Below are 144179 nucleotides of genomic sequence, written 5' to 3'. Positions count from 1 at the left end.
TGTGTTGTTTACTTTCCTCTGAAAATCAATCCATTCTAGGAACGAGTCTAAGTGATGACAAAATATTATTCCTGCATTGTTGAAGTCAGATATTCTTAAAAAATATTCAAGGAAAATATAATTAGCCCACATCTGGGGACTGCCACGAAAGCATCCTTCAGTGAAAAATTACTTAGGCATTCAATACATCATGAAAGACTTTATTAGAATTTAACACAAAATTCTCTTGGAGCTGTGACATGTGCCAGAGGGCAGATTAATGAGAACTGGATAGCCAAGCCCCCTGCCTGGTTTCAGTCCTGAAAATTTGCTGGGGCTTTAAGGAATTACTTCATGAGTCTGTGATTTTTCATTGCTTGAAGCAGAGCCTTAGACTTTCCTTGACTCTGCTCAATGTTAAGGGTAACAGGGGAAAAGCAGTGCTAGCTGCAGGGACACTTGTACCACTTCTGGATATAAAATCAATATAGTTGTCACGTTTGTCACCTGAGATGGCAATTATGTGCATCTCAAAAGAGGAGACACTTTGTTTTCTGTGGAGTATTGTGGTTCTGTATTCACAGCTGTTTAGCTAGAGGAAGAAGGATTAAAATAGAAAGTTTCAATTAGTTACAAAATTGAAATGTATCTGGCTAATTTTGTGATCTCTTAAATCATTATTAAAGCTATGCTGGTTTGAAGAATTACAGTAGTTAAACACTTGATTTCAAATAGAAAAAGACACCAAAATTTTTTGCAGGTTTCAATGATGTTTACTTCTCAACTTTTCAAAGGTGCATCAGGTGAAGTGCTAGGAAAATGTGTATTTCCCTCCCAGAACTGTTCCTTTCTTGCATTTACTCAGGCCTTCTTAGTTCTGTTGTTAATGGGAAGGTGTCCTTTTACATCTCTGCTAGTTATTAACTTGTCACAATCCCTAGTAAAGAAAGACACCTCTGGTGCTGCTGCCCAGACTGCCACCAGATGCAAGAAATTCACCTCCAAATCCAGTGGTTAGAGGTCTGGTCCTCACTTTCTTTGACTTACAGGAGTGATGGCTTGTTGAATATTCCATATAGAATGGTTTGAGGAAAGTTATAACCAATGTCCTACTACAGAAGTCATCATATTGCAAAAAAAAAAAAGTAATTGGAACAAAAGTGCCGTTGTAGGGTGCTCTCTCAGTAGGGACTCCAGAAGGAAATGAAGAGTAAGATTTCTTCCCAATTCAAGCTGCAGTTCCTCGTTGCATCTACATTATTGGCCTATTTCCATAACTTTATTTTAAAGCACAAAGTCAACACTGTCAGCAGTTTCCTCAAACTCCTGACATGCAGATCATTTGCTGGAGCTGTTACTTCAACATTTCTTAACATCCTTGCTGAATTTCTACTGAAATTCTGTTTCTGTGTGATCCCTTCTGGGGAGTTTACATGCATGATTCTTGTTATCTACCTCTTTTATTTTACTACTTCTACAGTTTTTCTAAAGAGTCGAAGATCCCAACACCCACAGTTGTTGAAAAAGGTTTGGTTGAGGTGAAAATACCCAGATTGTTTGCTAAAGACATCCCACTAAATGAGAAATCAGATAACAGAAATTGCCATCCCTTTCTAATTCAGTTCTACAGTGTGAAATCAGGGTGTGGCTCCCTACAAAAGTGACGGATAATATCTGGAAAGAGATTTAATTTCTTGAGACCTTAGATACAGAGAAGAGGAGGAATGGAATTTATCATTTAGATGGTACAATGATCATCTGTTTGGGCCAAACTGAATTAGAAAGCATTTTAACTCTAGATCACCCTTGCCCACAGGCTGGAGTAGGTTTAGTCTTCTGATTTAATAACCACTCAGGTGTACTCCCAGTGAGAACTTCCAAAAAAGAACAGCCTTCCCTATCCCAACTCTCCAGAGAAGTTGGTATTTTCATTCCTCAGGCACAGAAAATTCATAACAAGTTTCCTCCAAGGGCTATAAGAGACTGACTCCTGATTTGGGAGGATTTTTTTTTTTATTATTTTTAAGATTATCTGTGATTTGGTGCAACTGGGCTTTTTTCTGCCTTGTGGAATATACTAAAGGGAATTCAAACTGAATTACAGAACATTCATTCCCACCAGAGTGCAAGGTGAGAAGCTGCCATCCTGCAGATCAAATGGGTCACACTGGGACACTTTATCTACCACCAGTTTCCTTCTCAGGAACCCCTCAGAAGACAAGAGTCAAAGGGCCAGAGGCAGAATAACCTGTGCTGAAGGTGTGTTGCTTGTCAGCCTGTTCCTCAGTATGCACCTCCCATCACCATCACACAAATGGTGTGGGGTGACATGACAGCCATCCTACAACTGCATTTCAGGTGACAGGTGTGGATTTGGTTATGTGAGAAGACTTTGGTTGTAAAACTATGACATAGGGACACTCTCAATGTACCATTAGATGTGTGCCTGTTACACGAGCAACACAGCCTGTATTCCATCACCTGAGCAGTGTGCAATCTGAAGGTATTTTTAAAGTGTGGTGTAAGTTCACCTATGTAAGAGGGGATGGCTGGGGAGATCTGGTGTCCAGTGCTTCCATCAAACCCTCTCTAGCCTTCCTGCTCTGGCAATCGTTCTGATCGTTCTGATATTCTACCTCATTGTAGAATATCAGATCTGCAAAAACTGTTTTCTTTTCTTGTATTTCCTAGAAGAGCTGAAGAAAGCATCTTAAAGGAAGCACATTTATTACTGTTCCTCTCAGCTCAGCCAGGGAGCTTGTATGTAGTTCAGTTCTTGCCTACAGAGCTTGTCTCAGGTCAATGCATGCACAAATTAAAATTCCCCAGTGTGACAGATGGTGCTGGTTTTGTGTGCCTGATCTCAGTTGCACGCTGCCTCCCTTGGAGAAGTGGCTGGAAAAGGAGAGCCCTTGGAAAGGAGAGCAGGGGGTGGGTTCTGCTCTGGGGAGCTGGGGTGCCTGTTTGGGGGAGAAGGTTCCAGGGCTGGCAGGAGGAGACTCCCAGTGCAGCCTCCAGGGACAGAGCCTGCTCAGAGGAGTCAGCAGGATGCAGAGATCACTGAATTCACTTCCTTGGGATCAGAGGAGGCTGCAAAGTTTGATGCAGTTCAGAAAGCCACTGAGCTATCCAAAGCTATGCCTACAAGCAAAGACCTGTCTCCAAAGACACAATGGGCACAGGGGAGAGTTTTTTATGAAACTGATAAATTTACATTCTGTCTGATGCAGTCACTTCAAATTTTTTGAACTTTAAAAACTGGGTTACTTATGTTTTTTTTATATAACCTGTCCCTCAGTTGAAAAGTCTTTTGTCTTCTTACATTATCTTTCTGTACAAAAAGGTCTAGGTAGATCCCAGTCAATCTCTAACCAGTACTAACTTCCTGAAAATTAACTATTTCTGGTCATATATTATTTTTATAGTTCCTGCCTGCAAAGGAGGCCCTCAGCTGGTCTCTGGTGTGTTTTTGGCATGATGGTGGAACTTAAAATAACTTCCTGAAAGTGAAACCTTTGCTCTGCAGCTTCTACTATCTTAGTTCTTCCTTCTACACCAACACTGGTTGCAATGATTTAGAGAAAATGTCTATTTCTTCCTCTTCTGGCCTCTGTACTTTTCTTAGCTTCTCTTCTGCTTATGTGCTTAAATCTGTGAAGCATTTGATGACTCAGGTTGTTTGAAATTTGCAGGATGGTGCCAGTAGGAAGAGACCTCAGCAGCAGAGATGACTGACCAGTGGTGTGCAGCAGGGTCCTTCCTGTGCTTCAGAAAACCTGTTAGGATGTGTGGGTTGTGAGGGGAAATGGAGTCTGGTGTCTTGAGGGCAGATTTCTCAGCCATGCATGGGACTGGAAAAATATTTATATTGTCACTTAGGACTAAGATGTATTTTGTTTTTTCCCCCAGTTCATTCCAATTCTTGCTGCTCAGCCCTGGATTTTCTCACAACTCACAAACGCTCACACACAAGTGAAGCAATCTTCATGCAAAATTAAGAGTAGTTTTTTAGGTCGTGACATTACTTAGGGTTTTAAGGAATGTAGTAACAGTCACTTGTTATGCAGAAGTGCATCTTACCAGCAGGTGCCCTTGCCATGCTCAGCAGATGATCCTTCTTTGCTTTCCCTGGCAGGTGGTCTCAGAACTACCAAGTGTGCAGCACTCCTGGGCCTCCTGCTTGGGGACCAGAGCAGCACAAAGACTGCACTGCTCATTACTGACAGGTCAGAAAGGGCACCCAGAGGAGCTTTCCAGTTCTGACTTCTCTCGTGTCATCTGCTGCTCCTGAGCTGTGGCAATGTGTAATTAGCCAATTAGTGTTTGTTCTCTGCACAGCTCCCTTCACAGGACCTTTCAGAAAAGGCTCTGCCTCATCTTTAAGTATGTTCTTGCTGGGCTTTTCACATCTAAAGAAAATACAGCAGGAAGATAAAAAACTAGATCCAAAAAACACCCAGATCAGGTGACAAAAGTCAGTGAGTAAATCATCAGTGAGTGTTGCCTGTTGCATGAAGAGACAGTGTTTAACAATCATTGTCACTCTTCTGGTTGAAAACCCTTAAGCTGAGGGTACAAAAGGCACATCCAAACATCAGACCATAATCTCCAGTCTAAGAAAGACCTGGAAGATATTGTGATGACTTGGTAACTGCTCTCCTTGTCCATTGTGGTCAGACTCCTTGGTTCTTGTGAATATGGATATGAAAGAGTGATCATGAAAGAATAATTGTGCAGGTATGAATTACTTAAATCTGTGAGAGAAGGACTGGAAGTGAGTGAAATTAGTTTTGACAGAAATAAAATTCCCTTTCCTGCATCCAATGGTCTCTAATGGACTTCAGTCATAGTACTTACGCAACACCAGGACTGGAAGTTAAATTCAGAAACACACAACCATTTTTACATTGTATCAGAAGCAGAGGAGATTTAGAGGAAGTAGGAGAAGAGGCTCAAAATACTGAATTTTGAGTAAGTGTAATACAAAGCTTAAGAATGGAAAAAGAGGAGGACAGCATCACTGGTCCTTTCCTTGACCTGCCAGTAGGTAGGTAAGGAGATCCTGTCACTGTTAATTCAACAGTAAAAAATATGTATTCTTTTGAGAGATAACTGCTTTGTTAAACAGCAGTTACAGTAAGTGAAGTTCATTTTTTAGGAAAAGCAGTGTTACATTTCCAAAAGTGCACTGCTTGTGGTTATAAGCATTGTTTGTATAGCATTTAATTGTCAAAACGTGCCGTGTTCCTTGGTTTGAACACAGTGTTGGATGGTGGTGGGGAATCCACTGTGCTCAGTTTGCTTTTGGGCCAAATACTGGTGGAAAGCAGGTCTGGTCAGACACAGCTGTAGAACTTTCTGGGGGTGTGGTGGTTGTGTGCAGGAGAGGAGGCATTCCTGCATCCACACCCTGAGGCCAGAGAGAGAGAAAGGGGGTCCTGCTCTGGGGAGCACAGGGGTGTTCTCTCCAGGATCTGAGCACAGTGGTAAGGACACTGCTGTGGCAGTGGCAGTGAAATGCCATGTGCTCTTTGCAGTGTCACAGACCCCTCTGTGCCAGTGGGAATTTTGCCTGCTATGAGCCATTAATACCAAGGTCACCGTCTGCTTGGTGCTGCTTCTGAGTGAAGGCAGGGACTGGTTTGGGTGTTTCTTTTTTTTCACATGAAGTGCTTCTGCAACCAATGTTTGTTTTTTAATATCCTTATTAAAGGAAGAGAAAGAGCCTGCATCAAATGCATAATTAACCTAGAGGCTTTGAGACCATCAGTGACCCAAGAAAAGCTGTCAGACTTTGAAAAGTTAACAGCCCAGGCTTTTCCTCTGTTACAGCTCTGTGGATGTGCTGATGCAGTTTTACACAAGAAAGCAATGCCCTCAAAATATCAGTCACTGGCACTCACCTAGTGGCTTCTACAACACAGGGTGTAACGCTGCATTCTCATGGAGTCTTCTCTGTATGGTCTTTTGCACCCTCCTTGCAGAGTTTGAAACAACCATTTTTATTTTCTGATGGAGCACCTTGTCTGTGTGGGGACACAGAGAGATGCAGAGCAGCTGAGAATGAGTTTGTCCAAGTCAAAACGTCAGTGACTGTCACTGGAGAGACATGCAGCCTCCTCTGAAGTATCAATAGCTTTCAGTTAAATCCAGGAGCAAACACACTTCTGAAATGGATACTCACTAGGAGCTTGCAAAATGAAATGCTGCACAGTCTTGCCACTTTTTCTGGGAAGGAATTAGCAAAATTGTGCCTCAGAGCACAAACCAATATGATTAAACAAACTGCATTCTATTGGGATGTTGCAATAGATTTGTACTTGTTATTCAACCTTCCCATATGAAATTGTGTTATATTCAGTTCATAAGATTCACTGTTGTTTATTGTTGTTGTTTTTTGTTGGGTTTTTTTTTAAACCAGCTGCTGGTTTTGTTACATTAAAATTATCAGAGATGGTCCACTTACCTGCTTTGTACACAATCTGCAGTATCTTGTTTTCTTTTGGATGTTTGTCATCATGTTACTGAGGAGAATAATCTGAGAACAGGAAGGTGTTCCCCGTTACAAGGACCATTCTAAGTATAAGAAAAAAGATGGGTGTTGGAGAGAGGGAAGTTCAGGAGAAGAAAAGAATGTAGTAGTGAAGATTTCTGTGGCAAAATAAAAAGGAAAAAGATTTCATGGAAGCCTTTTTGGACATTTAAAAAAGGCTTCTTCCAACTATGAGGAAAAACATGCAAGAAGGTGTAGAAGATAATCAGTATCACTAAATAGGTGTAATGAATAAAAGATGATACGAGTTATTTATAGGGAAATGTCTGGTATGAGGGTTAAGATAGCTGGGGAGTAATTTTCAGGTTCCACGGAACATGGGCACAAGTTCCTAGTAAAGGGAGAATGGCCACATACCAATGCACACCACAGCTTTTTTTCTGCATTTGAGAGCATAAAAAAAGGTCAAATTATTTTCTCTGTGGGCTGTGTTGTGTAGAGAACTGACACTCGTTTGCTGTGGATCCATAAGGTATGCTACTTTACTTTGCTGACTTTGCCTTGTCAGTGGAAAACAAAGCCCTGGCAGCTACCAGGACTCAGAACATGATCTTTATTTTAAATTAGAATAGTTTATTGTTTTGTTTTGATTTTGTTCAAACTACTACTGCTGCTACTACTAATAGGAGCCTAACCAGTAGTACCAAATCCCCATCACTTCTGTTTTTACATTTGGTGGTGCATGTAGACAGAAAGGTGGCTCAGTGCATTGCTCAGACTGGTTTCCTGCTGCCTGTAGCAGGACCAGGGTGGTCAGGGAACCCTGTGCACTTTGATTAGTCCGAGGTCACCTGGTTTTGGGCTAAAACTGTAACAATTGGTAACTGAGCACTTCTAATACAGGTAGTGAGATCCAGTATGGATCCAGGCCCCTCAGAGATTTTCTTTCTGCTTTTCAGATGAAATGGGCAGCGTAGCATCTTCCTTCTGTATTGTAAGGGAATGTTTAATTGAAGTCTGAGTGCTGCTTTGAGATATGTTGTGTATGAAAGATCTTTCACAGGATGCTGGTGTACTTTTTACAGTGTCGGATACAAGAAGCAAATGAAGAGCCAGGAGATGTATCTCAGGGGCTGTGTGAGGTGGAAGCTGAGTAAAGTAAATAGCAGATCCAGTGTTCAGTCACTTGGATGAGACATGCACTGGATGCCTGGGACAAAAAGCAGGGGAGTGTATTTTTCTTTCAGTGTTTGTGCTGATTTTGCCTGAGGCTGAGTTAATTCTCTTCCCAGCTGCTGGCATGGGGCTGCGTTTTGGGTTTGTTCTGGGAAGAGTGTTGGTAACACAGAGATGTTTCAGTTCTTGCTGACCAGTGCCTGCACTTAGTCCAGGCCTTCTCTGCTTCTCACCCCCCCCGTGAACAGGCTGGGGGGGATTATTCACTGGTTTTCCTCATGTTCTGAAACTGCTTAAAAGACCAACAAACAAGTATTTATTTTATTCTTTTGAATGCTGTCATGAAACAACCAAACATTTCTTCTAGTGACTTTTCTGGGAATCCCAGGTAGATAATGCCAGGGATTAAATACATTATTCTATTTAGTCTGCTTGCTTATTTGTTTAGGCAGATAAAACTGAGCAGTTTGAACATACATAACTGTAAAACCAAGAGTCCAACAAAGTTTTACTGTCTTCCAGATGCCACTTTCAGAAATTTAGTCCCTAATCATTGCTTGCTGAGGTCAAGATAAAGATTTCCAGTGGTGTCAGGCAGAGCTGTATTATGCTTTTTGTGCCAACAGAAATTCTGTTTCAAATGAATGCAACACAGAATACTGAAGCTCACTATGTCCCATTTCTCCATTTCTGTGAGCTAGTCCTAACTTTAGTTAGAGCACCTGGGGCTTCTGCTTGAATGAAGGTTGGGTTCTGTTTTTTCTGCCAAGCCTGAAACAATTCCCAAGAAGTGGAGGACCATCAGAGAAACTGTGTAAAGTCATTAGTGTTTGAAACTTCTCCACACAGCACCATAATCCCCTCAAATACAGGAACTAGCATGCAGGTGATGGAAAAATAAAGCCTCTGCTTTATATTTTATTTTTTTAAAAACTTGATATCCCCAAAGAGTCAAACGTTGGCTTTTCACACTTTGCTTTATTTTTATGCTGTGTGTATCACTGCCAAGAACTTCTGATAGCAATAGTTAGTAATGAGAGGCCTTAGGTTTTTATATTTTACAGAATCACATAATGGTTTAAAATGGAAGGAACCTCTGGAAATCACCTGTTCATCACTCCTGCCCAGCTGAAGCAGGGCCACCTGGAGCCAGTTGCTCAGGAACAGAAATCCAGAAGATTTTGAATATCTCCAAGGATGGAGATTCCACAAGCTCCCTGGCTAACCCGAATAGCCCAGTCACCCTCACAGTGAAAAATGTGTTTCCTGATGTTCAGGTGTAACCTTCTGTGTTTCAGTCTGTGCCCAGCCCATCCTGTCACTGGGCACCACTGAAAAGACCCTGTCTGTCACCTGTCTGTCACCTTTGCATCCTCCCCAGAGGTATTTATATAGATTTGTAAGACCCCTTTCACTTGAGCTTTGTCTTCTCTGTGCTAAGCAATTGCAGATGTCTCATCTTCTCCCTATGGGAGAGATTCTTAAGTTTCTTAATCACCTTGGTGGCCCTTCTTTGGAGTCTCTCCAGTATGCTCATGCCTCTCTTGTACTGAGGAGCCCAGAACTGGAGACAGTGCTACAGATGTGGCCTCCCCAGTGCCAAGCAGAAGGAGATCACCTGTCTTTACCTCCTGGCAACATTCCTGCCTACTGCAGCCCAAGATGCCATTAGCTGACTTTGCTCCAAGGACACAGTGCTGGCTTGTGTTCAGCTTGGTGTCCACCAGGAACCCCAGGTCCTTATTTGCAAAGCTGTTTTCCAGCTGGGTGACCACCTGTAGTGCCTGGGGTTGGTCCTCACTTGGCGCAGGACTTGTCACTTCTCCTTGTTGAACTCCATGAGATTCCTGCCAGCCCATTTCTCCAGCTTGTCAAGGTCCCTCTGAACAGCCCTCTGGATTATCAGCCTGTCCTCCCAGTTTTCTGTTACCAGCCAGCTTGCTGAGAGTACACTCTACCCCATCACCCAGATCAGTAATGAAGATGTTAAACAGTTCTGGACCAAGTATTGGCCCCTGGTGACCCATGCTAGTTACTGGCCTCAAAATCAGCTTTGTGCTGCTGGGCCCTGCCATTCAGCTGATTTTCAGTATTGCTTCATCTCAGTTTGCTTTGGATTTTTTTCATATTGAGTATGCTGTATCACTCAAATTTAAGTGGAGCTGAAGCAGTCATATATGAGGAGCAACAGTTTCATCTTAATATATTAAATTTTAGACTGGTAATGGTTGGGTAATGCAAATGAATGTTCAGATCTGTTGCTATAATTCTGTGCAAATTCCTGTATGATTTTACTTTCAGATAACTGCTGGTAAGATGTAAATTACTGTTGCTTTATATTTAATTTCCTTTCTTTCCTTGCTACTGAGTGATGTTAGACCTAGTTATCTTTTCCCTTGTAGACCCCCATGCTGTTACTTTCATTCCCACCTGTAGAGATGAGAAAGTCTCCTGCTGCTGCTCAGTCTGTTCTCAGCTGCTCTAGCAGTTCATGCTAGCTATGGACAACTTGGTGTTTTGAGAGGTCCCCAAATCACTGAATTTTGGCCATTTTCAAGTTAGGAGAAGACTCTTCTCTTCAGAAATAAATTGCATATGGAGCAGTGTCTTCTTGCTTATCCCAGAAGCACTGAAGTAACTCCTGTACTTGTTGGAGGACAGTGGTTTCATTTAATCTGGACTGTCATCTTTCTGCAGCAAAAGTGGACAGCATGAGGTACCTTTGGACACCCAAGTGTGACTACAAACTTGGAACAAAATCAGGAAGCACGAATGTCCTGGACTTGTGCTTTTCAAATTACGAGAGACATCTGATGATGGAATTCTAGCAGGGTAACTTTCAGTCTGCTCAAATGAAGAAAAAAATGACTTAAACCATCTCCAATATAGGAATGTGATTTGGTATTTGGAGATTAAAGGATAGTTGTGTAGTTCTATTTTGTTCCTAAACCTTTCATTTTCACTGTTCTATTTGTGGAGAAATGCCTTAATGTAACAGGTATTGTCAAATACTGAGAGAACACCATTTTTTTTCTGAGAAGCTGTGTTCATTTTTATTTCTTTCTGCCCACCCAAGATTTATTGAAATATCAAAGTGTCTGAGTGCACCATCAACCCTTGGAATCTTTTGAGATTTGTCAATGTCCTGGTTTGGGCCAGGATAAAGGTGGTTTTCTGTTTCTGTACTTTTGCTTTTAGCTAAGTCCCTTGTAAGTAGTTGCATTTGCTGAAATTAACAGCAAGTTTCTCATGCAGCGTGTGTGCTTTTAGGACTGATAACACTTGATGTTTATAGTTACTGCTAGAGACTGGTATGCAGAGCCAAGGACACAGAGGTCCCACCTGAACCCTCCTTTAGGGAGGAACGGACAAGATAGATGCCAGAATTGACCAAACAGAGTATTCCATCCCATATACGTCACACTCAGTATAAATTTGAGGCATCACGTGGGCCGAGCCAGATCTTTTCCTGCTTCCCTTCCTTCACCCGGCATCCTGGAAGGATCCTGTCCGTTCGTCTGCCTGTGGTGGTCCTAATCTGTGCCAGCCCATATCTGTGTGTTCCTGCCTCCGGTTCCCGACTGCTGCCGACTCCAGGAGTCCAGCCTGGACTTTCCCAGGGCTGCCCTACAGCCTCGGTGGTGACGTGAGAGTTATTGGGGGAAAGGGGGGAGGAATGTGGTTTCCATTTTCCTGTATATTTGTATATATTTAGTAATTTTACCTATTTATCATTACTGTTTCATTAAAGTTGTGTAGTTTAGTTTCCAACCCATAAGTCTCTCTCTCCCTTATTCTCTCTCCTTTCTCTATCAAGGATAGAGAGACATTAATAGAGAGCGTCTGTTATTCGGTTTAATCGCCGGGCCAGTGTTAAACCATGACAGATTTATTGGCGCCCAACGTGGGGCACCGAGCTACTTGGCTCGAGTCCAGTTTAAATTTTGACCAAATTGCCTGAATAGTTTGAATTCCAACTCCAGTGAAAGAATGGCTTTCCTGAGCTGGAATCAGACCTTGTTCTTTGGAAATTTCACAGGGTTGGAGATTAAACCAATCATGCCGTACCTCTGGTATTTAGGGTATGCAATCTGCTTATTCGCAGCTGGAATTGCTGTTAATATGTGGTTTTTCTTCCGTAAGAAATGCTTAAGAACCATCGTTGCAATATGGTCCTCAATACTGATGTATATCATCGTGCATAGTGTAGTGGTGTTTCATAGAAGGATTAAGAACTTTGTTGGTAATTACATTTTCAGCCTGCTTTTGAGGAAATACACCACTCTTGGGCTGAGTTCAATGGATTCTAGTCAAAATGGCATTATGATTGTTATAGTTTTGAACCTCCTGATTCTTGTAGGCATTGTTGTTCAGGTGTCTGTGAATATTTTCATGTGCTACCACATGTTGGTGAGGAATAAGACAATTACAACTAGGGGAACGAGCACACCTCGTAAAGAGAGCACCCCCACTCCTGCCTCTGCAGCCGCTTCTCGCCCCCCTCACGCAAGGGCACAACTCAGATAAAGTCGGCAAGCATCGCCAGTGTTTCTGCTACAGCTCCAGTTGCTGTGTCTACTCCCACAGACACTGCTGCTGCTCAGAAAGCAAGCCCTGCTGCTGGCACTGCTGCAGATGCCTCAGCCTCTCCCCCTCAGCCTGCACAGTTACTTGTTAACCCTGTAACTAAGAGAAAAGGAAAACAATGGAAATCAGAAACGAGCCTTAACCCTTCCAAGTCTGAACGAGATGACCAGGTGATAGAGGAAACAGAGGAAACAGGGGATACTGCCTCTCCTCGTACAGCATTCCCTAGAGCAGAGTCAGATGAGGACTCAGACTCAGAATCTGCTCAGCCCTATTCCATGAGAGACTTGCGTACTCTGAGAAAAGACTACAGCCGTTTTACAGGTGAACCACTCCTCTCTTGGTTATTCCGATGCTGGAATGATGGGGCTGCTACCATAACATTAACTCAGAAGGAAGCTAGGCAGTTGGGCCCTGTAGCCAAAGATGCAGCTATTGATCGGGCATTTGGGGAAAAGGCTGGAACTACTAGCCTGTGGAAACGACTCTTGTCAGCTGTCAGGGAGAGATATCCCTATAAAGAGGCAATAGATTGCCCACAAGTCAAAGCAGCCACACTTAGAAAAGCTATCAGGTATCTGGAAGAATTGGCTGTACGAGAAGTGATCTATAATGATGATGGCATTGAAGACCCTTATCACGTACCATGTCCTAAACCTATGTTGCAAAGGTTTGTGCATGCTGCACCATCACCTTTTAACCATACTCTATCAGTACTGCTATGGGTTCCTGCAGAAGTGGATACAACTGTGGGTGATGTGATTAAAACTGCACGAGAGTGTGAAGAGGCTGTCACAGCCCCTCATCGGGCCTGGGTCTCAGCTATCAAGAGAGCATCTGAGAAACTGCATTCACCCCTTTTTCCTCAGACAGACGGAGGACGCCCCATTGCCACCATTAAGAGGAGACGCCCTCCTATGAGACAGAATCGAGGGAAACAGAATTTCGCAAGAGGAATTCTATGGGCACTCCTGTGTGAGTGTGGAGAGGACATGACAAAGTGGGACAAGAAACCTACTGCTGACCTACAGGACCGAGTGATTAAGTTGATGAGTAAGCCGAAGGCAAAAGGAGGTCCTTCTAAAAAGATGGCTGCTCAAGTGTCCAGTGTGGAATTACCCAACCCAAAAATGCTGGTGACTCAAGATCCATGCACATCAGGTGTGAGTACTGGGGATGCAAGCTCCAGTAATGCACATACTGACAATGCTGTATGTGCTCAAGCTTAGAGGTGCCCTGCCTCCAGCCAGGTGGAGGAGAGGGACAACCGAATCTATTGGATTGTGTGGATTCGATGGCCTGGCACATTAGAGCCACAAAAGTATAAAGCCTTGGTGGACACTGGTGCACAGTGCACCCTAATGCCATCGAATCAGAAAGGCACAGACTCCGTCACTATTTCTGGAGTGACGGGGGGATCTAAAGAACTGACTATTGTGAAGGCTGATGTGAGCCTCACTGGAATAAAGTGGCATAAACACCCAATAGTGACTGGTCCAGATGCTCCGTGCATCCTTGGCATAGACTACCTCAAGGGAGGTGATTTTGAGGACCCGAAAGGGTACCGCTGGTCCTTTGGTACTGCAGCTATTAAGACTGAGAATGCAGAATGGCTGCATACTTTGTTTGGCCTTTCAGATAAATCCTTTGTAGTGGGATTGCTGAGGACTACAAACCAGCGTCTGCCAACTGCTACTTCAGTAGTGCATCGTAGACAATATCGTGTCAACAGAGATGCTGTGGTCCCCATTCACAAGCTGATCCGGCAATTAGAGAGCCAAGGAGTGATCAGCAAGACTCATTCGCCCTTCAACAGTCCTGTATGGCCAGTGAAAAAGCCAAATGGAGAGTGGAGGCTGACAGTGGACTATCGTGCCTTGAATGAGGTTACACCACCACTAAGTGCTGCTGTGCCGGACATACTAGAACTTCAGTATGAGCTGGAGTCAAAGGCAGCCAGGTGGTATGCTACTATTGATATTGCTAATGCATTTTTTGCTATTCCTATAGCACCAGAATGCAGAGCACAGTTTGCCTTTACCTGGAGAGGTGTCCAGTACACTTGGAATCGACTGCCCCAGGGGTGGAAACACAGTCCTACCATCTGCCATGGACTGATCCATGATACCTTGGAAAAGGGTGGAGCTCCAGAACATCTACAATACATCGATGACATCATTGTATGGGGTGAGTCAGCAAAGGAAGTCTACGAGAAAGGTAAGAAGATAATTGAAATCCTCCTAGAGGCTGGTTTTGCTATTAAAAGGAGCAAGGTTAAGGGACCTGCACAAGAGATACAGTTTCTGGGAGTTAAGTGGCAAGATGGACGTCGCCACATCCCAATGGACGTGATTAACAAAATAACTGCTATGGCCCCACCAACTACCAAAAAGGAAACTCAGTCCTTCTTAGGAACTGTTGGTTTCTGGAGAATGCATATTCCTTTTTATAATCAGGTTGTGAAACCTCTCTACGAGGTTACCCGGAAGAAGAAAGACTTTAAATGGGGCTCAGAACAACAAGCTGCTTTTGAGAATATTAAACAGGAGATTGTACAGGCGATGGCCCTTGGACCAATTCGAACAGGGCCAGACATCAAAAATATTCTTTACACCGGAGATGGAGGTGATGGTCCTACATGGAGCCTCTGGCAGAAAGCTCCAGGAGAGACTCGAGGCCGACCTCTAGGATTTTGGGGTCGAAACTACAAAGGCTCCGAAGCCAACTACACAGCTGCTGAAAAAGAGATATTGGCCGCATACGAAGGAGTTAGAGCTGCTTCAGAAGTGATTGGTACTGAAGCACAGCTCCTCCTAGTACCACGATTACCTGTACTGGGTTTTATGTACACAGGTAGAGAATCTTCCCATCATGCTACCGATGCTACCTGGAGTAAATGGATTGCTTTACTTTCACAGAGAGCTAGGATAGGAAGACTCAATCGTCCAGGAATTGTAGAAGCAATAACACATTGGCCAGAAGGCAAACACTTCGGAATGCCACCAGGAAAAGTGGTAAAACGGGCTGAAGAAGCCCCACCATATGACCAACTACCAGAGAGTGAGAAACAATATGCTCTTTTCACTGATGGATCCTGTCGTCTGGTAGGAGGCCATCGAAGGTGGAAAGCTGCCGTATGGAATCCTACACGACTAGTTGCAAAAACAGATGAAGGAGATGGTGAATCAAGTCAATTTGCAGAGGTAAAAGCTATCCAATTGGCTTTGGATATTGCTGAACAAGAAAAGTGGCCGAGACTTTATCTCTATACTGACTCATGGATGGTAGCAAATGCCTTATGGGGTTGGTTAAAGCAGTGGAAGCAAAACAACTGGCAATGTAGAGATAAACCTATCTGGGCTGCTGAACTTTGGAAAGACATTGCCACTAGGTTAGAGAAACTTGATGTAAAAGTGCGTCACGTAGATGCCCACGTACCTTCATATCGAGCTACCGAGGAACATCGAAACAACCAACGAGCAGATGAGGCTGCTCAAGTGTTCCAAATAGATCTGGACTGGGACCATAAAGGTGAACTGTTTTTGGCCAAATGGGCCCACAATGCTTCAGGTCATCAAGGCAGGGATGGAACATATCGATGGGCTCGTGACCGAGGGGTGGATTTATCTTTGGACTCTATTTCGCTGGTTATCCACGATTGTGACATATGTGCTGCAATTAAGCAAGCTAAAAGGTTGAAACCTCTATGGTATGAAGGGAGATGGTAAAAATATAGGTATGGGGAGGCCTGGCAAGTCGACTACATCACATTGCCTCAAACTCGCCAGGGTAAGCGCTATGTGCTTACAATGGTGGAGGCAAGTACAGGATTGCTGGAAACATATCCTGTGCCTCATGCCACAGCCCGGAACACGATCCTGGGCCTAGAGAAACAAGTCTTGTGGAGACATGGTACACCAGAGAGAATTGAGTCAGATAATGGAACTCATTTCAAAAATAGTCTCATAAATAACTGGGCCAAAGAACATGGTATTGAGTGGATATACCATATTCCCTATCATGCACCAGCCTCAGGTAAAATTGAAAGGTACAATGGTCTGTTAAAAACTACCTTAAAAGCAATGGGTGGTGGAACTTTCAAAAATTGGGACAAGCACTTGGCAAAAGCCACCTGGTTAGTTAATACCAGGGGTTCCATCAATCGAGCTGGTCCTGCTCAGTCAGATCTTCTACACACAGTAGATGGGGACAAAATGCCTGTGGTGCATGAGAAGAATCTGCTAGGGAAAACAGTTTGGATTTATCCTGCCTCGGGCAAAGGTAAACCCATTCGTGGGGTTGCTTTCGCTCAAGGGCCTGGACACACTTGGTGGGTGATGATGAAAGATGGAGAAGTACAATGTGTACCACAAGGGAATCTAACACTAGGTGAGAATTCCTAATTTCTGCTTGTTTAGTTTAATCAGTAATACATGGACTCTTTGGGAGTCATGAACTTGTATCCCACCATAACTACTGTTATGTGAACTGTTGCATAAACTAACAGTGTTCTATGAGTGTTTTTCAGGATGATTTTGTGGTGATGAAGCCAGAACTAGGTTCATTGGCTGACATCCAATTACCATCTGCAACCTGCAACTTGTGGACCATGGACATGAACTGTGAAGACTGGTCCTTCTTTTGAGAATCTGCTACAATAGATGAACATCTGCAATTGTAGACTGAATTACTTAGTGATTTTTAGCACAGAGAGATAGTAGTAATTTGTGTATAGATATGTTTAGGGATAAGAGTTAGTAATGATTAGAGTATGACGCAAATGGTATGGAATAAGGGGTGGAATGTCCTGGTTTGGGCCAGGATAAAGGTGGTTTTCTGTTTCTGTACTTTTGCTTTTAGCTAAGTCCCTTGTAAGTAGTTGCATTTGCTGAAATTAACAGCAAGTTTCTCATGCAGCGTGTGTGCTTTTAGGACTGATAACACTTGATGTTTATAGTTACTGCTAGAGACAGGTATGCAGAGCCAAGGACACAGAGGTCCCACCTGAACCCTCCTTTAGGGAGGAACGGACAAGATAGATGCCAGAATTGACCAAACAGAGTATTCCATCCCATATACGTCACACTCAGTATAAATTTGAGGCATCACGTGGGCCGAGCCAGATCTTTTCCTGCTTCCCTTCCTTCACCCGGCATCCTGGAAGGATCCTGTCCGTTCGTCTGCCTGTGGTGGTCCTAATCTGTGCCAGCCCATATCTGTGTGTTCCTGCCTCCGGTTCCCGACTGCTGCCGACTCCAGGAGTCCAGCCTGGACTTTCCCAGGGCTGCCCTACAGCCTCGGTGGTGACGTGAGAGTTATTGGGGGAAAGGGGGAGGAATGTGGTTTCCATTTTCCTGTATATTTGTATATATTTAGTAATTTTACCTATTTATCATTACTGTTTCATTAAAGTTGTGTAGTTTAGTTTCCAACCCATAAGTCTCTCTCTCCCTTATTCTCTCTCCTTTCTCTATCAAGGATAGAGAGACATTAATAGAGAGCGTCTGTTATTCGGTTTAATCGCCGGGCCAGTGTTAAACCGTGACAGTCAACAATTTGTAATGTATCTCAGTCATCAGATTGTGCAAGATGTGTTCTTAAGCCCTTTAACTTAAAGAGTCAGTGGAAATACCACAATTAACATGACAAGATTTAATTTTAAACCAACCTTTTGTCCACAACACCACCCTTAGAGCTGTTAGTTTTGCTTGATTGCTGTCATGCCTCTTGTCCCAGGGGATCCCAGCCCTGGCTGATGGTGCAGTGACACTGACAGCTTTTTGCTGCAGGGAGTCTTCACATGTTTTCCCCAGGCAAAGAGACAGCAATATGATATCATGTAAGATGTTTTGGGGAACAGACACAGGGAGAAAGACAGACATAAAAAACAAGTGGAATTGTGAAGCTCCTAGGATTAACAAGTAGCAGTGAGGTGTCTGTGTTACATTTCTGGCTCTGTCATTGTATTGTGCCATTGCTAACTAGTGAATTAACCTTGTTCTGTGTCTGCAGCACCATTTATGAAGTGACAATGATGATGGTTGGCACCACAAAGGGACAGTGTAATTCTTTGCTAATTAATATTTATAAAGTGCCAGATTCTCCTCTGCTCTGCACCTTTGCAGTCATTTACATTTGTGGAAAATATCATACTGCTGTAGTCATGCTGCTGTACTTTTCACCTGCTCCTCCCTGGCAGGGTGAAGGGCTGTACAAGGATTACAGAACAGGAAAATCTGCCTCAGGTCATTTTTTTAAGGTGCTTCCATGGATAGGCATAGATCTGCTAATTCAAGAGTGAAGGCACCTTTAGTAGGTGCTTCCACAGTCCCCTTCTTACATTACGGCACACAAAAGTTACTGTGATATTGGTTAGGGCTCAACCTTGCAGGACACTGCTCCACAGCAAGCTACATCCTGAGGTAGCTCCTCTGCCAGTGAAAAAGGATTAAAGTGTATTTCTTTTTTCCTGTGAAAGGGTAAAAATTAATGCCCTAGCTTAACTCTGCCATGAGTCTTTCAGACCTTCAGATATTCTGACAAGTTTAGTGATCACGTCTTGTGCTGCAGTACTGTAGCATTTCAGGTGTAGTGGAACAAAGCAATCAGACGCCTCTGATTACCGAGAAGTGGGTGTGAGCCGGTATCAAATCCGCCTGTGCCCAATTAGGGCAGGCCCCCTATTGAGCATGTGCAAGACCAGGGGGCCAATGAAAGGTGAAACCTTTATTGCGCCACTAGCGCTCATCGCCTCCAAGGTGAGGCTCTCGTGGCGCAGCTGGTTAAGACCCAGTACTGCAATGCCAAAAGCCCCGGGTTCGAGACTCCACAGAGAGCCTCACCTTGGAGGCGATGAGCGCTAGTGGCACAATAAGGTAATACAGTGCTTGAGAGTGAGCTAGTCTGTGGCTGTGAGTTTCACCTTTCACTGGCCCCCTGGTCTTGCACATGCTCAATAGGGGGCCTGCCCTAATTGGGCAGAGGTGGATTTGATACCAGCTCACACCCACTTCTCGGTAATCAGAGGCGTCTGATTGCCTTGTTCCACTACATTCAGGAACACAGCAGAAGAGGAAAACAAAACTTTTGGGGTTTGGTCCTGTACCAGCTTTCTTCTCTTCAGAAGAGAAACCTTTGAGTGTGAGCTAATCAGTAATGTTTATTTTCTGGAGATCTTCCAGGTGTCTCTCACAGGTTAATAGAATCACTACTCTCATGATTCTTGGTTAGGCTGCTTGGGAAACAGCAAGGCTAGCTGTCATCATAATTAATTAATAAAAACAAAGAAAGAAAACAGCTTAGAGAAAAATCATCATGTTAGCACAGAGAGGTGTATTTTCTTTGTCAAATGGCACAGAAGACCTTTCCAGACCCTTTTTGGAGGCTGATGCTAATCAATGCCTGTTTGCCCTGCCTAGCCCAGCTTTTCTTGCAACTAAATATAAAATTTCTTTTGAAATCCTGCTACCTGACATATTCTATGCTATAAGAGAATGAATAAGGAGTGTCACTGTTTTGGAATTAATTTGAAATTTGTGTATTACTCGGTTGTGCATCTACTGTTCTTGTAGACCAAGGGTAATTGCAGTCTTAGTCCTACGCAGTGCAGGTTTAGTTTCAGAAATTGGAGAAATAAGAAATTTTCTTTGTTTTTCGTCCACTTGTGCTCAACACATTGCTTTGCATGCAGCAGTGGACAGCCCCATGTACATGTTAATCACCAAATTGCTTTAGTGCACATTATTATTGCTTCTTTGATTATGGGCCTGTCACTAAGAGCCTAGCTGTTCAGAATACTTTCTGATTAATCCTGCTCTTCTCATCAGACCCTTCACTTGCAGAGCATCAGATAATTATCCTCCTCACTCAGACTTAAAAGGTTTCCCAGTAAATAAAAACTGTGACTATTGGGAACTCCATACACTGTGGTGTCCACTAAATGCTGAGAAACTGTTTGGTCTGTGTCATGTCTCCAGATTAGCACATTAAAATATTTGCTCTTGGGGATTCCAAGCAAAAAAAAAAAACAGGGTAAGAGAAACACCAGAGGAGGTGAGAAGAAGCAAGCATGAACATGATGGGGAGGTATGAGCTGCTGTTAAATCAATGTCCTACCTTGCAGGCTCTGTGATGATCCCCCATCTGCCGTTATGGCATGAGCAGAAATGTGTTTTCTTTTGACATCTGTTTCTGTTTGTGTTTGCTCATAGAAAGCATCATGTAATGGAAAAAATCCAACTCATAAAAGAAGTCATAAATATGAGAACAGAGAGGCCTGCATACTAGTTAGTTTGTCTTCTGGAGCCACTGTGATATGTGCTCTACTTCCTTGTTCAGCCTGTAGCTAAAGAAACACGATTTCTACTGCTTCCCCATGGAGAGTTCTCTACAGTCTGACACCATAGGTAACAGGAATTTTTTATTACAGATTAAAACAAACCAGTTAGAAAAGAGCTTTTGATATCCTTTATAAAAAAAGTAAAACAGGTTCTAGAAACCTGGCCTGGATTTCTTAGGGTATCAGGTAGTGATAGGACCAAGGGGGAATGGATTCAGACTAGAGGAGGGGAGATGTGGATTAGGTATTAGGAAGAAGTTCTTCCCCATGAGGGTGGTGAGACCCTGGCACAGGTTGCCCAGAGAGGTGGTGGGAGCCCCATCCATCCCTGGAAGGTTTTAAGGCCAGGCTGGACAGGGCTCTGAGCAACCTGATCTGGTGGGAGGTGTCCCTGCCCATGGCAGGGGGGTTGGATCTGGATGAGCTTAAAGGTCCCTTCCAACCTGAAAATTTGAGTTAATTAGACCTGAGTCAGGAAAGGAAGAGCTAAAATGTGCTTTTGTGTCTTGTCTGCTACATGAATGCTTTGAAAATTCAGATCTTTGTGTTGTGTGTCCCCCCTGGCACCTCCCCTCTGCAGGAACATCTTGTTCTGCAAGGCTGCAAGATGCAGGGGTGTAAAATACCTGGGATTGCCAATTCCAGTGATGTGGTGATGGGAACATTATACTTTATATTTGTATGTACATGATGTACAGATAATACATTCCACTGTAGTTGCATATTATACACACATTGGAAAGACAACAGATCAATGATCAAAATAGGAATCTTTGGTAGGCAAGTCAGTAGTCAGCCAGTGCAAAGAATGGCAGTGGTTGTCTTGAGCAAAGTGAGATTTACTTCATCAACACAAGGGTTTGTCCTAGTAACCAGGTTGTTGTGGTTCACCAACCAGCACAGTCCCTGCCTTGCCCTGTTCTTCATGAGTTTGCTCTTGGCCCATGACAAACACAAAGAAAATTTGATGAAGTTTAGTCAGCAATGAATAAATCTTAAACTGAGTCAGATGTCTGCATATTGAGAGTAAAATATGGTTAAATACACAAGGTGTTGTTCAGCTGAGCTAACCTGTTAGACCACAGCAAGGTGAGTGTCTGCATTGTGTCTCATTCTGCTGGGAGGTGTAGAACACACAGAGCAGAGAAGCAGCAGAGTACAGTGGCTGATGTGAGGCTCCCAAATTTCACAACACAGTCATTCAGCCTCTGCTTTTCCATTGGCTTGAAAGGTGACACTGCAAAAACCACTACAGACCCCACACCTTTGCTTCTCCAGATGTTGGCAGTGGATAATAACTCTCTGTTGCTCTTGTAAGACAATTTTATGTACTCTGATTAAAGGTTGAATTTAAAGGCATAGCCTTCCATGAAGACAAACTATGTCAGCCTTTCCTAGGTACCAGATTGTTGAGGAATATGTCTCTTAACTGAGAAAAATCCCCTGTTATCTATCCAGTAACTGACTAAACCTAAAGTGCTTTTGAAGCATGGCTTAAGTGCAGCTAAAACCAGATGCTTTCTTAATAAGATGCATGAGAAGTGTTCATGAGGGTGAAACTGAGCCCTAAATGCCCAGTAAGTGTGAGACTTACACTTTGAGTTAACCATATTAACAGAGATTTATTTTTTTGCAGGACATTGGCTTCCTGGAAGCATGGCTGATCAGTTCACATGTGTTTCCTTGACCAGAGCTAAAATTCACAGGGATGGTTACTTGCTCTGCTTTGGACATGATGTTAATGTTCCAGTCACATTACATTATCACATTAATATTCCTTCACACCAAGCTAGGGAATAGGGCTGTCAGGCACAGATGCTTCCCTCCAGTCCTTTCTGGGGGATGTGGAATTCATGCAAGTGATTTGTTTCTGTTCTCACAGGGCAGGGAGGGGGAAAGTTGCTATTTATTTTTTTTTTAAATGTCCCTCATATAACATGTTTTCCTGAGAGGAGGAAAAGGAAGGCTACACATCTGTTTCTGGCAGTTTGAGCAGAAAATGACAATTCTGTGATAAGACTTCTGTTCTTTGGGAGGTGGTTGCACAGTCCTGAGATGCTTCCTAAAACACTTCTGACTTCTGCACAGGTGGCATTTTCATTTACTTGTCAGGAGTTCTTGTGAGTGGGGCAGCATCTACCAGAGTCACTGAGCACCTTACAAGTAGAAACAAACAGATGTCATTATCTTGTGGGGCAGGAGAAAGGGCAGGTCAGGTACAACTGTGGAACTTGACTGTCATCCTGAAATGGAAAGAAGCAACAACCCAGGTTTAATTCAGGAGCTATCATTGGGATCAGAATTAATTTTAAAAAGTACTCTATTTTCCCTTAAATATTCCCCATTCTTGTAAATTGGACTTCACTGCTTAAATTATACTAACACATTTTAATATTTTTAAGGTCAATTCATTAAAGTGTCAGTACAGCTGCAGTTAAGTTTAATCTGGAACAGCATTAACCAAATCATCACTCAGCAAATCTGCCGAGATCTGTTGAAACATAAGTAATATTATTTCAGTTGGGTTAGGAATGGGCTGAGTTTCTCAAACTGTAAAAACAGAAAGAATTAAGAACTGGAGATAGAACTGGCCTAGTTCCCTCAGGCTTTCTGAGGAACACTGAGGCTCGGTAGTGGGTCTCTCAGTATCCCACAGTGAGCTGCTTCAGGGAGCTGAACTCATGAGGGAAAAACTGGAAGAGTTCAGATTTCCTCCTCAAAGTCTCTCTGTTTCACAGGGGATTGTGTGATCAAGTGGGAGAGAAGGACATGGCTGAGAGTGGAGGAGACATTGTTCCTCCTAGCAGTAGTGCTGGATTTGGTTGCTTCACTCAGAAAGTACTTCAAGGGAAGTGCATGCTGGAGAAAGAAATAATTTTCTTCCCTTTTGGTGAGTTGTTTAGCTAAGAAATACACCCACACCAAAATGTTTTCATCAAGCCTTTCTTCTAATTGACCTTTTAATTCAGTTATTGTGGCATAAAGCTTTGCATGCATGGTTCAGCTTTTCCATGGTTTTTATAACATGAGTTGTAAAAAAGGTCACTGAAACCATTCCAGTGCCACAGAGCATCCTCCCCTCTTCAGCAGCAAAGGAGATTGAGAGGGACACAGTGTTGCAGTGACAGTGTGTGACTGTGTCTGTTCAGGGGAAGAGCTGCTTTAAGCCAAACTTAATCTGAATTCAGACCACATAGGATGGAAGGGGGGTTGTTGGTTTATTAATGACATGTAGTTAAAAGGCAATTACTGAACCACACACTCAGGAGCTGTATCAGCAATACAACAGAGGATCAGGCACTTAAAAAATATGAATGAACATCTGCAGCTGGTTAAACACCCTTCTGTAGCTAATCCAGAAAGTCCCCCTGTCCCCTGCCCAGCCAACCAAATGTCTGGGTGCACATGGGACTTGGGGGTTCCCCTGCTCCTGTGGGAGATGTGGCTGTCCTGCCTTGGGGTGAGCTGACACAACCCTCTGATGGTGCACACCCAGGTGAAAAAACACCCCAAAGGTTCATGTGTGCATGTGTGGGTCCCTCCTTGTTGCACCCTACGCTGGTAGCCCATGGGCTGCTACCCTGTGGCATCTGAGAGGCAACCCTGGCAAGCAGAGCCCAGACCTGGGGATGCCAGCAGGGCACTTTCAGGCAGTGCCAGACTAGGTTTGGCTGCTTCTGTGTTCACTCCAGTGTGTTTCTCTTTTGCTACAAATTTTCCTGCTTCTTTTATACTTCGTTTCACACTGATCCCTCCTTTGTTTCAAAAATGTCTTTTTAATTCCCCAGTTATTGTTTAATCTGGTTGATGTTTGTTTTCCTCTTTAATATGACCAACTTTGGTGGCCCACATCTTCTCTAGCATCACCAGTTTGGGGCAGATAATTTTGTATATTTGATACATACACACCCCAACACTATTTACATTCCTGTTTCTCTAGGACATTTGCCAGGGGGAGGCCATGCAGGAACCCCACATCCCCCACCTCTCTTAAATATATATTTCTAATACTCCACATGGCCTATCACAAAGTCATCTCTGCTGTCACAATCTGCTGGGGGATTGGCTTTTATTCCACAAAGCAGGTCAACTAATTGTGTTTGCTGCTTATAAATTAACAAATGGTCACAGCTGTAAAAAGCTTTGAAAACAGTGACTGTAGCACAAGATGAGTATTAACCATCACAATTCTTATTAATAACATTGTTATGGTTGATTTTTTTTTTAGTATTTATTATATTTAGATTATTATAAGGATATAAGAGATGAGGTGCTTCACAGCTTGAACACCCAGGGACCCAGAGCCAGGCAGACCCATGTTGAAGATGAGGCAAATTATTGAGCCTATGACCTTATTTTCCCTCATAATTAATATGCAAGGATTCACTAATCAGCATGTATGGACTGATTTCCGAATATTTCAGAAGGCACATTTCATGGATACTTTTTTTTGTTGTTTTCCTTTTTGCCACTGATTATCAGACCATTACTTTGTGTCCAAGTTTCTCACTAATACTAATGCTAAGATGTTTTAAATCTACTGAAGGAAGTAATTGTGCCTCTTTCTGGGTTTAGCAGCAGGTGGGAGAGGCAGACTCCATGTCTGCATTTGTGTGAGAGACTACATGAGCTGAGAATCTAGAAAATCTCCCGCAGATATATGGTGGAGTGGAATTTCATGCTTGCAATTTATACAGAAATCAGTGTAAAAAGTGAGCAATCAGCAGGGACACTGACATTTAGAACCTTCCTAAATCACAACAAAAAGACAAACAATAATCCAATGTTCCAGAAATATTAAGCAATGTTTTTGGATTTTAATTTCATTTTTATACGTTTAATTTGATAATTGGTTTGTGAAAGTAGTGTTTTGCTTCCTATCCTCATTGATAATAGTAGTTGAGTAAACCACATTCAGGCTGGTGATTCACAGTTATTCTAACTCATAAGAGGGAAGTAGAGTGATAATTACTGTAGCTTAATTTTAAATTAAAATGTCTGAACAGCTCTGCAGACATGTACTTGCTAACACTAAGTTTTAAGACGTTCTATTTGGGACTCAAAAGGTGGTTAAAATCTTGACTCAGAGTTGCCGTTGGGGATCAGAAAGTTTAAATGATTCTTCTTGCTCTTCTTCTCCCCATGGCCCTTAAAACTTGAGCAGCTGTTCACTGAGCTCCTTCCTCTGAGGCAAATTATCTGTGGATGAGGTTCATTCCCCAAAATCACTATTTCTCTTCCTAGAGGTTATTTTGTCAATTCTTTCACCTGTTTTTTTTCCCCCTATTTTAGTGTCTTTTCCATCAGTCCCTTTCCCTATCACCTTTTTTTTTCCCCATTTCCTTTGTGTACTTCATGTGAACTTTTGCTGTGAAACAGAGAGCTTGCAGTTTTCTTGCTGTATTTGTTGCATGAATGAAGTACCTAAAAAGTTAATTTAAGTGTAATTTAAGGAGGAATTTTAATGACAGTAAATAGACTTTGCCTATCACATTATGTATTTTCTCAGATGTAGAAGAGCAGCATAAAAAGAGCAACATTGCTCTTAAAAGGAGCTTTCCTTTGCATATTCCCTAAAGCATCTGGTTCCGGATTTCATCAGCACCTGACCATGCTGTTTTTCCCGTGGTACCTGGGTGTCCTGGGTGGCAGACTGTTCACATTTCCTCTTGTGAAAATGGCTTCAGAAGTAAAATAGTCCAGAAAGTGGTACTGAGCATTTCAAACCTAATGTTCCATCTCAGGGGGGATGAAGGAATGGGTTTGTGTAGGTAGCAAGTTCCAAGGCTGGGTAATAGTTATTATCTTTAACTCTCTTGCTCCTTACACATAGATTTGTTAACAAGGGATTTAGGAGCATTTAAGTCACTGCTGCTGTGTGGGAATCCCAGATGAAAAGAAGCTTAAACTCATAAAGGCTTTTCATACTCCCTTCATTCACTGTTTACTTTACCCTCTCAATTTTTTTACTTTACTTTTCATCCCCCACTGACTTCAGTGGAACCAGAAATGAGTTGCTGCATTTTTCTCATTTAATCGTTCCCTCAAATAATGTGGGAATTCAGGGGATATGTGGTCACTAAAAATTCACTGCAGTTGAGATCAGGGACAATCTGAATTTATTGTGGGAAGCCTTTCCTGCAGCAGTTGGGAGGCAGATGGCTAAGCCCGTGTTGACTTTTCTACTGGAACATCCCAGAGTCCATTTTCCCACCAAGCAGAGAATGCCTCATTCTTCCTCTGAACCTTAGAATTTCTGCATTGAATATTTTACAAACAGAAGCAGTGATGACAAAGTTTGAGTTATGATAACCTGTCAGGGGAAGTACAGGGTGGGGACTCAGAATTTGTGTGTCCTGTACTCAGGCACCTTAAGTAACCTTCAACAAACCCCTGACTTTTCTTTAGTATTCCTCCTTGCATGATACCTAACCCCCAGAGAGAAGATGAGATTTAACATCTTTTTCTTTGTCAATACCAGGTACTGTAAAAATGTAAAGCTTTTACATTAACGCTGACATTTAAAAGAAATGAATGATGAAGTTAATATTCCTTTTTTTTTTAAAGTTTTATGTGCACACAATTTGATTAGTATTAATGGCTGAATCAGTACCAGACTTACCAGATCTGAGTCAGCAAGATAAAGTAAGTAAGCTTTAATTTCCTATTTCCAGTACTCTGGATTGGCTTTTACAGGGAGGAATTAATAGAATATTCATTGATTGAGTCCTGTTAATATTGCAAGCTACAGTGTTTTTCAGTGATGAATCTTTTTGGCTCTAGACAAGTTACAAACTTAGTATTTTATTTTCAACATCAACTAAGCCTGAATAATCCATATTTCTCTAGCTTGCATCTGATTAAAAATGATTGTTTTAATGGAGTATTTTCCTATCTACTGCTTGATCAGTAATTAGTTTCAAATTTAAAAACAGTTCTCTTTCTAAAAAACTTCCAGTGTCTGACTGGAGATGAATACAACTGAAGTTGGATTTGCATAAAAATCTAATGCTAGTAACTGGATCAGCAACTGCTGTGACACGAGGCTCTGCATGACACCCAGAAATATTGGGAATCTGAAGGAATTTGGTGTCAGAGGGCTGGGAGACAGATAAAATATTCTGTGTGGAAACAGGAAAAGTCAGGTATGGTTTCAGTGCTGCAGGGGACCACTGAGTACAAATGCTGGTCTGCATTATGGGAACCTGGTTAACCTGATTTCCACCAGAATAAACTTCCTTCTAGGATCCAGACCAGGTTTATGGGGCTGTGAGAGTGGTGGGAGCTTTCAGCCTCATTCTAACACATAAGGGAGGCAATTCAGTAATTCAGTGAGAAGCTCATGGAAGAGCATTGGGAAAAGGATGTTTGAAGTCTGGCTTGCTCCAAACCTTTCAAAATGTTGTGATTGTTGTCAGCCCAGGAGAGATTGAGAGGGACCAAATGAAATGGGTTCCTAGAGAGGCAAAAGGGACAGCACTTCTCACAGTGACAAGAAATGCTGATGTGCTGGGCTGTGTGTAGAGAGCAGGGGGTGTTGGTGTTCCTGCAAACGATTGGGAAACCCAAACAGGGTGGAGCAGACACCTGACTACTTCTTTCTGCCTGGGATTTTTCAGCTTTGTCATGCCTGGCCGGCTTTGGGCACTCATATATCTTAGCAAGCACACAACTTCTTTTTTTCTTTTATTCTTCTGTTATCATCTCTTTCTCATGGCCTCCAGAGTCATCCAGAAAGCAACAAGCCCAGATGCTGTCAAGCTCTTAAGGAGGAAGGGAAGGCAGCCAGTTCCTTAGTACCTTAGTTGTAGTCTCCTCTTAGGCTTCTCTGTACAGACAGGCCTTACATTTAAAAACAAAACAAACAAAGCAATTAAGAAAATCCCTTTTACAGCCTCACCTTTTCTATGTTTGTAGATTTTAAAGGAGATTGGCCTGGTGGCAGAGATAGATCTGAATAGCTCTGGGCTCTGAAAGCATTAGGGGTCTGTGATGAGCAGTACAGATATAAAGGAGGGCTGGTTGGGAATTTTGGTGGAGCTCTGTAAGCATTAAGGTTTTGCTATATATCCCTTTTTAGTGCACCTGCTTACCCCTTTTATCACTGATCTAGGTGGAAATATGATTTGCATTTTCTGGGAGAGCAAATGTGTAATGCTGTGAAGTATTCATTACACCTGTGTATTTCAGTCAGAACAGTGAGAAAAACAGTAATAAAGGCAATGAGCTTGGATCAGAATCCGTTCTTGCTAAGGTAGTGGTGAGGCTGAGGTCTGAGAGGTTGCCCACTAATATATTTGGCTTCTTTTTACTAGAAAAAAAGTATTTCCATTAGGCAGAGCATGCTGATCACTTGTCAGGCAGTTTAAGTTTTTAGCAAGGTTTATATTTTATGAATGGTACTGTGCCACATCACCATTAGCATCTTTTCTAAATCTTGCTGAATAAACTCTTTAAGTCTTTCCTCCAATCAAAGTGTTGGTGGAGGGTTTTTTGTTTGTTTTGGGTTTGGGGTTTTTGTTTGTTTTGGCTTTTGTTTGTTTTTTTCCCTTGTTTTGGCAGGAGTGATTTACATCAGGTTAGGAGCTTATCTAAATATAAAATAGGTTTAAATTGTATTTAGAAGTAACGTTGAATTTTTATTATTATTATTTATGTTTAATTCCAGCTTAAATAAAATGTTGTCTGTGTTTAACTTCACATCTTAATTCAAGGATTGTGTTCTGTCTCTAATCCTATGGCTGCCACTCCTGATGTTATCCTACTAACAGCTCAGCTGGCATGCAGTTAGGCCATACAATAATATCTGACATTCCTTGTTACCCTTTATAATTTATTAACCCCAGAATTCAAATTCTGCATAAGTGGAAAACAAAAAATAGAGAGTTTGGATCCCCAAATAATTGCTTTATTTACACAAAACTCAATGAAGAAATTGAGGAAAAAAGGAAACTTTGTAGTCAAGGATAGATCCACCCTTTTTCTGACCTTGATTAGTCAGAGAAATTTATTCTCAGTGCCAAGCTTTGCTTTCCCAGAGTCTTAGTGCAAAGTATAGAACAGGATTTGAGAACAGGAGTCAGTTCATAGTATGATGGGACAGTTTAGGTTTGGAGGGAGCACAGGAGGGCTGTAGTAAAAGCTTCTTCTGAAGCCAAGGGCAGTGGTGTGGCTGGGCTGGGATAACATGAAGACATGAAATACTTTATTCCAGTTTTGAATCAAGACTTTCTGACATGTTTTTTGTTCCTTCTGCTTTCTTTGAACAATTAAAACTTGATTACACTGATCTAATTTTGCAAAGAACGAGGCTGTGACTGAACTGAACTCTGTATTTCTTAAATCAGTTGTAGCTGCTAACCCTTCCTGCTTCTCAGGAATATCCTCTCAAAAGGTTTAAATACTATTAGTACATTTATTCAATTCAGCTTGATTGAAACATGTGTTATGTTTCTCATATTTCACTTAGGTTCTGTGGGAGAGGAAAATACCAGATGTAAATTGCCTGCACAGGAAGAAAAATGATAGGAAGAAGAGAAGTGAAGCAAAAATAGCATCTACCAGAAGTCCAGCAGTTACTCTGTAACAACTGACTTGCAAAACAGGGACAGGATTTTTATGCTGAAATCATACCAGTAAGTAAATAAATTAAGCTCTTATGCAGTGGGATATTGTGGACTTTACAGCTTGGGTGTTGGGGTTTTTTTGCTGTTTGTAATGAGGAAACACAACAGATTGGAAGGAGCCAGCATTGAACCATAAATTAATGAAGCATAATGTCTTTAAATCCCACAGTGAGGTAATGTTAGGCTGGCATTGGTTAAATGCTTTCAAGGACTGATATTAATAACACTAAAGCAAGAGATGTCAGCTCCCTAATGTAATGGGGCCATTCCAGCAATATGTATGAAGAGTGGTCAGCATGCCAACAAGAGCAAAGTGTGTTCATGGAGACAAGGGAAAAGGAAGATCAGAGGCTTTCCACTTAATCCTCCCATCTGAGGTTGTCAGAGAGGACAGAATAAATCAGTTTTTCACACGGACAGTTTGTCCTGCTGGGTTGTGTGATGCTGCAGTTCCAGGACTAAAAGCAACAGGGGAAGATTTTTCTTATAGTTCTGCTCAGCAAATGAAATGAAGGAAAAAAAAAAAAAGTTCATTCACCCCACTTTAAAAAAACAGATGTTGTTAAAATATATTTGTGTCTTCCAATTCTATGGTAACATTCATCCCATAGAGGTTTAAGGATTTTCTTACTGAACTCACTTTGCATCCTCATCATCACAGGGCATCCATTTTTGCAGCTGTTTAAGCAGCTGCTTTAAAAAGGGAGATTGGAAATGAAGGAGAAACAAGACTTGAAATTAAAATACAAGGGTGTTGTAGTAGAATGTGATGGAATTTAGCCAGTTCCTGGAATAATAGCAACTAGATTTATTCTTGTATTTATTTATTTGTTTCTGAAGTCGTAAGACTATCCTTGAAGGTTATACATTATAGGGTCTGTGCAATTTCAGAGTTTTTCTTTCTTCTTTTTTTGAGGAGATGAAAGTGCCTGCGGGGTAGAAGGTATGGTCAGCTGAGATTCAGCCTCTTGCTCTTTTTCCAGTTAAAGTCCACAGGTGTCTGAGGCCAGAAACCTTTCTCTCTGTGCTAAGCTAGCTGTGATAGAAAATGAGATCAGTGTGGGGTCAGGCAGGATGGTGCTACCATGCTGCACTGAGGAATGTGAAATGGTTTGAAAAGTCAAATGGGGTTTTTCAGTGGTTTTGAAAGCCAAATGGGGTGCTGGAGGCTTTAAGACTGCTTGGAAAGTGTGAAACCAGCTTGTATGAATTCCCAGTAGAAGGTGTGAGGAAGTCTGAGGTGGGAGAAGGTTTGATATTTATGTTCAGGGTGATACTGGCAGCTCTGCCTGGACCTAGTTATGGTTCTGGACATTAAAATTACTGCTCATGTATATACAGGGATTGGTAGGATCTTTATCCAGGCAGTGTCTTGCCATCTGCTGTTACAAGAAAGGGTTTCCTCTGGGAGACAGGAGTGGAGAGAATGCTTCTATTTATTTTAAAATAAAAGCTGTGGAAATTCCAGTGTGGGTGGCCCAGGGATGAACAAGGGTATGCAAATAGTCTCTGAGTACCAAATTTTTAAAACAAATAAACCAAACCAAAACAAACCTTCATAGTGCAGGGCTTGAAAACCTACTTGCCTTGACCTAGGACCATCCAGCAGCACTGAGGTCATTAAACCAAAGGGTTTGCATCTTTTTTCACCCCTGCAAGAGCTGATCAGCAGGTTGTGCCATGCTGGTGGCCACGGAGGGAGCTTTACAGTCCCCATCTGGGGGATGCAGATTCATCCTTTGGAACCTCTTGACTGTGCCAAGGAACACTCCTCTCACACAGTGTGACTCTGATGGTTGTGGCTGTGCCTTTGCCAGAGGTTTAAGGTCACACCTAATACATGGGGCTGATTACAAGGTTATTCTGCCTTTATTAGTACCAGATACACAGTGGTGGCAGACTTCTTTCTGTTTAGATGGAAAAAGAGAAAAAAAATCTGTGTGCCCACAGCTGTCTTTTATAAACCAAACAGTAAATTCACACTGGCCCAAAAGGTAATATAGTGAATACCCTGCAGGGTCTTGTTGCAGTTAAACTCCTGAGAGAGAGAGAGATGGTCCTTTTAAATTATTTTATTGGTTAAATGTAATCACACAAAGTACTCCAGTCCTCACAAATGGTTAGAAGATGGTATCATGACCCATAAAAGAAATATATAAGTCTTTGTCTTTATTAGCTTTTACACAAAAGGCTGTAACTTTCTGCACTTCCTATTAGAAGGTGGCGTTTTTATGAGTTGTTTGAAAGGAATGGCACATGAATTTTTATTTTTGGTTTAAGACAAAGAACACTGCATTCTTTTGAAAAAATGATAAATGTGTCATGGTGAATCCAGGTTCAAAAAGAAGAAGGGGGAGCTAGTAAGAGCAGCAGATGGGGTTTGCACTTTGAGTGGTGATAGGGGATCATCATGGGAATGTGTTTCTGACAGCTTCTCAGTTGCAATAGTATTGTTGTTCCAGAAAATCCTGGATAAGGCCTGCTGCAAGCTTGCATTTCTCACACCTCTTCTGTGTGAAGCAAAAAGTTCAATAGTTACAGCATTCTTGGGTGCAGTTTGCTTGGATTTTTCATCCTGGGAAGAGAGTTGTGCTGCTTCCTCATGGTGAGAGTAGAAGCTCTAAGGCTGTGCCAGGCTTCAGTGCAGGAGTTGGCATGTGGCAGTCATAGCCAGAAGGAAAAGAAGACAGCACAGATTAAAATAGTTTTGTAGGCACTTTTGAGGGGGTTTTGCATGACACTTGAAATGGTTTAAAAATCAGTGGTGGTCCATGTACTCATTTGGGAGCCATCACTTCAGAGAGGATCACTCATGAGGCAGGGTTATGGTCCATGTCTTCTGCCTGGATGTGCAATGAGGACCCCAGTCCCTTTTTTAGAAAGACCAAGAGCAGAGCTTAAGTGGCAGATGTGTGAGTGCTGGCACATTGGGAGCAACAGAGAGAACTGGCTTCTGCTTTTTCCTTCCTCACATGGACTGTCAGGGAAGCAGTGAAGAAAAATAGTTACTCACCCCTCATCAATAGTTTCTCAACCCACAGTTTCCTTGGTGTGCAGAGAGAAAAGCAAATGGAAAGGAAGTGGAAGAGAGAGTGTGCCAAGCAGGAAAAGCAAATGGAAAGAAAATGGAAGAGGGAGTGTGCCAAGTAGGAAAAGAATGCAAGGCTGAGTAGCAAGGAAGGTCAAATATCAGCTGATGGCTGTGAAGACTGAAATATGTGTCCATCCCTGCAAGACATGACTTGAGGTGGCCACCCCCCCACATTACCCATAGTGAGTAAGAGATGAGTTGAAGACCAAGCCCATTTGCAGAGACTCCTCTCATCCTATCTGCAGGGAACTCTTCACTCCATATCTGCCCACCCCCAACCTTTAAATTCAGTGCCCACATCCAAATCTGTCCTCTTCTGCATCTCTTCCTCCCTGGCATTTTTTACCACTGTGTGCTGCCAGCTTTCTCTTCCCTGGCCTTGCTGGGCAGAGTGGTGTCTGTGTCAGGGATGGTGCAGATGAAAGGCTCCCTCCCAGGTTGTGTTCCCACCCCCCACTTAAGGGCAGATCTGCCCTGATCTGCCTTCCCTCTCTTTCCCTCAGCCCTTGCTCCTGGGAGAGCAGTGTGACCCCCAGGATGAGCTCCTTCCCTCTGTGTGAGGAGGGCACTTGGTCAGAAGTGGATTCCCAAAGGAAAACTGGAATCCATGGGAGGACTGGAACCACCATGGTGTGACTGGAGAGCAGCCCAGGCAAAGCTGGAAGCAGCAAGGCACTGCCAACTGTTACTTCAGCTGCCTGGAGAGTTTGGAAGGAAAGAAGCAGAAATGAAAGTGCAGCCAAAGGCACTTAAATATCATTAGAGTTATGTAAATCAGCCAAGTTAAAAAGACAGAACTGAAGCCTTATTTCCCTCCTGGGGAGTTCTGGGGATAACTGCAAGGGGGGAGGGATGTCTTTGAATAAAGATGCATTGACAGTTTTTCTGCAATGTGAGATTTTGTGGGTAGACAGGAAATAACCTCATATTGATGTCTTCTTTTTTCAGGGTTGATAAATCTAAATACAGGATATAATCCTTTACAATAATATTCTTTGAAAGGTTCAAACCTAGTTTTAACATTTTAACCGTGCTGAGTGTTGGCCCATGAAACAAACAAAAAATACACTTATGTTTTGGCTGTTGTTATTTTTGGCTGCTCTCCCAAAGTGATTAGAGGAGTTTGCTTTTAACTGCTCATTATTTAAATTATTTTGGGTTGTATATCAGTCATTCAGGGCTCAGTGTGGGTAGTGAAATAGGGCTGTTAAAGACTGCAGAAGATCATCTGCTTCTTCAGCTCTTCTCATCCATGGGGTAGGATCCATTACACCTGTGACTGTAAATCCTGGGAAGATATTCCCTGCTAGGGAGTCTGCAAGCAAGGATGGTGTTGAGCTGGGGCAGAGCAGCTTGCACTGCACAACTCTGCTGTGATGGAGATGTGTGACTGAGGGGTGTCATCTGCTCAGTTCTTGCCCTTCAAGGGAGCTGTGCTTGGGACAGGATGGAGTGAGTGTGAGTCTGAGTGTCCCAAAAGGTCCCAGATTAGGAGGAGGTGAATTGTGATGATGTGTGAAAAACTAATCAGAGAAGTGTGGACACATTGCTGGATAATTCTCTGGTCCATGTGGCAGAGGACAGTCAGTAACACATGATGAAACCCCAGATAGCATTTCCTGCATTACACATCTGAGCTCAGGCCTCCTCCCATTTATTGCAGGAGAAAACAAAAATCTGAGTTCAGGCTCTGAGGGTGAAGATCCCAACCTGCAGAGATGTTGTTTCCTGCATGTGACCACCTTACCCCAGCAATGTCCCTGCAAAGAGAGAGGCATTCTGTAACCAGAGCTCTCAGCAGTGCAGAGAAGTCACAGATGAAGAGGCAGGGAGCTGACCTGAGAGCTGAGGATCCTTTAGCCAGGGGCAGTGCTGGTTTTGATGGAAAAACAGAGGGTGCACAGAGGAGCCTGTGGCTGACAGAACACAGCCAAAGCCCAGGACGTGGGAGCATTTTTGCCTGAAGCTGCCCATGCATCTGCAGTGCAGAGTCCTGTCCCACAGAGATAACCAGGAAAGCTGGTTGTGGCTCCAGGGAATTCTGCCTGGGATTGCTTTGCTCCTCAGGAGCATTTTACGGCCTGTCCCATGCACCTAAGCCAGGTAAGGTAAAGTATCACCTAGGAGGCTCCAGTGTGTCACGGGCACACTCTGACTGACAGAGAGCAGAGGCTGGTGAAGGTTTGGATGGCTGCTAAGGCTGAGCATTTGTTACAGCAGAGGCTTTGGCATCACTCATGGGCAAGCCCCTGGCTCTTCACATCAAAGCAAAGTGAGGGATTCAGAAAATTCTCTCTGATATTACATGAGGTTGTCTCAACAATGTGCCATTTTTTTTGCCATCTTCAGGAGGTGCTGGAGTTAAAACATTTGAGAAGTGATGTGCTACAATAACCAGTCCAGGGCTTTTCTGTCAGCCCCAAGACATTCAGCTCTAGATAATGCAGTTTAGGATTAAAAACTGGATGGAGATTTGTGGAACTGTCTGAATGGGAAGAGCAACAAGTGTGACTGTAGGCACTGCAGTTCTTGAGGGAGGAGATAGCTTTTGGGGTGTATTTTGGCAGCTAATTCACCTCAAGAGTGGACACCATCTCCCATTCAGCCCTTGTGAATGTGCAAGGACAAAAGCTTGGAGGGATTCATATCAGTGCTGCAGCCTACTTTGTGTTTTGTTTTCTTCTCAAGTGCTGCCCACTGGATCTGATCAAAATGGGATTACTCAGCCTTTTTTTTTCAGGAAGAGAATAATCAAATCTTGGTATATTTCAATGAGAGAATTCCTAGGAATTAGTGAATGTACAGCCTATGTAGAAAAATGCCTGAATGTTGAGAATTTTAAGGATCAGTGAAAGGATTTATTGCTTTGCATTCTCATGGATATTGTGTACACACCACACAGTCAGTCCTTGAGAACCTTCTGCTCTGGGGCCAGCAGTAGTGTTGTATATTGTGCATCAGGATTATGCTGTCTGCTTTGCCCACTGACTCTGACAGGACACTGCTTGAAAGATCTAAACCCCAAGTCTTTCCAACACAGATGGTTGTTCCAGTTTTTTATGAAGCTGAGTTTCTCAGAGCTGTTACACTCTCCAGCAGAGCAGAACCCTCATTATGAAGGAAGAGTGCTTAGAGGAGGCAGAAGGTACTGTGTCTCAAGGAGGACAAAAGAACAGACTCAAAAGAAAATGTGTTGTGTTTCAGCCTTACAGGAAGGTGCTGTTTTCATGATACTGCAACAAGACTGTACTTTTCAAAAATATCTAAAAGATGTCTTTCAACTCTGAAAGTGCACAGGTACCTGCCAGTCAGGCCACTTTGGAGAGGCTTTTGGCATGAGTCATAGGAGAGACCAAGTCAGACCTTCATAACGCTGTTTTATTCATAAATCTGAGCTTAGAGATACAGAACTGAATGATGCTTTTAGGCACACAGGAGAAAACATGAGCAACAGGCTGCACTTTGCAGAAACCTGGGAGTTGTGCTGAGAAGATGCAAAAGTGATTCCCAGCTCAGCAGAACTTCACCTGAGGAGCTGCAGCCCACAGAGGGCAGCAGGAATAGGGAGACCACAGCCTTTCCCTCCAACAAAGGAGTGGGTAACCTTACTGTGTCTGGAGCATAATGGGAAGTAAGAGCAGCTGCTGCTCACAGAATGCAAGTGTGGTAAAGAGCAGGGATTTCCATGTGGTGGAGAGTTCACGGCTCACAGACCCTGACACACAGTGAGGAGGGATCATGCAGCCTCAGCAGCTGCTGCATCACAGCTCAGGACATTCACAAAGGTGTCAGACCCCTAGGAGCCCCTGGGGTTCATCATGCTCTGCCACTGAGCTCCTGCAGCCCTTGCAGATGGAGATGTTTCTGTTCTGAAAAGGCAGATGGACTCTTCTAAAACCCAGGAGGTGAGGTTGTGTGCAGCTCTGCCTTGGGGCTGCCAGGCAAGGGGCAGTCAGCTGGTCCTGCAGCCTCACCCAGAAAAGGAGCAGGTTGCTCACCATGTGAGGTGCTGTGTGCCACCCTTTACACCCACTGGCCTTGGGATACTCACATGGAATGGAACTGTTACTTAACTGTCTGCATGTGCGGAGACTTTCTCCTTGAAAGCAGTGTAAAACGTGGAGGTTTGGTCCATAAAATCTGCCTCTCAACTCCATTTCACAGTTTTTATTGTATTGGCCAACACTTAATAAGGCCTCAGAAAGATTTTTACAATTCTGTTGGGTACAGTTTTATTCTGCTGTGTTTGGTCAGCTTTTAAATTTCTCTTTCTGAGAATAACCATCAGTGCCTTGACTTTTCTTTGAATTTGTTTTATCTGTCTTTACAGTGCTCTGTGAGAATGCTGACCTCATGGCCCTGGTTTCCCAGCCAAGTGATGGCATCAGCTCAAGTTGGAATGTGCTGTTTGCTTAAGGCAAGTAAAAACTATCTCAGTGCCCTGTTTAGAAATATTAGTTAGCAAGCAGAGCAGCATAAGATAGAGAGAGGCTGCAGGAGAAAATATGTATTTCTCACACACACAAAAAATCATTAAAAGCAAAAGCAATATATATTTAAATTGGAAGAAAGTGTTCTCTGGGAGCCCTGGAAAAACAAATGCACAAATACTCCCAGATCAGTATCAGAAAAAGGAAAAAACCCCAAGTAAATAACATAGCACATCTCCTGTGGAGATCAAGAGGACAACAGAGCCCAGGTGCACAATGCATCTGTGCTGAGGGTCCACAAGGGTTATTATTCAGCCCTCGGGTGCAAACAGTAAATCCCCCTCTCTCAGCAGCCCCACCAGCCATCCATAAACCAAGGGAAAAAGAGAACCTGCCTTCTCCAGGCTTGTCTCCCTCACAGTGTCTCCCCGTTTCACATGCTCAGCTCATTTGCATTTCTCTGCCTTTTTCAGATGAGACGGATATTCATGAGCTCTGCTAAGGGCCCAACAGGACTGCTCAGCTCCTCTGTTTCAGCTTGGTCATGTTGCAGCTCTAACTCAGCAAAGTGTTTGAGGTATGGTGTTTCTTTACTCTTTTTCTGTTTTGCAGATAGCTACTGTGTGTGTCAGGAAATTCTTTTAATCAAAGTTCCCTTTCTCTTGATCCTGTGAGTGCCTTGAGGTGCTCTGTCTCCTGAGACAGGTAGTTGTATGGTGATGTTATTGAAGTGGAAGGAGTACTATCTCTGATTTCTCCTCTCTCTTGGAGATGCTAAGAATTTGCTGTGTTGTGGGTGTTTTGCACAGCTGTTGTGATACATAATCCTGGGTTAAATGCCTGTCCTGCAGCTGCTTTGCATTGCAGGCAGCCAGCCACTGAATTTCTCTTCTGGCAGACCTGGTGTGTCAGTCCTGATGAGCAGGCAATTCCTGTGTCATCTTACATTGTTCTTGAATTCATAGCCTTGTCTTCAAAGACAAATGTTTCCACCCTGGTCAAGAAGAATTTTAGATTTCCTTATGAAAAAAAGTGCATGTAAGAAACTGTGAACGGAACAGAATCCTGGCTCTCTCAAGGTTCAGCTGCAAGTTCACCGCTGCCTTCAGCAGTGCCTGACTGAAAGGACAAGGGTTTCAAGTCTGTTTGCTCCTTGCTGCCCTTCTTTATTCCTTCTCCCACCTTCTTTCTTTAAAATACCACTTCTGTCTGCCTGCTTAGCTTTGGACATGGGCAAAGTGGAGGGTGCCTGCCTGGCTTGGTGCTAGCATTGGACCTGGTGGCAGTGGCTGCAGCCAAGAGAGATGCTGTGATAAGTAGGCAACAACAGCTGTGAAAAACAAGATCATGGAAAATCAATGGAAAAAAAGTTGCTCCTCTCAAATGTTGAACTCAGCTCTTCACCCCAGTTCTGTCCTACCTGCTCTGGTAACAAAAAGTGACCTGGCCCCTGTCTTCTCCTCTAGTGGTACTTTTATTACTTAGAATCCTGAAGTCTGCTCTGCTTGTAGGTTTTTCTCCAGTAACAGTCAAGGCTGGTTTTACTGGAATGAAAGAAAAGCCCTTGCTCTTTAGACTTGAATGCCTGTTGGATCTGGGTGGCATCTTCTTGAAGACCTCTCTCTCCAGACTCCCATAAAAAAAAATGCTGCCAGTGGGAGTCCTCTCTGCAGGATTCTTCAGTCTCTAAAGGCATTTTTGGCAATTTCATGTCCTGGTATCTTGATGCAACTCAGTTGTTGCAACCAATCAAACTGATTGGTTTTCCTTCTTAGCTTAATAGGGGAAAACTGGAGCAAAACCTTAAGTGGTCTTTGGAGCATAATTTTCATTTAGATATTTTAAAAAGCTGAAATGTAAATGTAAATACAGTTTCTTGCCTCACTTTTGTTAAATTCTAGGCTGTGCATATAAACCAAGATTGTTCATGCCAACATGGGATGTGCTCTTCTGCATGCTATTTCTTTGGTTATTAATTATTTTAGTTGGAGCAGTAGGCAAAGGAAGGAGTTTCTGTGAAGACAGCCAGAAAAAATTGCAAATATATTTGTTTAAAGACTTAGCAAGGGTCAGTAGGAAGTGCATTTGTCTCCTGGAAAATTTATGATATGGCCACAGTGTTAACTAGTGTCATTATCTAAAGACTGTTGTTTGAATGCTCTGCTGTCTTCTGGATAGTTTTGTAAGTGATTCTCTCTTCAAAGCTGCTGTGTGTCTGTGTGTCTGTGAAATATAAAGCTCTGTAGCAACATTTATGGAAGTTTTTTCCTCAAAGACAGTAAGTTTGAATCAGCTGTCCCTGTGCATTTAACACATATTTAACACGCTCACAGAGTGCTCACTGGGCAGAGTCACCCTGAGAGCAGTTGTGTTAGAAGTGGGAATTTATTTTATCCAGAAGGACAGAAAAAACTCCAGTGACTCAGAGGCACCATAGCAAATCCCTGGCATGACCAAGGCTGTCATCTGCTGACACCCAAATTCAGAATTGGGAGGTACCCCCCACCCCCTGGCAGCTTCCTCTGCTTGTTGCATCCTGAAAATCAGCCCAGGCTGAGGTTCTTAGCTGGTCAGTGCATCTCAGAGGACAAACTCCCACAAAAACACATTTATGCCTCAGTCAAAGCTGCAGTTAAATCAGCTGAAGCCACCCTGGCCCAGTTCCCTAAAGATCTGATCCACTGCTTATGCTGCTTTTGCAGTCCTTGCAGTTACACCTCCATAGCTGCCACTGCCCCAATGAGCTACTTCAGATCCAGATGGGTTTGCAGTGTTGGCCCAGCCCTCTCTCAGCAGAGCAATGATTGCTCAGCAGTTCAGGAAAAGTTTCCTGAGGGCTCAGGAGGCTCTGTGGTCCTGCTGCTCACAGCACTCCTCCCTGGGTTTATCAGTCCTGATTTTTGTAGCTAGGAAAACCTGATTGCAAGTCTTTGCATTAGAGATGCCATCTTCACCTCTGTGTATAAATACATTGCTGTTTGTATAATTTCCCCAAACTCCTGCTTGTTCATCTGTGATTTTTTCTGAACTCCAGTGTGCTATAAATTACCTTCTGATCAAAATGGGTTCATTTGCCAAATGCTGCAGGGAAGCAGCTTGGCAGAAATGTATACTTAGCTAAGAAATGTCAGAGCTGAATATTTATGTGTGAACTGCTGTACCAACAATATGCTTACATCTTGCCTATATGATCATCACAGGATTATCTCAATTAAAGGCAGGAAAGATGGATGCAGACATATGTAAGCCCATTCCCACAGCCTAACCCAGTATTCCCCCATAATGGCTTCTCTGAGCTTCCCCAACCTGATATTAAAGGAATCAAGAGACAGGAGGTTTCACTGTGTCCCGTGGAAGATACTTCTCTTGCAATATGTTGTGGTTTTTTGTTTTTCTTCTGGTGTTCACATCATAATTTAGTTTCCTTCATTTCATTCATATTAATATTCTTTTATTATAAATTATGGCAATCAGGAAATAATCACTATAAAGTCAGAACTACATTTAAATACTGTGGTAAAGCAAATATGAAACAGGATGGATGCACTCTGTAGACCCTGATCCTTTTTGGGTTTTTTTAGAGTTGACATACACCCCCAAGTATAAACTACCACACTTGGGACCTAAAGTGTTACCCTTAGAATTGCCCAAAGATGGAAAGACTCTGACTATTTTTTTTTTTTTGTCACAGTTAAATGCTTCAATTATTTGGACAAAAGCAGAAGCAATACAAAGTGACTATATTTTAGTATAACTTTATTTAAGAGAGGTGTGCCAAAGAGTAGTATGGTTCTTATTGCCACTAATGTGGCCACCTGGGTATTTCAACCAAAACGGAGAATGTCAAGTGCCATCTGGATAACCCAGCAGTGCTCAAGAGCTCAGATTGCCACTTCTCCTCCTCCTGTATGGCTGAACAGGGCCAAATGGTCTGCGAAACCAGCAGTTTCTTTACCACATCCACCCATAATCATGCAGTCCCAATGTTTTCTGTGTGTCTGCCCAGTAAGTAGAACAAAATTGCTGCTTTACTTTGATTTCACTGTAGATTTGAGCGTGGAACTGAAGGCTCCTGTGCATACAGGTTCTGAATACACTTTTCAGAGGTGTGTGTGTTACACACCTGAGTACAACCTAGTCAGGTTGTGCACTGGAGTCACTGGCAGCTCAGATCCTCTCTGCAAACAGCTCAGGGGAACAAATGGTTGCATGCAGTCTGAAGAGGAGATGGGAATTATGCCTGAACTGCTGTGATGTTGCTAGATTTGTTTCCTTTTAAATGCATGGAGGGAATATTTAGTTTTCCTTTTACGTGTTATTATAAGAGCTGGACAAAACCTCCAAAAAGCTATATCTAATGCTATTAAAAATATCATTTAGGGGACAGGAGTATGGATACTCTTTTCTCTTACCTTTCCCTAACCTGTCTGTCTTCTCAAATGCTTTTCCTTCTGTACCTTTTGCCCTCAGCTAAAGCAAATCCAATCCTGTGTGTTGTGACTAGGATTCCAAAACCGTGTTCTTGGTTTTACTCTTCCTAAAATGGGTGAAGTAAGTCTCAGTTAAAGTTTGGGCTCGTTTTGATTTCAAAAGCATGAAGTGTGCATGGCTGTTGTGTGCCTGGCTGCTCTGCCCTGTCCTGCCTGGGGGCTGTTGTTTGCTTCCAGCATTAACACCAGGGCTACGTGTTGGGAAAGCTGAGGTTGCTCTGGTGGTCCAGGCAGTGAAATACTTGGGAGTGGTCCTGTGTGATCACCCTGATGTGATGGTGGTTATCTCCAGCTCAGTAATTTGGAGTTTTTTAGGTTTTGAAACTGTAGTGGCTCCCTGGCTGGCAGCATCTCCTCTCTCTCCTCTTTTGTTACAACCACAGTGAGTGGTGACAGGGTCTGAGTGTCACAGATGGGGACAGTGACCACTCCAGCCAGGAGAGCTGGTTCTTGCTCTTAATGAATTACAAATAACAACTCAAATACTTGATTCAAAACCCAGTGTGATTCTGCCTGCTTTTGTTGTTCTCACCCCACCTCCAGTGGTAAGGGCCTGAGTCCTTGCAGTTGCTTTCTCCAGAGTGAGCAGTCCAACTGAGAACTCAGTGTATCATTCCCTGGTTTTTAACTGCTGGGGGGTGCCCATCCAGGCGGAAACTGTGGACATTTCTAGTGGAACCCATTTCTGGCAGCTGCCATCATGTAGGGTGCCTCTGGAATAGCTCCCTCTGGGAAAACATGTCTGGAACCTGTCCCTGCTGTGGGTGTCTTTGCTTCTGGGCAGCTTCTGCTGACAACTGCTTCACTCTTTAACCCTCACCTTAGCTTCAGCTCTGCCCAACTCCTGCTGGGGCTTTCTGCTTCAGCCAACTCCCTTGTTGATGCCATCTTCTGCAGAACTTACCCTCCTTCATCCTTCTCTCCTCTCTCCCCTTCCCCCACCTCCTTCCCTCTCACCCTTTGTGTTTGCTGGGCTTTGCAAAGAGTTCTCCATAAATTAATGCTTAGTTAGATCACTTCCTTACCAAAAACCATCTGTAGTCCCTGCTCTTCCTTGGTGTGTCAGGGGTGGAAAGGCTGTTTGGCTTTGTGACTCTTTTTTGAGGCAGCCATTTCATTTCTCCCTCTTAAGTAAACTGTGCTCACAAAAGTGGAGAAGCTTAACCTCAGTCCCTTCAGTAATTGTCCTCTGCAGCCCTTCTGTGGAGAAGGAGGAGAAATCAATAACTTTACTGGGGGCAGGGGTGGGGATGGGAGTGGAGAGGGAATCACTGTATATAATATTGCAAAATCCTGTAAACAGCTGAGTGCTGCCAAGCCAATTTTCTGGCTGTCATCTATGCTATCAGCTATAAAGAACACTCCCCAAGAGAGGCCAGATTACCCTTCAAGCAAATGATCCTGGAGCTGGGAAGCAGATGAATTTCTCTCTTCCACCAGACTTAGAAATTTTCCAGTCAGTCAGAGAAGAGCAGGACCAGTAAACTGGCTGTGTGGTTACAGGATCTGAAGCACACAGCACCAGCCTGGTTAAATAACACTCTCAAGGCTGCATGGCCAAACCTGCCACAATTATTTCCAGAATGATGCATGGCTATGGAACCTTTGTATACCTGTGAGTGTGCATCCTTCACAGCCTCATCTTTAATTGCCTTTCTCATCGGAATGTTCCCCTGGATGGTGCTGCATTAGCCTAATCACAGCAGCTCTTTAACCCAGAGGTGAATCAGGGGGTTAGTAAAGGGGTGCTGCTACAGCAGGCAAACACTCTGTGTATCCATGGGCCTGTACTGGGACCAGCACTGTTCCATAGCTTCATCAGTGACAGAGGTGGTGGGATTGAGTGCATCCACAGCAACTTTGCAGGTGACACCAAGCTGAGTGGTGTGGTTGACACACCTGAGGGACAGGATGCCATCCAGAGGGACCTGGACAAGCTGAAGAGGTAGAGCTGTGAGAACCACATGAGGTTCAACAAGGCCGGGTACAAGGTTCTGCAGCTGGGTCAGGGCAATCCCTGGTGTCAATCCAGGCTGGGATTGAGGGGATTGAGAACAGCCCTGGGGAGAAGGCCATGGGGGTGTTGGTGGATGAGAAGCTGGGCATGAGCTGACAGTGTGTAGCCCAGAAAGCCAACTGTATCCTGGTCTGCATTATTAGATGTGGGAGGCAGAGGGAGGTGCTTCTGCCCCTCTTCCCCACCCTGGTAAGACCCCATCTGGAGCTCTGTGTCCAGTTCTGGAGTCATCAGTAGAGGAAAGATACGGATCTGTTGGAGCATCTCCAGAGGAGGGCCACAAAATTGATCAGAGGGATCCAACAGTTCTCCTGTGAGGAAAAGCTGAAGAAGCCAGGATTACTCAGTCTGGATCAGAGAAGGCTCCAGGAAGACCTCATTGCAGCCTTTCAATACTTAAAGGGGGCTTGTAAGAAAGATGGGGACAATTTTTTAGTAGAGCCTGTGTGATAGGACAAGAGGTAATGGTTTTAAGCTAAAAGAGGGCAAGGTTCAGACTAGATATAAGAAAGAATTTTTTTTTTACAAGCAGGGTGGTGAAACACTGGAACAGGATGCCCAGAGGGGTGTTGGATTCCCCATCCCTGGGAACATTCAGGGCCAGGTTAGATGGGGCTCTAAGCAACCTGATCTGGCTGCAAATGTCCCAGTGTTTGTGTTTAAGGAAAAGGAAAAAAAAGTTTGCCAAGTGTTTTACATTGAGTGTTCATTTGCAGTAGTGGATAGGATGAGAAAAACAGGCTCAAACTAATGCTGAGAGAGGCTGAGTTTAGTTGGGTTTGTTCTGTGGGGGATAGCAGCCTTTTATTTATTTGAATACCTGAATGGTGCTTATCTTTTATCAGTCTTGAGGTGTCTTTCCCAAAATGGGTAGAAATATTACTAATGAAGTTTTATCAATTCTTGGTGCAATAGAAATGTAATTTCATGAGTCTTGGAGGCTCTTTTCAGTGTGAGACAGGAAAGCAGGAATTTGCACTCGTGTCTGATCTTGGATTTTGATAGGCAACAAACAGTTATTGCACTGGTATTGGTTTCAGAAATGGGTAAAATGACTGAAAATGGCTTTCAGAAAGGGAGTTTATGTGCTTTGCTTTTATTTTGAGATCTCTCGTGTAAGCTGACTAAATCAAAACTCTCCTAATGTTGGATTCAGTGCTGATAAAGATGTAATCTATCATCTTACAGCTGCTTTCAGCATTGTGAATTTAAGATGTGTGCCACTTATTTTCTAGTACAAAATTCTGCTCGTATACAAATCTTCAGTACTGGTTGAACAGTATGAACACGTCAAACATCACATCCAGTATCTGCTTCCCATACTCTGAAAAGAATTTGCCTATTAGAGAAGGCCAACCCTTGACTTGGAGGATCAGTAATTCTAATGAATATTTCAAATAAAAAAACAATGCCTCCTGTCAGCTGTTTCCAACAGGTTTCTGGGATTGTGCTGACAGGCTGTACAGGGGGGGCCCTGTGGTTCTCAACCTGTCATCAAGAATTTAACAATTGTAATACTTAACCCTGTTGTTAACACCTTCTGCTGTTTAATTCTTGGTGTCTGCTCCCAAGTGATTATTTACTCGAAGCTGTCACAAGGAATGGCCCCATCTAAAGTGGTATGCACAAAGTTTGGTGTCTGATTTGTGTTAAAGCCCCTCAAGTTGAAGCAGTGTGTTAGTTCAGGGTTCTGGGGAGCTGGTGGGGGTGGTCAGGCACTGTCAAGCTTTGTCACTGTCAGACTCAGTAACAAGATTGCTCTAAGCTGCTGGAGAAACTTGCATCAAGGCTGGCATCATCAGTGTCAAGAGCAATAAGATTTAAGCTTTGAAAGCAGTGGCAGGGAAAAACGAGGGACATCTTCTTAAGGGTGTCTTGCTGCCTCATTCAGAGAAGCAATTAGCATTCTCAGATGCAGCTGCTGAAACTGACTGGATGCAAATAATATAAAGATTAACATTGTCTTCATAAATGCCTTAAGACTTCTCTGTGGTGCTGGTGACATCCACATACATGAACATCATAGAAGGAGATGCAGTTCCAGTGGAAGGCTGAGGAGATCTTTGAGTTATGCAAACACTCCCAAGTGTTTCTCCAGAATACATCTGAGTTCTAAAGTACTGAATTTTGCAAAGTGTTGGTAGAACACTTCCTAGGGAAGGTAGCCTGAGCCTTGCTTAGATAGATGGAACATTACTCTTTTTCATTTAATGATCTGCACTTCATCGTTAGTTGCTGTCAGGGATATGACTGAGCATAAACCATTTGGCATGGTTCTTAAGGACCCTTTATTAAGTCAGTGAAGCTCTGAAACAGCTTCAGGAGAGGCTCAGTCCTGAGGGGAGGCATGCTGGAGTGCTTCTGTAAGGAAATGAATTGTGGTTACCAATTCTGGTTTTGTATGCACTCCCATCCTTGGAAAGCCCCTCATGTTTTGAGGAAACTGCAAGCGTGCACTTTGTTACACAAAGGATGATTTCACTTTGTGACACTGACATTTCTCTCTTACCTCCTCCTGGGAAGCCAATCCCAGACCATACTCTGTTGCCTACAAACCTTAGTCCTGGTTCTGCCTGAAAGCTCCTGAGGGGAACTGCTGAATTGTGGATCCCTGTGCAGTGTTTGGAGCCAATACCATTCAGAAACAGTGGAGTGAGGAGCAGCATCTCTGTGGTGTCTGGACTGAGTGGACAAAAAACACGGAATGCTTTAACTGGATCTACTCTTGGAAGGTTGGAATTAATTGGACTGTAGTGTTCTTTCAGCCCATTCTGCTCATCATGTGCGCTCCTTTTGTGGAGCTTCATGTGAAAGATGGAGTTGAGCAGGGTTGTGGCTCTGTATCTACTCAACTTCTCTTTTCAATGCTTCCCTTCTCGACCTTAGCTCGTGGCATTCTACATGGGACTTGTTCAGCCCCAGCACATTACTCAGGTCTGGGCTTCCTGCAGCCAGCCAGCAGCAATCTGCAGGGTTCTGCTTCATAACATCATCTGAACTTTCATCTTACAATTGGTATCCAAAAGGCAAGGCCATATCTACATACCTGTCTCTGCAGCCCTCTCTTTGTTGGAGCTGCAGACTGCAAAGTGCACCCTTCTTGGTATTTTTTCTCTCCTACTTGATGATGAACACCTCTCTGTTTCTGAAAAACAAGTGGTGTAGCTTGAAAGATTTTTGCCAAATGCTCTTGTGCATGAAGGAGGAGTGAAATGCATGAGGATGAGGTATTCTCAGCCAGCTTGCCTGGGGTGTCAGACCACCTGAGACAGTGCAAGGGCAACCTCAGGCTCTCCCTGCAGCATGCCAGGTCCAGCTTGGAGACATCTGCAGAGAAATCTCTCTTTGTGCTAGCATATAGCTCTTGACATGAAACATGCAGCTAGGCTGGAGGTGAAAATGAAAAAAGGTGTTCAGGGAGATTCTGTTGCTACATCTCAGGCATCTAAAAATTATGTTCAGCTTGTAAATGTGTTATGTGCAGGAAACTAAATATGGCTGTTTAACACTAGAAGAAATGCAAATTGTCAATTAATAAAGTGAGAGAGGAGCACTAGAGGCAATTAACAAGTTTTATTTTTTTTAAATGTTCTTTGCTGTTGCAGTGTGACCAGTGCTGTGCTGCAGTCAGTGCCCTTCTGGCTGAACTGACATGAGCTGACAATACTCAGTATTTCTGGTAACATTTTAAAGCAATGATTGTGCTCTATCACTTAGCAAAATGCACACCTGCACTCTGAGGTGTAAATTCTGTTCCCTTGAGGTGACAGCTCAGTTGGGGTGACAAAATGGTTGGATGACTTCAGCCTAGCTAAGGCTGGACTGGAGCCTCTTTTGCAAAAACCCTTTAAAAAACAGACATTCAAAGTCCAGTGCCCTGTACTAGAGGACTGAACTGCCTGTAGAAACAATTCCTGTTCCATTCTCCTCTCCTTTTTCCCTTTACAACAGCAGCACCAAAAGCCCCCTGAGAATCCCTCTGTGTGGCTGTTGTGTTCAGACTCCAGGCAGAGGAGCTGAGTCTCTGGAGCCATGGAGCTTTCCTTAGAGCTAAATTTAGGATGTATTTTTTGTTTTGGAAATTTTAGTATAAACTGGCAGGCTCAAGCAGAGTTGAAGGGAATAATTTCAAGAGAGAAAAGAGGCATTTGTGGAGCAAAGAATGAGAAACAGTCTAATCAAATTGATTTTAGTCAAGAAGGCAAACTTGGAATTTGAGAGGCTGTAATGTATCATGTTATCTGTGGCAGTAACTTCATCTGGTGAAGTCCTGCATTTTCTCTCATTAGTACAGAGAAGTATTTGTAAATTTTCTTACTCTCCTAGGAAAAGACTAGTTTTGGGAATTCCTTTTTATATTTTAATTCTTGAAATGTAAAATCCCAGGGGGTTGGTATTCAGCTGATGGAGCTCTCTCAAGGATGGTCTCAGCAAGTCAGACCTCACCTCCCTGCAGCTGCCCCAGCATTGTGGTATCACCTTTCTTATCTTGTACTTGCTCAGGAGGAAAGAGGAACAGAAGATGTTGTACAAGATGCTGTGCTAAGCTAACAGTTGGACTTGATGATCTTCAAGGTCTTTTCCAGCCAAAAATGGTTCTATGATTTTAAGATATCTGGGCTCCAGTGAACAAAGATGACACTAAGATGGCCAAGGTTCTCTGCCACTGCTCAAACAGATGTAGATGAATGCTGAACTCAGCCAAAATTGAAAGCTGTTTCTACTTGAAAAAAAAAATCCAAGTGTTTTTTTATTGTATCTGGCTGGCTTACATTTTTTTGTTAAGGGTTTACTGAAGGAAATCTGGAGCCCTGTGTACCTTTCCAAATGTTCCCCCAGAAAATTTTCCTGAAGAATTCAGGGTTTTTACTGAAATATTCTTCACCCTGGTCCTTCATGTAAAGCTTAGCATTTCTCAGGGCCCTGTAAAAATGTTCAGATTGTGACAATATCTGCCTTAAGATCTACTCAATCTAAATATATAAGTAGATAAGGGCTAGGGGGTAAAATGAACCATTTGCAATGAATTTGCACATTATCTGTCACATCCTTGTCAGATAAACAAATCACATTTATTAGAAATTCCACATTGTTTTGACCAACTTCTGCACTGGATGCCAAAAGTTTGGGCCTGAACCCAAACCACAAACTCTCCAAAGCTTTCCTCTGAGCAGCAGAATTGGCAGTACCAAAGGAAAGGCAAGGAGAAAGATGCAAGGAGGAGGACAGGGTGAGAGCATTGCAGAGAGGTCTGTGCTAAAGGTGTAGGTCAGGAGATGTCCTGCAAAGGGACTGATTCTCAGTGTCCCCAGCAGCTCTGCTGATGCTGCCCAGAAGGCTCAAAATGCAACTGCTTTATTTTGGTGTGGCTGAGTAAAAGAGACTGTGAAGACATCTGATTTGGAAATGTATTTGACAGAGTACATAACATTTACATGATTCTTCCAGGAAATATCACTGTGACATTTACTGCTGGGTTTTTTGTTGTTGTTGTTATTGGCCATTTTGTTATTGTTGTTGTGGGTTTTGTTTTTTATTTTTTAAACCTGTATCCTTACCTAACCTTTTCCGAGACTGAGAGATCAGCTGAGAGATAGCTCAGTGGCTTTACGGTTATCACAAGAGTGCTGCAGAACTCTGTGGCATTTTGTAGACACTTCCAGATCATTACTCAAAGAGATTTAGAAACTGCTCTAGTTTAGTGATCCTGCACTGAGTTTTTCCAGAACCATCCATTGGGTCTTGCAGAGTCAACAAAACAAAACTAATTCCTTTGGAGGCTAAACTCTAGAAATAATGGAATAAAGAGCCATGTGAAGATGAATGGTAGAAAGAAATCCCAAGAAGAAAATTGAGAAATGGAAACCCAAAGGTTAGAAATTTGGATTGTATCTCTGTATCATGAACAATAGAAAGTCACATAAATTTTAGTGTTGTCTTTTCAGTGTTTTGGCAGTGATCTTGACACTTTGGGTTGAGTCGCATAAATATTTATTAATCTTGGATGCTTTTGTTAAAATTTAATATAAATCTTTTCACATAACTCGTGGCACTGTGACCCTCTGAAGAAGTGAAACGTAGGCTGCAACTAAGAACGCTAAATTAGTGTAACTGATGATTTGGGGGAGTTTGGCTCATGATGTTTTGGTTTGCAACACAGGAAGCTAAGAAAACAGTTGCTGCATGTTGGAAATTCACTTGTGAAGGAGACAGACTCTCCACTAAAGGACCTTAAGATGAAATTAAGTTACCTTAAGATATATATAGAGAAAAGATAATTGTAATGGAAGAAAATAGGGAAGGAAAAAAGTGAGTAGATGTGGATATGTTTCCTGCCAGGTGTGTGTGGGAAAAAGCTTTCACCTACAGAATGTCTCTCCCTGCTTTCTCCTCAGCTCTGGAGTTGTTTTATTCCTTTTTTTCCTGTCTTCTCTTTTCCTGGCTCTCCTGTTCTGTGTTTGCAGGGTGCATGTCCTTACCTCTCAGTGCTGCTGTTCAAACTCTCCTCCACGAGGTCCTGCTCTCAGGGCCACTGAGAAAAATCTGCAACACATGAGAACTCATCCTCTTCAGTGCACCTTCCAAGAGCTATAGTAAAAAAAAACCCAACTTCAGTCATCCTTAAAGTTTCAGTTCTTTGTAGACTTTCCATCCTTCCTGCATCTGAGGGTCTCATTAATATCAGCTTTGTGCCTCACCACCATCCTGTGCTACCTTCTGCAGAAATTCTCCTCCTGGACAGGCTGATGTTCACATACACTGTAAGGGAGGGTGATGACCTCTTGCAGGTGTAAAGGCAAAGGGAAAACCCTTTTCCCTTCCATCCTGTCTGGTGGATCTGGGCATGGGCAGGATCCATGTTCAGCCAGCACTGCACAGGACTTGCAGTGTGAAGTCCTTCTCCCCTTCCCAGCAAATAGGCTGGGGGTGCAGAAGAAGCTGGGGGTGTCCCCACAGCTGTGACAGTGACTTGAGCTGGCCAGAGGAGACTGCAGACCCTCTGGTATCCTGCTCAGCAGGAAAAGTTCAGGGAAAGGAGAAAGAAGGGGGGGAATATTGAGAGTGGCATTTTTTATTTCCCCCCCCGCCCCCAAGTTGTTTTTACACATGCTGTGGCCTTGGTTCCCAGCAAAATGCTGAGATAGCTGCCTGTCAATGGAGAATAGTGATTACACTCCTTGTTTTTTGCTTTGCTTGTGTGTGTGTCTTTGCCTCCCCTGTTAAATTGTCTCCATCTCAGCTCATGAGTGGTTATGATAACCTCCCCCACCCCTCCTGGGATGGCAGTGGGAGGCAGTGTGGGGCTCAGCTGCCTACAGGGGTGAAGCCACCACAATACCTTACCTCCAAATACAGGAACACTGATTAACTGAAGGAGCTAGGACATTACATGTCCAAGTAAGGCCAAGGAGTCCTTTGGACAGTGTAGGTCTCCACCCCACAAGAGCTGGACACTTTATTATCAGCTGTTTCACAGACCAAGATGTTACCTGGACTGTGGATGCAGGAGAGGAGGGTTTAATAGACTGGATTGCTCCAGGTCTAATTCCCTCTTTTGATGGATGAATTCTGGTACAAAAGGATGCCTGAGAGCCCAGAGCTTGCTGATCCATAGGAACTGGACCAAGACTCACAGTGGATGTGCACAGAGGCTTTTCATAGAATCATAGAATTGGCTGGGTTGGAAGGGACCTCAGAGATCATCAAGTCCAACCCTTGATCCACTCCCGCTACAGTTCCCAGCCCATGGCACTGAGTGCCACATCCAGTCTCTTTTGAAATATCTCCAGGGATGGAGAATCCACTACTTCCCTGGGCAGCCCATTCCAATGTCTGATCACCCTCTCCCTAAAGAAATTCTTTCTAATATCCAACCTAAACCTCCCCTGGCACAACTTGAGACCGTGCCCTCTTGTCTTGCTGAGAGTTGCCTGGGAAAAGAGACCAACCCCCCCCCCTGGCTCCAACCTCCTTTCAGGGAGTTGTAGAGAGTGATGAGGTCTCCCCTGAGCCTCCTCTTTTCCAGGCTGAACACCCTCAGCTCCCTCAGCCTCTCCTCATAGGATCTGTGCTTAAGTCCCTTCACCAGCCCAGTTGTCTCCTTTGGACCTGCTCCAGGACCTCGATATCCTTCCTAAACTGAGGGGCCGGAGCAGGGTAGCTGCTGGTTAAAGCCTGGTGGGCTTCTTCAATACCATTGCCTGCTGTCACCTGCTGAGAAGTAGAAAATTATATCTATTTCTTTTTGCCACAAGGTATCACTTTTGTGAGCAGATGTGTGGTATTATTTACCTTTTTTCAGTAATGACTTTTATTTGCATGCTCAGCATGGCACAGCACTTGGCTCTCCCCAATCTTCCTCCTTCTTCCCCTCTGCCCATTTACCCAAACATGCTGCTGGCAAACAACTTTGTGGAGATTTTTAAATGCTTCAGGATTTTTCTCTTCATGTCCACGCTACCTTTTCCCCTTCCTTTCCACACCTTTAATTTTGTTATCTGGGTAAAGGAAAAATATCGTGGAGATATATATATATATACCAAATATCTTTTCTGTTATTTTCCTTTGTCAATCTACTCCCAAAGGCAGTAGAGGAGCACAGAGGGTTTGTGCTAACATGGAATCCTGCCAACAGTGTGCCCAGACTTTTATAGCTCTTCTATCATGTGATGCATCTGAGTCATTGAGGAAATTAAGGGAAATACAATATATATATTTATTTCTAGAGAGAGATTTTTCTATTTTAAGCTCTGCTTCAAGCCTGCTCTTGGTCAACAATGCAGAAAACCTTCAAGTATAGCTGTTAAGGTTTACCCTGGACAGAACAAGACATTTGACATGAGGGACCTGCTCTGAGTGATCCTGCACTGGCAGAGAGCTTGGGCTTGATGATATCCTAAGGTCCCATCCAACCCCTAACACTCTGTGGTGTCTCTGGGATCTTTTAAAAGTGAGGTTGAAGCTCAATGGCCAGGTGAGATGAACACTGTCCTTTTGATCTTTGTGTTTCTTCCCCTGCCTACAAGTTGCCCAGAGATTTTGCAAGTTTACCACAAAGAACTGCGCTGGATCTCCTGCCCACCCAGATTTTTTGAGGGCATTCATTTAAGAGGAATGGTCAGAGAGCAGGATGGGTTCTGAACAGCTTAGTCTGCAATCTGCTCCCTGTTTTTTCTAAGTTGCATCAGACACAACAGTGAACAAATGCAGAGAGATGCTTTGGGGCTCTCCTGCTTGCCAGCTGGGTTAGGGATCTCCTACAGCTCCTGAGTCACCAAGGCAGTGGGCAGGGGTTCTTGGGAAAAGCAGTGATGGGGGAAGGCTGATGAGATGTGGACAAGGAACAGTATTTCTGGGAAGAGCAGTGGCCAATGACCTCTTGGGCATCTCCCGTAAACATAAACAGAATTCTTAGGCTGAGGATTGTGTTGTGATTAAAATTGACTATTTTCTTTGTGTCACCCCCCCTCCCACCCCGCTTCTCCAAAATCCCCCAAGTTTCCTTTGAAAAATGCTCTATTTATCACAATCTGAAATTTCTGGGAATTTATCTGTTATGTTCAAACTTACCAAGAACACTCTCAAAACCAGGAGAAACTGTAGGAATGGTTTGAGAGAATTAACTACAAGAATTGCTTAAGTTTTGCATGCTTGTTGCATATGACAAGCTAAACTATGTGCTGACTTTTATAGAGAGCTCCCCCTTCCACTTTTCCTCTCCGCTTAAAGGTCTGGTGTCATTCTGGTGCAGAAGGGAAAGACTTTAAAAAAAAGCTTAAAAATGGCATTGCCATACTGTGAACATTTCTCTATCTGATCTGGTTGAGACTGGAAGTCCTGGAAAATGATGATATAAGGTGTGTATATATATATATATATATATATATGCATAATAGATAATGTTCTTATGAGACATAAGACCTGTGACCTGTGCTCTGGGTGCAGCTCATCCATTGGCATCAGCTCTGCAGAGGAGCCAGGGTGCAGCTGCACAGCACATCCCCTTCTGTAGGGCAGGAATGGTCCTGTGGGGCTGGCAGCCTCAGCTGCTGCTCTGACCCATCCAGCTCTGAGTCACTGTCCCAGGTGGGTGGATATGGGTCATCTGAAAGGCTTAGCTCTTGCAGCAGTTAATGTCATTTTGAACTACAGATAAAAACCTGTGCTTTTTATTCTTCTGGAACAGCCTATATCATTAGCTCTTGACCTGCACCGCTCCAATAAAGGCAATTAATTTTTCCAATGTCAGAAAGCACCCTCAGTATCTGGCAGCTGCCCTTGGAGCACATCCTTGGAGGAGATGGCTGCTTGCCTGCCAAGTATGATACAAATTAGATTTCCAGATGATTGGATGACAGTGGCAGGAAAGCAGCCTTGGTTCCTCCTCTCATGTCCAGGGGGTAACCAGGAGAACCCCTCTGCTCTGCAGGGCCAGGGCAGCAGTGGATGGGCCCTGCTGGGATAAGGTGGGACAAGTTAAAAAGAAATTATTTGCTCTTTGTAAACGTTTGGTTTATAACCAGTACCAAATCTGACTCTTTCACAAGTGAATTTCCAATCCTGATTAAGTGCATAAGGCAAGCAAGAAATGAGTATAATAATAACAATAATAATAATAATAATAATAATGTGATCAACAACCCCAATACCCTTTTCTCCATCACAGTCCTGCACAGCCTCGTAACTCAGCTGAGCTCCCATGCAGCAGGAGGGTAACTGTGCAGCAGATTTATTTATGATCAGACCAGCTCCACGTGAGCTGTATTTGTGTATCTGTGATCAAGGTGTATGGCTGTGCACTTGGCTTGGCCTGGGAGGACAGGTAAGCAACCCAATAACTTGTGCTTCTGTATTGTCTCTTTCTGTAGTTAAACAAGATGCATCTTTATATCTGAACATGGTTGATTCAACAGAGACAAAGGTGAGCGGGTGACTGCTGACAGGTAAATGTCACACAAAGAGCTTTACTTCTGTTCCAAAAACCTTGGAAGTGATCACAGACTTACCATGCACTTGTGAAGTGGAGCTAGGTTCCACTTGGAACCTTGTGTTCTAGCTGGATCATTGGGGAAAATAGCAATGAAAACAAAACAGCTTTGAAAACAGAGTTTGGGGAAAACATAGATTTTTAAATTTTTTTTTCCCCACAGTGGAAAAGTGAATAATACCATAGGACCACAAGTGTTGTGAGCTGCACAGATGTGTTTCCAGCAAAGTTAAAGGTTGCAGTGGAACAACTGTGAAGGGAAACTGGCTTGGCACAAAAATTGGGGACTTGATTCTGATCCTCAGTGCCAGCAGCTGTGGCTTCCACTGCAGTCCCTGAGGTGACACAGATCTGCAGAAATGGAAAGAACTGCCCCCAGGATAACTGCAGTCTAGGGACTGCTTGTGCTTCTCCATATTAAAAATGTGGGGTTTCCTGTATCTTTTATCTTCTCTTCCTTTCACAGAAATAGTGTGCAGAGAATGATTTGTAAGCCTGCCCCAATTTATGAAACTCATTTTTAGGATTCTGTTCTTCCTGAGATTAACTCTTTCTACTTAGCCTCTCCATGCACACAGAGCTGTAAAAGCAGCTGTGTGAAAGCTAATGTGCAGCAACCCCCCCACCCCAAACCTTAAAAAAATAGATAAAAATGCTTGTTGCAGCTGCATCTAAAAATGGGTAGTCAATTTTCTACCCTTCATTAAAAATGCATTACCTTCTGAAGCTGTTCTTAAACCTAAAGAGACATAAAGCTAAAGAAATACATATAGCTATTAATTTTTAAAGAAGACATCCAGAGAGGATGAGCCCAGAGTCAGCACAAAGATTTTCAGGAGGGTCAGCAACTCAGCTTTGCTGTCCCAAGGGCACCCAGAGCCTGGGTGGATGGGAGGCAGGGAATGGCTGCAGGGCCTGGGCAAGGGAAGGGCAGCTGAGTGACCACAGAGTTAGGAGGTCACAGCTCTGCATCAGGGACCAGCAGAGGGTTTGCTCAGTCCATAAATTCTGTAATAGCTCATGTGGGAGGTGATGAGGAGCCTGCAGGGTTTGGGGAAGCTGTGGGAGGTTTGAGGGGCTTCTCTCTTCTCCTCTTTTTTCTCCACACCTTCTTCTCCTGCCTTCTTTCCTTCCTCCTGAAAGGAGGGATTGTGTGATCAATTGTGTGATCACTCAGTGGCCCCATCCTGACCCCCAGGAGTGTCCCAGGGAATCAGAGAACCAGGCTTTCTCCTCCTGCTTCTGCTCAGGATGGGGCTGCAGGGATGCTGGAGCTGCTGTTGTCCCTTGGCCAAAGCAGAGCTGTACCAGCAAGAGGCAGGGCAGCAAAGCAGGGGCTTTGCCACCTCCGGCTGCCTCCTACTTTCTGTGTTCTTCTCTGGATGAATCTTCCAACTTTGACTGTGCTCTGAAAAGAAACTAGAAGGACTTGAAAGTTTCCCCGTCTGTTACTTCTCAAAAAAATATCCTCAGTTTAGAAGTAAAAGAAGATTCTTTGCCTGAAGGAAAAAAAAAAGGCTGAACTTTTTTTTTTTTCTGTTACAAGAGGCACAATGCCCTAGATTTACACCCTCTAAAGCTATATCTACTTTTTTTTTTTTTTTTTTTTTTTAACAGATAGGGTTTTTTTCCTACTTTCAGCTACCATTTATATTAAAATCTTGAAGCAGAGAAGGTGGTTACCAGTTTGGGTACATTTAACTAGCTGAGAGAAATACACAGGTTGTCCATTGTTAAATGTCAGCAGTTCTGTGTAAAGTAAATACTACCATCAAGGCACTCGAGATGTAGAAGGAACTAAATAAGACTTCTGAAAAGACTCCAGTAAAAGTAATAGCAGAGCAGCAGTGTCTCTGCAGTGCCTGAAAACAAACAGCTCCATTGCATCAGGATCAGAAAGAACTCAGTTTACTTCCTTTAGCCACAGTGGCTCTGAATTGGTATCACAATAAAAAGCCACTGGTAGCCTAAAGTCAGAGCACTAAAATAAGTAAGATAGTGGTCACTACATGAAGAAAATGCACATGAGGCTAAGCCTGTGTCCTCATAAAATCCTGTTCACCTTGGAAATATTAGATTTATTTCCTATTTGGCAAGGTAGGTAAGAGGTTATTGGGTTTGGGGTTTAATTTCTTGATGAGGAAACCAAGGCATAAACAGGACAAACACACCTGTTGTACTGCACTGTCTGTGGCACAGGCAACTAAAGTTTGAACTAAAACTTCTGGAATTCTTTTTGTTAGCCTCCTGTAGCATCTCCAGCATTAATTATTTATTATCCATATATTATAATATTATATTATATTAATTTTATATATTATATTTTTATATATTATATTTATATATTTATATAAATATATATCATTAATATATATTTATTTAATATTTATATTATATATTATTTATATATTACATATTATATCATTATAATATATTATAATATTATATTATTATCAATAATTATTTATTAAATAATTTTGTCTTCCTCTGAGTCAGGTGGGTGCCAGTTACTAAATGGTCCTGGGATACACTGAACATCCCTGGGTCTAAGGACAGGATTATAGTTGGAATGGATGCTGGAGCTTACCCACAACTCTTCCTGCTGATAAATCAGTCTCACTGTACACCTAACCCTTCAATTCCCTTTTCTCCCTTGTCAGATTTTTCATGTCACTGCTGAGCTTTCCTCCTCTCTCTCCCCTCATTTGTTATCCCTTACTAGAATGAACCTGTCCTAACAGAGCTCTTCTTGCCCATGTATTCATGCTTGCTTCAGGTGCTCTCAGGTCTTGTTTAATTACTCTCTCTGTCTTTGGGCTCTTTTATTCTTCAGGCTGTTTTATTCCTCTTTCCCCACTTAAGCCTTTGAAAACAGGTTTTGCAATTTCACAACATCAGACAGAAGTCTTGTTGATCAACTAATATTGTTTCATCTCCCTGGTGAATTGCAGTTTGTCTCCTCAGCTCTCAAGGAAAGCAAGAAAACCTGGTGTTTGTTATTATAGCAGCATTGCCCAACTGTTCACATGAAGGGGTGTCCATCACTTATTTACAAAAACCAGGTTACTGTCATTCTCATAGGGAGCAGTAAGAAAGGGTAGATAGAAAGGACATCTCAGTAGAAGTTTGTCCTCAAGATTTAAAGTCTAATTGATATAGAAGTATTTGTCTTACACTGTCATGGCCACTTTAATCCTAAAAAAACCCCTTAAAGACCTTAAAGCTCCCCCAGTGCCAACCCCTGCATGGGCAGGGACACCTCCCACCAGCCCAGGTTGCTCCAAGCCCCATCCAACCTGACCTGAGACACTGCCAGGGATGGGGCAGCCACAGCTTCCCTGGGAAACCTGGCACAGGGGCTCAGCACCCTCACAGCAAAGAATTTCTCCCTTATTAATATTTAGTCCAAATCTACCCTCTTTCACCTCAAAGCCATTACTCTGTGGCCTATCACTACATCCCTATATAAAAAGCCCCTCCCCAGCTTTCCAGGAGCCCCTTCAGGTACTGGAAAGCTGCTACAAGGTCTCCCTCTATTCCAGGCTAAACAACCTCAGCTCTCATCCTGTCCTCACAGCAGAACTGCTCCAGCTCTGGATTCACTCCATCATCTCCCTGTCCTCCTTGTGTTGGGGGCTACAGAACTGGACACAGAGCTCCAGCTGGGTCTCATAAGAGCAGATCAGAGAGGGAGAATCCCCTCCCTGCTGCCCATGCAGCTTTGGATGCAGTTCTGAGCTGTGAGTGCACAGTGCCAGCTCCTGTTGAATGTGCTTGCAAGAGTATAGGTGGAGCCAGCGTGATGTCTGGGCTGTGATGCTACTTGGGGCATTTTTATGGTTAAGAGAGAAACTGTGGTTTATTGCATGTAGATTGGGGTTTAAATAGCTGATAAATGTTTGCAGGTATCGCCCTTATGTGATTTATGTGGAAGATGCAGATAACATTTTCATCTTCTTGCAGAACTGGAGCTCAGAGATCTGTACTAATAGGTGTGCTATAAATAATTTTCTGTGGAGCTTTGGATTTGTGTGATGATAGTCTGGTCTGTGACCTACCGCTACTATTTCTTATAGGAGCCTAAATTAAAAATGTCAGATCAGGGGGAAAAAAGAAAACCAAACCAACCTGCACAGCCTTTGAGCTGGGAGTTCTATTGGTGGATCCATAATGTGCTGTAATTAAAAGGAAAAGAGTGCACTTGGAAGAGGCAGAGGGAAGGCAGAAGGCTTTGATTCAGACTGAGCTTTCCACTGACTCTCCTTGCTCATTGCCAACCAGTGAGCCCTTTAACCAGTCTAACCTCTGCTTAACTACTGGGGAGCACACTGAGCCTTGCATCAGGGACTTAATAATCTTATATCTGCTGAACAAGATTCATTTTTTTATTATTATCTTTTTAAATCTTCCATCTGAAGCATTTTTTTTCCTGTCTCTCAGCTGTAGATGATGCTGTAGATGCATCCTGTTTGAAGCCTTGCCCCTTGCCTTTCCTCTGGGTCTCACCAGTTCAGATTTTAGAACTGAAGTGTCTGTGCTGTTCCTTTGTGTCTCCAAAAGCCCTTCTGTAGTCTTGCTCACTCCTGCTGTGATGCTGGAATATGACAGTTGTCTCAAAAGCTAAGCTTTTTGCCAAGAAATGCAAAGCTTGCACAGGTTATTTGCAGTCTCTTTGAATTTTGAATACTGTGTCTAATTCCAGGTGCAGGATCTCCAGAGAGCCCACAGCTGCTCACACCATGATGAGTGGGTAGGGGTGGCTCTCATTTTACCCATAAAACTTGCAGGTTTTGCATGTTGGCTTGTTCCTTCAGTAGTGGAACTTTTCCTTCAGTCACTCTGAGGCAAACAGTGGTTTGTCTGCCTGATACAGTTTCTATTGAAGCACCTCTGGGAGTCAGGATAATCCCTGTGGTATTCCTAACAACTGATGTCTGATAAATGGCATTGCAAATGAGAGCCACTGCTCACAAAACTCTGCATACCAGAATCTACTCAGGGCTTCTTTTTAAGAGCCCCAGGTGAGGAAATGCCAAGTTTTGTTAAGCTTGACAAAGTAACATCTCCCTTTCCAGCCAAAAAACAAGAAGGTGGGTCTGTTTTAACAACATGGTTGGAAAGATTATTTTGATGTGTTTAAGAGTTGCTTGTTGAAATGAAAATTTTCTTCAGAGTATGCAGAAACCTCTGCCCTACTGCCTGCAGGTTTTGGATGTTTTTGTCTTTTTACTTTTTGACTTCTACAGGGAAAGTAAGTTGCATGCACTTAAAAATAACTGTATTTGTGCTTCTCATTCCTTTTAGGTTATCTGCTGAGCTGACAGGAGTTAAGGTAGAAAAATCACAAGGAAATGCACAGCAAGCCTCCAAAAACAACAGGGGAGATATTGATTAGGAACAGCCTTTCCTGACTCTGCATCATTTCTACACCAAACCCCAGGCTGGATGGGTCCAAGTGACTGCAAATGCTGACTGAAGCAAGATGGAGAGCAGCCAGGCTGTGAGCAAACTGAAGGTAAGAGAGAAACACAGGAAAAGAGAAATACATCCCAGAGATAGGAGACAGCTGATCTCACCCAAATTATCATTAGAGACTGAGCTTTTGTAAGAAATTTTATGTAGAGGGCCTTTGTGTTATGCTGGTATCCAGAATCCAAGGATCCTTGTGATGACTGAATGAACTCTGAATGAAAGCAGAATTTGTGCCTCATTAACATGATGGGTCTCCACAGAGAGAGGGCTGAAAAGTGGTGTGTGTGTTATTATCCTGGGCAGGTCAGACCAGGGTTGGGAAAAGCAGCAGGACCAGGCAAGGAGGTACAGAAACTGTGGCTGATGAGGGTGTGCTTGAGACAGACTGAACTGGACCAAAGCACAGTCAGACCTGGCACATCCTTCCTGGTTTATTCTTCTGCAGAACACTTTCTGTAGTGCTTCCATTTCTTGCCCTTTTCTCCAGGTGATTTTTCCTCCCTTTATGTAAAGCTTGCTCAGTGATTGTGCTGTTTTGGTTTCCTTACACACTTTGCATGACACACAGGATGTCACTCCCCAGAACACACGTGGCTCTCTGTGCCCCCTCTGTTCAGCTGGACATGTTGATTTGGAGGTTTTTTAAATGCAGAATGAGCTTCACTGCATGTGGTGGGGGGCAGGCCTCATCAGAGATTTGTCACATTCATGAACTGCTGGAAATGTACAAATTATGGGTTTCTGCCACTATTCATAAAGCTGTGGATGTACTTTGCTTTTCCTGGCTTCCTCTACTGAAGCTAATTAATCCTTTTTTTTTTCTTTTTTCCCCTTCATTTGGAATTGGAATATAAATCAAACATTGCAGTTGTCTCACTGTACCTGTCTGTTCTGCTACTTTCCCTCTTTATGAGCACTTGGGTGCACAGTGATCTTACTTTCAACCAGAGAACAAAATATTGCTCCACACTGCTTTCCCTTTTCTGAATTTGTTCATTCAACATAGAAACAAAAATGCTCCCTTGTGTTACTCATGGAAAAATGATTGCCACTGCACCAGAGTTGTGAGCAAACCTATGTTTTCTCTTGATTAAAATTTCAAGTTTTTTGAGGAAAATCCATGCCACCCCCATCTGAGGCCGGAGGAGAGCCAATATTGCACAGCAAAGCAGAGCTTGATTCCCAGTGCTTTGGTCAGACCTCAGCAGGTTTCCACCTCTGCAGAATGGAGGGAGAATAAAGCATTTCCAGAGCTGCCACTCTGGACCCTCGAGCAGCTTTTGTTGAATTAGAATTTGGAGCTGTATTTGAGAATTCATTTACTGAGTAAATTAAATGCTTTTATGGGAACCTGGGTGTATTTAGTACATGGTTAAGTGGCTACCCCAGTAGTTTGAGTACTCTTTTTTTCCCCCCATCCTATTCCTATTGTCACCAGTATCTATAAATCTTAATTGAAATTACAGAGCTGACAAAATGTGCTGGTTTGTAGTCAGCTGGGATGAGAAGTGACTCTCTGGTCCCAGGCCAGCAAAGAATCAACACTGTTCAACTATTTCTAATAGCACAGGATCAGCATTGGAAGGGCTGGGACAAGACTGTCACAAGTTAAATACCAGCAAGGGGAGTGGGAGTAAAATCCATTGCTCAGGAGCCTCCACTGTGTGTGTGTGGCTCTGGGTAGCACCTCACTAACCTGCAAGGTGCTTTTTATTTCAGTGTTTATTTCTTCTGTGTGCACATTATTTGAAAACTTCATTTCAGAGTTAATTCTTGGAGGGTCTAAAAGGAGGATCTATGTATGTATGTAATCTCTGGTTGAACAGTTTTTAGGCAGCTGTCAGGGAAATGCAGAAAATTCCTGTGACCTAGTGAAGCACTGTCATCTTCTGGTAGAAAATTGAGGTTCTGTTTAATTTTTTTTTTACAGGTTCAGTGTTTTAGATGCCATGGCCAAGGTAAGCTGTAAAATGGATTAGGATTTTGTGCATGTAGGAAGCTGTTTTATTTCAAGACAGAAGGAAAAATTCTTGGTGACCCACAATGGAATTCTGACCTAGTTCCTTGACATCATTTCAGCTGTGCCTGTGCAGCACCTTCTCTTGTGTCTCCACCCTGATTTTTCTGTTTGCAGTTATTGTTTTGGGTCTAGAATACCTTTTTGGACTAATTCCCAGCTGTCCCCTAGGACCTGATTTAACTTTTACAGCCAATACCTCCACTGCTGTGCCTTCTGCTCTGAGGTGTTTGCAGCTGTTAATAGCTCTGTAAGCCCCAGAGAAATAAGGAGGTTTGTTTCTGAGCTCTTTGAACTCTTGCTGGGACACACTGCCAGAAACTGCCCTCCTCCAGCCCCTGGCTTTGTCACACACCAGGTATGTTTAATCTCCCCCTCCTGATGTGGTCTGGAGGGCTTTGGCAAACTGCAGCCCTGCTCCTGAGGAGAAAGGGCTCTGGGGAGGGATGGTGAGAGAAGGAAAGGAGGCTTTTAGGTACTCTGGATGCTACCTGTCAAGGAAGAAAAACAGCAAGAAGTTAGAATAAGCAGGAAAAATCTCCACAGAGAATGAGTCATAAAGTGCTTTTAAGCTTTTCCATGCTTTGGTGTTGAAGGTGGCAGCTGCTTCTGAAGATGAGCACTCTGTGCCTTCCAGACTTCATCCAGAACACCACAGAGGGATGAGGAGAATGGAGTTCTCAGGTTTTGTTTCAAGAAATCAGAGCACTTAATCAGCTCAGAGGCTCTACTTCAGAGGAGAGCACTCTTTATAGGCAGGCATCAAAAAACTTCTCAGTTGTTCTTCCACCTCGGATCATAGAGATCTGAAACAGGTTTTTAAACCATCAGGCTCTTTGAAAAAATCAGTGCATCCATGTAGTTCTGGGATGGCAGGAAGTCCAGAATCCCTGTGGGAAATGTGCATGGTGCTCCCCTGTGGGAAACCCTGCATGGAGCAGAGGGGCAGAGACAGAAGACAGTGGCAGTGGGGAGGTTATCAGAACAGGAAAAAAAGGGCAGATGCATACAGTATCCACTGGCTGTGATATTCCTAAAGCCATACATTATTAATGAAGTCATGCCTTCTGGATCCTGACCTGGTGTCAGCTACAGGAGATGAACAGAAAATGGGCTTGACAGGTATAGGCAGATGATGGACTCTGCTCTTCTCCCATATTCTTATTTGCCTGAAACAGTTTTGCTTGGAAAAAGCAAAGCTTTTCAGTTGTGTCCCCCTCCCAGGTCTACGTATGGGACAATTTCTCATGTTCTGTGAGGTTTTTCTTGGAGGCTGAGTGGTTGTTACTTGTTCATTCCCACGTTCAGGAATCTTAACTACTTAAAGCAGCCATTTCCTTTCATCCTTGCTGTTTCCTACAGTCTTTTAGCTATCATTTTATAACATTTTTTCCTCTGCTTCTGCTTTCTGATGCTTAGTGAAGAGTTCCCCTCTAGATGACAAATCTACTCCTGCAGCTCTGCATGTCTTTGTCACTTTAGTCAGGATCTTTTCCTTAGCTGTTTGTCTTACAGTACACTCCATGCTTCAGCTGAGCTTGACAGGCTTTGGAGTTTTAACTTCTTGGAAAACTGGTTTGCACATAATCTAGACCTGCATTTTGTTGTGTTGGAGTTTTGTCTGATACATTAAGGAGGTGATCTTCCACACACTCATCCAAAAATTGAGTACAGCTCTTACAAAACGCAGATATTACTCTCTTTGGCTACAAGGGCAAGGAAGGATTTATTTAACTTTAATTCTTTCATTCTACCCCTCATTTCTTTTTGTCATTCAGAGAGAACTCCAGAGTTCTGTTTCAGTCAGGGGCTTTGCAATAATGGAAACCCATAGTTCCATGGTGTATAATGCAGCAGCTACTTCCTTTCAGTAGTAATATGAATACAAATGAAGCCCATACACAGGGCTATTAAGGCCACCCACATATTGTCAGTTTGCTACTGTTTTTAACTCCTTTTTTTTTATAATTTAGAAGGCTTTTGGTCTCACTTCCTGGTTTTACCATCACAGCAGAACTCTCTTTTAGTGTGACCTTACCCTTCTAAGTTGAGCCCAAGCAGTTTTGTATGAAAAATGGAGTGTTTTACAGAGCACACTACTGAAGTGTGGGGATTTCAAACATGAAGTATGCTTAGAATTTCAATAGGGTTCCACTTTCATTAAATCTGCCCTAGTTGAAAGCTAATGTGATGTATTTTTGTAAGACTTTGCTTCCTAAATCAAGACTTATCCATGTTGAAATCTGAAACTTTAAATCCTTTGTCAAATGGGATAGTATATGCACAGGTTTAGTTAGGAGTGTGGCAAATATTAGAAGGGATTCTAGCACAAGAACTTGGAGGCTGAAGGGGGCAATTGAATTGCCCAAACTCAATGAGGTTAAGGAAGCTGAAGGCTTCCTTTTGCCTCCTTTCTTGTGATTTTGTAAAGGGAACTTTTTCCTCTGCCATTGCTCTCCTTGATGGGTCTGTTGTACAAGTTACAACATTTATCAAAACCAGCACAGATCCTCTGACCTGTAAAAGAAGAACTCTCAGACCTTAATCGCAAGAGCTGTGTAATTTCTGAATTTTTCTTCCCTTCTTCACCTGCTCTCTGACCTTTATGCCAGCTTTTAATTTCCTTCTGTAATTGACTCTCCAGTGCAGGAATCAATGGCAGCAGATGCTGTGGCTTAATACAGTGGACGATCCAAGCAGTGTTGTCAAAAGCTTGGCAAATTTAGTTGTGTCTATTTCACAATCAAGTTTTTTGAAAAAAACAAACCAAAAAACAAACAAAAAATAGTCTGAACAAGTTTCAGGTGAAACAGGGAGGAGTTTCTCTAAATCTTGAGGTTGTAGGTGATTCGGGATCAATCCATAAACCTCAGGAAGGACTTCAGCACAGATCTGACCACAGTGTTTTAAGACAGTGTTTGGTTCAAGCCTTGCTCATTTCTGTGACATTTGCCAATGGAACCCTGAGTTTGCTTCCAGGGACAGTGAAATCAGCTGAGGGAGTCCCGAGGACAGGAATTGGGGCAGCCTCTGAGAACTCTTTTGCATCCCTTCTGTGTCATCCATGTCCCTCTCTCTCTGTTCCCTGTCACCAGACCTCTGTCTCTCTTCTCTGGGCAGAGAGCTCTGTTCCACCACTGCCTTCCCAGATTTCCCTGCACTGTATTTATTCACTGATACAAGAGAGAGGGATTTGTGGACCTGTTACCTTACTGGGTAATTAGCAACACCCACTCAGTCACTGGGAACAAAAAAACCAACAACAACAACAACAAAAAAAAAACCCAACAACCCATGGACTTCAGTTCTAGGCTGCTCTGGTTGGAAGTAATGTTTAACTATCTGTTAATGTTGTTGGCAAACAGAACAACTGGGTTCCTAGGAATTACCTACATCTTTTACACACCTAGTAGCCACAAAACTGACAAGCTAATCAGTTCATTCTTGTCAAATTATGACCAGACAGGCCCACCCAGAGTTTTACAGGACGGAGAAGAAAGTACACCAGCAGAAAAAGAATTGTTGTCATTTTTCATGTCCTATTTATTCCTGGGTTTAGGGAAGAACCCTCTAATGTGCTGTATTTGCTTTAGACATTGCACTGTCTTATAGTCTGTAAGCCTTTTCTGATGGCCATGTCTTTTATCACTTTTTAATAAAACATTCAGGACACTGTAGAGGGCCAAGATCTTCACTTGGGTGTTTGAGTCACAGAATTGGTGCATCTGTATAATCTATTCAGAACAGAAGAACACAACCAGTCCTATGACTTGGTGTGGCTGTCAGTAGTGGTGTGCATGAGAGACATCATTAAACCCATCCAAACTCCAACCTCTTGCTTCAAACACCCTCCACCTTCCTCCCATGAAAAGATTTCCAGAATTTTCTTCTCCACAGCTACAGAGAGCCCACAGTGCTACAGAGGGGAAGATGATGGGGAATAAATGTTTTTCGGGAGAACCCCAAGCCTGTGAATACTCTGTAGTCTTATGACACCCACTACATGCAGGACTCAGGGCCTGGGTGGGGATCCTCACCCCCAGAGGTAACCCTCTGCTTACCAAAGTGCCTGTCTGTTCCCTTCCCTTCAAGGGGGCATTTGAGACACCATCTCCTGCTGTCCTTGTTGAAATCAGCTGTGGTTGGAAGAAGAGCTCTTCTCTGGAGATCAGGTGTCCATCAGCAGCTTCATTCTCATCAACTTAATCACTTCAAGATACTCCTCAAACTGATAAGGTAAGTGAAAACTCAGCAAATTTACAGAAATTTCCAAAGTTTCCTAAGTCAATGAACATTTCACACTCTTCCTGCCTGGCAAGACAGAGTTAAAGTATCTGAGACCACCTCCAAATAGGACTGCAAGAACAGAAGTGCAGTCCACCTGGCTTATCAATAAAGCAGTCAGCAAAATGAAAACCTTGATGTGGCATTTCTACCTACCAGAGAGTCCAGGAAGTTCTGATTTAATAAGAAAAAAACCTGCAGGCAACAGCTAAAGCTGTCATGCACAAGAACCTGGCTTGCACTTCCCTTGGGTCAGAACATTCTAGGATACAGTGCCTCTGGAATGGTCATCAGACTGTAGTAAAAAGTTGCTAGAAATCAGTTAGAGTATCTACCTTAATATTTTTTTTTTTTTTTGTCTAGTGGAGAGGGCAGTCAATTTGTCTGCCTGGAAGTATTAATTTTGGATACCAGCTTAATGCAGATAAATCATCCAGCATTCTGGGAGTATGGCCCATGGCTAAACTGCTCAGCATAAGTACAGAGTATTCTGAGCCTGTTCAGAAGGAATCAATGAGAACCTTCCTGAAACAAATTCCTCAGCCCTGGCGAGGGCTTCACAAGTCCACAGGCAGAGATCAGGCATCCCTAGTAACAAGCTGAAGCTGAAAAAGGTGACTTTGTATGGATGTATAACTTAATTAAGGCTAATTTTGTCCAAGATCAACGAGTTTTGTCCAAGATGAAGAAGTTTTCCTGGTGCACATGGCATCAACTATTATTGTTAAAGTAACTGTCACCTGTGAATAATCAAAGATGTCACCAAAACCCCAAAAAGCTATCTTAAAAGTCATATACTAGCTAGGGAAGGTGCAGCTTAACACATTTCATGCTGAATTTTTGGTCCTTGCTTCCAAACCTTTGGAATACCCAGGACAATCCAGAGTTCTCTTACAGTTAAATGTTATATTGCTGAGCTAAATGAAACTCTTAATTCCTTCAGAAAGCCAGAAGGTTTCTTCCATCTTTTGGGAGATACCAGACTGGCTCCAGGAAAAGGAGGGTCACAACTTGGAAATTTCCTCATACAGAGACTCACTGCCTTTAATTTTTTTAGGAAACATGGGATATGGAGAAGACAGGAGGTATTTCAGTGTGGGAGATCTGCTGCTTTTATTCTGCATTACAAATCTGCTCCCTAGCAGTAAATAAGAGCAGCAGCTTTACAGGGCCAGTGGCTCTGTGAAATCAGAAAATTATTCTGATTCCATTCTCTTCTTGATCCTCCTCACTGCCTTTCCTCCCAAGTGCAGAGAAAACAGGATACTGAAGGTACTTCTGGAATTCAAAATGCAAAGAATAATACCCATCCCTTTTCAATGACAAAGAGAGAGCTTCCTGTGCCTGTCTTTCAGGTGAGCTATTTCAGGTTGGCCCACTCTGAATTCAGTGATGACCCAGGCCAAGGGCCAGAGTGATTCAAAGCAGTCAGCATGCAGAGACAGTTCCTGGGAGTGAAATAGACAGGAGACTAACTGCAGGGTCATGTAAAGCCCAGCACTGGGCAGCTGTGGTGGTTTGAGAGCTCAGAAAAGTTATCCCAGTCCTGCTCTGGTCCCTGCAAAGAGGCAGAGGGTTAAGTAACTACAGTGTAACCAGAAAAAGAAATACTTGGCACTCATCTATAGCCTGGATTTGGAGATCTACTCAACATGTTCCATGTTTGCTGCTGTTTGGGTACATCCATGCAGGCCACACTTTGCCAGGAAAAAAAAAAAAAAACCTAGGGAAAAAATGAAGTAGCAATAAAATAACAGAAACTTCATCAGTAAATGTATCCTGCAGGTTGTAAGAAAGCACCAGGGGGCCACTTCAGTGAGCTGGAAGTTTGCATTGACATGCAGAGCTGAGATAGAGCTGAAGGAACAGGCTTGCTGAGAGCTTAGGAGGAAGAGGAAGGGAAAAAAGTAACAGATGACAAGCCCAGACATAGCGTGCATCTTTTGTCTGACATTTCAGTGCCTCTTTGGACTGAGAGAGGTGCTCACACGTGGCCTGAGAGCTGCTGGGTGAGCTGGGCAGCAGCAGAGATTAATTTCTCTGTCCACAGATCAAGCCCCACAGCCTTGCTTGGGCGCTTGCTGTGGTTTTGGTGCAGCTGCTCCCAAAGAACACTTGGTGTGAGTATCACCTCCAGGCACATCCCTGTTATTACTTTACACAGATTGAGAAAAGTAGGAACCTGACAACTCACTCCCTGCTTAAGCTTCCGTAAGCAGACAGGAGAAAAGGTTTCATATTCAGCCTACAAAGTGCTTTTGCTACTGCAACAGATGTCCAGTCCAGAATTAGCATGGTCTTGAGAAGTTTAAACAGCATTTTCTCAGCATATGAAAGAAATACATGTCCTACCATGTTAGCTGGAGATAAGCAGTGATCCAAAAGGGGTAATGTTTACCTTTTTTGTAGTTCTATCTTGTAGCTTCATATATAAAAGCTAAATACCAGCTCCACCCTCTTTATGGGAATGAACTGCCATTAGATACCTGAGGATGGAGAGCAAATGGATGCATCACACCCAGGGCTTTTCACTGCAGCATTTTGTTATACCATTTTGAACTGTAGATAAAAGCATTAAGGAAAAATGACCAAAACTCTTCCTTTCAGTTAGCTAAATCAAGGACAACTTACGTGGAAGTATTTAATTCCCTTAGTCAGAGATCGTTTGTAAGGATTATTTTATTCCTTAAGTCACCACTCTGTGTGACAGGGACCAACTGTTCTGATGTCAGACTATGATAAATCAGTCCCCTTCTACACAATCCAGAGAGCCCCTGCAGGAAACAGAAATGCTTGCTAGAGAACACAGCAAAAGAGATCCAGATCCAGACCAGGGGAGAACAGGCAGTGACATGACTGTCACTTCCTCTGCTAAGTGTTAAATTTCAATAGAAAATTTCCTTAAACCCTCAAACTTTTATTCTCTCCTCATTATTTCCTTAAGAATCTTTAAGCAGAGCTCCCTTGGGATTATAATGGCTGAACTCTTTTTAGAGGCAGAGCTTTTGTTTAAATAAACCTTCCCCTTTTCATTAAAATCACTTTGCTCTTGTTAATTAAAACCAACCTGTGGAGTATAACAGTGATTACAGCCTCATCTCCTGCTCTGTATACTGAACTGGGGCACCTGCTGGAGTTTAGTCACACTTTTAACTGCAGTTTAAACATAATCCCAAAGCTCCTGATATGGGGAGAACAAAACAGGGCAATTTTCAAGCAGAACTTGCACTCATTTTTCTGTGAGCTGAGATACCATGCTCCAAAGAACTTGAACCAAATGTGAAACTCTTTGTAAACAGTGGGGGATGCAGGAACTGCCACCAAGTTTCAGAAGAGGAAGGTCCTGCTCTGGCAGGGGGATTGGACTGGGTGATCCTCAGAGGTCATTTCCAACCCCTGACATTCTGTGGTTCTGTGTGAGATAGCCCTGAAAAAAAGTTATTTTCTTAATAGATGCAGTTGCCCCAAAATTATGTTCATTTCCTCTGTGAAAAAATGACCTCTCTTCTAGCTAATTCTGTTTCCATGCAAAACCAAGATCCATAATCCTTGTGAAATGACAATTCTGGTCAGAAAATCCAGGCTTTATGTCACACACAGCTCAATTCATTACCTGATTACACTGGAAAATTCTCTTCTAAACATGAAAACAAGACAAATTCTTTAAACACTGTAACAGATGCTTTATCACAAAACCTTGCTCCTGATTTGCTCTAAGTGAGCATGGGTTTGAGACATGTGCCTGGAGAAGAGGGGGGGAAAAAACCCAATTCACACCAAAAACACACCAGGAAAACTTTTGACATGAGTTATGCTGAACCAGAGTACAGAACTGCCTCTTTGTTTTAGCTGGATGTACAGGTTTACCCTGCATGCAGTCTGCCTCATCCCTCTTTGAGCTCTGGGGATCCTAAAGCAGAAGAAAAATGTTCAAAGTAGAAGTTTGCTTTCAGACAGTTCTGAAAAGACACTTATGGGTAAGGCTTGGCCATCAGGACAGTCCTTCCATGCAGAGATCACCAGCTGGGAGTCTAAGGCTCATCAACAGAGCCTCTGCCACTTTAGTTAAGAATCCAGCCTACAATTCTGTATTTTTATTTCCCATCTGGCTTTCTGTAGGGTCTGAAGCAATCATCTGCTTTGGAAGTTAGAACAAGTGATGTGCAAATCCTGTGTATCACTGGCAAACTGAACTGCCAGCAGTAGACAGCCTGGGGAAGGCTCCAAAATGGGATCTGCTGTGCTTGTCACTCTCCTTACGTGTAAATGGTGCTTTTTCTCAAAGCACTGGGATTCCAAGGTAGCAAAGCTAGGAAAAACATGACAAAAATGAGCTGGGTTCTGGTCTCCAAGTGTCAATTTTAAGCCATTACGTTTTAAGCTGAGGGAAAGACTTCTCTTGTAAAGGAGTCTTTAAGGAAATCAGCAGATGGAAAGCAAGGTGAGGGCAGAAGGGAAGCAGCAAAGCAGCCTGAGGTGAGTGGCTATTTCATTTCCCTCCAAGCTCTGTTTAAACAGATAAATCAAACCAAGAACAACACCAAAGCAAAAATCCCCAAACAACCCAACCGAAATAACATCCCCAAACCCAGCCCAGACTAAAAGCCACAAAAAGAAGCAACAAATCAACCAAAGAAAACCAAAGCACCACAATTTGCTACTGCTCCACCACCTAAGGACTATGTTGCTCTAGCTCAGGAGTCCCTAGGAGCCCTTGCACTCTACTCACAATTTACAACAGGTGCCAAATGCTGCACAAGTGTCAGAACTAGGTTTGTTCTGGAAGTTCCCAGCTGCCAAAGTTAATGAAGAACAGAAAGCCTGACTGACTTAACTCCACAGCAGTTTGATGCAGAGGCAAATAACTCCCTCCTTCCAGCCTTCCCCCAAGTCACAGCTGAATCTTACACCTCAAAATTAGTGACTGGTTTAAGAATTGTGAATCCTGAATGATGAGAACTGAGCCCATTGCTCCACCTCTTGCCCTGGGGTTGGAGCAAAGTTCATCCTGCAATTGCTCCAGCAGGGCTCACACTGTGTGACCCATCTGAATTCCCTGATCAGGAGTTTCCCATTCTCATTGCTCTCTGTCTCTTTTTGCTTATTAGCTGCATCTTCAAGGACAGCTTTGTGTGAACCTAAATCATTCATCATTTTTCTTATGGGATAAAACTTTTAAAAATACAGCAGAAGAGGTGTTGTGCAAAGCACACAAGTGTTCACAAAACATTCAGATTCTTCACTAGAATCTACAAAAAAAGTGCAAATATAGACTCAATTATCACAATCTTAAATTTTAGATGTTTCTTTAAGTCTTTAAGTACCTTTTTTTTTTTTTTTTTCCTTGCAAAGGCTTGAATTCCCCACGTGAAGGCACAAAGCACCAGCCCATTTTGTTTCTGGCAATACTGGAGGAGAGCTTATTTCAAATTTCTAATTAAAATTCTTTCTTGCTGTGTGAGGAGCCCTGATGGGGTCCCTCAGGGCAGTTGGATGGGCTCCTGATTGAAATACAACTGCCCCAACTGTGTGAATATTTCATTTAAATATTGAGAACTGAGTGCAGCAATTAATGACAACCCTGAATAATAAAAAGCACTTCTTTATCTTCAGTCCTCTCCTCCCACAGCTGATTCAGATGAGATGCTGAGGCATTAGGAAAGGAAAACCAAACCAGCAGAGACATCAAAAGTCAGGCAGGGAGTCACTCCATGGGAAGAGGAGATAAGTAGAGTCATCACCCTTGAAGTCAGGAACACTTTGCCTGGAGATGATGGCTGTGTAGGTGACACTGTTGCAGAGGTGCCCTCAGGAAGCAGAACTCTGCTCCTGATTCAGGACCCCCACAGTAATTTGGGGTTTTGTCCCAATCTCACCTGAGGTAATTTCATTTTATCTTCTCATCTTGTGTGTATCAGCATCATCACCAAGAGTTTTACTGGAGAACCACACTCCATGAGTCTCACTTGCTAATCTGGTTAAAAATTCTGGAACAAATAGATGGGTCAGACCCTCCCAGCCCAGGTTTTTAGGTGAATTACCCACACTGATAAATGAACATTGTAGCTGGGGCAGTGAGGAGTGGTGCAGCTGGGTCTGGTTCCCTGCCTGGATTACAGGTCTTCTAAGGCATGCAGGAGTGTGAGCTGGGGTGAAATACAAGCAAAAATAAATGCTAGGAGTCAGTAAGGACATGCAGCTCCTTCTGCTTTGTTCTGGAAAGTCCCTGCTGACAGCTTTGACAGGTTTTGTAACCTTGGTCTTTAGAGAGTCTGCTCTGCTTGGTTTTGCTCATGAGAACTGGGCTGAGTCTGGCCTGGGCTACCATATTTCAAAAATACTGTGCAGCTGATGACTGACAGGACTTGGACAGCTAGAAGAAAACAAGTTTATTACTGATAACCTTTACCATTAATTATTAGTAACCCCCAATGTTAATAATGAATTTACATTGTCAACTTGATTATCATAATTGTAGCAGCACAGTGACTAAATCAGAATAAATTATTAATAGGGCTGATGTGTTCCTGTTACAGTTTTCCATGGCTGTGTCCATATCCACATCCAGCACACAAACCCTCCTTGTGTTCCCAGATCAGGAGCAGCTCAGATGAAACCAGACAGAACTATACTGGAAAACAACAACCAACAAACCAAACCCCAAAAACAGAACCAGCGCAGTAAACCCACAACTTAATTGACTAATATTCTGTATTTCTATTACTGAATTTGCAGTTCATTGCTTTTTTTTTTTTACAGGATAAACCTCACATTAAAGGATGTTTATGGAGCATTTTCCCTCCTGTGCATTTTTTTGTTGTGGTTTTTAAGCTGCCATCCTCACACCAGGAGCAGTTTTCTTAAATGTCCTCTCCTATAGAATAGAATCATAGAATCATAGAATCCTTGGGGTTGGAAGGGACCTCGAAAGATCATCTAGTCCAACCCCCCCCTGCCAGAGCAGGGCCACCTAGAGCACTTCGCATAGGAACGTGTCCAGGCCGGTTTTGAATGTCTCCAGTGAAGGAGACTCCACGACCCCCCTGGGCAGCCTGTTCCAGGGCTCTGTCACCCTTACAGTAAAAAAATTTTTTCGAATATTCAACTTGAACCTCCTATGCTCCTATGCTAATTTACACCCATTACCCCTTGTCCTATCACTGGTCACCACTGAGAAAAGCCTAACTCCATCTCCCTGACACTCACCCCTCACATATTTGAAAACATTGATGAGGTCACCCCTCAGTCTCCTTTTCTCCAAACTAAAGAGACCCAGCTCCCTCAGCCTTTCCTCATAAGGGAGATGTTCCACTCCCTTAATCATCTTAGTAGCTCTGCGCTGGACTCTTTCAAGCACTTCCCTGTCCTTCTTGAACTGAGGGGCCCAGAACTGGACACAATACTCCAGGTGCGGCCTCACCAATGCAGAATAGAGGGGGAGGAGAACCTCTCTTGACCTACTAACCACACCCTTTCTAATGCACCCCAGGATGCCATTGGCCTTCTTGGCCACAAGGGCACATTGCTGGCTCATGGTCATCCTCTTGTCTACCAGGACCCCCAGGTCTCTTTCACCTACACTGCTCTCCAGCAGGTCAGCCCCCAACCTATACTGGGACATCGGGTTGTTCTTCCCCAAATGCAAAACTCTACACTTCCCCTTGCTGAATTTCATCATGTTTCTCTCTGCCCAACTCTCCAGCCTGTCTAAGTCTCTCTGAATGGCAGCACAGCCTTCTGGTGTGTCAGCCACTCCTCCCAGCTTAGTGTCATCAGCAAACTTGCTGAGGGTACATTCTATACCCTCATCCAAGTCGTTGATGAAGATATTGAACAACACCGGTCCCAGTACCGACCCCTGAGGGACTCCACTAGTCACACACCTCCAACCAGATTCTGCCCCATTGACTACAACTCTCTGACTCCTTCCTTTCAACCAGTTCCTGATCCACCTCACTACCTGATCACCAAACCCATACTTGATCAACTTATCTACAAGGATGCTGTGAGATGTTGCAGTCCAAAACAGGGACCCAGTTTGATGCAAACAAATGTTCCACTTTATTGAATCAGAAGGCAATATTTATACACTAATCTAAGAGCTAATGCCACGTATACATATTGCTGATTGGTGATTTCTACATCTCGTTACACACGTTTTAACTTGATTGGTTACAAAGCATTTAGCAACAATTAACTAACAAAGCTTGTCTTTCACACATTTGAGCTTCTTAGTAGACATAACAATCGTGCCGAGTCCCTTAATCTAATCGTCTTGCTTACTCCTTAACCTTCGAGTGTTCTAACGTACAGGTCCCTGCAGTTACAAAAGTTGCTTTACGCAGAGCTGTCCTTGCGCTTAGCCCAGGGCCCATGGTCGAACCGTTCCATCAACAATTGCTCGGCACCAACAGTTCGAGATTGTACTGCCTCAATTCCCCCTTCTGACTGAACAAGATAAACTCTTTTCATGGCACGATTGAGCATCCGTTGAAAACATTGGAAGATACAAGGTAGCAATGTTAGCAAAAGCAAAAAAGCAAATAAAGCATAACAAACAGTCTTAACTAAACTTCTTAACCATCCTGTTAAACCCCATACTGAAAAAAGTTTATCAAACCAGTCCCAATTATCTTGTGATTGCAAATGCGTGATCCCTTCTTTAAGTGATTGTATTGCAGCATGTATAGATTGCGAGTGCTCAGAAAGATTCATACAACACATTCCATTAAAATCTTCACAAACATGACCTAAAGGCTAACAATAAAAAGAGCAGTACAACAGAATAGCACAATCAACAATCAACATATAGACGAGGGATCCCTTAGTCGACATATAAACGATCACATGAATTACAACACTAACAAAACATGTTATCAATACAACACAATACTAAAAGGACATTTCACATTGCAGTGGAAGGACTTTAACAACTTTTTAGTATGAGGAAGTTCAGATGTCCACTGGTGCATAGAACCAAGGGGGTAGAGGAGGCTTATCCGACAAAAATGGGTCGGGGGGCCCCAAAAGCGTCCCCAGACCCCTCCCAGATCACAGCACGGTGGAGTCCTAGTTTCCTCCATGGTTGCCAAATTGAAACCTAAAAAGCCAAATAAAATTGTTAAGAGACAAAACTCCAAGCCTATAAACAGCAAAGGCACACACACACTTTTTTTTTTTTTTTTTTTTTTGACTCTGCGTTCTCTGTACGAGGAGCAGTTCTCACTTTCCTCAGCAACTTTTAGGCCATGGTCTATAAAAAAAACAAGCCCAGGGGAAGCAATAAAAGTTTGTTAGTGGATTTAGATACATTTTTAGAGGTATAATTATAATAAAGGTCCAAGCCTGCGCTGCCACTGGTGGCCCGAATGGTGTTTGGGTCGGCATTAGTGCTGGCGGTTGTGGTTGCGGAAGATTGTGCATCTGCTGATTCGGCATGCAATTTGGTGTTGGAGCGCAGCGCCGATCCGCGCTCTGCCTCCCGTTTCCCTGGAAGGCATTCTGACGTTGAAGTATCACATTCCCATCTATATCAAACTTAGAACGGCAGTGGCTATTATAGTGCCGACCTTTTCGACACCGGCTACAAATAGGAATGAGTGTTCTAGCTCGACACTGCTTTTGCGAATGTCCCATTTTCTCGCAACCGTAACAAATAGGGGCGGACCCAGAGAATCTAGGCTGTGCTGGAGTGAGCTGGATATTTTTGAATGCCGCTGCCATAACTTCGTATTTATGTTGGGAAGACCCAAACCTATTACAGGCTTCCATCATTTCAACTAAAGTTGGGTTAGGATTAGGTAAAGTTTTCAAAAGCTTTTTGCAATCAGAATTAGCATTTTCAGCGGCTAATTTAAGAAGGAGAATGTTTCGGGCTTCGGCATTATCAACTTGTTTTTCTAGGGCATCCTGCAATTTTGAAATAAAATCCATATAAGATTCCTTTGGCCCCTGAGAAATTGTTGTAAAGGCTTTTTCAGGCTTATTTGCATCAGGGATTTGCAACAAGGCTCTTTTTGCTATATGCATATTATCTATCAGTGCCCTTCTCGGAACATCTCGAGCCTGTCTCGCGGGGTCGCCAAACTCAGCCATACCCATGAGATGGTTAATTGTAAGGGCTTGCAGCTGCTGGTTATCTCCGGCTGCATACTCCTGTAGCAGTTTTTCTGCCGCCGTTCTCCAACGCGATTCCCATAATGATTGTTGCGCGGGATTGAGAAGAAGAGCAGCAATAGATTTTAAATCATAAGGAGTAAGCACATGCCCCTCACAAATGTTTGCAAACAAGCCTTGAAAATAATGAGAGCTTAAGCCGTTTTCTGCTGCAGTGCGGCGAAGTTCTTTTACAATAGAGAAATTCAGCACGGTCCATTGAGGTCACCCCTTCCCGGCATACAGCACAGGCGCAGCTATCATGGATCCTCTGTCTGTCCTACGTGGTTTCGGCTTTGGGGGGATTTCAATTAAACAAGCAATGTCCATATTCCCTGATTTTTGTGCCTCAACTTTAATCGCCGCCCATACACTTCGCGGGTCATTATAGTCATCAGGATACAGGTCAGGCTCTGATTCAAGATCGATAGGGTCTGGGTCAAAGGGGTCTGGCTCCGAATCCACATTCACCATAGCAGCAGTGGTTAGCAGCGGGGGGGCGGAAGGGGGGTCAGATGAAGTAGTAGAGTCTTTCCCTTTTAAAGTTTCAAAAAGTGTTCGCCAAGGTGCTAAGAGTTTGGCGGTTTCATTATCGCCCCATGTAGTGGCGTCCCATAATTTAACTCCGACCTCGTCCCAAAATGTAGGGTCATAAATAGAGACCAAATTGATGTCAGAAAAATGCTCATGAGTCCATTTTAAAAGCAGTTTTAGATCATGGCCCGGTATAACTTTTTTATCCTTATTAAGTAAAGTCTTTAAAGTATAATAAACGTCTCGTTCTTCTTTTAAACCCATAACAAAAAGTTTCTCCAAGCTCACCTGCCAATCGCAAGGAGGTGATGAGGGTGCGCACCACAATTATCGGCTTCCTTTCAGCCTTTTTCTTCACTGTCGAGTTCTTGGAGACCTGCGACCGGATAATCTTCAATCTTCTTTTTTCTTTGATAATCTTTAGCAATTTTTAAATTTTTATTTACAGTCTTTAGCCCGTATCACGTCGGGGGTCACCATTTGTTGCAGTCCAAAACAGGGACCCAGTTTGATGCAAACAAATGTTCCACTTTATTGAATCAGAAGGCAATATTTATACACTAATCTAAGAGCTAATGCCACGTATACATATTGCTGATTGGTGATTTCTACATCTCGTTACACACGTTTTAACTTGATTGGTTACAAAGCATTTAGCAACAATTAACTAACAAAGCTTGTCTTTCACACATTTGAGCTTCTTAGTAGACATAACAATCGTGCCGAGTCCCTTAATCTAATCGTCTTGCTTACTCCTTAACCTTCGAGTGTTCTAACGTACAGGTCCCTGCAGTTACAAAAGTTGCTTTACGCAGAGCTGTCCTTGCGCTTAGCCCAGGGCCCATGGTCGAACCGTTCCATCAACAATTGCTCGGCACCAACAGTTCGAGATTGTACTGCCTCAGTGAGAGACGGTGTCAAATGCTTTACTGAAATCAAGATAAACCACATCTACCGCTCTTCCATCATCTATCCACCTAGTAATTTCCTCATAGAAGGCTATGAGGTTAGTCAAACATGATTTACCCTTGATAAAACCATGCTGACTGCTCTTGATGACCCCCATGTCCTTGATATGCCTGGAGATAGTGACAAGAACAAGTTGTTCCATCACCTTTCCAGGGATGGAGGTGAGGCTGACTGGTCTATAGTTACCCGGGTCCTCCTTCTTGCCCTTCTTGTAGACTGGAGTGACATTTGCTATTCTCCAGTCCTCAGGCACCTCTCCTGTTACCCATGACTTACTGAAGATGATGGAGAGTGGCCTAGCAATGACCTCCGCCAGCTCCCTCAGCACCCTTGGATGCATTCCATCTGGACCCATCGACTTATGGATGTCCAGATTACTCAGCTGATCCCTAACCCAATCCTCATCTACTATGTCAAACTCCTCATCTATCTTGACTACTTCTGGGGCTAAATGAATCTGGGGCTCATGCGGAAACCCTGCAGGAGTAAAGACAGAGGCAAAGAAGGCGTTCAGCACCTCTGCCTTCTTTATATCCTCTGTCACCAGGGCTCCCAGCTCATTCCTTAGTGGGCCAATATTGCCTCTAGTGTTAGTTTTGCTAGCTATGTATTTGAAAAAGCCCTTTCTATTATCCTTAACCTGACTTGCAAGGTTAAGTTCCAAGGAGGCCTTAGCTTTCCTAATTGCCTCCCTACATCCTCTGACGACAGTCCTGTATTCCTCCCAAGTGACCAGCCCCCCCTTCCATGATCTGTAGATTTTCCTTTTCCACTTAAGTTTTCCCACCAGTTCCTTTTTTAACCATGCTGGCCTCCTAGCTCCCTTACTAGATTTCCTAACCATAGGGATGCTCTGATCCTGTGCTTGCAAATAGTGGTCCTTGAATATTGACCAGCTATCTTGAGCCCCTTTATCTTCTAACGCCCTGTCCCATGGGATTTCTCTTAACAGTTGATTGAGGAGGCCAAAGTTTGCCCTGTTGAAGTCCAGGGTTCTGGTCCTACTGGGTATTCTGTTCCTTCCACACAGGATCCTGAACTCTACCATCTCATGATCACTGCAGCCAAGGTTGCCATTGACCACCACTGCTTCAACAAGGCCCTCCTTGTTGGTTAGTACAAGATCCAGCAGCGCTCCTCTTCTAGTCGGCTTGTCCACCATTTGCATTAAGAAGTTATCATCAATGCACTGGAGGAACCTCCTAGACTGTGAAAGGCTGGCTGTGTGAGTCAACCAGCAGATATCGGGGTAGTTAAAATCTCCCATGAGGACTAGGGACTGAAGTTGTGAGGCTGCTTTCAGCTGCCTGTAGAAGGCCTCATCAACCTCCTTGCCTTGATCAAGAGGTCTGTAGTAGACCCCCACAACTGTGTCACCCACACCAGCCTGCCCCTTAATTCTTACCCACAGACTTTCAACTTGCCCCTCATCAGCCCCTGCACAGAACTCAACACATTCTAGTTGCTCTCTCACATAAAGAGCAACTCCACCACCTCGCTTCCCCGCCCTATCTTTCCGAAAAAGCACATAGCCATCCATGGCCACATTCCAGTCATGTGACCTATCCCACCATGTCTCTGTTATCGCTACCAGATCATAACCCTTAGCCCGTACACTGACCTCTAACTCTTCTTGCTTATTCCCCATGCTGCGTGCATTAGCATACAGACATTTCAGGAAACAGAGCACACTGGTGGGACTAAATCCTCCCTAGACCACCTGCCTTCGGGCTCTGGTTCATTCTTCTTGTGTTTGTCCCTAACAGACCCATTTTTCTCCCCTTCCCCCTTCACATCTAGTTTAAAGCTCTCTCAATGAGCCCTGCTAAGTCCTGCCCCAAAAGCCCCTTCCCCCTCTGCGACAGGTGCATCCCACCTGCCATCACCAGGCCAGGTGTCTCATATAGCATTCCGTGATCAAAAAAACCAAAACCCTGTCTTTGGCACCAGTCTCTTAGCCACTCATTGACCTGTAAACTCTTCCTATATACCTCCCCACCCATTCTTACAGGAGGGATGGAGGCAAACACTACTTGCGCTCCAGACCCCCTAACTAGCCGTCCCAGGGCCCTGAAGTCACATTCCTGAATTACTCATTCTAGTTTTGGTTCCAAATGAACCAAATCTGAAAGCAAAACTCAGCAGAAAAAGAAATGGTTTGGGTTTAAGAAAAAATCCTCACAATAAACCCCACAGTTTTATGATGTTTTTGGTGCAAGTCTGTGGGCTGACCTCAGTACTTCTAAGAGTAAACCACAAATTTATTCTCAGATGCTAGGAAAATAAAATTATGAACTGGAAACTGTAGTTCAGAACAAAACCTCACAGAAGTTGTATTCACCAGTGGCCTGAACTCCATTTCAAACCACCCATCAGCTGTAACACTGATCTCAAACTTCTACCAACACAGAAATCATCTCTCATCAGCATGCAAACTCTTTTTCAGTGTTTTCCTGACTTTCAAAAGAGACATGAAATGGTGGATAACAGTGAGCAACACTTGCTGAACTATCTTAATGTTGAGATCTCCTGCACTTTGTATAAAAGGTGCTATGGGCCTTGCATGCTTCAAGTTGGCTGCTGTATGAACTTGAGAGGAGATGGCTCACAGCCTCGAGCTCATTAAAAAAAAAACAGAAACCAAAATAAAACCAACCAACCAAACCAAATCAACTTCCCTCCAGCCTCAATGCTCATCAGAAAGACCCAAAACTACTGAAACCACACCAACAATCTCAGTCAGTCACCTGCCTCTCTGACTTCAAAGAAATTGCTTTCTTAGTCTGGTCCTTGATGGGTGTTTTTTCACTTCAAAAAAAAGATTGGAGTGTTCCCAAATAGCTCTGCAATTATAACAGGGCTCTTGGACCAGCAACCTCTGAACTGCAGGTTAAGAAAAGCCACTTGTTTAAGAAGGTCTGAGAAGAGAATCCTGAATTCTGACTGGATGGATCAGTTCAGGTTGCACACACACAAATCTGCCATCACCAGGGGGATGTGCTCTGTGCCACAGCTCAGCCAGAGCCCTTCCTGAGGAATTGCCAGGGAAATGAGGAGCAGAGGGCTCTGAGCACAGATGCAGGTTTTTTTGTCTTATAAGATGTGAATCTTGCTAAGTATGGGCTCAAAGTCCATCAGGTGAAAAGCACAGGTATGGCTGGGAAGGAGTCTGAACTCCTGATTAGTACAGCAGTCTCATAAGTCCAGACCTCTCCTTTTTCCTCTTTTATTATCATTCATTTTATTTATTTTTGTAGTTGTCTCAGAGCTGACCCTTTGCTGAGCACGTTAATACAAAGTAACTGAGGTCATTCCGAGTTAAAGTTCATTTCCAAAGCTTTGCATTTGGTACCTGGTGAACCCCAACAGACAATCATTTAGAAATTAATTTTTTTCTTTCCATTAAATGAACCCAATCTAAGAGTAAAACTGAAGTATCAGAGAGTATGTTATAGCCACAAAATACTCAAAAGTACAGCATATATGGACAGGTCCCTCCCCAAACACAGGCTTCACTTATAGCCTTGGTACTGTTACTACACTTCAAGTGAAGTACAAATAATAGGAACTTGTTGGGGTTTTTAGTTTTCCAGATAGAAGCTGAAACATTGGGGTTTTGTAACCACTGCACCTCTCAGCTGCACACCCCAGTGCCAGTTCTCAACCCACAAAACACGATGCTACCAACACTTCACAGTACAAACTGGTCTAGTAATTTAAAATACAACCCAAATATCCCTTTTTAGATATCCACAGAAAAAGAAGAGAGAAGAGGAAAGGCACAAAGGATTCTGGTTGCAAATGGAGCAAGCTGTTATGTTAGGGAACACTGTAGTTTTCTTTTTCACTGATCCTGTGTGTCCTTGGTACCCCATTTTCTTTCTTTTTACAAGCAGCCACTCAGCCTGACACCAGCTGAGAGTGTCCCAGCTTCCTGCTACAGCTCTGGCAGGAGTGCAAATTGTGTCACACTTTCTGCAACCTGGCATTTTCAGACCACACAGATTCCTCTCCCAGAATAAGGTGTCCCACCTTAAACTACAGACTGAAACAGAGACAACATTTTCCTTCTCCATGCAGGAGAAACAAGGTCAAACCTGCCCAATCCCAAGTCAAGATGTGAATCCAGCCCTCCTCCCAAGGTACTCCAGGTACAAAGTTCCAGGATATTCAGTGGAATCTCAGTACCTCTTGTACAAGTCCTGTCATAAAACACTGAAACTGAGACTGACAAACAACAGAGTCTTCCTAACCAGCCTTCCAACAACCACACTGGAGAGTAATGGTCTTGACTTGTTGAACCCTTTAAAATCAAACTAGAGAGGCAGAGACTTTAAAAGTGACTCCAAGACATTCTGGAGTAGGACACCATCTCCTGAGCAATGCAAGCTTTGCATGGAATTAGGCAGAGAAAAAAAATCATTTTAATCTCTCACCAACCATATATATGCTTTAGGTCTTAGCTGTTCAGTCTAACATGGCTGTTTTGCTGGTTTTTTCACTGAAATAAGTTTAGAAGGGACCTCACAGCTATGAAGTTGGGTGGAGTATTTCTCTGAAGACAGAAGCAAGAGCCCAGTTCTGAAAAGAAACAGTTTAAGAAAACATGTTGAGAAAGGTTCCTGGTGAATTCTCTGGTTTGTGTGAATCCCATCATGGAATCATCCTAGAATGGTTTGTGTTGGAAGGGACCTTAAAGATCATGTGGTTCCAGACCCCCCCCTCCACAAAAAACAAGTCGCGGGCAGGAACACTTCCCACTACATCTCCAAGCCCCATCCAACCTGACCTGAGACACTGGCAGGGATGGGGCAGCCACAGCTGCCCTGGGAAACCTGGCACAGGGGCTCAGCACCATCACAAGGAAGAATTTCTTCCTCATGTCCAAACTAAATCTCCCCTCTTCCTGCTTCAAACCATTACTCCTTGTCCTACCACTAAACATCCATGTAACAAGTCATTCCCCAGCTTTTCTGCAGGCTGCTGCCTTCCTATGGAATGCTGTGGGAAAATACCCCAAGCTCTAATTGGGCTAGAATTAAAAAAATAAAGGTGACACAGTCACTGTAAAAATACAGCCAGGTTACTGTGTATTATTATCCTCATGATAAAGCTGTGCAAACCAGGTGTTTCCCAACATTTGTATTTTTCTATGCAAACTATAAGTAAATAACAAAGAAAACAATTAAAATCCTGATTTTATTTTTCCATAATAAAGAGTATCATCTGGATTTGTAGCAAATTCATTTGGTTCAGCTTTGGTCACTTTTATTATTTAAAGTTGCTTTGCAAGCTTAGCAGCCAAAGAATATGGGAAGAACTAAGTTTTGAAGTTCTTATCTGACCTGAAGAAGAACTGAACTTGACATCTGAGGAAGAATATTTGTTTCAAAGAAAAAAATCATTTGTAGCTCAAAAATCCTCAGTAAGTGTGAGGCAGCCCTGCCCCTCTGCAGGGTACACTCATTGCTGCCATCTGAGCCTCTGCACTGCTATTCTTTCCTCTGGGCTTCAGTACTCTCCATACTGTACATCCCCACCTTCCATCCTGAAGGAATCATCCTCAAGGAAGACCCCTCCAGATCTTGGATGTCTCAGCACATTTAAAACCCAGTTTCATCTTAGACTGCAGATGGAGCATAAACCCACAGCTTTCTTTTCCTCTAAATTTCCTAAAAATCCCACTGCATGACTCCAGCAACACCTGAACAGTGCTGACCCGTAGAATTCCTCCATTTCTGAGCACTGTGCTGGGAACTTCAAGTGAGAAGCAGCCAGATTTATCTGAACGTACACTGCTCTGTATCTTTTCAAAACCTATCTCAGATCTGACAAAGCACATGAGGAACAGTGTTCCACACAAAAACAATCTCATACAAAATACTGACAGCTGCCTAGATTTACAAACAGCCCCGAGGAGCTCTACATGTCCAGATCTTCTTTAGAAACAAACTCAGCAATTCTGCCCTCATCTGTGGTGCATTTTTTTCCGCACCCTCCACAAACACACCTGCTTTTAATCAGATCCTTGCTCCCCTCCCAAACAGAACATTTTTGTTACCTCTTGGACACGCAGATAATTCATGGCCTGTCCCCCCCTCCCCTCTTAAAACCAGTCTGAGTTCTTTGTCTCAAGGAAATGATTAAATCAAACTGGGAAGCAAGCAGAATAGCAGAAGATTTTGCTTTTAAATGAGTTTGCACTAACAAAGTCAACCATTCCTTTCTCTGTTGGCTTAAAATTCTTAATCCCCCTGGTTTCACACTATAAAAATGAGGAATGTGGCAGTGAGACAAGAACATTTTTACCAAGGCACACATGATTTAGGGTCCATTTTTCACTCATTACCCATGTTCGTGGCATATGTTCTTGCTAAGAGTAATTCCAGCCTTTTGCTGGATTAGTCATTCCAATATATTGGAATCCTATATAGGATACTATAGTTTATATACTATAGTATATACTATATAGTATACTATGATATATACTATTCAAATGTAGTTCTAGATAGGGAATTCAAAGTCCCTTGTCCTATGTCACTGGTTTGGCCTCTGATCTTGATCTATAGTCCAATTTTTTAGCTACAAGAAGGCTGTTGGTACCTTAACCACTTTAACTGCACATCTTGTCTGTCTCTGGTGGGCTTCCAGAACCTTCTCACTTCCCAAAGAGAAGACTTCCCAAAATGAGACACGAGAGAAAATCTGTAAGGTGCTCACTGCCTTTTTACACACAGCAGTGCAGCTTCTCTGCATCCTGCTGTCCATTACAACATGGATAAAGCTATTTTATATCCAGTGTCTGAACAGGAATTGTTTCTTATTGCAGGGTTTTCCAAATGGAAAATAGTGCTTTGTATTTCAGCCCCAGCTAGGGAGACATTTATGTGAGGGCCCTGGGTGAGAAGTCTTTTATCCTCCTGCAGGATTAAATCTATGAGGCTGTCTTAATGTAAACCTGAACCTGCAGTTCCAGCTCTGTGGAGCAAAGAGCTGATGTTTTTACCCCAGCAAAACCCTGCTCAAGATTTAGCCCGTGGTCACCTACCCCAGTTCACAGACAGATCAAAACGTGGCATGTGGGATCACCAGGCAGCTTGCTCACAGCATGAAATAAACCTAGGAGTGAAAAAGATGTTTGTGGGTTTTTTGCCTGTAAGCAAAGTACATAAATCAGTCACCTCATGTGAAAATGAATGGAAGGGAAAAAAATCTATAAATTTAAGAAGAAGTATATATAAGATCCAGAAGACTACAAGAAGAGGGCACACACCACCATCCTCTGAGCATGTTTGGGATGATGAGATGAAGCTTGCAGCATTTCCAGCATCCTACAGGACATTTCTACAGGACATCCTGCTGCCCTCTCAGCCTTCTCTCAGGTGGGAGCCACTGCAAGGAGGGTGAGGGTTTTATCACTTTGCTGACAGCAGTCAGTATTCCCAAGGCATTTACCCATTTCCAGGATTTGCTCATTAAGGCCACTTCTTGTCTGAATTCAAAGCCTAAAAGCCACTCCAAACTTATTAGAAGCTCTCCATAAACTGAGAGAACAATCGAATGCTACTCAAGGGTTTAGATAAATGAATGCTTTTTAAAAACAAAGTGCAGAGTTAAAAGAAATAGCAGGAGAGACAAATTAAACTCATCCTGCAGCAAAGTGCTGAAAACCTGCCCAATAAAGCAGCTGTGTAATGCAGATACCTAGGAAGGGTTTTAGCAGACACCCTGATCACTGACTTCCCTCTTACTGAAGGGTCACTGTGTCACAAGTCACATCTTCCCTTTGCTGAGTCCAAAGTTCTTCCATGAAAGGGCATCTAAATGAAACTGCAAAAGAAATGTCTCTGGTAACTTTTAAATATAAAATGAATGGGAAACACATGAGCTGCTTCTTATGCTGGAGTTGGGAGAGGAAAAGACTGCAACAGGAATGAAGAAGAGTTTTGAACAGCATTGTGTCTTCAGGGGTTCTAAGGAAACTTGGAGCTCTTGGACTGCCCGTGCTGGGTGGTGGCAATGTGGGGGCTGCAGGGAGGGGATTCTCCCCCTCTGCTCTGCTCTTGTCAGACCCCACCTGGAGCTCTGTGTCCAATTCTGGAGTCCCCAACAGAGGAAGGACATGGAGATGGTGGAGTGGAACCAGAGGAGGGCCATGGAGATGATCTCCTGTGAGGAGAGAGTTGGGGTTGCTCAGTCTGAGGAAGAGGAGGCTCCTTGCGGCAGCCTCAGTCCCTGAAGGATACCTACGATAAAGACACATAGTGACAGGGACAGGGGTATTGGTTTTGAGCTAGAAGAGGTGAGATTTAGGTTGGACATGGGGAAGAAATTCTTTCCTGTGAGGGTGTCCCAGGTTTCCCAGGGCAGCTGTGGCTGCCCCATCCCTGGCAGTGTCTCAGGTCAGGTTGGATGGGGCTTGGAGCAACCTGGGCTGGTGGGAGGTGTCCCTGCCCATGCAGGGGTTGGCACTGGGGGAGCTTTAAGGGCCCTTCCAACCCAAACCATTACCTGATTCTGTGACTCAGTATTTTAAGACAGAAAGAGATGACTGCCAGTAACTGCTCTGTATGTTTTTAGAACACTCAGCCTTAGAATCTCAATTTTTGGGACTCTCAGTTGGTTTAAACATCTCAAACTTCATAGGTAAGTCTCTGGCTAAAAGTTGGCAGTTCTGTCAAGGTAACACTTTGTGATGGTATTTGGGGTTTTCTGGTTCCAGAAAGAATTAGGTTGGACACTCTGTAGGTGTAAGTGAAACTAAAGTAATGGTTGCTGGCATAAAAAGGCCCAGGCATGGGACCACAAGTCTCAAAAATAAATTTATTCAGGTTTTGCAGGCTTCAGTGAGAACCACTCCAACTGTCTAGTCTGTTTCAACTACACTTTTGGAAGATTCTGCAATAAAATTTTAATTTCCCCAGGAAAATTCATGTTCTTAACTGGCTGATGGATAAAGGAAAAGGTTTATAAACCCACAATCCAGTGTTGCTCAACCCCCTCAGTTTTTTGTTTAAGATAGAAAAATAGAAGTATTTTTCTATATTACACAATTTCTATATACACAATAATCATAACCTATGCAATTGTTTTATATAGATGCTTTTTACACTCCCAAACCAAAGCAAGCAATCAGCAAAACACAGCACTAAGAAAATGGAACTAATTTGCCAGAAAACTGAATGGTGAGACCACTTTCAGAATTCCCAGTAACCTTTGCAACTATGTAAAGTAAAAAGGCAGGTGAAGCAAGAGGGGTTAGAAAAACCACAGCTGGATTGAGTCCAAAATCAATTTGCTCAATGACAAGGGATCAAAAGGATCCAACCAACGCTCTCCACCTCCCCAAACCATTGGGATCTCTCTGCAAAACTGAACAACCTTGTCCAGATTTCCTTCATTTCAGCTCAGAAGGACTCAGCTTGCTCTTCCCCTCTGACACCCTCCTCCTCTCAGCTGTTCAGGCTTCTGGAAAGCATCCAGATTAAATGAACCCAAACAAACACTGCTCCTATGCCTTCTTAATCCTGTAAAAAAGTAGGTGTAGGATCCACCATGCCCAACACCTGCCCTACACACTTTTTTTTGAAGCCACTGAACACTCCTCATTGTCCAAAGCTGCAGACAAATCCTTCAAAAACTTGTTCTGATTCAGCTCTCCTTGTACTGCCTGCTGCCTCTTACAGAATTATTTGGCCTAAGATCTTGCACAGGTTATTTAGCATTTTCTCCTTCTGGTTGTTTTGATAAAAGCTTCCTCTCTCACTCCCCAAAATTAATTAATGAAGCTATGACTGATTTCCATTCCTACCCTATTAAGTCCTTCCTTCCAGGGCACTTGGGTACAGACAGAACCTGAAGTCAGGACTGGAGTCCTGAGCTCCCTGAGACAGATTGGTTTTTCCCTTCCAGTTATTCAGTGCTATATTCCAGCTTTCTATTTCCAGCATAAGCTTAAATTGGGATTGACAATACCAATCTTTCCTGAGTTCTTTGGCTTTTCCCTCCAAGAATTGCTCTTAATTATACCCTGGGGAACCCAAGGCTATTACAGAGCTGGGTGAGAGCTCAGAGCCTGACTCAGCAGTGCCTCTTGGAGGAGCTGATGCAAATGGTTGGTTGTGCATTTCTGGAACAAGAGCAAATGTGAAGTGACATCCCCAGCCAGCACTGCCCTGTCCATCATCACTGTTCCCATGGCTGGAAATTAAGAACCAGGGTACTGCTTATCTCAAGAGCATCAGGATGGAAAGCCAGGAGAGAGGTGCCAGAGCACCTAGGAGCCATGGGTTAAAGGGACTGAAGGAAGCTTGAAAAAACAAACCACATTTGTTATGTGAGCCTTTTAAGCAAGGCTCAGGGTTTTCTCCTTTCTGACTTGTGCTGGCAGCAGGAATAAAGCTTGGGAAACAAACAGTGACCAGGAAACACAGAAGGAAACTCAGTAATTTTCCCCATTTTCACCTCTGTTTGCTTTCATCTCTCCCCTTCCACCACCTAATTCTGTACATACCTCAATGAAATCAGAGCTATGGTAGCAGAGAAAGGGACGTGATAAATTTGTGTTACTAACTCTGTCCCACCAGAGCTTTGGTCATTTGGATCCAGTGCCAGTGTCCTGAGGACCTGGCCCAGCTGTTGCACTATTGGGTCTAATGCATAGAAAAAATTCACTCTGGTGCCAGAAAATACCAAGGAGCTGCAGGTATTCGGATTACCTTAAAGACAATATTGGCAAGAGTCAGCCTCCCTGTGCCAAAGTCTTTCTATCAAGCAAAGAAGCTTTGCATACAAAGAGGAAAACCTCAGTTTGAGCCACTTCAGAATTGTGAACAAACCAGATTCAGAATACAGAAAATTACAGAATGCAGGAGGGAAGGGAGGGGAGTGAGGGAAATGTATCAAAACAGGATCTAAGGTTTTTTAGGTCAGCTCTGAAACTATTTCAAGATTATTCCTTTCTCCTTTACCCCCATTCTCCCACCTTATTTCACACAGAAAACCACACACCAGAATCCAGAGGTTCTGCGCAGCCCAAAGCTGTTTGGCACCACAGCATAACAAAAAAATCCAAACAAAACAGCCCAAACTCCAGTCAACAAAGGTGTCTGGAGTAGAGAAGCACTCCTGCTGCAAAGAACTGGGTGTTGGCAGTAGCTTTAAGTCACCTTTTTGTGGCCTCCAACAATTCCATTCCCCCCTGTGAAACACTCAGACCATGGTTGTGTCTCCAGTCTGTTGCCTTCCTCATTTTTGGTCATTTGGTGAGATTTGAGCAAGGAGGTTGTTGAGCCACTGAGCAGTGACACAACTGGACAATTTTTATTCATCAGTTCCCTTTTTGAGCCATTTCAGCTCTTGATAGAATCTGCCAGCAGACAGGCAATTCAAATTCAAGGCAATTTGAAAAGTGAGCTGCGGCCTTGTCTTGGGTAAACAAAGGAAAATAACACTACACTTTGGGAGTCCAATCTGAATTCAATCCACACCAAAAAATGTGTTTCACTGCAGTCTGCTGCACTTCATTCTGACACCACAAACCCTTCTGCAAATGGCCACTGTCCTGGTGGACTCCACTCCTCCAAGGAGCCAGTGCTGGGTCTGCATGGCTTTTGTCCTGCAGGCAGTGGGAAATTTCTCTTTTGCTGCTTAGGAAAAATGTTCTGTGCTGTTCTGCTTGGTCCCTGCAGCCTCCCAGGCGGTGATTCCCCAGCACACCTCTGAAAGCTGGAGAGTGATTCCTGGTGTACAAGGACCTCAGTGGGACTGGCACTGCACTGCAAGCACACACAGGACTTTGGAAAACAATGAAAGAGAATTTTCCCTTCTGCCTGGTATATAAAGTCATTTGAAGTGTGCTGCACAGAATACCTCTTGAAACAGGAGAGGCCAGAGCTGCTTTCAGTTCAGATTTTGCTCATCATACCCACAAACCTTACAAAGTTACAGCTCAGCTGTGTCCCACTGGACAGAGAAAAGATTTCCTGAGTCCCAGTGCTGAGTGCTGGGTTAGAAACATCCCAGCTGGGGTACCAGCAGCATCTTCCTGTGTCAGCAGGCAGAGCACAGCCAGGCACAGCCATCCTGCTGGAACTGCAGCTCCCACAGGGAGCTCTGCTGGGCTCCTCCCTGCACCCAAGAGGCTTGAGCCACAGAGATGCAGAATGGAATGAACCTGGCACAGCTGAAGGGAAGATGGTTGGACTGGTCCAGCATCAGAGGGGGAAGTGAGGACAGCAAGTGAGGAAGGCTGAGTTCCAATGTTTTTCAAATTTGCATCCTGAAAGCATTTCAAAGCCACCCAAACACTTTGTTCTGACATTCTGAAAAATAAAGAATCCTCTTTCTTTGGTTCAGAGTGATTACTTTGAAATCAAAGCGGTTAAAGTTTAAATAAAATATTTTACTTCAGCTGATACTTGGCTTTAGATTTTTTTTTTAATTCAAGAACTTCAAACAAATCAGTCTGAAGAACAGTTCAATACACAAGTTTCTCATAGGGTAATATCTCAAATCTCTGGCTCTCTCAAGCCATAATATGCAGCTCAGTTCTGCTCATCAAAGAAAACTGATGCAGCAGCTTGGCTGAACACTGTGCTCTGGGGAAGGACCCAGGGCAAACTGCAGTGAGTGTGAGAAAGGCTCAGAGATTGCCCTGGTCTGACTGAGACAGCTTGAAAGTTGAGCCTTGAAGCACCACAATGATTGAAAAGTAGTGGTCAGGTGAGAGCCAGCAAGAAACAGGTGAAAACCAGCAAGGAATATGTATTGGGCATGGGTGGGTATGGAAGTTAGGGAGGACAACATGAAAGCTGAAGCTCTGTGTCACTGCCCAAGGTAAGAGCTGCTCTGGTCTGTGCACACAGAAAGGGAGATTTTACACCACAGGATCATCCTTGACGTGCTGCAGGATTGCAACATTTTCGTGTAATTTATTTCCTAGACAGAATGTTATTCAGAAAGCACACCTCTCACAAGAAGGAGTCCATACATAAATCCAGCTACTATGCCTGGCAGCCTTCAGGAAATGTAGTGGTGGGTAAAAAGTTGCCAAATGGATAACCCTGAGGAATGAAGGTCTCGGTCTCTATCCCAGAGGAAAATATGCCAGAACCAGAGTAATTGCAGACTGCCTACGCTGCTTTTGAGGCTGAAGGTGGAGGATATCTAAGGCTGAAGAAGGAACTCGACCTCTGTGGCATCTGTCAGCAAATGTTTGCTGAGCCAGCTTTTTGTTCTCATCAGGATACTTCTCTACTAGAAACTGAATTATTGTAGCTATTCCCCCAAAGAGCCATCAGACAGGGATGCACTTCATTACTGGTATTCCCAGAGCTGCACTGGGGGCAGAGGGCAGTGGGTGGCCTTGCTCTGGCTCCAAACCACAGCTGCTGCCTTCAAGCCCAGCAAGTTTTTAAGTCAAAATGCAGAATCTAACATGTTCTCCTGCAAGCTACAGATCAACAGCCATGTTAAATTCAATGAATAAAACCCCTTTCTCTATCTTGCTCTATTTTCTGAGCCCTCAAGAAAATTATTGCTGGCACTCCCCAGTATTGAAGACATTATGTTAGATCCTTAGATCTGAGATGTTTTCATTTTGAGGTGGAAATAACTGGGCCTGATGGCATGTGGAGGAAGCAGCAGATGCAAAGAGGTCAGCAAAGTGCCCATAAACTCTGTGCCCAACCAAGAGTCACTGATGTGCACCAAGGGTTGTGAGTGTCTCCTCTGAGCTGCAGAGTTTTGTCCTTGGATGCACAATTTAATGCTGCACAACTGATAGGAGCCCTTTGGAGAGCTTACTTATGGTTTTCCCTCCTCAGTTTGAGCCAATCTCTCTCAGATTGGTGGTGTTATAATCATGGAAAATGAATTCATTTAAAGTTATTAATCTACATCCACTTCCCCTGTCATTCCCATTTACACATTCGTGCCTTCCAGCTTGTGCAACAGGAATTGCACAAGTGGGAGCCTGATTTTTACTGGGCCCAGAACAGATCTCTCCCTGCAATGCCTTCAAGATGCCTTCACAAAGCCTGTCCTGAAAACACATGTTAAAAACAGGCTCTTTCCATCCAATGAAATTCTGCATTAATCTTGCTATGCTTCAGCTCCCCAGATAAGAAGAGGAGCACTCTCTCACTGTTACAGGTTGGCTTTGGTGGGAATAAATGCCCCATTATTTAATAACCATTTTGGTTCTGTAGTAATCAGAGTGCTAAATGTACATAGCCTAAACCAAACCATTGCACACACACACACACCTAATTTCCTCACTATTTCTCCCCTTCTTATATCTTTAAATAAATTCAATCTGGACGTATGGTGCAATGTTGACATATAAATACACCCCAGCATGCTACTGGGGCCTGAATCCCTATAAGATGTAGGAGTTGGAGCAATAAATATTTTGTCAGTTCAGTGTTGAGGAAAGCTGTTTCTCCATTACAAGCAGGTATTGACAGGCACTGGCCATGATGCAGACAGTAAAGTTCGTGGAGAATAGCAGCAAACAAAACAGTTTTTAGGGCTCGAGTTCCTTCATCACTTGTGTGTGATTTATAGTTTATGTTTTCTGGGAGTACCTTAGAAGAAAATAAGCAGCAGATGGAAATTAAGTTTGGAGTTACCAGAGATGTGAATGCCAGAGCTCATCAATCAGCACAAGATCTATCTCAGCAGAGAATCTCACGTCCATGTTTCAGCTGTGACTGTCTTGATCCTGAATTTGTAACAAGGTTTCACGAAGCCTCCTGCCTGCCTCCCCTGAGAAGACTTTCAAATTCTGCTTTCCAGATGGTAAATTCCCTTAACAAGCCCTTGTTGGACTAGAATTTCCCCCCTTATTGGCCCATCTTGTAAGACAAAAGAGGATTTTGCAGTAAAACTACTGGTAGGACCTCGGAGGTCCCTTGGTGAGAAATAGAAGTTGTATGTTACATCAGCCCCTTCTCATTCCATCAAAAAACTTTATGTTCCATCTCAGCTTCAGGTCACACACTATGAAGTGCATTAAGTTCTTTGATCATTTGCTGTACCTTGGAGGAATTTACCCTTCCCAGCCCAATACCTCCATCAAGAAGAATGGAAACATCTAGAGACTGGAAGGCAGCTCTGTGAGGCTTTTATCTTCTGGGTGCTTTTGCCACAATGAACTTAATCCTCACCCTGGAGGGCAGAACCCATCTTTGCTGATGTAGAAAAAGAAATGGGAGATTGTGAGATGATTCTGGCATTGACTGACTGACTGCACATCCACAGGGGATTTATAAGCAGTCATTAAAATACCAAAACAGTAAAAATGCATCATGAATTCACACTGGTTTGGATTTGTAACATGGGATTTGAAATAAATCTTGCTGCTTATTGCCAGCTAAGGGTGGCAGAGAATACACCTTCTTTTCCTAGATGGACTTTCTACTGCTTCTGTGATTCTGTTCTATTTTTTTTCTCTTAAGACACTTCACTAAGGTCAGTGTTTTGAAAAGAGTTGTTGTGAGTGGGGGAGGAAGGTCAGAAGAAAACACAGCATGTTTTCTCTTTTCCCTAGTCCTGAAGCAACACCCAAGAGCTTTATTCAGTCAAACACTTCACTAAGATGTTCTGTTGTTGGAGATACTATGACACACCTCAAGCTCTTGAACACTTGCCATTTTCCACCCAGAGGTGTTAGAATCATTTGGCCTCTCAGTTCTGTGCATCACCTTTGCAGGGTGTTTGGTTTGTACCTAAGCTTGTGTAATGTTGCTATCCACTCATAAATTTCACCCCACTTGCTGTATTTCAGTGACCACAGAAGTGATCTCTCTGGAGCTGTTGCAGAAGTCCTATATTTATTTTTTATTAGTCCTATATTTGGCTAACGCCACTTTCCTCCCAAACCATGATACTCAGGTGTCTCAGTACCTTGGGTACATTTCATATTACTGCTGCTTATGGAGCTGTTCTTATGCAGACAAACAGATGAGAAGCTGAGCAACAGAAAATAAGGAACTATTTGTAGCCATATAGATATAGAACTTGAATCCATGTTTTCAGCTCCCAGCACAGCACATGGCAATATTCAGCAATACTCAAGGAGGGATTTTCTAATGGTGTTGACAGCCAGAGCACTTCCAATCTGTTTTCAGATGCAGGGAACCTGGACATCTCTGCTGCGTTTATTTCTGTGTGGAACAAGCCTGCATGTCCTGGGTTCTGAGGAATCATTTCTTCTTTCCAAAACTCTTCATGATGTTGTTTGCAAGTATGACTGCAATTAACTGGTTACTCTGGGCTTGGAGGGAAGTAAGTAATCATATAGTAAGGTCACTCAGAGATGCTCAAACTCAGAGCAAGGATTCAGGATTGTACTGTATTGGTGTCCAAATTCCAGAGGACAAGCAGCAGAAAACCTCCTTCTAGCAAACCCTAACTCAGGTTACTGGTTGTAAGAGGCCAGAGAGCAGGAAGTCTGAAGTCTTTTTCCAGCCTCTGGATTTTAGGTGGGACTGAAGGGAAGGGATGATTGGCAAAATTGTGTTGGAAGAACTGCATTTTGGTTGACTTTGAGCTGACAACTGGCTATATAGTACAGTGGTCTGCCTGCCAGGGTTTTTTTTTTGTGGGCACCATTCAGCTGGTAACCTGCCCACAGATTATTCTCACATCAGGTGTCCAAATCTCCATGCACACTCCCCCTGCTGATCCAGCAAGCAGGCTGAGCTGCTTTTGACCAATTTTTACCAATTTTTTGCTCGTAAGTGCACTGCAACACAAACTTTCCAGCAAGATTTGTGGGCCACAACTATCCTGAGCAGAGAGCTGAGCCCAGGCTGTGCAGTGGAGCATAGCAGAGTAGATTTGTCAGGCTTTGTCCTGTCCCTTTGCCATGCTGCCTTTAAGTACCTTGTCTTGAACATTGCTCCCTGCCTCAGTCACAATGAGACAGGAATGAAATTGTTGCATTGATCCTAAAAAGGGATTTACATAATTTGTTTTGGACAGAGTGCAGGATCTCCAGATGAAGGGAATAATGTAGAGAATACATTGCCTCTTCTCCTCCCCTGGATAAAAGACAGAGCCAAGCTGGAAAGATACAAAAGGAAGAGCAGATAGAGCAAAGTGGAGCACAGAAACAAACCAGAGTTATCTGATGGGGTCTTCCAGGTCCTGACAGCAAACATCTAGTGCAGGCTGCTAGCACAAGCTGGATACCTGCTAAGAGTGGGCATCTTGAATTATTCATGCTTTTGCTTATAAATAATGCACTGCCTGCATACATCTCATTTAAATAGAGCCATAAAGCCCAGTGGACTGGTTGCTGCTTTCTGCCTAAAAGTAACAGATCATCCAGGCAAGGCCTCTTGGCTATTCCCTGCCTTCAGCAAGGCTCTCCTAGAGGATAATATTCTGAAGAAATGCTCTGTGCTGCTTTTGTTGTTACAGTGGTGATATTTTGTGTCTAAGAGCTTAAGAGACTGAGGTGGGAGTGCTGCACTGTACCAGGACTCTGCCTGGAATTGTTCCTGCATAATTTTTCTGTATGATCATCCTGTAAGGACAGAACTGTTCTTGCTAACAAGCAGACTGCGCATCCCACCCTGCAGACAGAGTCAGAGAGTTGGTTCCTACCCAGGAGGGAAATTCCTACCTCGGAGCAGTTGTTCTTAGGTATTATTTAAACAACAAAAACCAAGTGTGCACACAAACCATAATTACCATGCTTCAAGAAAAACAAACCAAAACAAATCAGTCTATGTGCCTTGCTTCTCTGTAGTTGGATTTTGTGCACCTGTATCCACATCCTGAACCTTTGCTGTGGGAGCAGATGTCATGGAAAAGGACAACCCTCCAGTCCTCAGGATAAGTTTCAAGGTGGGCTAGAATCAAGGGAAATTAGAGTGGTTTTCATTTCACAGTATTCCACAAGGAATACAAAGAAGATTTGTACTTAGATAAAGAGTTTGTAGGCTGACTGGAGATTTACCAGCATCTCAAGGAAGGGTCTTTAAATTCTGACAAAGAAGTCCCCTCTTCCATGATCTCCCTTTGAGAAATCCTGAGGAGTCTGTCTGAGGTTATCAGTGCCCAATATAAGCTCAGGTCTGGGATGGACAATTTTAAGTTTCAGCACTACATGTTGCCCTCTGTCCTGACATGACAATTTTCACACCACGTTGTACACCACATTTTCACAGAGCACCCCAGGAGCAGCCCATTTTCACCCCCACCTTTCAAAGGATGCACACATCTCCTCAGCTGGTGAACCAGGTCTTGCTGCTCAGAGATTTAGATCTGGGTTTCTAAATGATGAATGCTGGAGACTTCACCTGGTGGTTTTCCAATCAATCAGAATAGTAAATATTCTGGTTTTACTGAAATGAAAGTTCTGTTTTTATTGAAATGCTAATTTTAGCTTAAAAAAATATAAAAAAAAGGATGGAGGCAAGGAGGGAGAAATGTAATTTTAACTCATTTTGTCACAATTTTTCTTTTAACCAATGATTTCAACATGGAATAGGACATAAAACATTACAGAAGTCATGTCTTGTTAAGCATTACTGACATGGTGATTGCACAGCTGCTTAAATATTTTTCTCTTCATCCATAAGGGTAAGTGCTATTTAGTGTTGAAAATCTTTTTATATTAACACTCAAGCATTCCCTGTTTATAAGATTAGAAATTAGATTTGTTCAGCTGCCACAAAGAGAGAGAAAATGGTATCCTGGGCTGCACTACAAGAAGGTTGAGCAAGGTCATCTCTCTGCTCAGCACCAGTGAGGTCTCCTCTGAGGTGCTGTCCCTAATTCTGGGTGCTCCATCACCAGATGTGCTGGAGTTCCTTGGGAAAGTCCAGCAAAAGGTCTCTAAGGTGGCAGAGGGACTGGAGCACCTCATACAAGGAGAGGCTGAGAGGACTGGGACTCTTCAGCCTCAAGAAAAAAAGGCTCAGGTGAGGTGGGAAATATGTGTATGAATGCTGGAAGGGAGGGCTTAAAAAAAGATGCAGCAAAAGATGCAAAGGACTTGTCCCAGTGATGCAGTGAGAGAAGACAATGGGCAAAACTGAAGTATAAGAAATTCCATATGTACACAGAAAAATTTTTATTTTTTTTTTTTACTGCAGAGGTGTCCAGAGATTGCCCAGAGTGCAAAGATTGCCCAGAAAGGCTGTAAATATCCCTGGAGATATTCCTAACCTGACTGCACATCATCCTGGGCAACCTCCTCCAGCTGACTGCTTGAGTGAAGGATGTTGGACTATTCCATCTGAAGGGGTTTGTTCCAACCTCAACGATTCTGTCAGAAGAAAGAGGTACTCAAGGTAAATAAAGGTGCTCTTTGGCCATCAAAGGCCCATCTAACACTGAGTTTGGAATTTATGAGTTTAATGAAGAACCTCATCTCTAATTTTTTTCTAAAAAAAAAAAAAAAAAAACAAAAACCCCAACACAACAAAAAAAACAACCCAAAAACAAAAAAAAACACCCCCACAAAAAAAAAACCCAACAAAAAAAAACCCAAAAACACCCAAACAAAAAAAAAATCAAACCCAACACTTCTTTGTAAAGTTAACTTAGAAAATGAAAGCTAAAAAAAAAAACCAATAACCAGATTGTTTCTTGCCTATTCTTCAGCACATTGTACATGATGCCTCTTGTGGGTTCTCAAGGCTGGTTCTGGGGACAGGCAGAAGCCTCTCTTGTCAGAAAGGCCCCAGAGAGATTTATGGCTGAAAGGGCTGGCCCAGCCAACTATCCTCCACCATTACCAGCTGAATTTGTGTCCTGTTTCTTTATCTTGACTTTTAGCCATGATTGCAGCTACATTACAGGCCACATAACCAATCTGAAGAGGCCTGGAGACCTATTCCTAACGTAAGGTTCAGCATTAATCTTTGAAAGAGGTTCTCTATTTGCCAAGCAGCAGCAATCCTGCCCCTGCTCTCCCAGCAAATCAGGGACATGGAGCAGTCAGTGCCCACACAGCCACCCTGTTCATTAGCATTGAGCAGCACATTCACACCATCCTGATGCTTAAGACATAGTGGCACCAAGAACATCAGGGATCAATTTTTCCCTGAAGAAAAGAATTAAGTAAATCTTATCAGCAGAGAGTGAATTAGTTTTTTATTGAACTCCCATTAGCTCTGGCTGCTCCTTTTGTTACCATCCTGCGAATTCTCAGTCCACCTTTATCTGACTGGTCACACAGCATTGCCACATGCCAGTGCTTGGAAGATGGAGGGAAAATTTGGCAGAGGAAAAAACAGCTAGCAGAGTAGAGCCTTACCTCTGTTGTGGCAAGGTTTGAAGGGAGAAAACTGTGTCAGTTACTGTTGGCTTCATAATTAGACATTTGTCTGATACCCATTGCCTGTGGACACATGATCCTTCAGAACTGAAATAGTGAGAAGCCAAAAAGAAAAGCTCTCGTCATGACATGTTGTTGTTATCTCACTTGACATTTAATTATTTTTTCTTGATAGCTTTTGGATGTAGTGTTGTTCTCATCTTCTTCCCCTTTCTTGTTCACACAGACAGACCCATTCAGGATGTTAATAGAAGTTGCTGCTTCTCAGCAATCCCAACATACAGACTGCTGCCTCAGATTTACTGCTGAACTGTCTTTTCTCATGTTTTCCAGCTCTCCATTTGCCAACAGGAATTTCAGCTTCAACAACTGTGCACATGTCTGCACAACCCACTTTATTAAAAGTAAAAATTAATCCCCTAGAATCAAATCCAGCGTTTGGTAGCTGTGCATCCATTCCAGATATGATGATCAACAAGATCTCAAAAAAAAAAAAAAAAAAAAATAAAAAAAAAAAAAAAAAAAAATTCTGTTGATTCTGCAAAACTTTGGAGTCTGTCTGGGGTGGCACATCTGCCCCACAAGATGGGTGCTGTTTTGCAAACAAAAAAATAGCCACAAGCACTGGGACTGAAGAGTGGTTTGTCTGGCAAAGAAATAAACACTGACTAAGGTTATCAGGGTGTATCCATGTCAGCCAGTTCACCCACACCCATTCACATCTTCTAAGTCACTCTGGTTTTAGTTTCCTGATTGAGTCATAGAGTCTCCTGTTCAGTCTGGGCAAGAAGTGGGAGGCAGCAGGAGGGAAGGCTGCTCACAAGCTGAAAGATTTTTCCAGGCAAAGACAGACTCAGTTAAACACTGCACATTTGCAACATTCAGGAGAGCAGGAGGCACCCTGAGAAAGGAGCTGACACTGACTTGGAGTGGGAAAGGAAAGAAAAATTTGCTCCAAGCAAGATCATCATAGCAACCCTGCTGACAACACTGGAGAGTCACCAAAAAATTCATTTCTGCACCCAAAGACAGGCAGTTCACAGGTGAAATCTACTTTATAAGAAATGAAAGTCTTCTCCAGGGCTAGCAAGGAGGGAACTTGGAAGAAAAGTTTTCCTGCCAGACTCCTTCCCCATCCCTGCTAGACTTTATTCTCTTCCATACATCATGGTTTTTCCTCTCACCACCATATTTAACAATAGCACAAGTGTCTGTGAAAGGCTTAGGCAGAAATGGACAGGTGAATTCCCCAGATCAACAAGTTCCTCTGGATCCAAGTTATATAGATAGTAACATTTCATCTAAATACCTTGAAGCTTGCTTTATTTTATCTTCCTTACTATAAAAAAAAAAAGCAATAAAACTAAAACCAAAATACAACCGACCAAAAAACCCCAAACCAACCAACAAACCAAAAAACTCTGAGAATGTGAAAGCTTTCAGATTTCCTCAGTGGAAATGTACCCTGTTAATCCCATCATTTGCTAGCACACAAAATCCATGCTATCATTACCCCAGAGGATTTCAGCAGACTGTGGTGAACTCAGCCAGCTACTAGGGTGTGAACTGTTCATCTTAAAAAACAGAAAAAGCTCTTCTGTTACTTTTGGTTTTTTATAAACCAGGGATTAACATCTTGGTCACCAAGTCACTTGTGGGTGACCATTAGATACCAGAAGTCACTGACTCCAGAGGCAGGAACAGGTATCCTACCTGCCACATCTACAGAACCATCAGTTCCTCAACCAAAACCCAACCCCATCCAAAAGAACTCTTGCTAAAAGAAGATCCTGCTCCTTTCCTCAAGTTTCCCTCCTGTAGTACAAATGGAGTTAGTTTACCCTATTCTCCACCCTGACTGCAGACATTAATAATGCAGAATAAGATTCTCAATTGGGTGAAGCAATTTTATTTTCCACTAGCTGCCCACTAAAGAGGAGTCAGGAGCTGTTCCAGCACATGGAGTGCTCCATGGCCCAGGGGGATCATGTGCCACATTCTCCTTCACAGCCCCTGCTTTGCTTCCCCTGCAGATCATTTAAATTATCCATAATACACCCAGTGAGTGGAGCAGGACTACATGAAACTTTAACACTTCTACAATGCATCCATAACCCCATCATCAGCACAACACAGACATTCATGGTTGGAATATTTGGAAGCAGAACTTCCAAATTGTTACTCCATTATAAAACTATTTTGGAGGGGGGAAAAATATGCAAAATTAAACAAATCAGGATAGAATTGAGGATGAATTTGCTCTATGACCTCTTTAGTAAAGTATTAAGCACAAAACCCAATTAAAAATGTGCTCAACTGTGAAAATGCTTCTTAACATTAAAGCAAAAGCTACTATTTTTCTGATTAAACTGTGTCTTTTCTTAGGACAAGTCTATCTGATGTAAATGGAACATGAAGCCAGTACAGATTTATTTTCAAGATCACACTCTAAAAGGCTGTTGTCTTCAATGTATAAAAATACCAAGATACACACCTGGAAGAAGCCTGCACAAGAGGGATGGAATCCATCTGAACTGTAAAGGGACCAAACTGTAGGCATTGAAACAAAGATTGTGAGGGAACATCAAAACTGAGGAGTGAGAAAAAGCCAAATGGGTGCAGAACACACAGTTTGGAGTTGTGTTTCTTTGCATGGCAGTAGGAAAACTGTGTAAATGATAGGTCAGAGAATGAAAAATCAAATCAGAAACAGAAAGCAATTTTCACTAGGTAGGATTGGCAACTCCAAAAATGCAAACTCCTCAGATCTGGGCATCACAGGCTCTGCAGTGGGAAGCCTTGTCTTTCAAATGATTTCAAGTATTTGAAAAAATCAACAAGAACAGCAAGCAGCTGATGCACCCAAAAGGTGGGGTTTTTAGACTCCCTCACCATGGGTTTCCAAGAAAACTAAGCCACAGTGGAGTAAGTGAGAAGGTGAAGCTCTGGAACAGTTTACCAGGGAAGTTGTGGATGCCCCCTCCACAGTGTTCAGGTCACAGGGGTTGGAAGAGACCTCTGAAGATCATCAAGTCCAACCCCCTGCCAGGCAGGACCAAAACCAAGGCAGGTCACTCCAAAATGCATCCAGCCAGGTCTTGAAGGTCTCCAGAGAAGGAGACTCCTCAGCTTCTCTGTTCCAGGGCTCTCCAACACTTACAGTAAAGAAATTCTTCCTCGTGTTGAGGTGGAACTTCCTGTGCTCTATCTTGAATCCATTGCCCCACATCCTATCTCAGGGCAGAAGTGAGAAGGGGCTGTCCAAGGCCAGGTTGGATGGGGCTTGGAGCAACCTGGTCTAGTGGGAGGTGTCCCTGCCCATGCAGGGGGTTGGAAAAAAGATGATCTTTAAGGTTCTTTCCAACCTAAACAACTCTAAGGTCCAGGGCTGAGGATGAAAGGCACAGGGAGTGGGGTAATGGATAACTGCTCAGTACTTGCAGTGGAAGGAATTAATTAGTGGAATCTGTTGGGTTTGTGCTGTTCATTTTATTCAATTATAACATTGAAAAAGGTGTGAGTGGGAAGGGAAGGAAGTATGCCAGTGATACGAAGTCCTGTCAGAGGATGACACTGGAGTGTGGAACCTGAAGGATGTTCCCAAATTGTTCCATAAAATGACATGTGAAACCCAATACAAATCAGCATAAAGCAATGCACAAAAAGAAAAATAATCTTAGCTTTAAATATGAAATGATGGCTCAGAGCTGGCTATTAGCAGAGCAAGAACTGGAGGTCCCAAGAGTTGGTTCCAGAGTAACCAGGTAGTGCTCAGTAACAGTGAAAAAACCAAGGAAATATTTGGAGTTGGAAAGCCTGAAGCCTCTTCTGTTAGAGGTTCCTATGCCACAGCTTCAGCTGAGAGGTCACCTTAACGAACATCTGTTTCCAAATGAACAGGACATGCACTGCTGAACCCTTTGGCTTGGAAAACATCCATTATTAGGAAACCCAAAAACCTTCAGAAGGCAGCAATGGGGACATTCAAAAGCAAGGAGTGGATTCTTAGGAGGGACCACAAGCAGGAAAAGCATTTCAGCTTGTGGCAGGGATGGAACAGGGGTGCAAAATCATGGGTGACACATGGAAAGGCTGGATAGGGATAAATGGTTATTTCAAGGATACCCAGTGAATGAAACTGGAAGAACCCACGTTCAAACTAACCAGGAAAGCAGAGGGTAGCTCAGCCCTGGAATACTTTAGCCATGGAAGTTTTGAGCACAAAAAAAAAAAAAAAAAATAATAATTTGCATGGGTTCAAGGAAAGAAGGGACAAATGCTCAGAGGTGAGATCCAGTGGATGTTCCAAGGCAAAGCACAGCAGTACTGGGAAGTTCTCTGGACTGAAAAAAGCAGAAGGTTTGGAGAGACCACGTGTGTTGAGCCTTGTACATGTTCTTCCTTAGTACTTGTGTATCAGGGATTAACTAATTCAATTCAGAGAACTGCTTTTCAATACCCTGACACCAAAATAAACCCCTCTCTCTTCTCCTTTCTTTTCCTCTGGATGTCCCCCAGGAGGAGGGCACTTCAGTAATCCACACTTTCAATCTAGACTTCCACAGAAAGAAAAAAGTAAGTTTCCATACTTCAGTTGTTTCATATTCTTCAAAATGAACACCAGTCCTACTTTAAACATAACTCTCCATCCTCAAGACAAAGCAAAACTCTTTTTGTAAGTATATTTATTCTTATATTAAAAAAATTAAAACTCAGTGGGGCCTTTTTCATTTATTTCCCCCCACCCCACAAATATCAGGAGTTCTATGCTCCAATATTTGAACTCCATAGAGGTGAGGAGTTCAACTAATATGGAATTAATCAAATGGGGAAGAGAGCTCAGCCCATACAAAGCATGAAATATTTCATCCAGCACAGTGAATTTCTAAGGTAGCCCTACAGTTTAATAGTGAAGGGGTTAAAAAACCACACAATTTATAAAGAGGGAATTAGAAGAACAACAGTTCCTAGGCTGAAATTTGGCTGCAAATATCACAAAGAAAGACCCCTTCTCTTGGGAAAAGAGCAATTATAGTTTTCTCCTCTTCAAGACATTGACTTTGTCAAGGAAGCTCAGCCAATTGTGTTGGATCATGGTTTATGTGCAGATTTAAAAAAAAGAAAAATTGTAAGTATATATACAAATATTTATATGTATGAATGGTATATAAAATTACATATATTTTTTTTTTCTTAAGCTACTTCTGTTACTTGAAAAAAAGACTATTACAGTGCAAGAAGAGGGAAGAAGAGTAAAAAGAAATATTTCTAAGGGACAAAAAGGATAATATAACCTTTGAAAATTTGCTGAGGCTTAAGATTTGTCTGCTCAGACATTGCTTTCTACCTCCATTTAATTAGATTTCAATTTTCTTTCTACATCATTTTTCTCTCCAGATTCTGAGAAGTAATTATTTCAGTATCAATTGATATGAAGGAACATTCCCAAGTCAGAATTAAGCAGCTTACAGAAGTTTGTCTTGTTCCTGGTTAAACATTCCTGCTATGCAGCTGAGTAAAGCTGCTTGCTGTAATAAATTCCAGCTGAAAAAATGGAATTGTGCTTGGGAGTGCAGAATTGGCCTGGCCAAGGGGAACTTCTCAAATGGCTCTCACCAGTGTCAAAGACTTTAAGAAAACCATCCCAAAGTCAAGCAGAGCCAGAGAAACAAGGTAAAAGTCCTTTTTTTTGATGAAAGGCACACTGGAAGGAAGAATTTTTTACATGTTTGATAAATGGCACACAACATAAACACAAATACAGTCTACACACAAAATATTTATCCTGTATAAAGAGCACTTCAACCAGACAGTTTCCACTTTCCTATAGAAATTCAGAGAACTTATACCAGAAACAGAGATACTTAAAAGAATATTAATTAAGGAAACAGGACAAAAAACCCCACCCAAACAAGAGTGGATATTTTTCAGGAGGTTGTTGTCATTTATACAGATCAGAGAACTCAAAAATTCCAGAAACCTAGCCTTAAACTTTGGCTTTTCATCTTTTTTACTTCTTTTAGTTATGAGGTCACAAAAACCAGTAGGAAAAAAACATTTAAGACTTTAATAACAGTTATAAACGGAAGTGTAAGTAGGTGCTGGTCACTGATAGCTGTGAAAAACCACATAAAAAAGATGCCTTAGTACCACCTGTGACATCCTACATGATGCTTTTGCAGTTCCTGTGAGCTGCAGCAGCAGGAGACATCAGTTCCCTGTCTGTACAGAGTGGCTGCTCAGATCAGAAACCACACAGCATCTCTCAGGGTCTGCAATTGTGGAGTCCACCAGACATACATTAAATAGAATATATAGAATATAATAGATCAGATTGTATTCAGTGTGCCATAGGAGCTACTTTAGAACACCTGCCTATTAGCAGAAATGGAAGAAAAAAACATCCTATGCACCCATGCAGAATTAATGTTTCCTTAATGAGGAGGGAACAAAATCTTTTCTCTGTGGAGAGCAAAACTGGGAGGTGGCTTTGTACAGGAGCAAAACTTCTACAGCCCTGGTGGGCACCCCACTGAGATCCTCACCTGATTTCAGCAAGAATCTGCTTTCTCTGGTTATCTCCTGCCCTTCAGCTGCAAGGAGCAAAGATTCCAATGGTATCTCACAAGCTCTGCACTTCCCATCTTGCATTTTGGAAATCTGATACTCTCACTTTTTCTCTATACTGAAAATGAGAGGATTCTACAGCCTGGCAGCCCCTGTCCACAGAACACTGCCATTCTTCCAGAGCCTTCTAAGGAGCATGCTACCCCAGATTTTAAATTTTGGGGCTTAGCTTCTCACCAATTAAAAAGGATACAAGAGCTGAAGTGAGAATTTTTTGGAGAATATTTATGGCACTTCTAAAATTATACAGTGAATATAGTGGCACTCCTAATATAAATCACACTGCACACATAATATTCATCAGAATTATGAAATAAGTACAACACCATAACTGCCTTTCAGTGTGTTATCTATTTTAGCCAGTTTTTTCATTCCTTCAGCTCTTCCCTCACTTCCCCGCCCAAGCCTCCTCATTTCTCTTAGATGTTTATTATTGAAGTTCCCTTCCTGTAAAGTTTCAGCCCCATTTAGTGACCTTTCCTCCCACCCCCAGCACAAGCCACTCAATATTTGTGTTTGGCTGCAGCCCACCTGAACTCCTAAATCTCCTCAGAGAGAGGCTGGAGCTGAATTGCCAGTCAAGGCTAGGAAACCAGGCTCTGTGTTCCAATTTAGCACCATACAATCCAGCTGGGAGAAACACCCAGACAGGATTTGGGATACAGTGTCATTTATAAATCAAATCAACATTCACAACCACCAGTGCAGTGAGCAGGCTGAGATATAGCTATGCAGGGTTGCAGTGCACTTAATTTCTTAACCACTCATCTGAGATGTACAAACTGACCTTTAAACAATCCCCCAAATAGGCCAGGATAAAACCTGTATCTGTCACATTAAAAGATTTGTGCAAAGAAAACCATTTACAGCATGCAAGAGGCTATTTCCTTGATCTTTGGGAAATCAGAAAGCATCATATATTCCTCACAACTTCAGATTTCTTTCTGGACTATATTTACACACAACCATTTGGTTATTTGAGAAGTGTCTCTCCTGTTGCCTGTAGGAGACTTCCTTGGCACCACTTGCAGAGCCAAAAATAACTGCCAGGAAAGCCACAAATCCCACTACATGAGAACTTTCAACCAGGTTCCTCCTTAGCCAAATTTCTCTTTAACTTCAGTTGTACCTTCACCTCCCTGTGGAATGCTGAACAACAACCAACTCCTGCTCAGCAGACATCAGATGCCCAGGGTTGTCACCATCACCCACAGACATCTTTAAGTTATTCTGAACTGGGGTAGACAGCAACTGTGACACGAAAAATATGGTCTTTGATAGAGAACTGTGATCCTGGAGTAACACTTTTATATAATTCAAGCCAAAAATAGACATGTGTGAAAAAAAAACCAAAACCAAACCCAAGCTCCTTACCTGGAGATAGTTGTAGGCACAACTTTGTTTTTCTCTAAAAAGGGCTAAAAATCATTGAATCCAGGCTGAATCTGTACCTTGCATACCTGACAACAAAGTCTTGCCCTTATCCCTCTTTCTCTTTTATTCAAATCTACTCTCTGATCACAAAGTGCAATTTCTTCAAGCAGAGAACATTCCTTTATTCTAAAGCTGGTCAGTGGTTAGTGCAACAATAAACTTTATTAAAGCTTTTAGGTTTTACTACACTGCAAGCACATAATAAGAGCATTCAGAGTCCCATTAGCCACACACCAATCTTTCTTCAGAGGAAAACCATGAATGTTCTTACTTAATGTCTAACGATTTCCTATACTGTGCAACCAGGGTTGTCCTATAATAAGGGTAATCATGATATGGTTAGTGAGGAATATCCTATGATTTGTAACATTTGATCAGAACATATTATGAATTGGCTTTCTGATTGAAAATATATTTTTTTCAGAGCAATTGCCCATGAGAGGCAACAGGCAGCTCTCAGTACAAAATCCCTTTAGGTTACCCATAGGCTGCATGCTCTGAATTGGATTGCTGCTCAGTCATGGTCAAAATGGTTCAAAAACCCCAGTCAAACTGAAATAAAGAGGAAACTACTCACAGTTTGAGGCTCCAAGGCTGGCTGGTGTAGGCTTGCTTCATCCCTGGCTCAAAAAAGGGAGAAAGAACAAAACTTAACATTCCTCTGTCCAGCTTTAAACTGAAAAGTACCAAAAGTACCTGGTTTTGTTTTCTGTCCCTCACTGATTAGATAATCAGCTACCCCTGTTCCCACTCCTGGTGCTGAGGAGGGCACCACCTGCCCCCTTTTTTTTGTTCCCAGGGGAATCTGGCAACACCTGCTTGCAATTTCACCTAATGGTGAAATCCATTAATTTTTAACCCCTGTGCAGCTGGCCCCAGCACAGTTCTGTTCAACCAGGCTGAGCTGAACGTGGGCTTCAGAGTAAATTTGCTGTGACACCATGAGTGTCCTTGGAGTCAGAAATCTACCACTGAGGCTGTTGAGGCATCATGCTGCACCTCCTGACAGCAACATACACCCACAGACAAGATTTTGAGTCTTTTTTGATTTTTTTTTTCCCCCTTAGAAACAAAGCTTATGCAATCAAGCTGTGAGTGGTCTTCCTCCAATAACTCTGGAACCACCTGGCTGATTTTAGCCAAACTAAAGAGAAGAATAAATGGCACAAATGTAATCAGGATACTAAAAATGTTATAAAAGTATTAATGTTCTGGAGAGCTGCAAAATTACCTGTTATTAGACACCAGGCAGTCCATGTAGGAGAGACACTTCTGCAACATCTCTAGGAGAGGCTGCTTACAGTCTTTTAGTGATGAAATTTAATTTACCACAGGGTATTGATCTATAGGAAATACAGCTTTCTCAGTTCTGGGATTCCACAGTCAAGGGGTTTTTATTAGAAATATCTGAGCTTCATAATCATGACACTGTTCTATATTTAACCAGTCAAGGCAAGAGTTTCTTAGGTAAACAACTGAAAAACCAAATAGATATTTGAAAGAAATCTTGTGTTGGCTTTTGAAGCTGGCAGTTAAACAGAAACAATTCTCTTGCTACCTCTTAGCATGAGCAAGAGAAAACCCAGATGAATAGGAAGGATTTCAAAATTACTTAATCAGTAATTCCTTTAATCCAGACAAGCAGAAGTATAAAACCTACCTGCAGGTTCTGAGGGTAAGGTGGGAGTCATAACCAAAGAGAAAACTTCAAATTAGAACTATTTGTGTTTTCACTACATAAGTTATTTGATTTAAATTTGTCAGGCCAGGTACTTACTCTACAGAACAGTTCCTGTAGTGTTGTATAGTACTGCACCTGTGGTCTGGCATTTTATATAGTTATGTTATGGAAATAATAAATCTAATGTTATTCAGCTGTAGAAAGATGAGGGGGAATTGTATTTAATAGTTCTGGGGGTAAGAAGGATGGGACCTGGGGGTTAATGTCCTGGTACTTATTTTGGTTTCCTAGGTTTTATAGGAAACTGAAGGTTTCTCTGATGAATTATCCTATTTTCCTAGTTCTCTCTTTTGTTTTTGAATTTTGAATAATTCAGGTAAAGACAAGTTAATCTATTTATCAATATTTGGTGTTTAAACCACCACAGGGCAATGTCCACTGTGCTCTCATGGCTGAATGTGACTGAAGTTACAAATTTTTTATCAAAAAGAAAAGAGTCATTAAATTTAGGATGAAATATCTTAAACATTATAAGAACTTGGCAATGTATTAGACATTCCACATGAAGAGCCACGTTTTCTGTCCTGTTCCTAGCTTGAAAAAAATTCCTTTTAATTCAGTACAGATTAAGAACATGGTTCACACTGCAAACTGTTCTGCACGTGCTTTTCTTTTGCTTTGAATGCTCAGTGAAAGCAGGACAAACACAGGCTGGAAAAGCACAAGTGATTATCTTGGGATAAATACAAAATGAACCACTTGACCCTGAGTGCCATTTTCCCTGACCCCAGCCAAGCAGCAATGCATTCAAACAGTCTGACAGGAGTTGTGCTGTTGTAGCAGTCAGTTTCTGCAGATGGGGGCTAAACATCAGTGCTAGAGAAGCAACTAATGGTCCTAAGAGGTTTTGCCCTATTCATCCTCCTCTCTGAGACTGCCTGAAGATGAGCAGCTCAATCTAAGCCTTGCACAGTGGGGAAAAGAGTCATAAAAACATGAGTACTACAATACTAATAAGATGTCTGAGTGACAGGGCTGCTTGTTGGATAAAGCCAGGGCAGTCCTTTGATGCATTCATTACCTGAAAGCAGTGCTGGAACACTCACTGAAGATGACCACATTAGCAAATGAGGGATTTGTAACTTCAGGAGCTCCTAAACAGAAATTCTGCATGAATAACAAAGATTTTATATTACAAGATGTCAAGAGTTAAAAATAATAAGCATTTAAAAGAACCTTAAAAATATTAGACATTATTTATGGATTTGGTACCCCATTTGGATTGAAGTTTTATTAACGGCCTTTGTCCTTGAAGAGGAATGGAGAAACACAGAAAATCAGGATTTCTTTTAATAAATATGACTGAAGTGAATATTCTGTATTTCTTAAGGCACAAAAATAGGGGCTGGGAAAGTGGATCATAGAATCAAAGAATCATAGAATTGCATAGGATTCATTTTTAAAAATGCTGAAAGAAAATATTTTCAACTCAGTATGTCCTTTCTTTTTTTTTGGTTGGTTTTTTGGTTTTTTTTTTTTGGCACCCACAGGCTGCAGGGATTACATCTTCCTGTAATTACAGAAACATGGTGGGGTAGGTTTGCCAGTCAAGTGTGTTCTTGAACTCTCCTGTCAGGCTGCTAAAATAGAAAGTGAAAAAAGAATGGTCTGCCTACCTCTGGATTCTCCTGCTGCCAGTGCAAAAATGCATTAAAACTGCACCTTCTCAGCACTTCTCTATAGTGTGTAGCATCCTGTTTGGTGGATAAAGCAATTCAGATACAGAATCAGCAAATGATTTTTCCAAGGTGATTAACATTTCTCTAGAAAACAAACAATTATATGCAGCTAATATATTCTGTTATCCCAGATGAAAACATCTTGAGGTAGAAAATGTGTCTGTCTTTTTCAAAAAAGAGTGGATTCAGAAAAACTTGAACAAGCTTCTAATTTAATTTCATAACCTGCACTAAAGTCTAATAAATGTAAGAAGATCATTAAGGGGGGAAAGGGCTTTTAATGGATATGCTCCTAGATTGATCCATCCAAATCTGACAAAAGCAATGACAGATTAATTAATTTAGTGTGTACCTATCATCTGTAGGATTTGACTTATGGATGGTGACATCTTGAATGAGAATTCTGCACTGCACTCATCAGAGATAATGTAACAGGAGGAAATGCAGCTAGAAAGATGGACTCTGAAACTCAATATACTGCACTCAGGTATTTTAACAAATTACTTTCAGACCTAAAATACTTGGATAAAGCACTGAAATTGCATCCCAGAACTCTCTCTGGCAACCCTGAAGATTTATCAAAGGAAAGGGTTCTTAGGTAATACTGTGTTATCTGAAATAAAGGTAGACTAAAAAAATACACTATCTGATCACCTGAAGTACCACTGTGAAATATCATAGAATCATAGAATCCTAGGGGTTAGAAGGGACCTCGAAAGATCATCTAGTCCAACCCCCCCTGCCAGAGCAGGGCCACCTAGAGTACATCGTGCAGGAACGTGTCCAAGCGGGTTTTGAATGTCTCCAGTGAAGGAGACTCCACGACCCCCTGGGCAGCCTGTTCCAGGGCTCTGTCACCCTTACAGTAAAAAAATTTTTTCGAATATTCAACTTGAACCTCCTGTGCTCCAATTTACACCCATTACCCCTTGTCCTATCACTGGTCATCACTGAGAAAAGCCTAACTCCATCTCCTTGACACTCACTCCTTACATATTTGAAAACATTGATGAGGTCACCCCTCAGTCTCCTTTTCTCCAAACTAAAGAGACCCAGCTCCCTTAGCCTTTCCTCATAAGGGAGATGTTCCACTCCCTTAATCATCTTAGTAGCTCTGCGCTGGACTCTTCCAAGCACTTCCCTGTCCTTCTTGAACTGAGGGGCCCAGAACTGGACACAATACTCCAGGTGCGGCCTCACCAATGCAGAATAGAGGGGGAGGAGAACCTCTCTTGACCTACTAACCACACCCTTTCTAATGCACCCCAGGATGCCATTGGTCTTCTTGGCCACAGGGCACATTGCTGGCTCATGGTCATCCTCTTGTCCACCAGGACCCCCAGGTCTCTTTCACCTACACTGCTCTCCAGCAGGTCAGCCCCCAACCTATACTGGGACATTGTGTTGTTCTTCCCCAAATGCAAAACTCTACACTTCCCCTTGTTGAACTTCATCATGTTTCTCTCTGCCCAACTCTCCAGCCTGTCTAAGTCTCTCTGAATGGCAGCACGGCCTTCTGGTGTGTCAGCTACTCCTCCCAGCTTAGTGTCATCAGCAAACTTGCTGAGGGTACACTCTATACCCTCATCCAAGTCGTTGATGAAGATATTGAACAACACCGGTCCCAGTACCGACCCCTGAGGGACTCCACTAGTCACACACCTCCAACCAGATTCAGCCCCATTGACTACAACTCTCTGACTCCTTCCTTTCAACCAGTTCCTGATCCACCTCACTACCTGATCACCAAACCCATACTTGGTCAACTTATCTACAAGGATGCTGTGAGACACGGTGTCAAATGCTTTACTGAAATCAAGATAAACCACATCTACCGCTCTTCCATCATCTATCCACCTAGTAATTTCCTCATAGAAGGCTATGAGGTTAGTCAAACATGATTTACCCTTGATAAAACCATGCTGACTGTTCTTAATGACCCCCATGTCCTTGATATGCCTGGAGATAGTGACAAGAACAAGTTGTTCCATCACCTTTCCAGGGATGGAGGTGAGGCTGACCGGTCTATAGTTACCCGGGTCCTCCTTCTTGCCCTTCTTGTAGACTGGAGTGACATTTGCTATTCTCCAGTCCTCAGGCACCTCTCCTGTTACCCATGACTTACTGAAGATGATGGAGAGTGGCCTAGCAATGACCTCCGCCAGCTCCCTCAGCACCCTTGGATGCATTCCATCTGGACCCATCGACTTATGGATGTCCAGATTACTCAGCTGATCCCTAACCCAATCCTCATCTACCATGTCAAACTCCTCATCTATCTTGACTACTTCTGGGGCTAAATGAATCTGGGGCTCATGCGGAAACCCTGCAGGAGTAAAGACGGAGGCAAAGAAGGCGTTCAGCACCTCTGCCTTCTTTATATCCTCTGTCATCAGGGCTCCCATCTCATCCCTTAGTGGGCCAATATTGCCTCTAGCGTTAGTTTTACTAGCTATGTATTTGAAAAAGCCCTTTCTATTATCCTTAACCTGACTTGCAAGGTTAAGTTCCAAGGAGGCCTTAGCTTTCCTAATTGCCTCCCTACATCCTCTGACGACAGTCCTGTATTCCTCCCAAGTGACCAGCCCCCCCTTCCATGATCTGTAGATTTTCCTTTTCCACTTAGGTTTTCCCAGCAGTTCCTTTTTTAACCATGCTGGTCTCCTAGCTCCCTTACTAGATTTCCTAACCATAGGGATGCTCTGATCCTGTGCTTGCAAATAGTGGTCCTTGAATATTGACCAGCTATCTTGAGCCCCTTTATCTTCTAACGCCCTGTCCCATGGGATTTCTCTTAACAGTTGATTGAGGAGGCCAAAGTTTGCCCTGTGGAAGTCCAGGGTTTTGGTCCTACTGGGTATTCTGTTCCTTCCACACAGGATCCTGAACTCTACCATCTCATGATCACTGCAGCCAAGGTTGCCATTGACCACCACTTCTTTGACAAGGCCCTCCTTGTTGGTTAGTATAAGATCCAGCAGCACTCCTCTTCTAGTCGGCTTGTCCACCATCTGCATTAAGAAGTTATCATCAATGCACTGGAGGAACCTCCTAGACTGTGAAAGGCTGGCTGTGTGAGTCAACCAGCAGATATCGGGGTAGTTAAAATCCCCCATGAGGACTAGGGACTGAAGTTGTGAGGCTGCTTTCAGCTGCCTGTAGAAGGCCTCATCAACCTCTTCGCCTTGATCTGGAGGTCTGTAGTAGACCCCCACAACTGTGTCACCCACACCAGCCTGCCCCTTAATTCTTACCCACAGACTTTCAACTTGCCCCTCATCAGCCCCTGCACAGAACTCAACACATTCTAGTTGCTCTCTCACATAAAGAGCAACTCCACCACCTCGCTTCCCCGCCCTATCTTTCCGAAAAAGTACATAACCATCCATGGCCACATTCCAGTCATGTGACCTATCCCATATATATATCCCATATACTGAAGCTTCTCATTGATTTCCCAAGATACAAGGGTAGCTGATTGTCAGAATCAACAATAAAGTCAGTGATTGATACAGAATAAAACAACATGCTGATTACACTTCACAATAACTTGTGTACACTTTCTTTTTATCTAAACAATGACTCTGGTTGAGATTGTACTGTGACTTTTTAATGAGTGACAAGTGATTTGCTCTCTCTTGTAACCATTTCCAAGAAGTTCCCATTCCCTGCTTTGCCCTTGTTACTTCACATAACACAATTAATTGTCACTTGTGTACAGGAGGGGGAGAATCCTTCATGGAGAAGGGAAGGAAGGGAAGGAAAGGAGGGAAAGGAGGAAAGGGAGGGAGGAAGGGAGGGAGGGAGGAAAGGGAGGAAGGAAAGGAAAGAAAGGAAGGAAAGGAAGGAAGGTTAAGGAAGGGAAGGAAGAAAAGTAAAGAAAAGGAGAGGAGAGGAGAGGAGAGGAGAGGAGAGGAGAGGAGAGGAGAGGAGAGGAGAGGAGAGGAGAGGAGAGGAGAGGAGAGGAGAGGAGAGGAGAGGAGGAGAGGAGAGGAGAGGAGAGGAGAGGAGAGGAGAGGAAAGGAAAGGAAAGGAAAGGAAAGGAAAGGAAAGGAAAGGAAAGGAAAGGAAAGGAAAGGAAAGGAAAGGAAAGGAAAGGAAAGGAAAGGAAAGGAAAGGAAAGGAAAGGAAAGGAAAGGAAAGGAAAGGAAAGGAAAGGAAAGGGAAAAAGAACTGAACAAATCTTTCCCTTTTCCACCCTCCTACCAAAGATCGTGATGAATGCCATGTCCACTGTTGTGAAGCAGGGGTTTATGAGGGGAATTGGGGGAAAATTACATATATATATATATATGTACATATGTGCATACTGTTTTCACATCCCTATCACTGGTTAATGAGACAAGGCAAAATGAAAAAAGCATTTCTAAATTAAAGAGAGGACGGGTAGGAGGGCAGCAACATAACTATATTTTTGTTCACTTCCTTCTTTTTTGATTCTCAGGAATAAATGTTAATTTTGTGAGCTGCCAGGAATGTAGGTACTGGTGTGTATCTTATGCTAAAGCCTCAAGACCCATATATCACAGCTGAAAGCTTTGTCTCTCAGAAACAGTCCCAGGTGAATCTGGAGTAAGGTGAAGGGGCTAAGGAACAAAGAAAATGCTCTAATCAGCTTGTTTGTCTTACCAAGGGAAGCAGGAGTGTGTATTCAACTTTATGCAAATGTTCAAGATGAATGTAATGCCCAAAAACTTCAATTCAGCCAAACATGGAAGCTAAGGAATGACCTTAATCATGCGAAACCTCCCACTGGGATCAATCAGTTGGGCTGTGCTATTGCCACAGAGCACACTAGGATAAAAACTTGTGCTGGAGAACAGAAGGTGATGCTACAGAGAGCCCAAGACAGCTAAAGACATTCAGAATCAAGCTACAGGCACAAAAAAACAAGAAAGAAGAAAAACAAACCTAATAAAAGTCTTTTAGCTGAGACTCAGCATTTTGCAGATAATTCAAAAAGGTGCTTGCAAACGGCACAAGGTGAGAGACACAGAGACAGCCTTGAGAAGTCAGGACAGGCAGCACAGGGGACACAGACACTCAAGCGATAAGTTTCAAGTAGTCTGCATAATAGCCAGGACAAACAATTCCTGATCCTTTGTTCCAAGGCCACTGATTGACCTGAAAGCCCACTGCTCTTTTAATAAGCAGGAAGGATGATGTTAAGCTTATGCTTGGATCCTTTTCCTGTAAGTAATTCAGACTCCAGAGCAAGGGATGAGCTTAGGACTTCTTGGTAGTCTAGGGCCTTATGTTCAACCATCTCCTTCAGCTGGCAGGGAGAAGAAGGGACATGGCTGGGGCATTTATGAGGTGAGCTTGGACTGTCACACAACTGTGACTCAGAACTGCCCATTAGCATGTAACAGTGCTGTGGTGGTTCTGATCTGCTTTGGGGGATGAACTCACAACAGGCAACTGCTACATTCAACACCCAGCTCTTAGCTGTCCTGACCATTTTTCAGCTCTAATTAAGGATCAGGCCCATCATTTTGAGTAACATGAAAAATGCCTTGCTGGTGCCCTTTATAAAATGTCAGATTCTCATTTTGGTTTGGTGTTGGTTTTTTTTTGCTTTTGTTTCTTTTGGTTTTTTTTGTTTTGGTTTGTTTTTTTTGTGCATATTCTCGAGTACTTTAAACTAAAATTGCTCTTGGTATCACTTCCAGAGGATCAGTCTCTCTGGGAACAGAGATTTTTCTTTCTGATCTTTACATTAATCACTAAAGAACATATCTTTGTACCTGACACCTGCTTGGAGAGGCTTTGCCGAATTTGTCTCTTTTCACATTCTCACTGCACTCCTCCTGCAGTGATTCCAGCAGCTCCACGCGTCTGGGGTGGGGTAAGAGCTCCCATACACCACTTTTTCCACCAGCTGCAACGTTGGCTCCAGCCCACACCAGGAGAGTGGAACAAAGGCAGGAACTGAGAATGCCATCTTATGGTGGAACTACAAACTGCAGGTTGGGGCTGTAAAGGAAAAGACAAAAAAGGCTGTAGGTAAAAAGCAGCACACGGAATGGTTAAGGTTGCATCTGGATGGGTGGGGCTGCATGATTATTAACCTTTAAAAGTGCTTAACAACAACTGGATTACTTCATATGCCAAAGCTGAGGTCTTTGTTGTTGATGAGAAGTGGCTCTAGAAATGTAGACTGAGAAAGGTGAGAGAAATGCTCACTGACTTGCTTTAATTTTCTCCTCTCACATCTTTAGCTCCCTTAGGATGGGAATGTACCTCAGCATGGGTGGCATTGCAAATGACCAATATAAAAACTTTACCAACTTATCTTAAACTACAAACTTAAACCATCTGTTATGTTGTTTGATATGAACTGGCCACCAAATAACACTAAGAGGAAATACAGACTGCATCAGTGCTGAACTTTCTCACTGTGCACAAATCATCTCCACATATATGGGAATCAGCAAGTTGTCCTGGAAGCTGGCTTATCCATCAGGTAGGACTGGGATGTTGGATGCCCAGGGGTCCAGAATATCAGTGCCCAAGGCAGAAGGCATGAGGACCACTAAATGCAGTGATGCCCATCCATGTTGGAGAGAAAGTCTGGGAATACACCCTGCAAGTTTCTGTAAGGAACACATAGATTTTTCATCATTGGACTGCTGTTGGCACTGGAGCTGTGACCTTAGGAAGTGGTTCCTGGAATATTCCTGGAGGAATATTGAGGTGAAACAAAAAGAAGTGTTACTTGTCAAAATGAAAAGAAACTTTGCCTTTCAAAAAGCAGGATACATGTCACAGTTGAGATTTCTCTCCTCATTGTGAAGGGCCAAGTGTGTGGGTGTGCAGGGCACAGAGCAGAGGGTTAATGTTCCAGCTGTGGTCTCTGTGCTGTGCCACCTTCACCACTTCTGCTTTGGGAGATGAGAAGCTGGAATCCTGTAGAACCAGATCATTTAAGTGATGAGAAGCATCCTTACGCAGGGTAGGCTGTGGTTTCACTGAGGCTTTGTGTGTGCTGCTATTGGGTTCTGTTCCTTTATGTCTGATCTTTTTCTTAAAATGCAGTGAAAGCTCCTACACTAAAACAACATAATTAGAATATCAGACAGAGATTGTCTTGTAGCAGCAGCAGTATTGTGAATTTAACCTCAGTGAATAATTGTTAAGTGAACACCATTAAGTCTTCAGCTGGTACAAGTGGGAATATGCAATGGAGCCATTTATATAATTCCTTCTTTTTTTTTCTTTTTGATTTTATTTTTCTGTTAAGAAATTTAACTCAAGCCAATGCCCTGAAACAGAGAGGAAAAATAACTTTCCTGAGAGGAACTACACACATGCTGAATATTTATATAGAATGACAACAACATTTGGCTTCACATTTTCTTTAAGAGAAATCAATGCCATTCAGCTGTGACCCTTATCTCTTTGTCTTGAGAACCTAACACCCTGGACCAAAACTGCAGGAGTCTTCAATTCCTCATTCTGTCCCCAAGAAGCACTGACTTACATCTTAGGGGGTGAGTCTGTTTTAAAGGGTGAATTTTAAAAAAAATATAAATCTTCTGCATAGCCATAGCTCAGTGCATGAAGTGCTGTTCAAATGCATGCATGAATTTAGACTTTTTTTTTTACTACAAGAACATTGTCATTCAAAGGGAGTACCAGTAACTCTAACAGATTGAGGATAATAATAGTGTAATCCAGAAGAAAAGTTGTCAATATGACAACTGCTTTCGTTTTGGTTAGGCTACAATTATTAATATTGGCTTCCCAGGACTAGTAAAACTGTTCTACTCTCCCAAAATCTTCTAGCTCATCTCTGAGTATGAGAGTTCTGCTAGAATCACAGTGTATTAGGATTTGGCCTGACCATGTATCTGATTAGGGCAACACTCCCAGAAAAATGGGGTAATATGGAAAATAATATTGATGACTTGACAGCTCACCAGCTCTAAAGTGGAATCCCAATAAGTTCCCCTGGAGGCAGCACCTGAAATAACCTCTTTGAAATTAAATGGAAAGCCATGGTTCTGAACAGACAAAAACCCCACCATGTTTTGTAAGTCTAGGAATATTAACTTCAGTGTTTATTAGTTCTACTACTAAACTGTTTGGTTTTCTCTTCTATTTCATAGCCTGATTCCACTGTGTAACTATATAAATACCACATGAAGAAAACATTGGTGCTGAATCCTGAGGCACTGGAGAAGACATGAATGCCAAAAATAAGGTGGCTCATTCAACTTTCACTCACCACTTCACACACAACTGCTGCTTTTAAATTATTACATCCCAAATCTTACATTATAATACACTAAATGAAATTACAGGCTTTACCCCCAGGCTCATTACTGCTGGGCTGGATTTTATCCCTTTTTTCCCCCTTCAAGCCTGGCTTAAAGCCCTGTCCATGAGGCATGCTAACTCTTGCCCTGGTACCCTTTTCCCCCTGCAGGACAGGGTTTTCCCATCTGTTGGGAGCAGACCTGGTGTCCTGTAAATCAAACCATGATCAAAAAACCCCAAAGTCCTGCTGGTAGCACCAGTTTTGGGGTCAGGCATTTATCTGCCTGGTCTTCTTGTTCACCCATTCATCATTCCCCAGGACTGGAGGGACAGAAGAGAACACAACTTGTCCTCCCCACCCCTTGACCAGTTGTCCCCAAGGCCCTGAAATCTTTCTTCATCACCTTCAGATTTCTCTCTATCTCATCACTGCTCACCTGAAAGCTCAAAAGAGGGCAGTAGCCTGAGGGCCATATCAGCACAGGAAGTGTCCTGGTTTCATCCCTAACCTAGGCCCCTGGGAGGCAGCAGAACCCCCTGTGGGAAGTGTCTGGCTGGCATATGAGACCCTCAGAAGAGAATTTCCTACAACTATCACCCTCCTCTTGCTCTTCACAGGAGCAGTTTTAATGGGTGGAGCTGGCTGCCTTGGCAACACCCTGGACGGGGCTTCCACAGCATCCTCATTTGCCTGGTTCTCTATCACCAGAGCCCCATCCCTGTTCTGAAAGGCCTGGAGGGGACACTCTCCAGGGACCTCCATCCATTCCCCCACATCCTCTCCTATTCCTGACTGCTACCACAGCTGAGCACTGTCACTGCCTCTCTCCTGCTGGTCAGGAGATGCATCCATTGCTGCATTTAAAGATAATTCTTATCCCAGAGCAGCAAATAAAAATACACACATTTTTTTATATGTACTACTGTGAAATGTAAAGTTAACAGAAAACCTCTTTGTGAAATATCCACTGTAAACACTTCAGCAAGAGTGTGTTTCACTACCCAAGAGTCACTAGCTCAAAAAAATCCCCCCAAACCCACATCCTTAACTCTGAAATTTGAATCCAGCCTTCCTTTGCTGCCCACCATGCCACACCACTGGGCTGCGTTTTCCTTCCTCTCCTCTGGTGATGAATCTTAGCAGGCTGTGTGGTAGCTGCAAAGTCACAAGGGTCAGGTAAAGATCTGCAAGACAGGCAGGCAATGATGCTTCTGGAAATCCTGTAAAAATATAAGGGGACAAAACAGAAAATAAACCAACCCATCTGGAATCTAAATCAAGGGTTGTTTTCTGCTTAGCACACACACAGAAACCTTGCAAGGAGAACATTCTATCATTCTTGCTCTCTGTGTAATACCTCTGGGCCCTTTTAGAACATGGAGCTATCAGAAGCCAAAAATCCCAGCTCACACAGGTTATTATTGCAGTGCTTAGCAAGCTCATCCAATGAATCAGAGAGACACACAGACAAAAAAGGAGAGAGATCCCTGTTCATTCAGAGGCTGTCCCACTGCTGTTCAGTGTTACAGCCTGATTCACTTGGCTTCTCTTGGTTTTTCACAGCTGGCAGAGGCCTTGGATGCTCTGAGACTCTCATGTGCCAATCAAAACATTCTTAACAAACGAAGAAATCTTGCCTTTGAAACCCAGAGAGAATCATGCTGGAGAGCAGCAGCTCTGCAATATTTCCCTTTCTCTTAAAAGAATTCAGGAAATGTCAAAAAATACCCTTTTCTCATGTTCCAAACTGGAATATTTTTCCTCTGTTGTCTTCACAGGATGAGCTGTTTGTTAATAGCAGGGGAGAAGAGTCTGTCAGCATGTTTGTGTTTAGCAGGGAGGAGTCAAGCAACTTTTTGCATCATGACTGTTCTAACACCTGCCTCATCAGAAGCTGTAGCAGTGATTCCAAGAGCAATTGCTCCAATTTTTACCTCTTTTAAGGCCTGATGACATTCCACTTCAGATCACAGTGTATCTTTAGAAATCTTGAGCAACAAAGACAGTAGGCTGAGAGCAAGAATAGGTTTAGTTTTCCTCTGGAAAATTTCGTTTTCCCACTTTGCTTAACTTTTGAAGTACTGACAAAAGGAAAACTGGTGATTTAGAGTGTGAGGATACTCACAATACTTTGGAAAATGATTGATAGATGATGAACCCTGAGAGCCCAGATGCAGTGTGTATGATTAATCTCTCTCATCTCACATTTCACTCTTGCAGCAACATGCAAGATTGCTGTCAATGATTTTCCACTGCAGTGTCTTCAGCAGACATTATACAATCTACTCATTTCAAATGTCCAATAGCCCAGCCCAAAAGTCTATATGTTACCCAAACAGTTATTGTGATTCTCATAGTTTGAGGGATACAGATGAATCATCTAAGAAAGACAGTATGCTCAATTTACAGCTCTCCATTGACTGAGATCAATACCAGCCTGAGAGACCTTGCTGCATGTTGATCAGGAGGAGTTTTGTGTGTCCTGATAAAACTTAAAGAGCAGGGATTTTTGGAAAAGGACAGAGAGAAGGGGAGAGAAGATAGAATTATTTTGAGTCCAAGATGACAAGGAATAGTGCATCCTTTGGATAAGGATGAGGAAATGAAGTTACCAGCTGCAGGCTGGCTGTCACAAAGGTGTCTGTAGAAAGAAATGGATTTTCAGGAAATGCTTCTGGAAAGTTAAGAGGGTCAGTCAGAGCACAAAGAGCTCTTCTCTCTCTTCTCTCCCTTTATGTCTCTCTTCAAAGGTGACCTGTCTCCAAGGATATTTACTGCAAATCAGATATAAGGATTTGGGGGTGACACTGGAGAGAAATTCAGGCAGGAGAGAGCTAATTCACCCACTGGCCAGTATTTTGTGGATACTTGTTTTGATCATGGAGAAAGGAATCATAAAATGTCCAGGCTCTCACAGCTCTCTGGCACCTTGTTTTAACAGGGTCTTGCTAATCAAATGAGTCCTCTGGACAAAAACTATCAGTTGTCCCTTGTCCTTTGCTTTTATCTTTCCTGTTTCATGGAATCACAGAATAGTTTAGGACCATAACTATCATCTCATTCCAACCTCCCTGCTCTGGGCAAGGACACCTTCCACCAGGTTGCTCCAAGCCCCTTCAACACTTTAATCACTGTCATGAAGGAAATAAGGGCAAATATATCCAGTGCTGCTCTGTGAAATAAGTAGCAGAGTTTCTTCTGGAAATACTGGGTGTACATTGCTAACCTGCTGGTGAGACAGCCTTGAGCCTTCCATGCCCATGCAGTGCACAGAGAGGAACAGAAGAGCCACAGAGAGATGCAGATGTGCTGACTCACCCACCTGGAGTCCTTTGAATGTTAAGGATGCATTCCAGGACTTGGCAATCAGCAGCTGCATTTAACCCACAGCTCTGCATTCACTTTCTTCTTATTGCCAGCCCCCAAGTGTGGTGACATTCCTGCTGAGAATGATGGCCAAAAAAAGAAATATGCATTTAACTTCTAGGATCTGCAGCATGCCCACAGGACAGTCCTGGCTTCAGCAGCAGAACCAGGTAAATGTTCATGTGTGACTTCTATGCAGCTCATTTATTTCCCATAACTTCTAGCTTGGCATGTAATATTAACTCTAAACAGCTATATTTCAGCATATGGGTATGTAAATGCTTGGCCATGTGAATTTTCAAGTGAACAAAATTGTGAATTGTGAACACCTAGGAGCACTACAAAAGGTGAACATTTATACTTGACCCTTAGCTGCCTCTGGTAAATTTGTAGTATAGGCACTGGAGTCAAAACAAATCATTTATTTCTTCTACAGCTCCTCTGTTCCTCATGTGAAATTTACATTTAATTGCCTGGCGGTCAGTGCTGCCTGCAGGATGCCTGCTGATTTCAAGAGGTTTGTGCCAGTTTTCTATAGCCTGGTATTTGAGCCAAAGGGCAGGATAGGGTACCTGGGGAAACCTGCCTGGAGAGTGGGAATAAGCATAGCTAAGGGTTGAAATGTCCACAATTGCCCTTTCCCCTTAGAGCAGGGAATCAGCTGAGCCCTCCAAATTGCAGTTTTCTTTTGTTATCTGCACATGTTTAACCTTCAAAGCGCTATTCAAGAATAAAAAGGGACATGATCTATCAGTGAGACTCATACTTTTCAAATGTAGAGAGTGGCCAGAGGGGAGGTGAGCAGTACTGATGCTGGATCCCTGAATCCTGCTATTTTGGTAGACAAAAGTTCAGCACCCAGAGTGTTTGCACGTGTATTTGGGAACTCATTTTGGTTCATTTTCAGCAGAAAAGCCTAACTGAAATGTTTCTTTTCTGCATGACCTTCAATATGCCAACTCCCTGCTCTCTGTTTGCTGCAGCAAGAGGGAGAACTCAGCCCAGAGGGAGACAGCTTAAATGTGAACAAGGGGGGGACGAAGACAGTATGAGAATAGATGAATTTGGACAGCAATCAAACAGCTCCTGCCTCTGTCCTGTCCCTGGCCCACCCCTCCCCTCCCTACTCCTGGTTCCCCCTTGTATTTTAATTACACAGTTTTAAGCAATCTCCTCAGATCTGGGAGGAAATCTGCTTGGCTGTGAGTATTTGATCTGGCACGGACTGTCTGTATCTGCAACACCATTACCACAGGGAGATCCTGGGGTTCTTCAGGAAGAGGAGAGGAGATTAAATGGGATATAATATGCTGGAGCCTGGTAAAATATACTGAATAGAATTGGACAATAGCCAAATGCTTTCATTCCTAGCAGAAAGGCATTAAATGAGACAGGCTGCATTTAACTGGGCATCTTCCTAATTAGATAAATAGATGAAGAAACTTCTGTGTATGTGCATTACATTTTAACATATATTTTTGCCACTCTTAGATACTTTCCTCATTCCCAGCCTACTGTGGATTGCTATAAAGTTTGCAATATGTTTGGGAACACCCAAAGAACGAATAGAAGAATAAAGAATGAGAAGATCAATGTCTGAATCATGGGGTTTTTGCTTACTCTTTATCATCTGGAGCCAAATCCACCACCTGGCTGCACATTAGGAATGAAACTGGCCCACTGGTTTAGCAAGTCTTAGAGAAAGACTTCTTCAAAAAAGACCAAATGCAGAAAGTATTTTGCAGTCATTCATTCCCTGATCATTCTTCTGGATAAGCCTCATAAATACAAGATTAATAAATTGACAGAGGTAGAGCAGGGGTGCTGTCTTACATAAAAGTTGTCATTCTCTTTGTTGGGATCCACTTTCTTCAGAAGCAAATAACCTGAATACACATTCACTATCTGGGCTTGTGATTTCTGTGTTTTATCTCCTTCTAAAGCTGGTTTATGCATGCACCATACCCAAAGATAACTCTGGCAGCTCACTTGCCTCAGACACACACACCGTGGAACAAAGCAGTAGATTATTACTAAAGCTGTTTCTTGTATATTAAAAAAGGCTTTCAGTGTTCCAGTGGTAAACTCTGCAAGTCATGGAATAATCTGAAGACGAAGGCTATTCTGTCACTTTAGCATGGTTACTGTATTTCTGTGGTAAAAATAGTGGTCATGCAGGGATGTGTTACCACAATATTTCTTTTCTGAATTCATTATGACCTTTGAAATCACAAACAGGTAAGGAAAGCCCTTGGTAAACAAAAGTTGTTGAAATGGCTACCTCTCTAATCCACATCTCTTTCCCTAGAAATCTAACTCTACAGATATTTTAATGGGATATCACTAGATTTTAGCTGCAGACCTCCCAGTCCAGCTACCTCTTTACCTTTCTATCTTTAATGCAAACTGGTATGCTGTCCTGGTTTGGGCCAGGATAAAGGTGATTTTCTGTCTTGTACTTTTGCTTTTAGCTAAGTCTCTTGTAAGTAGCTGCACTTGCTGAAATTAACAGCAAGTTTCTCAGACAGTGTGTGCTTCTAGGACTGATAACACTCGATGTTTATAGTTACTGCTAGAGACTGGTGTGCAGAGCCAAGGGCACTGCTCAGCTCTGAGGAACATTTTACCCTCCAGAAGGAAGAAAGAGCTCCCACCTGCAGCCTCCTTTGGGGAGGAACGGACAAGATAGATGCCAGAATTGACCAAACAGAGTATTCCATCCCATACACCTCATACTCAGGATAAATTTGAGGGATTACAAGGGCCAAGCCAGATTTCCTGCTTCCAGTTTCCAGCTGCCTGCCCTTCCTGCCTTTCCTGCTTCCCTTCCTTCACCCGACATCCTGGAAGGATTCCATCCATTCCTCTGCCTGTGCTCCTGATCCATCCCAGCCCATATCTGTGTGTTCCTGCCTCCAGCTCCCAACTGCTCCTGACTCCAGGATTCCAGCCTGGACTTTCCCAGGGCTGCCCTGCAGCCTCGGTGGTGACATGAGAGTTACTGGGGGGAGAGGGGGGAGGAACGTGGTATCCATTTTCCTGTATATTTGTAAATATTCGGTAATTTTTCCTATTTATCATTACTGTTTCATTAAAGTTGTGTGGTTTAGTTTCCAACCCGTCAGTCTCTCTCCCTTATTCTCTCTACTTTCTTTATCAGGGAGGAGAGATTAATAGAGAGCGTCTCTTACTCAGTTTAATTGCCAGGCCAGTGTTAAACCCTGACATATGCAGACATCCTCAAATGTCTGCAGAATCTTGAAGGAGACAGATAACTGCATAGGGAGAGGCACAGGCAAGGAAAATAAGAAAAAGATATAGTTGTGCCAATGTACTCACAATGGATGCAGAAGAAGAGAGATTCAAGAAGCCCTGTGGTACTGTAATTTCCCTAAATCTTTAAATCCACCCATGGTCTTGAGAGAATCTGTGAGAAAATGAGGCAGCTCTTACCACATCCCAGTAACCAGACTGCCTGCATTTCAGAGAAATGGTGTTTTTAATTGTATGGAATGAATTTTTAGGGTGGGGAGCTCTGTTCTTTGTAATGCTTCACAGTCTGTGGTCATTAAGAAAGATGAGTTGACTATTAAATCAGTTGGTCATAATGAACCAAAAAGGGTTATTCTAAAGGCAACACAGGAAAGCTCTAAAAGATTCCAGTGTCTTTAACCACGCAGAATGTCAGCAAGAATTTCTACCTTCAAGCACCAGTAATTGCCTATGCCCTTTTCAAACACTGCTTACTTTCTCTTTCAGCATTTTCTGTGTTTCCTGTACAGCACTGCACCATGCTAATACTGGTGCTTTATCAGCTGCTCTCCAGCCTGTTCACCTCACCAGAGAGGCATTGTTCTTTGCAGAACATCAACTGATTCTTTGCCAAAGCCCAAATTTGAACAGCTCTAGTGAAGGGATTTCCAATGGTTCCATTAAGATGTTGATAAGGCTATAATTAGTCTCTCTGTTTGGCAAATAATTCTAGCCTTTCAGCTTTACTTTCCCCTTTCTTTGTTTAATAGATATTCTCTTTTCTGTATTCACAAGCAATACTTTTCCTCCCTTTCACACTGCCCCTCCATATTCACAGGCAGATTTCCTACTTTTGCTTTTACAGTTTAAAGTTATTTTATGCACACTTAACTCTTTCAAACTTTTCCTCATGAGCTTCCTTAGCTTTTTGTGTGACTTTAAAGTATCAAGAAACATGAGCTTTGCAGCAGGATGCATGTGTATTGCTGGTCATGGTGACTTTATTATGATTACATAAAGGGCATTCCACTGAGGATGTATTTTGCTAAATAATTAAAGGTTACTGGAAAAGCAGCTCCTTTCAACAAAATCTGCTGCAACATCATCACCAAGCAACTATTTGTTTCCTCAGAATTCTCCTAGGGCACTTACAAGAGGAAAAATGCACTGAGCCAGGGATTAAAAGCTCTGTAGTTTCTTCATTATCTTCTGTAAATTCTATAAATACTATAAATTATAATTCTATAAATTATTTCTAATTTGGAAAAAGAAGAAGCAGTAACATGACATCTCTGACACACATGATACTGATGTAGACTTTTCTTCAAGTATAGGAGTTGCTGAGTTAGATATAAGAAATGATGGGATAAACCACAGCTTTTTATTCCAAAGGTAACATATAGGGATAAGAGGAAAAAAGGCCACTTTGGGGCATGTATTATTGTGACAGTATTTTAAATATTTTTTCATAGAAATTTTTCATCTAAAATGCTACCCAGATAGTCCAAATGCCTACAAGAGAATTATTGTGCCACACTTCAAGATCTAATAAATTTTTAGTCAATTTTCTGCAAGTATGAAAAAAAAAGGATTTGAATCATCAGTGGAAATTTTAGTACAAATCTTAGTATAGCAGTAACTATAAAGTTACTATAGTAACTTTATTTACTAAAGTAACTATAAAGTTACTGCTCCCACTTTCATACTGAAAAAAACAGTTTTTCATGTGATTTATTAAGTAGGTGAAATATTTCACTCTAATTTTGCCTTGGTACAGTTGTGCATGTGAGTGCCTGGACGTGTGAGCTCCTAAACAAGAAAAGATGTAGTCAGATCTTTGCTGTGTTGCACCTGTAACAATTTCTAACTTATTTTAACTTTAAAATCTTATTCTAACTTAGTTATCAGCACCCAAAGGATATAAGCAGCCAAACATACACAGAGGGACACTTCTCAAGCCACCATCCCCACCTAACCAATGATTGCTCAGAAACTTACAGAAATACTCCCTTTCATCACACCAGGCAGGACAGGAGCTGTTGTGGCACGGTTGGTTACAATAGGTGTTGCTTTCAGGAGGAAGAGGGGTATCAGCAATTGGAGAGGCACCTCAGCAGCTCCAGGCTATACACTGGGAACACTTTCCTTTCCAACGTGGTGTTTCTCTTTGTGAGAGTCCTTATAGCCAATTCCCAGATTCCTGGAAAGAAAAAAAAAAGAAGAGATGAAACAGGAGAGGCATCTCTCATGCCTTCTATTTTCAAAGAAAGAGAGTGAGAAAATCTTGCAGCTCCTAATGGAGAAAGAAGGAGCAAATCCATCCTGATCTTAGACTCATGGGTCAGTTCCCAATTCCTGACCATATCTGTGCTGTAAGAAGCTCAGGGTTTTTTTTGGTACTCAGGAACTACATGCACAATCACTTCTCCTGCTCATCATCTGCCTTCCCTCCCCCCTTTCTGCCCCAGCATATTAAGCAACCTCCTCATCCCTTGAGAGGCAAAGTTGCTTCTCTTTTGACCATATGCCCCTTGATACTTTGCCAAAGCTTTTATTATTTACACTTGTCTCCCTCTAAAAAGAAGTTTAGTTGCTTTTAATTGAAATTAAGGCACTTAAAATCCATCTGCTTTACACAGATACAGGACTGCCTGTGGATCAGAGCTCATCCTGATGGCAGGCATGAGAATCTGGGTGTGCTACATAACATTTCTAACCAGCCACAGCTAAGCCAGCTCAGCTCCTGGTCACTGACAGCATGCTGACTGCAAAAGCCAAATAAACAAAGCAATAAAATACAAAATTAAACTTTGCCCCTGTAGTAAGGTGAGCTTTTGGATGGATTCTAAATGCTATTCCACATGCACAGTTACTCTGCTAATGAATCCTTCCAGTGTATTTTGTCTCTTGGTTGCCTTCTGTTGAAAACAGGCCACAACAACCCCATGCAATGCTACAGGCTGGGGACAGAGTAGTTGGAGAGCAGCCAGGCGGAAAGGGACCTGGGAGTCTGGATTGCCAGGAAGCTGAACATGAGCCAGTAGTGTGCCCAGGTAGCCAAGAAGGCCAATGGCATCCTGGCCTGGATCAGGAACAGCGTGGCCAGCAGGTCCAGGGAAGGGATTCTGCCCCTGGACTCAGCTCTGGTGAGGCCACAGCTTGAGTCCTGTGTCCAGTTCTGGGCCCCTCAGCTCAGGAAGGAGATTGAGGTGCTGGAGCGGGTCCAGAGAAGAGCAAGGAGGCTGTGAAGGGATCCAGCACAAGTCCTGTGAGGAAGGGCTGAGGGAGCTGGGGGTGTTCAGGCTGGAGAAGAGGAGGCTCAGGGGAGACTTCATCACTCTCTACAACTCCCTGAAAGGAGGTTGGAGCCAGGGGGGGGTTGGTCTCTTTTGCCAGATGACTTTCAACAAGACAAGAGGGCACGGTCTTAAGTTGTGCCAGGGGAGGTTTAGGTTAGATATTAGAAAGAATTTGGAACCCATGCCATGGATCTGAGTTTTAAGACCAATACCCAGCCATGTGACAAACCCCAGAATCCACTGACTCCAGTGATTCCTGATACACTGCCAGCTGGAAGCCAGAGGGCATTATTTTCCTCAGGTAGACACTTTGGTTCCATTAAATAACCATCAACTGTTAATTTTCTGAGTAGTTGTGGTGCTGTTATAAATTTTGCCAGGTTGTGTAGGTCAGGAAAAGCCCCATCACACAGGGCCAGCTCCAGTCAGCACTGCTGCTACCACAGCAAACCAAAGTGACACTGAATAAGCTGAATCCTCAAGGAAATTTAAAAACAAGAAACAAAGGCAAAAAAGCTTTTCCCACTCTTGTGTGCTTGTTCTGTTATTTTATTCTGCCTTGCTCTCTGGACTCTACAGCTCTTCTCCATCTGGCCTGCAGGCATATAACTCTGATTTCAACAGAAGAGAGACACTAACTACTTTGGGGAATTGACCCTGAAACTTTTGGGATTAGGCACAATCATTTAAACAAAAACCCAAAACAACACAAACCAAACATATTTTGACACATCTAGCCCATTTAGATGACAATGTCCTCTAGACATCATCACAACTGTAAAAATTCTAATTACATTGTTAATGGCAAGAAAACACAAGCTGAGGCAGAAGTAACAACAAGGAAAAAATAAAATAAAAAAATAATAAAAAAAAAAAGGACTGATTTGGTGTAGATATTGTTGATGTAACCACTTTTGAAGCACTCCCCTTTGTGTGCATGCCCTGTCCAATCTCTGACTTCCCTCATCTGCTCCAGGCACTGATTTCTAACAAAGCATCCTGCAGCATAAGCTGGGCATTAACATGAACACCAGGTTTTACTAACAGTCCTCTCTCTGACCTCTGGAGCCAACTGGGTAAAGCATTTCACTCTGCTCAGTTTGTACCAGGGACTGTAACTACACCTGGGCAAGAACTTCATCACCCTCTTGGATCATTTCAGGAGCTTGGCACCCATTTAACAAACACTTCAGGGCTGTGACTCTGCTTCTGGTCTCATCTTGACAGGATACATTTTCTTCTTTATTTTCCTGCTCTTTCTAAAGATCTTGAGAAGGGTGAAATATGTTGACCATCAATTTTACACTGGAGAGGAAGAGAATCACAATAAGGCAGTTGTTCTGGGAAGGCTGGGGATTTCAGCTACCCCTTGTGCTGCTTAGACAAAGAGGTGCTGAGCAAGCTGCCAAAGCACATCCATCAGGGCACTTGGCAGCCACCAGCTGCTGCCATCCCTGTGTTCCACAGCTTGTTCTTTGGGATCATCCAGGGGGACACAGTGCCACAGGTCAGGCTGGATCGATGACTGATCCCAGCCTCCTGCTCCACTCCCTGCTCAGCACTGAGAGGATTTGCCATTCAGTGACCTCAGTAATTGGGAGGCACTAATGAAGTAATTTCTCACCAGGGGATGTTATTACTGTCACCACTTTTTAAGGAGGATGGAGCTCACACTGATGGGCACTGCAGTTCAGAAAGAGAGCAAGGTGACACTTCTGCACCAAGTATCTTTTTATGCCCAACAGAACTAGATTTCATTAAGCTGACGTATTTAATAAATTAATTCTCATTTGGTGAAACAATTTGTAATTAGTGGAATGGGGAGGCATTTTTAAAAAACCCTAATAATTGGAATTCCAGGCAACTGCAATTTTTTTTTTTTTTAGAATAATCTTTTGCTGTGAAATTGAGTTTGACTTGATTTTTAGAAAGTAATTATAAATAATCATATATTCAATACTGAACATAAATTAATACAGCTATGATTTCTTTTTTAGCCAAAGGAAAAAAAAAAAAAGTAACTGTGCTAGAAATGAACTCAGGTCAAATAAATCTCTTTTCTACCTTGGACCTTCTCTGCTTCCTGACAGTAATACAGCAAATAATTTAGAGATGACAAAGACTGTAATACCATTAATAATAATAAAACCTCAAACCCTGAGACAACTGAATGCCCACAGAAATGTTATATTTGTTTCAGCAATGAACAAATATATAAATTGAGTATCTAGCAATAATGCTTTTTTCTTGCAATGAGAACATCAATAAAAAAAGTGTCTGACTTCAGCCACCACCAGGAAAATTTTTCATTGACTTGAGTCTACATGGCTGGTTAACAAAACCCCTGATCTTCTCCCATCTGGTTTTTGATTCACGTTTACCTTAGATGCAAGACTTATCTCATTCTGTTCTTTGGTTAACAGAAAACAGAAAATAATCTTATGCTATTAAAAGCACCATCCAAGTTGTCCCAAGTATTAAAAAAAATAATCCAGTGCCATTCCTAGTGAAATGAAGCAGTCTGGAGAATGCCAAAGTCTTAATGCCCTTTGCTAACAGATTATTATTTCAGAGGAGAACTCAGTGCTGACTACCAAGTGAGAAGGATAATGGTGGATTGCCTCTTAAATTCACATTGCTTTTAAGAACTCTTTCAGTGAGAATGGCAGATATAGGCTATATTTACTGTTGATGAAAATTTACACTGTCACTTACTTTGTGGTAGGATGGAACTAAAAATATTTTTTGTAGTCTGAACTTCCTGGTTTCATCGACTTCAGGAATATGAGTCACAAAGACCTCCCCCCAAAAAATTTTCTGCTTCTTTAGGAGGAAGACATAAACTATTATTTTCTTTAAATCATCGTGGATCATTTTTTTGATAGTTAGGGACCTCAAAGCTAGGCTGGGAGGAAACCTCCCACAACCAAACACTGTCTTGGAAGGAAAAGTGTAGGGTGACCAAAGCTTTAATGTCCTTAGTGCCATGAGACTATCACACACGATTTCACTGGCAAGAAGAGCAAAATTAAATCCAAAAATAAGAGAGGACACAAAGTTAACTTTAAAATGGTCTGGGATGGCAGTAGTAATTCCAAGCCTGAGCAGTTGTTTTGAGAGGCTCCCTACTTTGTCCAAAGGAACATTGCCACCACCAAAATACTTTCTTATATGAGGATTCCTGTTGCTTCTTGATTTACTTCTCCTCATTGTGAAGTAAGTTAAGAAAATAAATAACAATCATTGTATAATAGAAGCCAAATTAAATGATTTGCTGTGTGGTGTCTGATAATTAACCAAATAAGATTCCCTCCAACAAGCAAATGCAGCTTTGCTTTATGGCTACATTAAAACGTGAATCTTAAGCAAAACAAGACCATAAATCTCACTAGATGTTACAGGAGAAACCAAACAGGTTTCTGAGTAGAGAGAGGCCTTTATTGAAAGCCATAAAACTTCTTCAGATGCCAGTGGGGAAAAAAATATGATAATGAAATCAGCTCCAGTTTAATGGCTTGGTAAATGAAGAGAACATTATGTGGAGTCCTGCAGGGTACTTAAGTCCACCCCATGATCATCTCCTCCCCACAGGCACAGAGTGCTTTCTCTAAATGCCTCACTTGGAACTGTTTTCCCTGGGGAACACTCCTCTTTCCCACTGCCAGGGGTTCTGCTGCCCAGTGCATCCTATCCAAGGCACCTCTGGTACCCTGAATGGGTGCAGAGCCATCACTGTGCCCCAGGAGAGGACACCATCACTCAGTGTGTATGGAGGAAAAGCTCATGAACAAAGCAATAATATCCTAAATTAGGATTAAATTCTTCACATTGTGCTCCAGAGTCACTTTTCTTTTTTTCCCGTTAAGGAAAAAAAGAATCAGCATATAACCATCTTCAGAGCACTTAGCATAAGGTCAGGGAAAGCCCCTGGCTACAAATGACAAGTGAAAATAACAGGGTATCTTTTCTGACATAGAGTCTGCCAGGGGGATTCAACTTCTAGTCCTCCAGTCCTTGCTTTAGAGAAAAAGTCCAAGAGGGAAGGTTTCAGTATGCAAATGAGTCATTAGGCTCCTACATGTGTAAATGGTAAACTAGGAATTCAGAATAAACATTCCCTGAATTTGTCTTTATTTCATGGAAAACTCTCTCCTACCTGTAGGTCAGTTCATCATTCAAACAGCTTTTCTTGGAGACAGTCTACAATACAAAGGCACTGCCTGAATTTGGAATTAATTTTTTTTCTTTCTTTGCCAATTTCCATTTCAATTCCAACTATCTGTTTGATATTCTCAATTAAACCAGCAGCTTTAAGCTCTCACGGAATTTTTAAATTATTATTTTTTTAGGAAAAAAAATAGATAATTCAAATATCTGATGAAATTGGGCAGGACAGATGCTGAAAAAGATTTCCACAAAATGAGAGAAAAGTGCATGAAGGAGCTGAAGGCTTCTAAGCCTCTACCTAGCTCTTCAGGGCACTAACAGGGTATGAAATCAGAAGATGCATCATGATGGTGTGTTTAAGAAATGCAGCACAATCTGCAGGAAATCAACCTGCGTTGGCTCTGGGGGCATGGAACAACTTGCAGCTTCACACCTCATCATCATTCAACCTCGCAGGTGAGGTTCCAAGCCACCTCTCTCCTCACCTAGCCCAGAGGGGTGACCTTTTCACCCCAAATCTCTCCCTCCACTTTCTTAGCCACTGTTGCCAGCACCTCACTGTTTTGGAAAGCAAGTGTTCAGAGGGACAACAAATGCATTTGCCACTTTTCCAATAATTGCTGACATGCAGGACATTAATAATTGGCTTGAAGGAGCTGATGGCCTGAGGCACAGCCCCAGTAATCAAGAATCTTTGGAACATCCTCTGCCAAGGTTATTTCTGCTTAGCCAAATGAAATAGGTGGCAGGGAGAGAATGTATTTAGCCTATTCATAAAAACATTTATTTAGAGGTGTCTAAGCACAAAGCTATATAAACTAGAATCATGATGAGAGAACCAAAGATAATAAGATACAACATTGAAAAAGAAAAGCAAACCTTGCAAACATGCAGAGCCAGTGGCTGTCAGCTAATGGACTCCAAATAAAGGATGGACAAAGCAGCCAGGAGCAGATAAACAGATGGTGGAAAAGCCCCTACTAATCCAAACGAAATTTCTCTGCTCCTGAAGCAACTTTCCTGTAGACTTTAAAACCAGCCAGCAAGAGACACTGGTGAAGCCCATTTTGGAGGTAATTTCACACCTGAAGGTTTGCAGCTGAGAGAGATGTGCATCAGTCAAAGCAGATGGAAATCGGGCATTCCAAACCTTTTAACCTTCAAAATCACAGTAGAGCCAACTCAGCATAAGCCAAAGCAGAGCAGGGTACTAGATACAAAATACTGAAATATCATGAGTTCTACACTTGGCACTATTTGCTTTTTAGGCTATTGCAGCTACTTCAGTGTAGTACAAATACCATCACCCCAGTGGTGTGAACTTCTAAAGGAAAGTGAACTGCAGCACATCTGTAACTGAAAGGTGAAATTTAGCCACAATTTATTTGGTTTAGGGTTTGTTTTTTTTTTAATTTTTTTAGCCCATAGGAAGAACTTACATTAGAGAAGTTCATGGAGAACTGTTTCCCACAGGGAAGAACCTCACTCTGGAAGAGGAAGAAGAGCTCTCCCCTGAGGAGGAAGGAGCAGCAGAGACAACCTGTGACAAGCTGACAGCATCTCCCATTCCCCATCCTGTGCCTGGGAAGAAGGGTGGGGGGGAAGGTGGTTTAAGATTTAATTTTTCATTATCCTAATCTGGTTTGATTGATGATAAATTAAATTAATTTTTCCCTCAAGTTGAGCCTATTCATCCAGTGATGGTAGTTGCTGAGTGATTCTCTCCCTGTCCTCATTTCCACTCATGACTCTTTAAGTGGAATTTCTCTCCCCCTGACCATTTGAGGAGGGGAGTGGTAGAGCAGCTGTGGTGGGCACCTGGCATCCAACCAGGATCAACCCAGCACAACAGGAGATCAGTGAATTAAAGGCTAATATCAGTACCAGCCACTAAGGGCATCAGCAGGATGTGGTGTTGCAGGGATCCATTTGCACTTCTCCTTAGAGATTTGAATGATTTTCCTCACTTTTGGTTGTACTCAGAAAAAGCACCCCCCAACAGTTCTGCCTCCCTGCATAAGCTGTGTTCCTCCTGGAAATTACTGGAGGTTTCTCACCTTCTTTTCTCCTGTTCCATCATTTTATTACTCATCTTGATCATGAACTCTCTGCACATTCTTTCATGGTCTGGAGGGTTTAATGGAAGAGCCACAGGAATCAGTTCATGCTCCTGCAGTTCCAGCAGTGTCTTACCAATGTCCCCTTGTCACAAGGTATATGCTCTCCATAGGTCCCAGGCCCTCTTCCAGAACCACCATCAGCCCAAAGGACAACTTGTGCTGTTCCAGTTCCAGCTGGAACTAAAGCAACACAGCAGAGAGACAGAAGGTGTTTATCATGTTTCTTGGACTCCAGGTGCACTCAATTTCTTGCCACAAGATGATGGTTCTTACCCTGCCTTGATGTGAAACAGTCAGGACATGATTCTTTCTTCATTCCCTGCATTACAACCAGCAGTGAAGCCCACAAGTGGACCAAAGAGGCCTTCAGCAACCCAAATGTCACCCTGACACACCAAAACTGATGCTCAGGTCTGTCTGACCAGCCCTAACCGACTGCTGTTTACTGGAGAAGGTTCCACTGAGCACCACTGATAAGATGCAAAAACATCTGCTCACTGCTGACCCCACCACATGGCACTGGGAAGAGGAAGGATTCAGCTTTGTTGGGCAAGGAGGTGCCATTTCAGCATGGCCATTTTACTGCCTTTGATGGCACTTTCTATAAGCTCAGGCCCTAGGGTAAATCCCTTTATGGTCATGGTAAGTGAGCTAAAAGCCAATCTCAGTCAGCAATAAAATTAAAAGATAGGATTAAGGAAGAAGTAAGTGTCCATCTATCAAAAATATGGAGGGGGTGCCTTAGTCCCCTTTCTCTCCCAAGAGCTTTTAGTAGGTGTAAAGATAATGAAATCAGCACTTACTCCCCCTCCAGTTGTTGCACATTTTCAAAATAAAAGACAAAGCTGAGTGAGAACACCATGTAGCCTCTGAAGCAGGCTCAGGCAGGTTCTCCAAGGATGAAGACCCCAGGCTTGTTAATACACACTGCCCTCTCACAGCACCTACTCTCAATGATAGTTTCTGGAGATTCATAACCACAAACATAATCTCAGCAAATCAAACAGGAGGTAATGACCATCTCCACTGTACAGGTGGCAAAGCAAGAAATTAGTAACCTGGTCAAGGTTTTACAGGGAGTTGGAGAGGTCACGGAGCAGAATTCGACACACTGACCTCTTCCCTTTGACACCAGGGAACCTGTAAAGAGAGATTAGGAACTGCTAACAATTCCCATTAAAAATGCCATGCAGGACACAGGCCATTCCTGGTGTTCTGCTGATATTCTGCCCTTATGGGTGATGGGCAAGCTTTCCAAACTCCAGAAAATTCCTGAATTAGTTTTAATTTCATATTAATGCCCTTTGCTGAGAGCACAACTCTGGCAGTCCATGTAAACAGATTATTTACCTTTTAGGCTTTCTAATGTCCTGTTGGGAATACATTTGAATCTCTTTTAAAAATCTCGTTTTTACGGGACTGTTCACTCAGAAGTGAAAAGCCCTTCTAAATACTATTACACATTTCTGTCCTGGTTTGGGCCAAGATAAAGGTGATTTTCTGTCTTGTACTTTTGCTTTTAGCTAGGTCTCTTGTAAGTAGCTGCACTTGCTGAAATTAACAGCAAGTATCTCAGACAGTGTGTGCTTCAAGGACTGATAACCCTCGATGTTTATAGTTACTGCTAGAGACTGGTGTGCAGAGCCAAGGGCACTGCTCAGCTCTGAGGAACATTTTACCCTCCAGAAGGAAGAAAGAGCTCCCACCTGCAGCCTCCTTTGGGGAGGAACGGACAAGATAGATGCCAGAATTGACCAAGCAGAGTATTCCATCCCATACACCTCATACTCAGGATAAATTTGAGGGATTACAAGGGCCAAGCCAGATTTCCTGCTTCCAGTTTCCAGCTGCCTGCCCTTCCTGCCTTTCCTGCTTCCCTTCCTTCACCCGACATCCTGGAAGGATTCCATCCATTCCTCTGCCTGTGCTCCTGATCCATCCCAGCCTGAATCTGAGTGTTCCTGCCTCCAGCTCCTGACTGCTGCTGACTCCAGGATTCCAGCCTGGACTTTCCCAGGGCTGCCCTGCAGCCTCGGTGGTGACGTGAGAGTTACTGGGGGAAAAGGAGGGAGGAATGTGGTATCCATTTTCCTTTATATTTGTATATATTTAGTAATTTTTCCTGTTTATCATTACTGTTTATTTAAAGCTGTGTAGTTTAGTTTCCAACCCATCAGTCTCTCTCCCTTATTCTCTCTCCTTTCTTTATCAAGGAGGAGAGAGAGATTAACAGAGAGCGCCTGTTATTCGGTTTAATTGCCGGGCCAGTGCTAAACCCTGACAATTTCAGTATTTCTTGCAGCATGTGGATAAATATGGTAAAATCACTTCTAATGAGATGCTCAGGGAACTAAACATGACAAGCCACGTCCAAGACAAAGATGGGAATCTCCTTTTCAGTGAGAGACAGGAGCCTAAAGTAAGAAGCCCAGAAAATGGGCTTGCTCAGGAAGCCTTTCAGTTCCTATATTTTACTATAGTTTGATTTGTCTTAATTTTAGTTACTACATAATTCTAATTTATTTAACAATAAATTATAACCCATAGAAAATGTTAATATTTAACATTCTTTGTTTGTTCTTAAATGCAACAGAAACTGTGTTTCCTTTCTAAGACATGTCCCCAAGTCAGGAAAAGGGTAATGTGAGAAAAGTAACAGACTTGATACTGTTACTTCAAGACACATCCCTCAGCTTTGCTTTTGGAGTGTAAGATAGCAAAGCTCTGAATTTTTTTCATTTGGAAACACAGAGTAAGCTGCCACAATTAAGGGGTTTAAGAAGTCCCAGGGATAAATCCCACTCAGAACTGCTCCTGTGTTAGGACTTTGTTCTTCAGATGTGTTATGTGATCTTCCACATAACACATGAGGAGATGACCTCACAAACCTGGACAAAATAATCCAGAGGCCAGGGACTGAGTAGATTTAAACATGTTCTTCATCCTCCTCATGACCAGGTGGGATCTCCTCCTCTCATTGAGCCTAAGGCATCTTGGAAAAGGTTAAATTGTCCAGCTGTCCAGCCAAGTAACAAAGCTGGAAGCACAGCAGCAAATTAATTTTCAAATACATTATAAGTAAATAAAAATAAAATCCCTTTCCAGACATGTTTTGACTGTAAAATGTAGGATTCCCCACTGCTTACAATCCAATACAAACAGCATTTCATCTCATCCCAAGAAAGATCTACTCATGGGATAGTTAATATCTTTTGCCTCAGCTGATATATGGATGAACTCAGCTCTAATTAAAGAGGTTTCAGAAATGGCACAGACATAAAAGTCATTCTGCAACTGATTATTCCTAATTGACAAATTATCCTGCCACCTCTGCAGAGTGAGCAACATATCTGTTTCCTGTAATTCCACAACTTTAAAGAAAGGTTCCAGAAATCATCTTGCTCAGGGGCAAGGTCAATAACTCTCCACTAGGAAAAGACAATAATAAATAGGAAATTTTCTGCTATTTATCACTTCCTACACTAATTGAGACCAAGTGACCACTACCATTCACAACCATGTTGGAGGTGGGGGGAGTAACAGAGCAGATTCCTTGGGTCTCCATCTCCTTTGCAGTTTGGTCAAGACACCAACTCTGCACTATCCACATGCTGGAGCACTCCTGAGCTTTCCAAGCCTCACAAGGAGTGGAGGTGCTGCCCAGTCTGGTGGCTGTGTGTCTGGAGAAGCTGCAGCCTTGTCACACTGCACCACTTCACACTTCAGGATGGGGTCAGGAAGCCTGAGTTGGTACAAGCTTGGGAATTCCTCAGGAGAGGTATCTTCCCTGTGGTTGCTAAGGTGGCACTCCTGTCCTCCCCCTCCAAATGAGCATGGACAGAGGAGGAACACAGCACTGACATTCACTCCCACCTTAGTGTCACCAGGACTAACCTACAGGCCAAGGCATTATCTTTAGGAATATTACAGGGCCATACACTGGCCCTGGACTGGAAAAGTGCTGCTTGGCTCACCCTAGCTGCACACTTTGGGTTCTGCTGTGCTCCAAAACCCTCCAGCTGCTGCTGGGGGATGTCCACCTGGCCACTTTCAGCTCTGGTGCCACTAGACCAGGCAGTCTGCACTCATTTTGGGAATGCAATAGTCAGTGTGGTATAGCAGCATGGAACTCAGCACTGCCCTGCCACCAGTTTAAGTATGTGGATGATAACAAGAAAGTGCCCAAACCCAGGCTCTGGTGCCTGTGTAGGGACAGAAGTGACATCTGAGGTATGATAGCACTGATCCTTCTGACCTAAATCTGCTGGCTGGGCAGTAAGAAACTTGGATCATTCAAGGATTTGTCATAAAAATGCTTGCTAGGTTGTTGGGTTGCTGTATTTCCCCAAATGGTATTAACTCTGCTGGTCATAACTAGGCTGCAAAGGAAGAGGAACGAAGACTCTTGATAGGACTGGTGAAAGGAGAGAGGATAATTTAATTTTCAGATACTGAGAGCCAAGGGCTGTTTGTGAAATTCATCCCATGACTGTTGTATTAATAATGAAGAAGTGGCAATAATCTAATACTATTAGTCCAATGGTCCCAGAGTAAAGGGCAAACACTTAATAACATGCTCTGGGGATGCTCCACTGGAAGATCTCAAAGACAAGGACAAATCAATGAAAATTGCTCCTGGCTGTTAACTCACAGCTGCTGAGCTTCATCCTCCATCCCTTCTATGCAGGCAAGAGCCAAAGCAATAAAAGGCTGAGGATGGGACCTGAAAAATAGCCAGAAACAAGGGCTCTCATTTATTGTATGTTATTCCTGAAGTAAAACTTCATTTCTGGCTCTGGGAATCCAGCTGGTCCCATGGCCTTTGGGTAGGCAAGTCCTTCTTTAGTAGCACCCACAAGATTTAAGGTCTGTTTATCTAAGAGCTGGTAGTGGGAACATTTAGTCTAGAGAGGGTGCTCATTCTCTGCCCTTCCCTCTGTGTGAAACAAGTTGCATTTCCCTGGTTACCATCCCATCTGTCTACCTTGGCTTCTAACTGCAACTTACAGGTTTTCATGCCCGTGCTTTCAATTTTTGTCACTTATTCATCAAATACTCTTAAATTCTTGGGCAGGGTAGAGCTGTCAAAGGTGTAACATCTCGTATTTGGAAACTGGACTTAGAAAAATTCTTGAAATTAGATACAATTTTTTAGCAATTAGAATAAGTAAAAGCTGGAGCAAGTTATCAGGGAATGGGGATTTGACACTGCATGGAATGTTTCAGGTTCAATACTTTTCTAAAAACCTGGCCTCATTCTTGCTTTTGGAAAAGTTCCACACCTTGTATATCCTGAAGATCTGCCCAGAAAACACATTCCCTTCTGGACATAGAATCTTCATCTTTATATGGACTCTTGGGCAGCTAAAATTGGACCTTTTCTTTTTAAACTCCATGGAAACATAGCATTCACAAGCAGATACTTCTGTTTTCTTTTATTACCTCAGTGTTGCCTAGGAAAAAAACAACTGGGTCACCACTATAATTTGAATGTCATTATTGCTGAATGTCACTAATGAGGCCTTAGAAATTTTGAAACTTTGAAGTTTTACTTATGCAACACTTAGTAAATGAAAATGTAGATTTACCTTGGGGCTTCTGATGGGGTCTTGTTTTTTGACATGCAGGTTTTTCAAACATTTCTTTACAAAGTTAGAAAGACACAGTTAGAAAATGGAGACCAGGATTCTAATGTAAATCACAGGACATCAGAAACTGTGAATTTATGATAAACAAAATTAATACAAGCCTGCTTGTGACAGGCCACAGACTTTTTTTTGACTCTTCCCATACTATGCTATACAGTCTTCATAAGGTGATGTCAGTTCCAGTTATTGCATTGATGTTTTTTCTTTGACTTTAACCAAGCTTACTTAGAACACACTGGCAGAAAGATAATGTTAAAGGATCTTCAGTACTGTCACACAATTGGGCTTTTAGTGTGGTGCTTCATTGCTGTCCTGATTTCAGTTAACCCACTTCAAATCAAACAATAAAAACTTCTGACAATAAAATTCAATTGTATTCTTGTAGTAAGACAAGCACGCAGCAAGTCTGCCCATGTTGTTGATATTCTAGAAGGTACAGGAAGGCAATAAGATGTTTGGTGTAGTCAAAGAAGGTGAATATCCTTAGGAGAAATCTATTTCTCACCCTGTGTGAGCAAAGCAGTAGTGTTAATGGTATGCTCTTGTAGCAGAAGTTGTGCACAGGGAGGAGAAACTTAGAAGCTGATAAAAGGAGGATCACACTGACCATTAAAATGTTTTAAATATTTCCCTGCTATAGAGATTACAAGCCTCAAGTGGCAAAGAAAAATGGTTACAGTCCTAGGCTGTCAAATTTCTCTCTTATCTGAAAGATATTTGGTGAATATACTTTGAAATCTCCTGCAAGCTGGAGTTGGTGCGCCCTCTAAGAAACCTCTTCTCCCAGATAAGAAGCCAAGTGCACATCAGAGGTGATTAAGGAGGAACATACAATCCCTTCCAGGGATGCAGGGGGCAGCTGGAGGACAGTGCAGCAAAAGTGTCTGAAAAAAACAGCCCTGGCACTTCTCTGCATGGCCCCAGCCAGCAATGCCTGTCACTGCTGTCATCCTCCACAAAACTGCTGCTGCCATCACCTCACTCCTCTGGGCAGCACCCCAGCTCTCCCAGTACAATACCACTGCAACTGGGGGATGTCTTGAACTGGAATCTTCTGCAAAGCTTCCCTGTTTCTCCACCCTCAAACAGCACCCTACAAATGCACCAATAGTGTGCTCCAACAAATAAAATAAATACAGACAGCTCCAAAAATAAAATCCAACACTGCAATATGCCATAAACCCATTCCACCTGAAATTCCTCCAACACTGCTAAGAATTATCCTCTTAAGTACATGCACTCAAGTATATAAGTAAAGTTTATTAAGTATAGGCACTAAAAATCCTGACTAGGAAGCTTTATGCCTATATTTGAAGGTTAAAAATTATTGCTATCAGTGTCAAGGTGTTATATTCTCCAAGTCTAAAAATGACATTCTACAGGTAAACAGAAGATCTACCAAGCAGTGAATACATTTCAGGGCATGTTCTGTCCACCAGATATGAAGTGGCATTGAAACAGCTGAAGTGTAAAAGCAAATCAACATCTTCTGAAAATGTTAAACTTACAGCTGGGTAGATAGCTCTAGGAATTTTTTTTTATCCAAGCTGCTAGTTTACTGAAGCCTCATTTTTGAAAGCTAGTGTGGAAAACAATAAGAACAGGATCCCAGAACTATCAGGTAAGTCAATCTCCGTTCACTTTAGACAATTTAGATTATTATTTTCTAGGTTTGTATAATTGCCTACATTCTCCAAAAGTATAGTCTGAAAAATTATCTAAGATCTTTGAAAAACTGCTTTGTTAGTTGTTTTTTGTTGGGTAGGGGGTTTTTGGGGGGTTTTTTTTTTTTTTTTTTGTTGTGTGGTTTGGGGTATTTTTTGTTGTTTGTTTGTTTGTTTGCTTTATTTTGTTGTTTTTTTTCCTTCAGGGAAACTTATTTTTAATTAACTGGCTTTTTTATTAAACAACAACAAAGAAGATGCGTTGGTTTTTCTTCAAAAGCCAACAATCAAACTGAAAAATGAAACTAAGTTTTGCCATAAAAATACGGGGAGCCTGATTTATTTCTCTCAGGGTGGAGGAGGAGGATGCAACAGAAACCAAAATCAACAACTCTTTCAAGCTAAGTAATATTTTTAGGAAAAGTTGTGCTGTAGTTGCAGACCATTTTTCACCTCAGAAGTTCTGTTGAAAATGTCCAGTAATTAGTAAGATGTTCAAATATTTCATACAATCCTCCACTTGTCTTTTCTTAATTTCTGGTCTATTTTCTTTTCTGAAATGCATCCTACAAGTCCTAAAATAATTTATTTACCAACAGCACTGGGCTGAAACTGTCAGCAAGGTTACACATGGGTGAAAAGAAACTTATCTCCACCATACATCTTCCTCTTCATATAGACATCAGCTCCAAGGCCATGCTTCTCACCCCATTCTCTGACCACACATCCCTTTTCTTGGCCTCTAAGTCCATATTCCCCCTCACCTCTAGATATTTAAGTGTCCAAAGCAATTCCCTGGTATTTTATCTAATCCCAGCATTACTCTTGATTTCTATGAAACCCTGAGCAGGCCACTTCATGTTGTATCTCATTTCTAAATATTAATTATAAAAGTTAATTAAAAACTTGTATTGACCTCACTGTCAGAGGTATTGACCTTGATAAACTGATCTATGAGGAAAGAACCTAAATATGGTTTGAAAAATTTGGAGGAGAAAAAATTGACAGGATTATTTTAGACTGCTAAATCCTACACTGCCTTTGAATTTCCTGTCCTGAAAGCAGCTTGTCTGATCCCAAAGCACTGCTTTTCTTTTCTGCTTTTAATTGTCTCATTATGTTTTCTGAAGGACTCTAAGAGATGTTTTTAGGCCAGAGTGGCATTTCCACAGAGTGGCATTTCATCTGTTATGTTTTGAGCCATAAGCTTCCCAACCCTTCCTTTTTTGATTTGTAGAACATTCTTATTTTCATGCTTCCCCCTTCTACCTTCCACATTGCCATCAGGACCAGAATTGCTCCAGTAATTCACACTGACACTGCAGATACCATTAAGTCAGTGGAACTGCCACTTTGCTGTCTCCTTTATGGCTTATAAAGATTCCTCATGGCTCACAAAATCCTATTTTGCTGTGGTATCTGTTGCATTGTCCTCTGCAAACCATATCCAAGGCTAAAGTGATTTTTCCCCATGAATCTTCATGCTGATACCCTCTAAGTGCTACATAGAACAATGAATGCTTTTTATTTCCTGAATTTTGGCCTCTCGTGCCATTCCTAGAATCCACTGCAACTTGGCACTGATTCTCAGTAGTGAGCATAAATACCAGGAAACAGGAATTGTCTGCAATGTGGCCATATGGAAATAGTCAGGAAAAACTAATTCTGCAAGAACAAACATTCATGGCTATCTGTCTGGATTCTTTGTCACACAGAAACAGTCTGCATGGAAAATTCTTCAGTGTTCACCAAGATCATGTCCTTTTTTTCTTCATTCTTTACCCTCTCCTGCAGCATCAGGGTGACCTTGTGAAGTATTCACCCAAAATGGGAAACAATCAGCCTGGGATAGTTCTGATCTCCTTAGCCACTAGTGCAGAGCAGATAATAATGAAGAAATAGCAGATGCCCTTTCCCAAGCGCAAACCAAAGTGACTGAATATTGTACCAGTGTAAGGTCTTTCCTGCTCTGCTG

This window comes from Calypte anna, chromosome 5A, assembly GCF_003957555.1.
Source record: "Calypte anna isolate BGI_N300 chromosome 5A, bCalAnn1_v1.p, whole genome shotgun sequence".
NCBI classification, from domain to species: domain Eukaryota; kingdom Metazoa; phylum Chordata; class Aves; order Apodiformes; family Trochilidae; genus Calypte; species Calypte anna.
Note: the sequence above shows the minus strand (reverse complement) of the source record.